Below are 144,179 nucleotides of genomic sequence, written 5' to 3' on the forward strand. Positions count from 1 at the left end.
CCCCTGCCCCCTCCGACGCAGGCCTTCACAGTCTTTCCCAGGGATGCACCTCCTCCTCTCGGGTTGCCAACCTCTAGTCTTCCTCACTCCAGCCATTCCCAGCAGGACCCCAGAGTGACCTTTCTCAAATGCAAACCTGACCTCATCAGTCTGCTCAGAATCACCCAAGGGCTCCCCAAGGCCTTCAGGAAGCATCCGGCCTCCAGGTGTCCTAATCCCTGGGATCTGGCCTCCAGCCTCGCTGCCTCTCCTATGCTTTAGCCACAATGGCACGTGCCTTTTCTCGCTCACTTCCAGGCCTCTGCACATGCTGCTCCTTTCCCCTGGAATGCCTTCCACCAGCACGCCTCCTCACCTGGCCAACTCCCTCTCGTTCTTCAAGACTCAGGTCAGTGTTCACCTCTTCCAGCAGGTTTTCTCTGACCTCTCACAACACCCCCCACCCCAGCAGGGTTAGATGCCCCCTTTTCTGGCCTCCTATAGTGCCCCTATCACAGCAGTTCCCATACTGATTGCTGTCTCCCTCAGAGGACTCCAGGCTCCCTGAGGGCAGGCATAGTAGGCAGAATAGACACCAAAGATGCCCATGTCCTCATCTCCCAAACCTGTGAATATGTTACTTTACATGGCAAAGGGGAACTAAGGCTGCAGATGGAATTTAGGTTGCTAATCAGCTGATTATCCTGGATTATACAAGTGGGCTCAGTGTCATCCCAAAGGTCCTCGGAAGTGGAAGAGGATGCAGAAGAGGAGAAAGTCAGAGGAAATGTGACCATGGAAGCACATCAGAGAGAAGTGACGTTGCTGGCTTTGAACATGAAGGAAGAGCCAAGGAATGTGGGCAGATCCTAGAGCCTCCAGAAAAGAATGCAGCCCTGCTGACACCTTGATTTTATAGCCCAGTGAGATCTGTGTCAGACTTCTGATCTATAGAACTGCAAGATAATAAATGTGTTGCATTAAGCTACTAAAATTGTGACAATTTGTCACAGCAACAATAGAATAATATGGCAGGCACTGGCTCCCATTCCTCTCTGGGTTCTTAGTACCTGGCACAGCACCTGGCACAAAGTAGGTGCTCAGTAAATTTCACGAAAGAATGAACAAAATGTCCCTCGCTGAACCACAATTTTTCTATCTGTAAAATAGGCAGGTTGGACAAGGCTAGAGGTTTCTAACCAGGTGTAGTAATTGGATTAGTGGGTTATGATGTTCAAGTCCTCAAAAGCCTAATGGAAGCCATCTGGTTGCCCCAGCATGGCTGCAAGCTCTTGGCAAAGGGGGATGAGAATAAATAAGGGCACAACATAAAAAGAGCTTTTTTAGGAGGGAAAAGTCATTTTTATAAATGAGGCCTCTGAAGGCAGGGAAATAAAACAGGGACTTTGAGGAGAAGAAGATGGCATTTCTCAATCCCAGCAAGATCCCAATGCCAGGAGGCTGTAAAACTGGGGACCAAGGCTCACTTCCACCTGTAGTCCACATGGTGCTCGGCACAGGTTAGGCCCTCCATTACTACTGCAGAATAAATGAATGAATGAAGAATATCTACAGCTCTATTCTGAAGAAAGAAGGGTCCTGGCACTGACATGGCAGGGAGCTCAGAGGGTACTCGATGTCGAAAGTGCATGTGCCGAGGAGGGGCTCTTCCCACACTACAGTGGGGGGAGGGGCCTTCAATTGGGCAGAACAGGGAAGGGCTTCTCTGGCCTGGTGTCCTCTTCCAATGTCCCATTGTTCCCCACCAAACAAGGTCAAACCCCAACATTTCCATCCGTGTTATGCTGGGGACAGTAATGGGAATGGGGACAGGGACATAGAGGACCACATCTGACATCCATGACCACACATTACACACTAAGTCAGTTAGGCTGGCACTCTCCCCCACCACGTGCCCTCCCCACCCATCCCGCCTCTCCCGGACGTTGGTGCACCCAGCTTCTACCTGACTGTGCAGCCTTCAGTAAATCCCTTCCCTCTCTGGACCTCTTTCCTCATGTGCAGACTGAACTGAGTTGTTTGTTTTTTGGAAATCTAATTATTCATTGTCATTTTCATGATTTTTAGCATTTCCTCACACCATTTGTACTATTAGCACTTACTCTTTTCCTTCACTTTTAAAATCCACTCACTTTAAAAAAACTTACATAATTGTATTGTAAATGGAGATTCTATGTCATCATACTGGTTATGAGAATGCAGCCAGACTGCCCAGATTCAAATTCTAGTTCTGTTGTTTACTGGTTATGTGACCTGGCAAGTTACTTAAATCTCTCTGCCTCAGTTTCCACATCTGTAAAATGGACATTGTAATCACACCTTCCTTAAAGAGTGGATTGAGATTGAATGAGTTAATACACATAAATTCTCTGCACAGGACTAGCAAGTCTTCTCTCTTGCTCCCAAAGCAAGCTCGTCATGTATTAGAAAGGCGTTAAAGACATCTTATCACCAAAGGAAGGCTTTCTTCTCCTCAGGTCTGCAGAAGACCAGAGAATTCAGAAGGGACAGACTCCACCTCACGGTTCCAAGTCATGTAGTTCCTGTCTGTGACATACTTTGTGTCCTAACTGTGGTCTGCATTCCAACCTCTAGGAAATGATAAGCTGAACTGTCTCTCCCTTGATGCACCTCAGTTTCCTCATCTGTAAATGGGGATTCTGGTTCCTATCCTGCCTCACTCAGATTGTTCTGGAGCTAGGAGGAGATACGGGGCGTAGAGGGTCTTGGGAAAAGTAAAAGGTGGTGTTGCTATTGCTATGGTTATTTGCTGTTATTTATTTTTATTCATCCTGTCAAATGAAGCTCAATCCCAGCCTCTGTGTGAAAACATCTTCCCTCTCCTGGCCCCTTCCTGAATCCACTACCGTCACCCCAGTAATAACTGCAGTTTCCAGGTACCCACTGCGTACCAGACCCTCTATTCACATTCTCTTGCTTAGCCCGCACTAGAGGCTAAGTAGGAATGGCCCATTTTGCAGGTGAAGCAACTGAGGCTGATCTTGCCCAAGACCAGAGAGGAGGAGATCCAACCTAGATCTGGGCTGGCCAAATCCACTCTCTTCCCCTGTCTCCTGCTGCCTAGTCTGCCTGGGGGCCACCAGCCTCAGGGGTGGCCTTCCCAGCAGCCTGTCCTACCCTGTTTCCAGGGAGGCCTAAAGAAACTGTTTATCTTTTGCAGAGCAAGGCTGGCAGGCTGGGACGCCCTTGGCTTTTGCAAACTGGCTCAGTTCACTGCACAGTTACCATTTAAGGGGCAGCCAGGAAAGTAGGAGAATGTTCCAAGTTAACAGGACTCTGTGCTCTTGGCCAGTGCACTACCTGCTACAGGCCTGAACCCCAGGGGTTCGTAAGCTGTCCAAGTATTTGGGGAAGCACACAGTGAAGGGGGGCCCAGGCGGCTGCAGGAAAGAACGCTGGCCACTCTCCATTCCAAATCAACTGGGCAGCCTCGCCTGGGACCACAGGAACCCAAATATCATTGGCCAGACATGGGCCCCTCAAAGTGATTTCTATGAAACTTAATAGATGTGTTTCCATTCCTTCTCAGTGAGTACAGCCCGGTTGGGCCTTTAACTGTTCCTCGGCAGGAGCCAAGGCAGCAGACAGCAGGTTTGAAGCTGGGAAGGAAGAAGGTGAGACAAGCCAGAGCACTTAGCCCCCTCCCCTGCAAACCAGGGCTGGAGAAGGAGTCTACCGAGGGTATGGGAGGACCAGGCCCTTGTTGCTGGCCCCTATGCTCGTGACCTTCTGGACTGATGCTGGGAACCTTGTATTGTGCTGAGGCACATGGAAAACTATCTGCTCACAGCAGTTATGTCTGGACAGGGAAGGAGCGGGGAGCAGGAGTGTTTGTGTATCTCTATTTCAACATCTTTGCAATAAGCCGTTGTTATTCCTGTAATCTTAAGTACTATTTTTATCAAGTAAAATAGACAAATATAAAGTGTACAGGTTGATGCATTTTTATCTAATACAGACCCCTATAACCACTGCTCAGATCAATAGACAAAAGATTTCCACCAGAAAGAGGCCCCTTCTCAGCCAAGTCCCCCACCCCACCACCCAGAATTACCCTTCTGACTATTGTAAAATTTTAAAAGAAAAATTTCCATGTAATATGATCTACAGTAGGTATAAAAACATATATAATCCTAGACACAGTCCAAGAGGACATTAAAGAAAGTGTTAACTGCAGTTACCCTAAGGGCTGTAAGGGGCAAGGAACCTCGTAAGGCAGCCTTTTATTTTTCTCCATAGTTTGCTGGATTTTCCAAATGTGCTGTAACCTGCTTGTATAGCTTTTGTAATTGGAAGGGAAAAAAAATAAAATTGTGGTTTGTATGTTTTTAAGGATGGTTTCCTTTGTAAATGGTCTCACCAGATGTTGTTAGTTGGGCTTTCTTAGATGTGGGCTGAACTTTTCTTAAAGTTCCAGATTTCTCCATTTACTCCAACAGGCAAAGATTTCAGTATCACTCAGCATCAACTGCCTCCTTGCTTGGGAAGAGAGAGGACTGAGAAAAGCCGCGGTGGGCAGGGTCCTAGGGCTGCCTTCAACCCCTGCTCTGCTCTGTGGCAGAAATGCCCAGGGAAGGTGACATTCTGCCCCTGACTTACTGGGTGACCTTTGACTCAGTTTCCCCATCTGTAAACTGGGGGCATTGTGTTTATCTATCTCCAAAGGCCTTTCTAGTAGGGGCATTCTAGAATTTAAAGTATAATCAAGTTCTGGAAGGTTTGGAGCTGGGATGTGGTTTCCAAGTGGGATCAGTTAATCCTCAGTTGGTGAGAACATTTTAAAAAGATCTGTCTCATCCATCTTCCTTAGACCCAGGGAGAGCTTAAACCAGCAGCCACAGATACAAATGCCTTCAGGGGCCTGATGGGTGACATGGAAGATGGAAGTTGGTTGCGTGTGAGAAAGCAACCCCTCCAGCCCCTTGATGAGGGGCCCTGACAGTCAGCCTCAGCATCAGGGAAACAGTAAGGGAGTAGTGGGGCCTGGGGCACGCACGCCATCTCATTAGCATCAGCCGAGTGTTGCCTTAGCCCAGCCTTGCCTGATCTATACTGATTGTTTTAGTAAAACCTCCCAATTTTTTAAAGGTTGGCCAAACCAAACACATCTGTGAGCCAGATACAGCCCAGCTGGTGTCAGGTTATGACCTCCAAGACTCAACGACCTGGGACACTCCTCCTGAGCTTCTCTAGGCTGGAGATTGTAAAACCACTGTCCTGTTGCTCTGGCTGCCAGGAAGTTCTTGCTCACATCCAGCTAAAACTTCTCGTGCTTTAAGTCCTTTTGATTTTTATGTGGGTGGAGGTATGAGTGAGAATTGGCTCCTTATTAAAAAAACCATTCAGAAACTGGAAAAACAGCCCAGAAGCAGTGAACCGAGAAACCAGTGGGCGTCAGAAGACCCACGTTCAAGTCCAGCTCGGTTGTATGTCATCTGTGTGACCTAGAGCAAGCCACTTCATCTCCCTGAGCCTCAGTTTTGTGTTTCTTTCTCTCCCTTTCCCCTTTACCTCTGCCCTGGGGCTCATCGTCTCCCATCCAAGCCACACGATGATGACGATTATAACTAGAGCTGCTTCTTACTGAGCAAGTCTCCTTAGCGTAGGTGTCCAGCCTACGCTAAGCACTTTCCATGTATTATTTTATTTTATCATCCCAATAATTCTATGAGCTGGGTATTTTTATTCCCATTTCACAGAATAACAAACTGAGGCCAAGGCTCCACTGCTAATAAATGGTAGAGCTGGGCTGTGAACCTGAGCACATAACCACAAGCTCTCCTGCCTCCTCCCCAGGCTTTCTGCCTCCGGGCCAGGCTTCCATTTGGCCACCATAGTGACCTTCTAACACAAAGATCCATTGTGACCCTCCACTGCTCAACAACCTCAGGTTGCTCCCTACTGTCTTAGCATCTGGTCAGCCTGGAACTAATACCCATCAGTCGCCTCCCAGCTTAGTATTCCTACTTCTCCTAACACACTTTATGCTCTCGTCCAGGGCTTCCCAATCATCCACATACCCCACTCATGAGGTCTTCTTGTCATGTTCACATATCCTAATTTGTTATTGGCTTAATCTTTATTATTAATTATTATTTACTTAACATTTGTCTTTTTATCAATTCATTTTCTACCTAAATTTATTTTTTACTTATTATGTACTTGTGCTGTTTAAATCGCTTCCTAATACTCATTGAAATGAAAAGTTGTAAAATAAAGAATGTTCATCTAAGTGCCACCTAAAGTCTCCCCTCCTAGAACCCATGGTGGCTGCCCTGCCTTGGGAAGTGCTGCCTGAGAACACGTCCCTGTGTCTCTGCTCACGCTGCACCCTTCCTGGACTGGGTGAGCTCCTGTCTATCCTCCAGAGCCCTGCTAGACCTTTCTCCATCCTCCAGAGCCCTGCTAGACCTGTCTCCATCCTCCAGAGCCCTGCTAGACTCTTTAGCTTTTCACAACATCTGTGCTTCCAGGCAGCAGGATGGACTCCCACCACCCATGGACTGCAAGCCCCCAAGGCAGGGACCAGGTCCTTACACAGGGCCTGGCACACAGTAGGGGGTTGGGGAGGGAGTCCGCCATGCAGCAGGTACTTGGCAGTGTTGAACGAATTGAACTGTACTCAACCAGTTTTTCTCAAAGCATGAGATGGGATCACAGGTGAACCACAACCACAAGACAATTTTGGGAGGACAAGAACTCAATGTGAAATCACAGCAAGAAAGTTACTTCAATTCTCTTCCAGTTGTCCTGATGGCAACAAAGAGAAAGCCTCCGTCTGGGGTCAGTGTATCTCGAACACTTCTCAGACACTTAGTCATGAATGCTTTTGACAAAAGAAAACAGTCCTCGGGCTCAGAATCACCCACAGTCAACCTCATCCAGCCAGAATTTACTAACACGGATTTACCTTCATCATATATATTTTTATAGTTACTTCCTATTTCTAACAACAAATATTGCTTTTTCATGTTCATAATATAAAATTTCCTACTTAAATATCCTGTTTTAAGTTTATAAAGTAGGTTGATTTAAATAAAAATATTGAGCAAATAATTAATATTGATGTTATTATCTCCTTATAATATTTTATCCAGTAAGTGAATATGCAAAAGTTGTTTCAATGATACTGAAATTTGGAAAATGTGGGACTGGATAAACTATCTAAGCTCCTTTGCCATAAGATTCTCTGACACTGGGATGACCCCAAATACTAGACAGCCATTAGTATAATTGTCCCACAAAAATTACAACCGTGATGGGTACCATGCAGGAGAAACATATGGCGTTCTGGAGTGAGAGTCAGGGGAGTTGGGAAAGGCTTTTCTGAGGGGGTGACACGTAGAATAAGATTTACAGGATGAATAGGAATTCATTACGTGAAAGTGTTCCACCCAGCAGGAATGGCATGTGCAAAGGCCCTGAGGCAGGAGGGAACATAAACTTTAAGAGACTCTGAATCAAGGCTGGAGTGGCTGGGGCACAGCCAGAGAGGCGGACGGATAATGACCTTAATATTTAAAGATAGAGAAGGACAGAAAATCTACCCATTATTCCCACTAGAGGAAGAGTTGCTCAACCATTGAGAGGAGCAGCCCAGTGTCCGACCCTTGATCTGAGGGTCTGGAGTTCAGTGAGGGGTTTCTGGATTCTAAAACTAATAACTGGGTTAGGTGTGAAGCCAGGAGGGGTTTGGCAAACACTACTTGGTGCAGGCTGTGGCTCTGGGGTGGCTGTGACAGCTGAGCGTAGGTTCAGAACTCAGTCTGCACTTCCTGGTGGGGTGGTCTTGGGCCACCACTTATGCTCTCAGAACCTCAGGTCCCCATTTGGTCAGTGAAGATACCAGCAAGTCTACTCTTAGAGTTGGTGGGAGTTACAAGAGCTCCTGCATGTAAATCGCCTAGGACAGGGTCTTGCCTGTAGGGAGGGGTGAATAACCATTAGCTTATGATGATTATTTCTGAATGGCTCCAAGAGCAATGTGTGTGTACACCTGTCTTGCTGGTGTATGGATTTAGGTGCCTGGATTTGCAACGCATCTGCGGTGTGTTTGCAGGTGTGCGTCCATATTTTAGCATACACGTGGGAGAGCAGGTGGATAAAGCTTGGGTATGAGAGGGCACGCGTTCAGCTGTGTGTCAGCGGGTGTGCGTTTCAGCGTGCTCTGCGTGTGTGTGCGTGTGCGTGAGCAGCACCTCTACCTAGAATTCTTTTGTGTGTGGGTGTGCACATGAGTGAAAGCTCACACAAATTTAACACGGTCGATCACAGTCAAGGGGTTAAAGCCCCGGCCTGTCTTCACAGCCCTTTTTGAAATCCCCACAGCTTCTGTGAATCCACCCGGGGCTCCTGGGCCAGTCTGGAGCTGGGCTGGGATTCCCTGGAAACAGAGTTTTCTTTCATTCCCTGTTCCCAGATACTGGCACAAACACGCACACACACACACGCGCACACACACAGACAACTCGCCGAGAGCATCCCAACCTTCTCAAAGTGCCAGTTCCCCAAAGCCCAAGCAGGGGGTCTTGCCTCACTCTTTCCCTTCCCCCGGCTGCCTCCCCACCCAATTCCCGTGGGAGCGCCTCATGCCGGACAATGTGCACATCTGACTTGGCAGCTCCGAGTCTAAAATAGCAAAACCATCGCAAGTTTTGGTAAGCAATTCCCTCCTCTCCACTCTGCGTCCTTAATCCACCTTGCCCTGCACTGCCCAGCTGAGCTGGGAAGGGACTTTAACCTCCAGGCCCAGATCTAAAATGCAAAACCACCCCCCGTTTTGTTCAAGGCCCGAGAGCTAGGATTCAAGTTCAGATCTGTGCTATGGGTTGGGGCGATATCAAAGTTTACAAGCCGCCCAATCTCATTCCATCCATCTCACGCATGGAGAGGCCCAGAGAGGACGTGGCCAGAGATGGGTCCCTGCACCGCCCCCACCCCCCTTATCCCTGCTAGGAGTGGAGCAGTTAAGTGGAGACCCCCGGTGAGGTACTGAGGGTCATCTCAGCGTAAAAGGTCGGGACACGCGGGGCTGTCGGGGGTCTGAGAGGACTGTGACCTTCCGAAAGGGGGAAAAGCCAGGTGGTCCAGGCCTTGGCAGGCGTTACCATGGTGACGGGCTACAAGCGGCGGCAGCTCCTCTCCGGGGCGCCCGGTCTGTGGGTCCGCGGGTCCGTCTGTCCCGTGCAGCCCCCAGCCCCGCCTAGCCCAGGAGCGAGCGGAGCGGGCCGGCCTGGGGCGCCGACCCCGGCCTCATGTCCGAGGGGCCGCCGGGAGACAGGGAGAGAGACAGAGAGAGGCGCTGAGAGACCGCGGAGACGCGGACGCGGACGGCGAGAGGCGAGGGAGAGACGCGGCGGCGCGGTGGGGACACCAGCCGGGGGCGGCCGCGGGGGCGGGGCGGGGCGGGGCCAGCGCGGCGGGACAGCGGCCCCTTTGTGCCCGCTCGCCGCCCGCGGACTTCCCAGTCACAGCTGGGTTCGAGTCTCCTCCTCGTCTACCGCCCAGCAGGTCACAGGCTCTCTCAAGCCTCGGTTTCCCTATTTGTAAAATGGGGATGATGATGGTGACGATTATAGTACCGGCCTGTTAGATGTGGAGTATCTGTCCCCTTCCCCTGGGAGCTCTTCCCCGTTACATCCCATCGTGATCGGCTCTATGGAGGGCTTCGAGACGATGGTGGCTGTCTGCGAGTTCTGTCCTCGTTTCTCAGATAATGACTGGCTGTGTGATCTTGGCCAAGTCACTGTTGCCTACTGGACCTCAGCTTTGGAGGGAGACTGAGAAACTAGATTTTTGACTGCTGTGGTCTGAATGTTTGTGTCCCCCCCAAATTCGTATGTTGGAACCTAATCCCCAATGTGGTGGTATTAGGAGGTGGGACCTTTGGAAGGTGATCAGGTCCTGAGGCCTCGTAAATGGGATTAGTGCCCTTATAAAAGAGGCCCCGGAGAGCTGCCTTGATCCTTTCATCATGTAAGGACACAGCCGGAAAGCACCCTCTGTGAACCCGAGAGTGGGCCCTCACCAGACACCCAACCCATCGGTGCCTTGATCTCGGACTTCCCTGCCTCTAGAACTGTGAAAAATGGATTTCTGTTGTTTAAAAGCTACTCAGCCTATGGCATGTTGTTTTAGCAGCCCAAATGGACTAAGACAATGAGTAAAGTTATTCCTGGTCGGATGACTCAGTGATTCATCCATTTATTTATCCAATATTGTGCCAAGCACTGAGCCAGAACCAGACAGAGTCTCTGCCCTCAGGCAACGTGTAATCTAGTGAGGAAGACTGGCAAGAAACAGATAAACAGGAAAAATAATAACTGAATGTGGTAACTGCTAAGAAGGAAACAGATGCATGTTGACACTGGGAACTCTAGGGGGATCAACCTACAGCTGGTGGTAACCTAGGTCTGAAAGAGGGGGAGGAATTAGGTGAAGGGTGTGTGTCGGGGTGGGGGGCAGTTAGTGCAGAGAAGCAGAGTTCCAAGCAGAGGGAACAGCATGTGCAAAGGCTCTGGGGTAGCATTAAGCTTAAAGCAAGTGGGAGTAAATGAAGAACAGAAAAAGGATGAGTGTAATGGTAAGGGTTTGAGTTCAAAGCCAGGCTGTATACTCATGTCCCACCCCACATAGGTCAGTCAGTTTTTAGCAAAGGAACCTGAGCTAAGAACTGTCCCATCTTGCTGGGTAACTTTTGTCAAGTTCCTTCATATCCCCAGACCTTCATTTGCTCATCATTAATTTGGGACTAATAAGCTCCCTGATAGTTCCACTATGCTGCACAGCTCTGAGGATCCCCTCGCTGGTGTTTTTTAGGCAACCCAATAAATCCACTCCAATTTAGGAGCGAACAGACTTGCTAGTGTAGGGTTCAAAATTCTGCTGGGAGTTGGGGGAGCATAACCTGGAGGTTTTAGAGTCCCAGGTTATAATGAGAAGAATCAACATGACATACAGTGTTCTGGGACTGCAGGCAACAGAAATAGATTCTGAGTTAGTCAAGCAGAGAAAGAATGGGTTGGTGGGGTATCAGGTGCTCGCAGAATCATGAGAAACTGGGGTGTCCATTCTCTGGAAAGCACAGGGACAAGCAGGATGCTCCAGGGCTCTCACTCGTAGGAGTGAATTGGAAACCCTTGAAGACTGATGGAATTACATCAAGACAAACAGCCACATGGAATAGAACTTTCCCCATAACAGGGACTTTCCTAAGTGCGTTAACAGTTATAAGGTAGATTCTATTAGGGTTCTCATTTTACAGATGGAAAGTTGAGGCACAAGGAGTAACCCGTGTCGGATAGCTGTCACCTGTGGATTCCAGAGTTGGACAAGGCTATCTCATTATAGAAATTGTGTTGTTAACTTCCTTGCTATATGTCCTGAATGAATCTCAAGCATTCTCCCTGCCTTGTGTCACTCCTTGCTAGATTCAAAACCTTAAAAGAGAGATTCTAATTGGGCCATGTGCCCAGGGCCTTGATAAGACTGCATGTAACAGGGATAGTTGGCCATCCAAAAGGAAACTAGATTGCATGAAAAGGGGGGGGGGGGAATGGATATGAAATAACCTAAAAACAAGTGCTATTACAGTCTACCCCTTGGGCTTCTCAACATCCTTCACACCCTTACCCCATGCATGTTCTTCCAAAAATACTCTCTACTGACATGGTACAACAATTTCACATGCAATCAACAGTGTATACACACACACACACACACACACACACCTGTGTGGTTTGGACCCATACGATGTGTGACCTCAAGGAGGTGCACCTTTCTGAGCCTCAGATTCATGCTTTGTAAAACAGAGAGAATAATACTCCCTCATAGGGTTGTGGTGGGGATTAAATGAGTTAATGAATGCAGGGTGCTTTGCCCAGGCCTGGTACACTGTGGAATTAATGTGCAACACTCACAATAGTGTGGTTTATGTTAGGGGCCAATGGGTTGTGAAATGAGCCGTCAAATCGATAGGCTTTACCGTTGGATAGGACCTGGTTCATCTCTCAGGGATTTTCCAAAGGATTTTCCAAGGACTGTTCAAGCATTCACTTCCTTTCTCTTTGGCAAATGAATAACCAAATCATGCTCCAATTGCTACACTAGATTTGGAGAAATAACAGAATTCATCACTAGTCTTACATAGGGCGGAGTAGAGGAAATGGGGAAGCGACATGGACATGGACATGGACATGGGCTCAGCTACTAATTTGCTGTGTAGCCTTGGATCAATCCCTCCTCTTTTGGGGCCAGTTTCCTCAGCATAAAATGGAGGTTATGATCTCCCCTTATGAGGCTACTGTGAGAATCCAATGAGATAATGCATTGAAAGTGCTTAACACAGTGCTTGGCACTTGTCTTCAGCAAATGGCAGCTCTACCTATGATTTTAAGATTCTGAGGGCCAGGTGTCCCGACACTTCCGAGGGGACAGGCTCACTTGGGGGAAAGGAGTTGCCTAATTTGAGCCAAATGTCATGGGGTTCAACATTCATTCATTCATTCAATAAATATTTATTTGCTCCTACTATAAGGATTCCAAATTCTTGGCACACGTGTATGCGCTCACTCCTCCCCTGTGCGTGATAGACATCACTAATCAATCACGGAACTTCTTGCTGAACCTAGAAGCAGCTACAGAATCCTCCTCCACACAGAGCACAGGCAGCTGCTACCAATCAATATGAGTCAACATGGAGATGATGCTTTTTTGCCATCCGTGGTTCATAACATATAAGGCAGATGGGCACTGAAGAAGACAGGCTCCCAATGCTGAAGGCTTGGGTTTGAATCTTGTCTTAAAACTCCCTGTAGACCTTTATGATAATGAGTAGGTACTAAGGTAGTGTATCATCCTGGAGCGCACCACTCAGATCTCCGTTCAAGAGAGCCTGTGAGCTGTGGATGACTTCAGGATCTGCTTCAGATTTTGAGCTGAGGCCACACGCTTCCTGGGCAGCCCCCAGCTGAGCACACTGTGAATGAGGGTTCATCATTTCCGCCTAATGTGGGACTCTTCTGTGAATAATTTTGGTGACGGAGCTTCCTGTTGGGTTGGCCAAGACCTCTTCAGAGCCGCACCATAGTCTGAAGCTCTTTCTACCCAATCCTTCCTCCTGCCCCCACTGCTTTCACAGAGGTCAGCCCTGCAGCACGGTCCGAGGCTCTCCCTTGCTCTTCCTGCTCCCTCTCTCCTTTGTCCTTCACACGCTTTATCCCTGTGAATCTCCTGCACTTCTGACTCTGTCGTTGGCATCTGTTTCTCAGAGGACACAAGTGACACAAGCACTGAGCTGCATAAGTCTGGGCTGAAAAGGAGTGGTGCTCCTCTTCTCTGATGGTGAGAGTGGGGGTGGCACAGAGATTACTGTGAGTGCTGGGGACAGAGAGCAACCCAGGACAGGGAGCCTGAAGGGCACAGTAGCATAACCCATGACCTCCTCTGGCTGAAGTTGGTCTTTCTCATCAAGGACTCTTGATTGCAAGTGACAGAAACTCAACTCAACCTCGCTTGAGTAAAAAGGGACTTTAAGAGCCTTGTGAGAAGTGATGCCAGAGCTCTGTCACCATTCTTCTAATGGCTTCTTCCCTATGGCCAGGGAAGATGGCCCCCAGGCCTACCTGGTCTCAGCTCAGCAGTCCTAGTGCAAAGACAACATCTTTCTCCTGATATCAAGATAGTATCCAAGCAAGACCCTGATTGGCCTTGCTTGGGTCCCATGTTCATTCCTGAACCAATCACTGAGACTAGGGTAATGAAGATATTCTGATTGGCTAGAGTAGATTCTTTGCCCACCCTTGGGTGGGAGCACATGATGGTGGCTCTGCCAGTATTGCATGGAGTGGGGAAAAGTCCTCAAAAAAACCAGAGGGGGGCAGGATGGGAACACAGGTTAACCAACACATGCTTTGGTGATAATTACCTGCTTCATAAACGCTGGGAAGAAAAAGACAGAAAAGATGGTTTCATCCCTCAATGACTTTGTCTTTGCACAGGGGAAAATATGATGTTTGAATGAGTTTGCTGATTAGGTCCTAGGACAGGAGTGGAGGAGGACCTGTGGGGACATAGTTACCTCAGACAGCAAGACACTGTCTCACCCTTTCCTAGGATGCCCATAGTCTGGTGGGAGGATCAGAGATGGAAATAACCCATGAAAACAAAACTTCTCAGAGCCCCTGAAAGACACTTAAAACTTACCTTGCTCAGAAGTCCTGACTTACAGCAGGGAGCTCCACCCAAAGAGGGGTGACTCACATAGTGTCACACTGCTCAGCCAGGACAACGATCTGTCATACTTGGTCTGCTCCTAAAACTGCCTTGTGGTGGAGAAGCCCATGATATATATGTAGAGGCCCCAACTTCAAGTCCCTGCCCACCCGTTAACTCTCTGAGAAATCTTGGAGGATTGCCTAAATTATCTGAACCTCAGTTTTCTCACCTGTGCAACAGAGCCAATAACCTCTGCTTGGCATCCCTCCCCTCCTGCTGTGAGGTGATAGCACAGCATTTGTCATGTCCTGAGAGGGACAGAGGCTATGAGATGCATTCATTGAGTGCCACTCTATGCCGGGGACAGTGTGTTGGGTGCTGGGGTATCAGGGTGAATGTGACAGACAGCCCCTGCCCTCATGTAAATCACAGCCTACTGGGGAGTCAAATCTCAATAATGAATGGTGGTAAGGTCCTAAAGGAAGACAAAGAACACAAATCAGAGAAACCCAATGGAGGTCCAGGAGGGCTGCCCTGAGGGCTTAAGCTGAGATTCAAAGACAGGGGAAGAGTTCACTAGTGAAAGGAGTCAGAGAAAAGCAGTACAGTCAGAGGGAACAGCACATGCAAAAGCCCTATAGCAGGAGAGCATATTGGAGGCATAAAAGAGGCAGGGAGTGGTGGGGACAGGGACATGAGAGGAGGTGGGAGGGATGGACAAGGCCCTACAGATCAGAGAGTTTGAATTTTCTTCTTAGAGCCATGAAAAGCCATGTGAGGAGATTAAGGAGGGAGTAATATGATCAGGTTAGTTTTTCTCCCCAAAAGATTCCTCTAGCTGCTGGGTAGAGGAGAGAGTAGGAGTGGGGTAGGGGCTGAGGGAGACCCACCAGCAAGGGGGCTGCCCTGGGAGTCTGAAGGGTCAGGCTCTGGGGCTAGTGGAAGCCAAGAGCCAGGGCCCTAAAGGGACTTGGGGCTAGTGGCCCCAAGTCAGGGGGCACTCAGGCTGTCTCATTCCCTCAGGCTGTCTCGTTCCCCAGCACATCCCTTAGCCACCACCCCTCTGGGTCTTGCACCCCTGGAGTTTCTCTTTTCCTCCCAGTCCAGCCCTTTCTTGTTATTATGGGACAGACTCCACTGATGATTCATCTAGGACTTGGGTTTCTTGTTCCAGCTGTCTCCCCTCCCCTGACTATTTTGTGCCCTGTGGGCCTGCAGGCCTCGCCCCTCACCATCTGGGGAGGCAGCCAAGAGCCCTGCCAGCTGGGAGGTTTAAGGAGGAAGGAGCTGGGATCCTGCCAGCCTCAGGCACCACCCACACTTCCTGCCTCTGGTTTTGCTCATCTTCCCCCAGGGGATCCCTTTCCTGCAAGTCCTATGCATTTTTCCAAGATCACATCCTCTGGGAACTAATACAGATGGATGGATGGATGGATGGATGGATGGACAGACGGATGGACGGATTGATGGATGGATGATAAGGGTGTTAGGTAGGGGAGGTTGTTCCACTGGGAAAGTGAAGGGGTGGGCATTCAGATACCAAATGGGTTTGTCACCCTAGAGAGCTAGAAGAAGTTTGTAACCTGGGAGTGCCATGGTCATCTCTAAGTTTTAGGCAGGTCACCAGGCGGCCAGGCAGGAGAGGATAGAGTTGATGAGCCTTGAAGCAAAGAGATCAACAGGAGCCTGGACCAGTTATCCTGGGGAAACTTAGTATCCTGTGTCTTCAGACCCATATTCCTCAGGCGCCAGTCCCACCCTAGTCCTCCCCACCCTAGTCCTCCCCACGCTGTGGCCTGGCTCCATCATTGCTCAGCCCTGGCTGGCCCTCTGAATTGTGGAGGAGGTCAAGACTTTGGCATTTCTCAGAAACCAAGTCATCCTCCTCATTCAGAGTCTTCTTTGTGTGGCAGAAGCAGCTTCTCCCTCCTCTGCTAGGGGGCTCAGGGCAGGGCCAGTAGCCTTCAGGAGCCAGAGAAGGGGAATGAGAGCTGTGAGCCTCTACAGAGACCCCACTTTTCCCAAAGGCATTGTGGGGAACCACAGCCACCAACCACCTGTGGGGTTAGGTCAACCGAAAGGTCAGTGCATTGGGGTTGTTTGAAATGACCCAGCACATGTCCTGGGGAAACACATACAGATGGGCTTGACACATATGAGAAGTTTTAATATAAGGCAAAACTGTACTGAAATGCCACTTCTCATCTATCATGTTGGCAAAAGTTTCATGGTTTGACAACACATGTTGGTGAGGCTTTGAGCAAATAGCCATTCTCATACATTGTTGCTGGGAATGCCAGGTGGTAACACGCCTTACAGAAGGGAGTTTGCTAATATCTAACAAAACAACATATGCATTTACCCTCTGACCCAGGAGTTTTACTTCTAGGATTTATCCTAATGATAATTCCATGAATACAAAAAAGCTTAAGTGCGAGGTTATTCATTGAGGCATTATTGTAATAACAAAACGTTGGAAATTCCCCAATATTCATCCAAAGAAAACTGGATGAATGAACTATGTACCACACAAGGAAATGTTATACAACCACAAAAGTGAAGAGGAAGATCTCTATGAAACTATATGGAGTGATTTCTAGCTTATATTGTTAAGCCAAAAAAACCCCACAAAAAAACAAAACAAACAAACAAACAAACAAAAACCCAGTAAAATGAAAGGAAAGTACAAAAGACTGTGTATAGTCTGCTACCTTTCATTTAAGAATATTGAGAACATTTATTTATTTACACACACACTTATTTATTGAATTCTGCAAAAGAAACCCAGGAAGGATAAATCAGAGTCTTACTGAAAATGCAATGGGGAAGAAAGAGATGGACATGAAATTTCTCTGAATATATTTTTATATGGTTTTGATTTTTAACCATATAAACATTTTACATTTTCAAAAATAAAATTAAACAAAAAGATAAAAACGTAAACCCTAAACTTAAAGACAAAGAGAAAAAAAGATGGGCTTAACTGTGTATCAGATTTATTATATAACCACACAAAGAAGATAATTAATTCAAGTGACTTTGGCCACAAGACTCTGGGTATTGATTTTACAATTCTGAAACTACTATCTTTGTGTTGTAGGATAGAAGAAATGAATGAATATATTGATGTTTTGGGAATCAGAGTTCTCACTATGGGAAAAGGAAGTTAAAAATATGCAATGGGGAAGGATCTGTGGCTATGAATTTTAATTGGAAACATTGGTATGAGTGAACCAGGGAACAGCAGCTCCCCCATAGTGATGAGCACACCTAATGTCCAGATTTAGTTCCTGAATGCCATTCCCTGCTGAACAGAAGTGGCTGATTCCAGAACTGGGCAGGGAAAGAGCAAGGTGAACCTAAAGCTTCTTGTGTCAGAAAGCAAGGAAACTCTCAAAGAATGACAAGGCCGAGTCAAAGGGAGCCAACCTAAAGGAGCTCCCACTAGCCAAAGTTCAGACAATTTGATCATCAGAAGAAGAATGCTGTAGACTTCTCACTGTTGGAATGAGAGATTGCAAACAAGCAGGGGCTGGAATAATGCATGTGGTAGCAGATTACAGCTGGAGACAGTAGCTTAATAAAGATAGAGATGTAGACACAGAGGTAGATTGATAGGTACGTACAGAAATATTTATAGGTATGTGTATATACAGAAGTTTGTATTGACACATATATTTCCTTGCTCCAGCTGAGAAAGCTTAAAAGCACAGACATCCCAGTAGCAATGAGTACACCTCAGATCCTGGTATGTAATCCCATTCCCCAGTAACAGTAACCACGACTCCTTGTAGAAATGGCTGATTCTAGGACTGGGGTAGGAAATATACAGGATGAGCCTGGAGCATCTTATAGTGCCAAAAGTAAGGAAGTGCTTAAAAAAAACCCAAACTAACCCACAATGACAGGGGTATGTCAAAGGGACACAGGAAACAACTGAAAGAGCTTCTAATGACCAAAGGTGGAACAATTTGAGCAAGAAAATAAGACATTATACCAATATAAATAAATGACTGGCCAATTAAATAAATGGAACAAAATAGACAAATTTCCCATGTAGAAGAATTGCAAATAATTTGTGTAGTTACTTGACCCTCAAGGAGATGAAGCATGACTTCCCACTCCCAAGCGTGGATTGCATACAGTGACTTCCTTCCAGAGAGTACAGGATGGAAAGCGGGAAAAAGAGTAACTCTATAATGGAGAAACCTGACAAATAGTACCTCAGCCAGGTGATCAAAGTCAAAATCAACAGTGAGAAATCATGTTGATCATAGGTACTCTTGATATGTGGCACAAGGATGAGGTACTTGAGTTACAGGCTGCCTTAGATACACTTCATTCTGCCCCCTACCTGTTTTGCAAAGATGCCGGAGAGGGAAACAGTCTTTTCCAAGGCCACACAGCATGTCCATAGCAGAGTGGTGGAGCTGAAAAAAAAAAAAAAAAAAAGTAGGGGGCCCCCCAAGCCACCCTCTACAATGGCCTCAGTTTAGCCTGGCTTCCCTCCATCCCTGGGATTATCAGCACTGAGATGTCTCCCTCTATGAAACTCTATCTTCCTCTCCCTCCTTTCCCATAAGGATGGCCCTTTCCCCTCTATGGCCCCACTTTGGGGTTCTGGGGCCACCCAGGGATACCTCAGGCCTCTTCCCTACTGGGGAAATGCAGGCCTTTTCCCTACTGGGGAAAAAAAATGGGCAAATGCTGTGGCAGTGGGGACAGGGAGGGAGCCGGGGTCATACTGCAGCCTCGCCCCACCAGCCAGCCAAGAACTTAGCTTGTGATGAAAGGGCTAGATGGTCCCATCAGCTGTGACTGTCTTTCTTCCCCCTTTCAGTCTGCAGCCCTGATGGAGAGGGGAGGGGCAGGCAGTCACTTTTCTTCCTGCCTCTGCTCAGCCATCCCAGGGAGTCCTCCAGGACTGTCCTCCAGGAACTCTCGAGTGCTGCTTTCACCTTCCGGCTTCTTGTAAAGCAGAATCTCAGGTCTGCAGAGTGGGAGGGACCTTAGAAGCCCCGGTTCCAGCTGTTGCCACATCAGAATGATCCGTGGGGGTGCATTACACCCAAACACCCTCCTCTTCCCCAATAAGATCAGAACCCCAATGGCTAGGACTGAAAATTGCAGTTTTACCAAACAGAGCTGGTTATTTAGACTACTGGTTATATAGATTGAGAAAAATTCAGGCCCAGAGAGGGACAGGGACCTGCTCAGGGTCACAGAGTAAGACCTATGGCTGACTTGGTCAGGGAGACAAAGCTAACTTATTCATTCATTCATAAAAACATTCACTTAGCGTTGACTACACCAGGTCCTTTGCCAAGGATTTATCAGAGAGGGGGTTTGCTGACAAGATGCTCACAATAAGCAAGCAAACAAACAAACAACAAACAGATCTTTTGAAAGCCCAGCGATAAGTACTGCAATTGAGATGCCCAAGACATTGCAAAAGCCCAAGGCCAGGGAAGGGCACTTAACCAGGCAAAGAGGCAGTGGTCAGGGAACGCTGCCCACTGCCCAGAGAAGGTGATAACCCGTGCAGAACTTGGAAGAACCATAGGAAATACCTATGCAAAAGAAGAAGGGCCCTCCAGGCAGGTGGATTGGCCTGAGCAAAGGATTGGAGGTGGGAAGCAGCACAGTGTGTGGGCAGCCAAAAGCAATCAGTGTTGCTGGAGCCCAAAATTTGAGGCAGTTCACTCATTCGTTACATCTGCTGAGTGCTTACTGTATGCCAGGCCCTATTCAGCCTCTAGGGTTGGGCACAGTGAACAATGCAGATGGTCTCTGTCCTCGTGGCCCTTACATTCTAGTGAGAAGGAGAGAAAAATACAAACCCATAAGCAAATAAGTGTATAATATTCATGAGGAAGTAAGTGATGAGGGGGGAAATAAAGCAGGGTAAAGGTCCAGGGGTTCCTATTTCATTAAAGGCAGCCAGGAAGCAAGGCAGTGAGTGGTGGAGGATCTGGGTGAAGCATTTTCCAGGAAGAGAGAGAAGCACATGCAAAGGTCCTGAGGCAGGAGTGAGATGAGGCTCAAGAAAGGTTAACAGGAGCCAACTCAAGGAGGACTTTATGTGACATGCTAAAAATGTTCAAAAGAACATTTTTCTTATTTTTGTAAAGTATAAGAAGCCAGAAAAAAGGTTTAGGCAGAGAGTGGAACATGGTCAGGTTTAGGTTTTGAAGCTCCTCTGACTGCCATATGGAGAATGGAAGACCAGTGAGGAGGCTGCTATGGTGGTCCCGGCAGGAAGTGATGGCAGCCTGGACTGTGGAGCGAGGGCATGGGAGGAAGAGGAGGAGAAAGGAGATGCTAAACTAACTCTCCAGGAGGCAAAATCCACAAGGCTAGGCTGATTGCTATTGCTGGGGGAGCAGGAGGTGTCAGGATGACAGCAGGTTACTGGCAGGAGGTGGGGCTATCTCTTAGATGGAGGCACAGAGGATGAGCAGGACTGGGGAGAACATACATTTAGTTTTGAACGCCTGAGCCTGAGGCTCCTGTGGGATGTCTGTGTCCAGGGAATGGCGATCTGAGGCTCTGGAGAGATTTGAGATAGAGAGGGGGTTGGGGGACTGGCAGCATGATGGGGGGGACTTGACCCACTAGTGGTTTGAGGTGGCTCATAATTGCTGAGTGGGAAAAGAAGGGGACCCAGGACAAAACCCCAGATCCCAGGAAGCCCCAGGGCTTAAGAGGATGAATTGAAGTCCACAAAGGAACCAGAGAAAGAGTTGTCCAGGTCCCCAGGAGAGTGAGGATGGAGTGTTTTGGGTGAAGCCAAGGAATGCTTAAGTGTTAAGACTGCTCAGAGACCTATTAGATCAAGGACTGAAATAGGTCCATGGAATTTTGCCAGACACGAAACAAAATGACACTGCTCTCCATGGGCTGATGTGCAACCTTTGAGGTTGTATTAGTTCCCTATCACTGTTACCAAAACACTCCACAGCCCAGTGGCTTACAGCAGCAATGGACATTTGTAGTTTCTGTAGACAGGAATTCAGGAATGACTGAGCTGGGCAGTTCTGGCTCAGAGTCTCTCATGAGGTTGCAGTCAAGGTGCTGGCCAGGGCTACTGTCATCTGAAGGCTTGACTGGGGTTGACAGATCCACTTCCAAGATGGCATACTCACATGGCTGATGAATTGGTGCGGCTATTGACAGGAGCCTCAGTTCTTCATCCTGTGGATCTCTCCCTAGTGCTGCCTGAGTGTCTTCCCACAACATGACGACTGGCTTCCTCCAGAGCAAGTGACCCCAGAGGGAGCGAAAGTGGAAGCCACATCTTATGACGTGACCTCGGAAGTCATGCATTGTTATTTCCATGATATCCTGTCATTATGGCAGCCCTATTCAATGTGGGAGACGACTCCCCATGGAGGCGGGGACCACTGGGGGTCATCTTGGAGAGTGGCTTCCAGAAGGTGAAGAGAGCATAAAGTACCCTGCAGTATGCTTGATACATAATGACTCATGGAAGTTTTTAAAAGGCCACCTACCCACAGAACATATGATATCTATTAGCTTGTACTGTCATAGAACACCTCTGGGAGGACATGCTTTTCACTGTTTACCTCTTTGTATCTTTAACATTTTTTCCCTTACTCTAATAAATAATTATCAGATGACCAAAAGAAGTTCTTTCATTTATTCAAACAACAAATATTTACTGAGTGCCTACTGTGTGCCAAGCATTGTTCTTGGCACTGAGAATGGTGACGTGAACCAAGCAAGGTTTAGCCACCCTCATTGGCTGGGCTAGTTTCCTAGGGCTGCAGTAACAAAATCCCACAGACTGAGTGGCTTAAACAACAGAAGTATATTTTCATGACACTCTCAGCTCTTGTCTCTGCCTGCACTCTCGCTCTGCCATGCCCTGCTCTGAAGAGACACCCATCCTCTCCCCCCAGCAAATGGGCCACAGGCTATGACCTGGACAGTGCTTATGATTATACAGAACCACCCATGGAGACAGCCTTTGTGAAACAGACATGCAGGTAGCTCTTCCTTCTGGGTGTTATGGTTTGGCTGCAAAACTCTTCATAGATGTAGGCGCTGGTGTCATAGATGAAGATTACAGAGGAAATGTTGGTGTTGTACTGTTTAATTTTGGAGAAGAAAAATTTGAAGTCGAAAAGGGTGATGGAATTGCACAACTCATTTGTAAACAAATTTTTTTAAAATCCAGAAATAGAAGAAGTTCAAGTTTTGGATGGCACTGAAAAAGATTCAGGAGACTTTGCTTCCACCGAAAGAATTAAAATTTATGCCAAGAATAGAAAAATGAAAAAACATACTTTGTTCTTAAAAATAAAGTTTTTGCTTAAAGTGTTTTGTCACACTGCTGTAAACTTAATTGCTTTAATTTCTAAAAATATTTCATATTCTTATGATCAAAGAATCAAGATCTGTTGGGATCACATAGAAACTTACTTTCTAGTGTTTTTCTGCAATTGATGGTTGTATGTGACTCTGCTTTGTGGCGACCTAGTGCAAACAGTGTCTTTTAAAAAAAATCAAATGTACATCAGTTATGAGTACAAAAAACTGTATTATTTAGTTCAATAAATGATTCATCTTCAGCAACTTAAAAGAAAAAAATTTCTCACAGTTCTGAAGTCCACAGTCAAGGCGTCAGGAGGACTGTTCCTTCCAAGGCTGGCAGGAAAGGGGCTGTTCCAGGCCTCTCTCCTTGGCTTGAAGATGTCAGTCTTCACATTCCCATGGCTTTCTCCCTGTATACGTGTGTGTCCAAATTTCCCCTTTTTACAAGGACAACGGTCATATTGGATAAGGGCCCACTCTAATGATCCCATTTATGCACATGTGTGTGTGCATGTGCGTGTGTGTGCACGCATGTGTGTGTGCGTGTGCGTGCGCGTGCGCGTGTGTGTGCGTGTGTGTGTGTGTATTTGATTGCCTTTGTAAAGAGCATTTCTTTAAATAAGGTCACTTCTGTGGTACTGGGGGTTAGAGCTTCAACATATGAATTTTTAGGGGGGGACACAATTCCACTCATAACATTGGCCTTACAATCTAGTGAGGGAGACAGATAATAAGCAAATAAGTCTATAATACCTCTGAGGTGAGGCGTGCAGAGGAGAGAGAGAAAGCAGGCTGAGGAGAAGGTGTTGCTACTAGACACGGGGTGGGAGCGGGAAGGGTGGCGCTGGGGCAGGAAGTGGGTGGGTGCAGAAGGAGCTAGAGTCGGCCAAGGAGGCAAATGAAGCTTTGAGGAGCTTTGACTGAGGAAGGAATGGAGGGCGGCAGCTGCAGGGAGACCTGGGATCAAGGGGCAGTTTTATCTGATTTTATGATGAAGAATCCTTTTTTTAAAAAAATTTATTCCTAATATTATTTTTGATTGACAAGTCATAATTGTATACATTTATGGGATACAATGTGATGTGTTGATATATGTATACAATGTGCATGATGAAATCAAGTTAATTAGCATATCTCATGTTGCTCACCTAAATTTTTTATGGTGAGACATTTGAAATTTAGTATTTTGATTTTTGAAGTATATAATATATTATTATTAACAATGGTCACCGTAATGTGCAATACATTTCAAAACTCATTCCTTCGGTGTATCTAAAACTTTCTACCTTCCGATCTACACCTCCCCTCCCCCTCCCTCCCCGCCCCCAGCCTGCGGTAACTGTGCTCTACTCTCTACTTCTACGAGTTGAGTTCAGCTTTATTAGACCCCGCCTGTAAGTGAGAGCAGTGCAGCTTCTTTTCTGTCCCTGGTTTATTTCATTCAGCATAATGTCCTGCAGGTCCTTCCATGCTGTCACAAATAACAGGGTACCCCCACTTCCTTTTAGAGCTGAGTAGGATTCCATCGTGTGTATTGTACCACACTTTCATTATCCACTCATCCGTTCATGGACGCTTAGATGTTTCCACATCTTGGCTCCTGTGAACAATGCTGCATGAACACGGGAGTGCAGACATCCTTTCGACATATTGATTTCAGTGGGATTTCACTCTAGTGGGATTACTAGATCATGCGGTAGTTCTATTTTTAGTTTTTCAAGGGAGCTTCCGTAATGGCTGTACTAATTTACATTCCCACCAGCAACGCATGGTTCCCTTTTCTCCACATCTTCTCCCACACTGATCTTTCTTAGGATGAAGAATCTTGTGAGCTGAGAAGACTCAAAAAAGTTCAGGAGTGGAGGGCAAGACCACAGTTGGAGGTCTGGGCCTCTTCTGGGAGCTGAAAGGGAGGGGAGAGAAGAGGCAGGTGTGTGCACACGTGCGTGTGCATGGGGGTGGGGGGTGGGGGGTGGGGAGGTGAAGGGGCCAACCTGCTGAGAGTGGAGGAGCACTTAGGATGCAGGAAGGGAGAGACTTAGGGCTTGGCTGAGGGACACAGGAAGCTTGAGGGGGGGCTCCCAGTTCTCTCTCAGTTCCCAGACCTCCTTCCCAGTCCCCAATCACCCCTTGCAGCTTTTGTCCTTCCCGTTTCCTCCCCGTCTCCCCCGGGGCCCCTTCTATGCCGCGTCTGCAGGACTCTCCCTCCCCACAGCTGTCTTTGCTGATCAATGGATGCTGTGTTCTCTCCAGCTCCCTGTCCATGTGTCCCTCCCCCCGACTCCAACAGGGGCCACACGGCCTCCCCCCCTACGACCCGCAGGCCCATGGGTCAAGGCAATCTCCATCTGGCCACAGGGAAGTTCTGCCTCCACATCTATGGCAATATTTGAAATTCTTTAGAAGCTGCATTTTATCTTATCACACCCATTGGACCCTGCCCCACTTTTTGAAAAGCCTCCAGTGATATCCCATTGCTCAGAGAACAAAATCCAAACACTTTAGAGTGGCCTCCAAGACCCTGCATGGTTCAACTTCTGTATTAACTTTCTAAAACTTTTCTATTTTGGAATAATTTTAGATAAGCCAAAGAGTTACAAAGACAGTATTTAGAATTCCAGTATACTTTTCGCTTGGTTCCCCTCTTGCTGACATCTTACATAACTGCAATATGTTTATCAAAACTAAGAAATTAACATTGGCACAATGATGTATTAACTTCTACAGTAAGTAAAAATGATTATGGATATTTTTTCATTTTTATTATGGAACATGCCACAGATACAAAGGCATATGTACAGTTTGAAAATTAATAATAAATACCTTTGAACTCACCAATCCACTTAAAAAGTAGAACACTACTAGTACACTTGAAGCTCTCTGTATGCCCCTTCCTGATCAAACCCCTCTGTCTCGATAATTGTACCAAGGGATGTTAATTTATGGAGGTGACTGAGTGACCACATGGAGAGGCTAATGTCATTGAAAGAAGAATTCATTACTTACAGTGCCCAGCAGAAGCGGGCACACCATGCCATGCAGGGCCACATGGGGAAGTACCAGGTTCGGTCAGGAGGAAGAAGCAGGAGTGAGAGCCAGGGCCTCGGCCACAGTTCACTGGGGTTTCTATGGGACAGGCACTGCAGGGCAGAGTTAACATTCTAGGACTGGCTAGTTTAAATAATTCTGGCAGGCTCCAGGCTATAGGGGTGGTCTCTGGTTGCCTGGTATGTGGCCCTGCGATGATTTAGGACAGGGGAAAGGTTGGCTTGGTGTGTGACAGTCAGATAAAGGGGGTGGCTGGGGGTATAGACTTCAGATGGGTTGGTTTCCATAAGAAAGGCATGGTCTAGGCTGAGCCCTTTGCTATCTCTGAGAATTAGCCAGCCTTGGTAGGGCGGTCTCTCCCTAGCTAGTGAGATTTTTAAGATGTCAAAACATCATAAGATACAGAAAGTAAAAAACATGGTTAATACACCCCCTTCCCCCAAAGCCTTGCCCTACCCAACGTAGCCCATTTCCTTGTTTTTCTCTGCAGTTTGACTCCTTATATATAAAATGCTAAACAAAATATCTGATTGGTTCGTCTGTTTTCAAACTTCATGTAAATGGAGTCAGACTGAATACACTCTTCGTGATTTGCTTTTTCCCTCAACATTCTGTATTTGAGATCCATCTGGGGTGGCACAAGCCCCAGTTCTTTCATTTTCACTGCTACATAGTATTTCATTGTCTGCAGGTGACAATGTACACGGTATGACTGTATATTACAATGTGTCTATTTTCTACTGTTCATGCCTATTTGAGTCATCTCCAGGTATACAATGTTTCTGTGAGTATTTCTCTGTGTGTTGCTGATACACAGATGCAAGGGCTTCTTTGGGTAAACTTGGGAGAGGAAGCACATACACATATATGCTGAAATCACAGCACAGTACCCACAGCTTTACTGAAGATAATGGAAAGCTGTTTTCCAAAATTTACGTGCCCACCAGCTCCCTTCAGACATTCATCATCCTTTGGTGCTGTCTGACTTTTAAATTTTTGCCAATCCAGTGGGTACAGAATGATATCTCATTGGGTCTTAATCTGTACATCCTTGATTGATAATGAGGTTGAACATCTTTCCTCATGTTTATGGATCATTTCTGCTTCTTCTTTTATGAAATTCCTGCTAATGTTTTTTGCTTTTGAGCTCATTTTGCTCATTTTTCTATTGTGTTATGTATTAGTCTCTTTCTTCTTATTCATAGCCATTTTTCTATACTATGCATGCTACTCTTTGGTTAGTGAAATGTGCTGCAACTATCTTTTTGCAGATTGTGACTCATCTTTTCATCCATTTACTGGGGATTTTTTGATGAGCAGATGTTAATTTTAATGTAGCCAAACTTATCAAATATTTCCTTTATGGTTTAAATTTTTGTATCTCATTTAAGAAAAGTTTCATTAAAGAATCTTTCCAGAAAGATGCTCTCCTATATTTTGTTCTAAAGTTTAATCTTAAAGTACAATCTTTTTTATGTAATCCAGAGGTATGTTCATAGATTCAGTGCAAAGAATAAAGTATATATATCAAGCTGTTAGCCGTTCATCTATATCGTTTGAATTTTTTAGAATGGTATCAGACAACCATAAATAAAATACAATTCACTTTCTGTGCTAAAAATAAAAATGATGTTGCATACGCTTAGGATCATACCACAGGGTCCAGCAATCCCATTCCTAGATACTTTCTCAAGAGAAACAAAAATTTATATTTACACAAAAGCCTGTGTGACAATGTTTATAGAAGCTCTATTCATAATTACTCAAAACTGGAAACAACGTAGATGCCCTTCAACTAGTGAGTGGATAGACAAACTGTGGAACATCCGCACAATGGAATGTTACTCAGTAACAAAAAGAAACACTACTGATAGATGTAGCACATGGTTAAACTTCAGTGCACTACATGCTGAGTGAAAGAAGCCAGACTCAGAAGGCTGCATGCTTTATGATTCCATCTATATGGCATTCTGGAAAAGGCAAATTTATACAAATACAAAGACATCAGTGGTTGCCAGGGGCTGAGGTGGTGGGAGAGGTTGACTATAAACGGGCACACAGGACTTTTTTGGGAAGAAGGAACTGTTCTATATCATGATGATGGCGATGATTACGCAACTAAGGGTTTGTCAAAACTCATAGATGTATATGCTAGAAAGGGTGAATTTTACTGTATGTAACTTACACCTCGATAAGGAATACAGACTATAAAGGGTGTTGCATAGAATGCCTTTATAAATTAAAATAAACCAACAATGTAAAAACTAAAGAAAAATATGTTGTATAAGACCATTTAATGATATGGAAAATCATTCACAATATTGCCAAATGAATATCCATGTCGCACAACTATATAATAGTCATATGTGTGTATACGTGAACGCACACACGCATGCACACACTGGTAGAAAGAAAAACTTCTAGATAAACACCAGGAATGGTGTCCTCAAGTCTGTCTGAGTGGAAGGGTTCCTGCTGATCTTTATTTTCTTTCTCTCTGCTTTTTAATTTTCCCACGATGACCACACTTTGTCCTGGCTCTTTGGAACCACTGGAGTCCAGGGCTGGCTCAGGGAGGCTGGGAGGAGGTGGCCAGTCCACAGCTGGGAAAACAGCAGCCCCCAGATGAACCCTGGGCCACATCCTGTCAACGTTTATTTTTCCTCCGTATGCAGACAAGGCGGGAGAATGGAAAAGGGGGATGAAATTCAGACTCAGAAACCCCCTTCAAATGTCACAGACAGCCTGACCCTCTCTGAATCAGTGGCTCCCACTTGTCTGCCCCTCCTCCACTTCCCCAGGCTCTTGTGGATGAGGGTAAGGTCAAGAGGGTGCCCTCTGGTGCCCACTAGATGAACTCCCATTTAATCACTTATCCACTGCGTGACCTTGGGCCAGTTACTCAGCCTCCTGTGCCTCTGTGTCCTCCTCTGTGACATGGGGATAAAGACAGTGCCTACCTCACTGGGATGTTGTGATGTTGTGTGTGCACACGTACATGCATGCACGCATGTGCACAGAGCTTAGGGCAGTATCTGGCATCATTTACATGCTCAGTAAATGTTTAGGAGGATTGTTATGAAAATCCAGCTGCTGATGAATGAGTTTACTTGGTCTCATCTCAGGGCATGTGATGGTCACAGGATCACAATACTGACACCCCCCAAATAATGCTTAAATGACTTACACACTTGTATTTTTGAGCATCCTGAAGGGAAGATGCACATTCTAAAGAAATAGTCCCTGTTTCCCTCAGTCGTTCACTTGCCTCAACACAATTGCTTTCATGTCTTTGATATCATTCCTTCTCCAAACTCCCTTCATTCAGCCCACAAGTGTTTATTGGGCACCTACCACGTGCCAGATGCTGTTCTAGGCTCTTAGAACAGATCAGAGAATAAAACAGGTTAAGAATCCCCATTGTCCACTTGTAGATCATGGAGCTGTCCTCCAGAGCTAGCCCCAGACCCTTGGTCTTCCTCTCCCCTCTCCTTTCTTTCTTGTTGTGCCACCCAGAAGCCAAGAAACCCTGCAGCCCCCTCCTCAGAGGGCAGGGGAGAGGAAGAAGCTGAGTCGACAAAGCCAGACTCTAACTCAGTCACCAGCCCTGGCCTGGCACACAGTAGAAGCCCAGCAATGGTGGCTTCATTTTACAGTGGTAGTCTTGTCCCCAGTTGGATTGGCAGCAACCTCAGGGCACAGAGCCACACTGCTGTAAATTCCTTGGGGGGTTTACAGCACAGGGCAAGGTGTGTAGTAGGCTCTTGGTGGATGGCAGGGCCCTCTGAGGTGCCCTGTGGACTGATTCCTTGCTGAGGCCATGGATGGCCCATGTCAGAATCCAATGATGTGCTGGCGAGGCAGGGATAGAATGAGGCTGAGGGTGGTGTTTGCCAGCCCACCCAGGGTTTTTTCTTAAAAGTCACAGCACCCCACACTGGCACTCCATCCCTTCTGATGTCCTCACCTGGCCTGTCTCCAACCCATTTATTCCTCAAGGTACTTCTGTGAATCCCATGGAACAGACAGTGGGTGCAGCAGGAGGAAACCAGTGTTGGGACTTGTCCTGAGTTCTACCCGTTAGTACCTAGGAGGCCTCGGCAACCATCCTGACCCTCAATGTCTTCATCTCTAAAATGCAACCGTTAGGCTCTTCCCTGGTGGAGCAGAACAAATGAAATGTACATGGGAGCATTTTGTAAATGTTTGCTTTCCTTTTCTCTCAGGAAGGAAGCCTCCACCTTCAGACTAACAGACCCCAGGACACTGCCTTTTGAGGTCCTCCTCATGCGTGGTCACCTCTGTTACTCAAGCCTTACATGAATGCTGCGTACAGCACACATACACACAAAAAACTAAGGGCAATTGTACCAACCAGGGCTCTTAATTGCAAGGCACAGAAAGCAACTGTGGCTGATCTGAGCAGAAAAGTAATTTATCGAAAGGATATCATTTGACTTATGGAATCACAGGAAATTCTCCAGATCTCTAACCAGAAGACAGAATCAACCTTATTAAAATTAGTCGAGATGCACTCTTAGCATTGTGCTTTGCTCTCAGTAAATGTCACATAATAATAAAAGCACATCTTATCTGCTCAAAATCCTTTAATATCTCCAATTGTCCATCAAGGAACTCCTGGCCTCTGGGCTGTGGTTTCCTCACAGTGGAGGCTGGGTGGAGGCTCTGAATTCTTTTGCAAGGTCTGCAGACCCACGTACCCATAGAGCATTGTCTGCAGGCCAGCTGGTGTCCTCCACCCTCTGCCTGCCTCTCTGCTCTCCCGGCTCCTCTCTCCCCTAGGAATTTGGAATTGCTGCTCCAATTGGCTGGATTCTAGGACAGGGACTGGGCCTTGTTTTCTGGTGGGCAGGAGTTCCTGTGGCTAAAAGGCCACAGGCCTAAGTGCCCTTACTCTCTGTTCATCCTCTGTGTGCCAGTGACCAGTAAACTAAGCCCAACCTCACTCTCCCTCTCTCTCTCTCTCTGTCCACACAAATTGGTCATTGCTGGGATTTCTCTCCCATGTGGGGCTGGGGAGTGTGCAGGGAAAGGTGAGCAGTGGGGGTCCTGGTCCACTCTGTCTTCTGTGCTCCAGCCCAGCTGCCAATGAATCAGTACTTTGTTTCTCTGTGGATTGAGTTCCCCAGGTATAGTGGGGGGCAGGTGGCCAGAAACCAGCAGGGCAAGTTTTGGGCATTCTGTTCCAACTTCCCTCTAGCCAAACACTATCAAATGTCATCAAACATGCCACTGGCTCTTCCTTTCAATGTCCATAAACTGGGGACTAAAAACACGCAAATTAATTTAAGAGAGTTGCTAGGTTTGCAGTTTCTTTTTCTCAGTCAGTGCTTTGCAGATCTAACTACTATCATGGGAGGATAGTAGGTTGGTTCACCGGCCTCCAAGAACAAGAACAAAACATGATCCCCTGGCCCAGCCCCACCACCTTCCCCCATTGCATCCCACACTCCAGCCGCCTGGGGACTTTCACCCTCGGTGCCACCGCTTAAGCTGTTCCCTCCACCTGGCCTGCCCTTCCTTCAAGCTTGTCCTGGGCCATGGCAGATGCCAGCTTGGGGGAGCAGTCCTGCTGGCTGCATGGTGTCCCACCCAGACTGTAGCACCAGTCTCCTCAGTCTCCAGCCTTTGGTGCTGCCCACCCCACCCATACATCCTGCACACAGCAGTCAGAAGGACTGTTCCAGAGATGCACATCTGGTCACACAGCCTGCTCCAGGTCCTGCCCTGCAGCCAGTTACCTGGAGCTTTCCATTAGGTATCTATGTAGCTTGGTCAGACCCTCCTCCAGGACACTGGCTATTTGATGGTGACAGACCTTCCAGGCACAGGTTTCTGGGACTCAGGATGATGAGGCAACTGTCTGAGGGGGCAGGGAGAGCACCGGGGAGCCTCGCTTCCTTCCCCTATGCGGGAGCGTCTGGCCCTGGCTGAGGAAGGAGGGCTCGAGTCCTGCAGCTTCCTGGCCTGGGAGAGCCCCCTTCAGTTTCCCAGGCTGGATGTATTCAGTCCTCTGAGCCACCGAAGGGCAGGCTTCCTGCCTCGCCCATGGCTCTGGTCAGTGGAGGAACTGGAGTTCCCAGAGGGAAAGAAGAAGGAACCAAGCCTTTATGGGTACCTACTAAGTGCCAGACCAGCTGCTGAGTGTTATGTACACATTATCACACTGACTCCTCCATTGCCATCCCACTTTACACATGAGGAAACTGAGAATGGCTGAGGTAGTGACCCTTCCTAAGGTGTGGGAGTGGGGTGCAGCGAGCTGCACAGTCAGCATTTATCCCCCAACAAAGAGTAATAGCTGCCCCTGTGGCCCCGGCCTGACATGCCACAGCTGTAAATTTTGCATGGTATAAACATAGGATGGCATGGAAGGGACGGAGGCGGGGATGGCTTCCTGGAGGACACAGGTGGTGGGAATGGCACACTCCAAAGCATGGAGGCCCGACAAAGCTTTCCATGTTCAAGGTTATTCCTCTAAGTTAGTGTTTCTTGAGGTACAGCATCAACAGGGAGATTCCCAAGCCCTGTGACCTATCTTCTACATTAGAATTGGGGCATGGGGTTTAGGTTGGAGATCTGCATATTAACAAGCCCTCAGGTGATTCTAGTGAAGCTGCAATTTGAGAACTGCTGGGGTGGGGGCATGGAGGGTCAGGGTTGAGGGGATGAGCCTTGTCCCTTGATAATATTAAACAACAAAGAACGGGGCTGGTGTGGGGCTTCATATAGATCTCTCTGGCAGATGGAAGTGGCAGTCCTGGAGACTGGGCATCTGTGATGAGGACTGGGCATCTGTGATGAGGCCAGAGCAGCCATCAGGAGGCCAGGTGGCAAGAATCGAGGTCTGGACCTCAGAGTAATTAAGGGAATGGAAAGGGCAGAGAGAGAGGAGGAGAAACCGAGGAGGACATCCAGGGGGTCTGGCTTTATGGAGAAGGTGACCTCTGGTGGGTTTGGAGAACTGGTGGAACTGGGGAGGGCACCCCAGGCAGGGTTGACTCAAAGCTGGAGCAGCCACTATGCACTGATATGGCCAGTGCTGCCCTTGGATCTGGGCAGCCTCAGGCCCCACGCTTCAGGAGCCCCCCATGCCTCAGGGACCCTGAAATTTGGAGTGCTTTCCTCAAAGCTTTCTAAGTCCCATCTGACACCTAGAACTGGCCAGGGTGACAGTATCATTTGTGTGGGTACCCCAAGCCCAGGCCCTGATCCACATGGGTCTCAGTCCCCATTTATCCCCTATGGGGCACTTTCCAGCCCACTACCCTGAGGGTGGGGTCTACCAGGTACCCTGAGAGCTGTGGGACTTATCCTTTGAGGTCCTCATGACCTGGGGTCCTGGGGCCAGGTCATGACTGCTGGCCAGTGCAGTGTTACTTTTGTGGGGTCACATGAAATCTGCCAGAATGGTTTGCCCAGGGCTCTGCCTACCCTAAGGACGGGCCTGGCTATGGCCATACTAGTTGCCAGTTGGTACATAGCCACTGCCCTGAGCCCCCTGGGTGCCTTCCTGCTGCCCTGGTAACCCCATTCTGGGTGAATCAGGCGAGTTCAGTGGGAATCCCACCCTAGCACCCATTGGCCAATGACTCCACCTGCTGGCCCCCTCCTCATGTATCCTACTTTCACTTAATTATACGGTCAAGGTTAAGATCTCCAGTAAGGGGACTTTGACATTGTGTGATCTGATGCCCTGAGAAGAACACAGCATCACTTCTGTGGTCTCCCTGCCAAAAGTACATGAGCTGAATCTAATTCTGAGGAAAATCAGAGAAACCCAAATTGATGAACATTCTACAAAGCAGCTGGCTTGTGCTCTGCAAAAATGTTAAGGTCATGAAAGATAAGAAACACCCAGGAACAGTTCCAGCTTAAGGAGGCTGAAGAGACATGACAGCTGACTGCAACAGGAGATCCTGAATTGAATCCTGCACCTATACAGGACATTAATGGTACCGTGGCTGAAATGTGAATGGGATCTGTAGATTAGCTGGTAGGGCTGTATTAATGTTTGTGCTGTGATTATGCAGGACGGTGTTCTTGCTTTTAGGAAATACACACTGAAATATTGTGTCTGCACTGACACGAAAATAATTTTTTAAAAATATTTAAGTATACAATACATTTACACTATATATATTCATATATATGTACATATATCATGATAAGACAAATGTAAAATATTAATAACATGGATAATATGAGCGAAGTGTATGTAGGGATTTTTGTACTATTTTTAGAACTGTTCTGTAAGTCTGGTGTTATCTCAAAATGTAAAAAATTGAAAAGCAATTTAAGAGTATTAACAGCCAAAAATTATAATAAAAATGCCTACCATAATTGAACATCTACTATAGGCTGTAATGCATTAGCTCATTTAATCTAACACTAACCACACAGGGTAGATATTGTTATTTGTGTTTGTGTTTTACAGAAGAGGAAACAGTCTCAGTGTGGTTAATGACCTTCCCAAGGTCACACAGCTTGTGAGCAATAGAAGTGGGATTTGAGCGCAGGTCAAGCTGACTTAAGGGCCTGTGCTCCCAACCCTCTGAAAAATGGAGAAATAAACAAATAAGCAGATGACAGTTACACAGGGTGGCAACTATAGAGACAGGCTCTGAAGGGAGCCCAGAGTACCTGAAAAGCTCCACCTGAGGTAACATTTGAGCTGGACCGTGAAGCATGTATAGGAGTTCTCCACTTATGGAAACAAACTCTCTGGATGGAAGAAATGGCATGGTCACTGTCACAGGAGCTTGAAAGGACAGGTCCCTGGAGTTTTTCTGGACCTCACCAACCTGTGGGTAGAAACATGGCCACATTAAGAGTGTCACTGGTTTTTTGTCATTTCCTGAAAAATGTCTCTCATGTTACTGCCAGGAATCTTGGCATTCCACAGTCACCATCGCATAACCCAACAAGAAGTGTCCCTCCGTTCATTTTAAAGTCCTCAATATCCCTTTGTCCCATCTCAGCTGTGTGGCCTTGAGCAAGTTACATAACTTCTCTGAGTCTCAGTTTTCTCATCTGTGAAATGGAGCCCGTGGTATCTACTTGCAGGGTTGGGTAAGGATTAAAACGGAATGTCAGCAAAGGGCGTGGCTTGGTTTCTGGCATGGATTAAGCCCTTCAAAGATGGTGGCTGTTCTTATGGATGAGGACCCTGGAGCCCAGAGAGGAGCAAAGACTAGTCCAAGTTCACACAGCCAAGTACAGGCAGAGCCAGGGCTTGACCTCACTGACTCACTCTGATCTCAGCCTGCCTGGATCCCCAGCCTGTGCACTTGCCACCACAGGGCAAAGCCAGGCAGGGAGCAGCTGTCTAGCTGCAAAGTTCTCTTTAGGACAAAACTTTGGCTTTTTGGGGCTCGGCTGAGCACACGCCTATTTCCTAATATGGCTGAGAGGAAACAGCTCTGGGTGTCAGAGGCCGTTAAACATTTGGCAACTGCTGTGTTGCTCTTCTTCCCAGGGTCCCTGCAATGAGCCAGCATTGTGACACAGGCGAAGCTCTTCAGTTTCCCGAGAAAAAGGAGAAGTGGAGAGAGACACTCCTTGTCTCCACTGCCCGCTGAGAGCGCTGCCTAGCTTTCTGTTTTCCTTTCCCTCCACCTTCAGCTCTTCCCAGAAACTTCCCTCTGTGCAGAGCTCATGCCACCCAGGACCTGGCTCAAGTCCCGCCTCCTCCTGGAAGCCCTGGGGGATTGCCAGGCCAGGCTGAGCTTGTCTTTCTTAGTGCTGAACACTTACCGTCTGGAATTTACACTCTGGGTTCTGACTATGTCTTGTGTTCCATCTGGGACTGCAGCAATAATGATAGTGATGAGAATGATTTGCCCCCAGGCTGCTCCTCTTGGAGGCTGGTAATCTCCAGGACTAGATTACTCAGTGGGGTCCTTTTATGAGACTCCAGGCTGAGAAGGAGACAGACACTCTTTTTCAGAATAACAAGGCAGGGGAGACACCCTCTCAAGAGTTTCTCCCATGGTACAAATGTCTGATTGTCTTTCACATACTGCACCTTGTGGCCAGATCTCTGTGAGGACCTTTTCCTCTCCTCCCCTTCACCCTCAGGATCCACTGCGAGCCTGTCCTACACCTGCATCGCCAACCCAGGACCGGACAACACACACTGGAAGCCAGACAGGCAGAGGAGGTGGGACCAGGCAGGTGAAGAAGAAAAAGGGCTGGAGAGTCCAGGGCTGAGGGGAGGGAGAGGCTTACAGGGCCACAGGGATGGCCTCGTGTTAAACCTGAGCATCTGGATCTAGCAAAGGACCCGTGCCTGAGGATGGAGTGTGGGGACCGATGAGGAAACTGGGGTTCAGCTAGGTTAAGGGACCAGCTCAAGGTCACACAGCAGGTGGGTTGGGATTTGGACCCAGGTTTGTAAGGTTCCAAAGCATGCCCTTAACTGGCTGCTGTGCTACCGGAGGCTCGCTGAGGAAAGGGAGCAGCTGTTCCTCCTCCTGGAACCTGGCTGAGTGGAAGGGTCACAGAGGCAAAGTGAGCCATGATTCTTCCATTTCAGCACTTATCCTGCCCAAATCTGGGGGCCAGAGGACCACGAGCTCAGTTTGTGGCATCCCTAGTGTGTTTTCCTGGAGGCTCCAAAACTCTCCAGCCAGCAGGTGATGAAGACTGAATTATGACTCTTTCCCGAGCACCTTTTCCATGCAAATTGATTCATACCTGTCTCATTCATCTCATTTCATCCTCAGAACAACCCCATCTTTAATGAGAAATCCAATTTCAGAAGTGTCAAGGAACTTGACCAGACTCACACAGAGTAGGTAGCATGGCTGGGCTGATGAACCCTGGTCTGCCTGGCTCCAAACCCAATGCTCTTTCCTCTGGAAAAAATGACAGCCTAAGGACGGAAGAGCAGAAAAATGCACAGAACCAGCTCCTGAATTAACCAACTCTTGATCTACTGCATCTATGATTTCCTACTGAGATAATATGTATATTTTCCTTATGATGTAAGCCAGGCTGAATTGGAATAGCAGGAGAGAGTTTGCGGGGATGATGGAACTCTCCTACATCCTGAATGTGGTCCTGGTTACACATGTCTACCTGTATCAAATTCATCGATCTAAAAGAAACTATATGAAGAAAAAATGGCATAATATTAAGATTTATAAACCTATGTAGTCTATTCTTGTCCATATGTTTGAAATATTTTACAATAATCTTAGGGGGGAAAAAACCCCACAAAAACAGCAGGAGGAGGGGGAAGATGAGGGGGATGTGTGGAAAGAAGCCTGTTTAGATGTGAGGCTGTAGCTGCTGCAGCTATTTTGCAGTGAACCCAGTGTGAGGACAAATCTGAGACACTGGGATGGGAGGGCAGAGAGATGGCGAGATGGTCCTGACTTTCAGCTGCTGAATCAACCAGAATCTCAAACCTGTCCTCCCTCTGGACTTCTTCTCAAGACAATAATGTGCTTACTGTTGAAGTCAATGTGAGCTGGGGGTTTCTGATACTTGGCTGATGATACTGTCACTGATACAGGGTACAGGGTCAGATCTGAAGCAATGGGACCATGGCCCGTGGCAGTGCCAAAAAGGAGAGAGAGTCACTTGATAGGCTCATCTGGATTTGGCTGGGCATGAGCCATCGGGGGAAGCCAGTGGGAGGTGGCTTGTTCAGATACTTGCCAGCTGGTGGTAAGATTCTAACTGCATAGCAATGGAAGACATCACCATGTGATTTCACTCTGATGCTCCTTTCCTAACTAACACCCTCACAGCTGCAGCATCTGCCTGGGCCTGGGGTACTCAGGAACTTTGGGCAGTAAGAGCTGGAGGTGTTCAAAAATGTGCAAGGTAATTTTCCAAAAATCTAACTGTATGACCAGTCATCAATCTGTGTGTTTTGGCTGCTACTTAGAGCTGTCTTCCTTGTACAGACACAGATATCTGATTCTGGGGGCCCAAGTTGTTTGAAGAAAGGAAGAGCTGGGGTGAGGGACCCAGAGTGGCAAGTCTTCCTGGAAACTGCCCCAGGTTGGGGGGAACGTTTTCTCTCCCTGAAAGGCAAAGGGACCATGACAGTGACTCAATTGCTCTGTGACTCAGTTTCCTCACCTCCAAAATGGGGAATAATCATCCCCCTCTCATGGGTTGTTTATAGGCTTGGCGATAATACATGTAAAGCATCTGGCACATAGTAGATGCTCTGCGCATGGCCACTGTTTTCATTCTTAAGCAAGCCAGAGGATTCCTGTTGTTGCAGATGGGAGGAGGAAGGGAGACCCTTTTAGAACCGGGCAAAGAGAAGAAGAAAGAAAAAAAGCCTCAGGAGGTCTCATGTCCTCTGGCCCAGTAAGCTTCATTAGAGTTTCAAAAAATCAGAGTGGGGAAGACAAGGCACTAGGGGGCTGATGGGGAACCAGCAGGAAAGAAGCCAACCCCCTCTCCACAGCCCCACTCCTTTCATCACCATGGAGACCTAACTAGCTGCCCAGTGGGGTTCCCGCTCACCCAGGGCCTGAGGCTGCTGCAAAGGGAGGAGCAGGGTCTGAGCAGACAGAGACCTGTCTGGAAGGCAGGTCTCTGTCTGTGGGGGTGTCTGACAGACTGTATTTGGACCCCAGCTAAGCTAGCAGCTTGATGCATGACCGTGGGAAGGACACCTCCCCTTGTGAAGCCTCAGGTCTGCATCCGTCAAAGGAAAGGGTAAAAATGTATGAAAACAAAAGCTTGGCTAAAAAAACTGCAGGATGAGGAGCGATGAACTATTTAATGTTGGGGGAGACTGTTCGCTAGATCTCATTAGTGGAAAAAAGGGAATGTTACGAAACTGGCCAGTGTGATCCCATTTTTGTTAAAAAACAAACAACTATCTACCTATGCCTATCCAAAAACAGGTGAGGGAGAGAAGAAATATTCTAAAATACACTTCTGCTTGTCTCTGGAAAAGGGGATTACATGTAATTTTTATTCTCCTGGTTTTCTCTCAAATTTTAGCCAATGAACGTGGATTACTTTTGAAGTCCAAGTAACATTAATAGCTACTATGTGGATGCTTATTATGTGGGCCATGGTGCAAACTGCTGCATGTGGTTTAAAGCTCATTCTGTGTTCAACGCAATCCAGGGAGGGAAGGTACTGTTACTCTCCCCGCTCTACAGAAGAGGAAACTGAGGCTCAGAGAGGTTAAGGAGCTTGCCTGAGGTCAGACCACCATACAGTGGCAAAGCTAAGATTTAAAATCACATCAAGATACTAAACTCCAAAATTCAAGCACTAAATCATCACCACTACTGCATCTCAAGACAAGAAAATGTTTTCCTAAATGTTTTAATATGAAAAATACCAAAACAATCAGAAGTAGAAAGAAAAATATAATGAACCCTGATGGACCCACCAGACAGCTTCAAGGAGTCCTTAGGTGGGGGGATTTGGGTGGGGGCTCAGGAAGGGGGCTGGGGCTTAGGGAGGGGAACCGCCCTACATGCATACACGTGCCTGTGGCTCTCAGGCTCCAGTTCTGGCTGCCTCTGGGGCTGTGGCCGCAATCGTGATGGGGAAACCGCAGCCTCCCTCCTCCTCTCCCACCCCTGACTGACTCAGTTCCTTCCTCCTTTCCACATACTGACTCGCATTTCCCCAGCCAGCTCTTTCATAGGGCCCTGATTCCCCTCCAAGGCCTGAGGCGTGGCAACTCTGGAGGACGAGGGAGGACATGGCCAGGGACCCTGACAACATGTGGACATGGGCAACCTTGGTGGTGCTGGCCACCATGGGCACAGCCGTGACAGCGGCCACCAACCCTGGCTTAGTGGTCAGGATCTCCCAGAAGGGCCTGGACTACGGTAATTGAATGCCTTCCTTCTCTCCTCTCCCTCCCCTGAGGGCAGTTACTGTGCACCTGCTGTGGGTAGCACATTAAATCCAGCACACGGCGTGCTCACAGCTCTGCAAGTTAGATCCCCTTACCCCACATTTTACCTATGAAGAAACTGAGGCGAAGTGAGTTGCCTGAGATCACAAGGCTGGGAAGCAGCTGAGCTGGGATGGAGTGCTGGTCTGGAGGACTCCAAGTTCAGTGCTCAGGCCCTTTAGGGTCCTCATGGTTTCCTTCCTCCCTTTCCTCAACCCCCACCTCAGGCTTCTAGGCCCTTCTCTTCTTTCCAAAGCCAGTTCTCACTAGCCTGGCCTCTAGATGCTGAGGAGGCTGAGCAGGGGGGAGGGGAGCGGAGGGAGGGCCCTCCTTAGTGGTCTCCCCCAGTACAGGGGCTGGCAGCCATATCACACACAGTACCTCCTGGGTGACCCAGAGAGGGTCCCCCTAGGCCATTCATCCAGGTCCAGACAGAGGAAAGAGTGGCGGAAACAGCCCCTGCTGATCTGCTCTGACCTGTGCCAGGCACTGTGCTAGGAGCTGTATGCACACGATCTCATTTATTTTCACTTCAACCCTGGGTGGGACACACCATTACTATGGACATTTACAGATGAGCAAACCTGAGACTTCGAGGGGGGATGCAAGAAATGGGCAGCCTGAATTTGAGCTTCGATCTTGTCTGGTGGCCCACTGCAGGGCTGCTCGATGCCACCTCCCAGTAGCAGAAATACGAACTGCAGAACAGTGGGTGATGTCTAGCCCCAGAGAAATCAGACCAAGGGGCAGGCAGATCCTCACCAGCTGGTGTGCCTCTGGGGAACAGGAAAAGACTCAGAGGGACCTGGTATCGCACCCCTGAATTCCTACCCCAGCCAGGAAGGACATCACTGAATCCCTGAGGTGCAGACAGGAGGCCCCACATGAGCTAGGAGGAAGCACTATGGCCCTGCTCTGAACCCAGAGCTGGAGTGGCCCTGAAGGCTTCCTGGGAGCAGAGGCTCAGCTGAGGGTTGTAGGCCCAGAAGTCCTCATGCTCTGTCATAGCAGCCTCAGTTTCCCCTTCTACTTGTGCCCCATGTGAGAGCCAGAGTTTTCTGAAATGCAGCAAATCTGTTTATGTTCTCCCCCTTGCTTACAATATTCAGTGGCTCCCTAGTGCCTTGAGAAGCTATCCTGACCTTTTGACATGGCATTTGAGACCCTTCCAGGCCTGGGCCCTGTCAACTTACAGATCCTGGCCATCCCACGTTTTCCTTTCCCTCCAGGCGGTGACTATGCATGTGTTGTTTACTTTTGAACCCCCAGAAACCTACCCCAGGGTATGGGCTCTGGGTCCAGAAGGGCTGGGTTCAAAATCCTGCCTCCACCACTCGTCAATTGTGTGACCCTAAGCAAGGCACCTTGTTTTTCTGAGCCTCAGCTTCCTCATCTGTGAAATGAGAGTAAAGACAGGACCTACTTCCTAAGAATGTTCAGATTCAATAACTTAATACCTGTACAGAGCCTAGAATAGTGCCCAGCACAGAGTAAGAGTTTGATAATGTTTGTTATCATTATTATTATTATTGTTGTTGTTATTATTTCTGAACTGGCTCTTGGAAAACACAAAGCCTGGGCTCCCTCATCTTCCTACAAACACCTTCTCAGTTTACATGTTTGCCTTTTATTGGTTCTTTCATGCTGTAAGCCACATGATAGCTGACGGTAGAATGCTTGCCATTGCAGCATTCTTTATCCATCCAACAGATACGAAGTAAATGTATGGGACACATTAGTAAATAAAGCTGACATTGCCATTGACATTGGGGGACTTTTACATCCAGTGGGGGGGACAGACATTAATCAGAGTCATGTGAATAAATGTATAATTACACAGGGTAATGGGGGTTCCAGAGGAGATGTCTACAGAATCATGAGAATGATAACAAGGGGGGTTTCTCTAGTCTGCTGGGTCAGGAAATGTTCTCAGAGGAAGCGATGATCGAGCTGCTAGAAGGTGACCAGTGAATGTGGGAAGGAAGCATTTCCTAAGCAGCAGGAATAGCACATGCAAAGGTCCTGTGGAGAGAGACCAAAAGCCAGACAGGTGGGGTGTCTGTGGGGCATAGCACAGGGCGAGGAATGGAGCAGGCATTCAATAAACATGTGTAGGATGTGTGACTGGGTGTTTGGGGACTGACACTTTATTTTATTTTTTAAAGTTTTTGGAAATTGGTGATTTACTTGACATATATTGGACCCTGAAAATTAAATAATTTCTTTTTTTGTTTGTTTATTAATTAATGTTATTCTTTGGCATTCTATGATGCTGTTGTGGAGCAATTGGCAGGGAGGGGGAGAGGGGATGACATTTTAGACCAGCGGTCAGCAAACTACAGCCTGCAGGCCAAATGGCCTGCCACATGGTTTTGTACGGCCTAGGAGATAAGAATGGTTTTTACATTTTTTAATGGCTGAAAAACATCAAAAGAAAACTACCTCACAACAGGTGAAAATGATGTGAAATTCAGATTTCAGTGTCCGTAAGAAAAGTCTTATTGGAATACAGCCACGTTCACTCATTTACATTTTGTCTGTGGCTGCTTTGTGCAATGACAGCTGAGTCAAATAGTTGTGACAAAGACAATGTGACCCACAGAGCTGAGAATATTTAGTATCTGGCCGTTCATAGAAAACCTTAACTGACCCCTGTTTTAGACCCTTCCAGTCCCACTGTCCCTGCTATGGATGGAGGCCAAGGGCCCAGAGCCTGCCCTGCCCTGCCGCCCTGACTCACAAGCTGTGCCTCTGACCATCACCTACTCTCTCCTCTCAGCCCACCAGCAGGGAGTAGCCAAGCTGCGGAAGGAGTTGGAGAAGATCAAGATTCCTGATTTCTCTGGAAGCTTTAAGGTCAAGCATTTTGGGAAAGGGCATTATAGCTTTTACAGGTGAGGCATGTCAGAGCTCAATCCTCAATATGCAGGACTTGCAGGGTTCTGGGGCCACCAAGACCTGGAATCATAGAGCCACAAGCTCCTTAATCCAAAGAATTTAGAATCCCAAAGCCAGTGTTTACAACAGCCCAAGGGGATATGACCCCCACAAGCTGAGCATGGAAGAAACCACAAAAACTGTCTTTCAGGCACTCACCATGACTCCCTGGGGATATTCATGAATCCCAAAACTGTGTGCCAGGCCCATGTATCAGTTGAGATTTGACGGGGTTTCCAGGACAGACAACCTAATCCAAAATGGCCTAAGCCAGAAATTATTGGCTCACATGACTGAAAGGTCCCTGGAGCAGTCTGGCTTCAGGTTTCTCTTGAGGCAGGCTCAAATGTCATTGGACCCTGTTTCTCTCTTGGCATTTCTCAGCATCCGTACACAGGCCTACTTCTCAGGCAGATGGCCCCCTCCAAAGGCAAGATGGCCACTAGCATCTCTGGCCTGATCCCAACACCCTCAGTCCTTGGAAGTAGAGCACCTCCTTAGAACCCAAGTAAAAATGCTGATTCACTCTGATTGGCTCATCTTAGGTTATGTACACACTCCTGAGCCAATCGCCATGGTCAGGGGAATAGAATACACTGATTGGCTGAGCCTAAGTTGCAAGCTCCACCCCCTGAAGGTGGAGGTGAAGTCCACTTTCTTTGGAGTGGCAGGGAAGAGATGTGGGGAAGGGCTCCCCCAAAATAAAATGGCAGTTCTGTTATCACAAGAAGGGTGTGTGGATGCTGGGCATAAAATCCATAAAAGTCTTCTACAGAATTTTATGCACCCATTTATATAACAGGTATTTTGAGCACCTGCTACATGACACAGCAGGTTCTGGGGCTATGATAGTGGAAAAAGACACACATCCCTCCCCTTTACAGTGAGTATAGTCAATGGCATAACATCGGTTATCTTTGTTGATTGTCACCTGCTCTGCAAGAGAGAGATTATGTGCCTATTTTACAAAGAAGGGAACTGAGGTTCAGGGTAATTAAATGATATGCCCAGGGTAACACAATAGTGTATTGAAGAGCGGATTCAAGTGCACATTTGTCTGACTGCAAAGCCCCTCCAGTGCCCATGTATTTGTCAAGGCTGTTCTCATAGCCTCTGGCTCCTCCTGGAATGGGGTGGGTGAAGGACCAGGGTGGGAGGAATGAGTCTGCATTAATTATTAACCTTGTCCTCGTGTGGGCACCCAGGAGGCTGACTGAACATTTCTCCTTTGCAGCATGGTTATCCACGAATTCCAGCTTCCTAGTTCCCAGATAGGACTGGTGCCCAATGTGGGCCTTAAGCTCTCCGTCAGCAACACCAATATCAAGATCAGTGGAAAATGGAAAGCACGGAAGAATTTCATGTGCGTTTCTGGGCTTGGTATTTGTTGGGTGAGCTCTTCATGATATTTGGAAGAGATTAGAGCCAGGGTCTTAGGAACACCCAATTTTTTTGCCTTGCCCACCACCACTTGTCGCCTTGGGTTCCAGGGGAATTTTTCACCTAAGAAGATGGAACATAAGCCTCAGTCAATAGCTGAGCATTTGTCCACATCTCAGTGCAGGACACAGGCAAGGCTGAGTTGGTGCATGTAACTTCGGGTGGAAAGCTAAGGGACTTTTAAATTTTCTCCCTTTATCAGTTAGCTATTGCTGTGTAACAAACACTCCCAAACTCAGTGGCTTAAAACAACAACATATACTGTCACTTATATATCTGTGTGTCAGCTGTGGTTCAGTTGATCTAGGTTGGGCTCAGTTGAGGAGGTCCAGCTCTACACGTCTGTTCCTCCTTGGACCAGCGGGCTACCCCGGGCACATCCTGGATGACAGCTGAAGTACAAAAAAGGAAAGTAGAAATGCATAGAACCTCTTAAGGTCTAGGCTCAGAGCTGGCTCACAGTCACTTCTATTCATATACCCTTGGGCAAATCATGCTGCATGGCCAAGCCCAAAGCCAAGAACAAGGAAATGCACCCTCCGCATCCCTATGATAGGCAATGGATAGGGTGTGGATGCAGAGAGGGGTGAGAAATTGGGCAAATCATTCAAACTATAACTCTAAATCTAAATATTGGATTCTTACCACAGTGACCCAGACCAATCACCTTAGGAACATCTTTATGGGGAATCTGGTGAGAAAATGGAGGAGAAGCCACCTTGGGTGAAGACGGGGTGTGAGTCTGTCCTCCCTTACAAGAACTACTGGGTCTGTCTGCTCCCCACAATAAGAATTATTTAATTCTTTACCTGGGCTCTTCTGTGCCTGTCATTTTACTTATTGATCACACACACGTACAACATAACAATACTTCACTACATTATAGAAGAGTTGACAAATTACATTCATGTCTACTGTCTTATCCAAAGTGCATTTCATCCCTGAGGGAGAAGTTATTAACCTCATTAATTAATTAATGGGGGTATTAGTTAATTAAAGTCATTGACCCCAAATAACTACCTTTTAAATAGCAAAGCTGAGACACACATTCTGGTGTCTGACTGTTGGTCCAGGGTCTGGGTGAGGAATTGGAACCTCAGAGAGGTTAAGAAACATACCCAAAGCCACACAGCAAGGGCGGTGGCTGAGGCGGGGGTTGAGAGCAAGGGTCTGCCAGGCAGACACGAATGGGCTCAGACTTCAGGTTGGAATTCTGACTCTACCACTCAGCTGCTGTGTGACCTTGGCAAGCTGCCTTTTCTCTCTCAACTCCACCTCCTCACCTGGACTGGGGATGATAGCCAGATCTACTTTCTAGCATTTGTGTGAAGTTTGAATGGCAACGGGAAGAATGTGTTTGCTCCAAGTTGTTTCTCTTTGTTTTCCTTCAGCAAAGCCAGTGGCAGGTTGGATCTGAGTGTAGATGGTGTCTCCATTTCAGCTGATCTGAAGCTGGGCAGTGACCCCACCTCAGGCCAGGCCACCATCAACTGCTCCAGCTGCAGCAACCACATCAACAGCGTCCATGTGCACATCTCTGGCAGCAGTCTGGGGTATGATCCCCTGGGGTTGTGGGGAGGAGGGACCTAAAGAATAATCGTCCCCATCATCCGTTTACTCAGAAAACACATCTGGAGTGCCACCTCCATGCCAGGCCTTGTTCAGAGACCTTGAATGTGGGAGAGGGGGTAGGAGTTCAGAGAAGCAGCAGACAGTGCACCTCTTTAAGACATAACTTGTTCATTCAATATTCATCCTGCAGACTTTACCAAGCGCTTACTATGCCTCAGGCTTGTGCTAAGCACTTTATACAGGCACTAAATTATACGATGCTCATCACAAATCTATTGGCATTCATCCATCCATCCATTCACCAAATATCTGCTGAGAATCAGCTACGCACCAGGCTTGTGCCACATGCTCAGAAAACAGCAGTGATAAATAAACACTTAGTAATGGCTAAAATTGATGGGAGACTTACTATGCACCAAGCACTGTTTTGAGCACACACATTATCTTATTCAATCCACACAACTCTGTGAGGTTGGTCTATTGTTTCCCCATTTTCAGGGGAGAAAACTAAGGCACAGAGAAGACAGGAAATAACCTGGGTTTCCATAGCTAGTGAGTGTTCAAGCCCAGGACTATCTGACCCCAGACTCTTAGCTGTACAGCTTTGTTCTCTTAAAGTTTGCAGCTCAGTGGGGAAGACAAATCATTGCATTAATGAGTGGCTCACACATAATTACAGAAGGAAATAAGAACTGAAAGAGGCACAGAGTGCTACGAATGCATAGGACAGGAGGACCTGACCAGTCTGGGGGCTGGCCAATTCTTCCTTGATGAAATGACATTTGAATTGAGATGAAAAGAATACGTAGGAGTTAATTGGGTAGGTGTTGAGGACAGGGGGTATTTGAAGCAGAGGGAACAGTACATGCAAAGGCACTGTAGTGGGATGAAGGGCAGAACACAGATCGGGGCAGGGGCCCAGCCACACAGCTGCTGAGGGAATAACTCCATAAATGGCAGAAATGCCTCATGGGGTGTGCACAGCTGGAGCTGTGGCCTATTTGGAGGAGAAAGGAAAGCTTCTCAGATGAGGCAGTTTCCTGAATCCAGCCCAGGGACATCTCATATATGTCCTCGCATATCAATCTCCAGGTGGCTGATCCAGATCTTCCACAAAAAAATCGAGTCTTCACTCCGAAACACCATTAACAGCAAGGTAGGAGGGGCTCAGGGTAGCCTTGATGGTCAGAGCGGGAGGGGCCCTCAGCAACCACATGCCTCCTGCGTCACAGGACACCTCCGTTCTCTCCTCGGGCCCCTTGGCAGTCCTTAGAGCCCTTGGAAGCCACAGATCCAGCTCTAAACACCAGTCAAATATGTTTCACTGAGGACTCCGCCAAGAGACAGGAAGGGTCACTTCCCACACCCACAGCAAGCCTTCATGCATGCCTGCTTGAACCACCTCTGTTCTTCCTCCCCACAGAAAAAGTGCCATCCTCTCCCTGCCAACCTCTCCACCCGTAGCCCTGCTGGCCTCCTCCCCCCCATCCCCACCCCACCCAGAACATACACTGTCGATGAAGCTGCAGGTCTGAACTTTGGCCCAACACTGGTTGTAGCCTGTTCCTTGGCACTGGAACTGGTACAAGAGACAGGCACTTGCCAGTGCTCCCCGACCCTGCCCTCACCCCGAGACCCCCAAGCCAGCTTTTTCACCTAAGAGGCTATTCACTGGGCTGGTTTTCCATTAATTAACCACCAGCTGCCAAGAACCACCTGGACCTGTTTCAAAGGGCAAATCAGTGTGGGCTTTCTTCAAATGGCAATGGGGAAACCATTGAAGGTTTTAGACAAATGCGTGACCTAGCCAGGTCTGTGCCTTAGAACAGGATCTCTGTCCACTGTGAGAATGACTGGAGGGGCCACAGTTGAGGGCAGGGAGGCCACCGAGGCTTGTGTAGTCTTCTAGGTGGAAGTTGCTGGTTTCCTAGTCAAAGGCACTAAACACGCAGGTAGGAAGACATCAATCAAGTGAGATAATTTATCTGAAAATACTGTGTCAAAAGTCTAAAAAGGAAAAATCAATGCATGGTTGTCAAGATGTGTAACACAGTGGATTATAGAATGGGTTTCAGGGTTAGAATCCTGGAGTTTTAGTCCTAGTTCCGGGACTTAAAGAGTGAAGTAATCTTGAGCAAATTACTTGACCTTTCTGAACCTCGGTTTCACCATCTGTGAGATGGGGACATTAATACCCTCTCCACCTAGGTGTTGTCAGGATTCATGATATAATGCACACAGTGTGCTCACCCCCTAGCTGGCTCCCCACAGCTCAACTGTCTGTTTAATTAAGTAACAGCCTGAGCGGAATGTTAAGATACATTAACATTTAGAACAATTAAAATGATTACTTCTTGGTACTACCTAAAAGTGGCCCTTCTACAGCAACCAAGCTAAAAAGTAATAAGTAATGCAGCTGCTGGTGAAGGTGCTGGTGACGGGGGAGGATGACGGCCCACATGCGCTGTGCTTGCCACGGGCTTGGCACTATGCAAGAACTCTTTACATGGATTCTAGCATTTAATCCCCTGTGAGAGAGATGTCTTAATTATCCCCATTTTACAGACGGGTAAACTGAGATACAGAAAGTGGAAGTGATAGTGCTGGGACTCAAATCCAGGCTACTCACCTCAGAGGTGAAGCTCTTTTTTTTAAAAAAAGGTTTTGGTGGCTGGCTAGCATGGGGATCTGAATCCTTGACCTTGGTGTTATCAACACTGCACTCTAACCAGCTGAGCTAACCGGCCAGCCCAGAGGGGAAGCTCTTCATCAGACAAGGGGCTGTTTAAGAGAGAGTGCTTGCCTGAGTGAGCAAAGGAGGTGTCATGATGCCAGGAGGGGCTGGGCGCAGGGAGGCGCCGGCTGGGGAGTCCGCCCCCAGGAGCTCAGTGTGCAGGGTGGGCATTGGAGGAAGGACAGCCTGAGCCTGTGTGAAGCGTGTGTGCAGGGAGGGGGTGGCAGGTGCCTGGCTCCCTCAGGGAGGCGATTTGCCATGCTTTGGAGCCATCTGTTGGCCTGCAGGTGAGCAGCATTGGGTGGCAAGGCCTGAGGGGCAGCCTAGGGGTCCAGCTGGGCCTCAGCAGCCAGCCGTGCTTACCTCTTGGCCTGGGCCATTTGGAGAAGAGCTGGGTGTTCCTCAGGGAGTGATGTTCTTTCTTGTTCCTCTTGGAACTTCCAGAACCTTATCTGGTAGAAATGCACTCGAGGGAAGCCAGTCGTTTTCCTCCTCCCTCCTTCCCTCTCCCCCCACCTTCCTGTCTCCCTTCATTCCCCAGGTAAAATAACTTGACTGACATGGGGAAGGAGGGGCAGCAGAATATGGAAGTGACCTCTGAGCAGACGGTGGGGCCAATCCTAAGGAGGAATAAGAACCTGAGGAGTTTGATTTGGGATGTGCCAGCCTTGGGGCCCTGTGGGACATCCGGGGACAGTTGTCCAGGCAGCAGCTGGGCCCCCAGACTGGAGCCCAGTGGGGAGATCTGGGCTGCAAAGCAAGGGCTGGTGTTGGCCACGTGCTGGGAGTAGTGGAGGTGACTGCTTGGGCTCCGCACCCCCAGGCAGATGCTGAGACAAGGATTTGGGTGCAAGTATTTGGGGGGAGGGGCTCCCAGGCAGCACAATGAGAGGGTGGGGAAGGGATCCAGGGAAACGTACTTTACTGAGTGGGTTGCTGCTGTGGGCAGCTGTGGCTCAGTCTTGCTGGTGATTCTTGGAGGAACCATGTGGAACACACCTCACAACTTGTTCTACTGTGAGTCACGGGGATGGGAGCAGGTATCGGAATGGTTTCTCTGGCCCACCCAGACTTGAGCAGAGAACCCGCCCCCTGCTCCCAAAAGCTCAGATAAGGGAAGGCTGACCACTGCCTATCTCTTGTTTGTTTGTTTTACCACCTCATTCCACAAAGGATCTGAGACAGCAAAAACAAACACATAAATAAAAACAAAACAATAACCAACAAAAACCCCACATTATAAAATAGAAAACAAAATGAGAGGGGTGCCACAGGCCTCAATCCCACCCCTCCTCCTTCCATCCCATTTCCTTCCCCTTTCCCCTCTCCCCCTCCCCCCCAACTGCTCCACAACAACATCCTAGAATGTAAAAAATAATATTAATAATAAAAAAAAAAAAGAAAAGATAAATACCCATCAGCAAAGTTCCACATCAGGATAGGAAATAGAGTCCAAATACGCAAGTCAGAACATCATCCTGATACCAAAACCAGGTAAAGATATAACCAAAAAAGAAAACTACAGGCCGATATCCTTGATGAATATAGATGCAAAAATCCTCACTAAAATACTAGCAAACAGAATACAGCAACACATACGAAAAATTATTCATCACGATCAAGTGGGATTCATCCCAGGGATGCAAGGTTGGTTCAACATACGCAAATCAATAAATGTGATACACCATATTAATAAACTCAAACACAAGGACCATATGATCATCTCTATAGATGCTGAAAAAGCATTTGATAAAGTTCAGCACTCATTCATGACAAAGACCCTCTATAAGTTAGGTATAGAGGGAAAGTATCTCAACATAATTAAAGCCATATATGCCAAACCCACTGCCAATATCATCCTGAATGGGGAAAAGCTGAAAGCTTTTCCTTTAAGAACAGGCACTAGACAAGGATGCCCACTCTCACCACTCCTATTCAACATAGTGTTGGAAGTACTAGCCAGAGCAATCAGAGAAGAGAAGGAAATAAAGGGCATCCGGATTGGAAAAGATGAAGTCAAACTGTCCCTGTTTGCAGATGACATGATCCTATATATCGAACAGCCTAAAACCTCTACAAAAAAACTGTTGGAATTGATAAATGATTTCAGCACAGTAGCAGGATACAAAATCAACACACAAAAATCAGTAGCATTTCTTTTCTCCAATAGTGAACACGCAGAACGAGAAATCAAGAAAGCCTGCCCATTTACAATAGCCACCAAAAAAATAAAATACTTAGGAATTGAGTTAACCAAGGAGGTGAAAAATCTCTATAATGAGAACTACAAACCACTGCTGAGAGAAATTAGAGAGGATACAAGAAGATGGAAAGATATTCCATGCTCTTGGATTGGAAGAATCAACATAGTGAAAATGTCCATACTACCCAAAGTTATATACAAATTCAATGCAATCCCCATCAAAATTCCAAAGACATTTTTCTCAGAAATGGAAAAAACTATTCAGACATTTATATGGAACAATAGAAGACCACGAATAGCCAAAGCAATGCTCAGCAAAAAAAATAAAGCTGGAGGCATAACACTACCTGACTTTAAGCTATACTACAAAGCAATAATAACCAAAACAGTATGGTACTGGCATAAAAACAGACACACTGACCAATGGAATAGAATAGAGAATCCAGAAATCAACCCACACACTTACTGTCATCTGATCTTTGACAAAGGCACCAAGCCTATTCACTGGGGAAGGGACTGCCTCTTCAGCAAGTGGTGCTGGGATAACTGGATATCGATATGCAGGAGAATGAAACTAGATCCATACCTCTCACCGTATACTAAAATCAACTCAAAATGGATTAAGGATTTAAATATACACCCTGAGACAATAAAACTTCTTAAAGAAAACATAGGGGAAACACTTCAGGAAATAGGACTGGGCACAGACTTCATGAATACGACCCCAAAAGCACGGGCAACCAAAGGAAAAATAAACAAATAGGATTATATCAAACTAAAAAGCTTCTGCACAGCAAAAGAAACAATTAAAAGAGTTAAAAGACAACCAACAGAGTGGGAGAAAATATTTGCAAAATATACATCTGACAAAGGATTAATATCCAGAATATATAAGGAACTCAAACAACTTTACAAGAAGAAAACAAGCAACCCAATTAAAAAATGGGCAAAAGAGCTAAGTAGGCATTTCTCTAAGGAAGATATCCAAATGGCCAATAGACATATGAAAAAATGCTCAACATCACTCAGCATCCGGGAAATGCAAATCAAAACCACATTGAGATACCATCTAACCCCAGTTAGGATGGCTAAAATCCAAAAGACTATGAACGATAAATGCTGGCGAGGCTGCGGAGAAAAAGGAACTCTCATACATTGTTGGTGGGACTGCAAAATGGTGCAGCCTCTATGGAAAATGGTATGGAGGTTCCTTAAACAATTGCAAATAGATCTACCATACGACCCAGCCATCCCACTGTTGGGAATATACCCAGAGGAATGGAAATCATCAAGTCAAAGGTATACCTGTTCACCAATGTTCATCGCAGCACTCTTTACAATAGCCAAGAGTTGGAACCAGCCCAAATGCCCATCATCAGATGAGTGGATTTGGAAAATGTGGTACATCTACACAATGGAATACTACTCAGCTATAAAAACGAATGAAATACTGCCATTTGCAACAACATGGATGGACCTTGAGAGAATTATATTAAGTGAAACAAGTCAGGCACAGAAAGAGAAATACCACATGTTCTCACTTATTGGAGGGAGCTAAAAATTAATATATAAATTCACACACACACATACACACACACACACACAAACTGGGGCGGGGGGGGAAGAAGATATAACAACCACAATTATTTGAAGTTGATACAACAAACAAACAGAAAGGACATTGTTGGGGGGGAGGGGGGGAGGGAGAAGGGAGGGAGGTTTTGGTGATGGGGAGCATTAATCAGCTACAATGTATATCGACAAAATAAAATTTAAAAATAAATAAATAAATAAATAAATAAATAAATAAATAAATAAAATAAATATAAAAAAAAAAAAAAAAAAAAAACAAATACGCAAGTCAGACAGTCACATACAATTACTATTTCCAAGCTGCATGTTGGGCTCTGAGCTTCCTGGTGGCCAAAGAGAAAAGAGAAACTGGATGAGCTACATATTTTCAAGAAAACATTCAAGGAAAGCAAAGCATAACTGGATCATTATTCCCCAAAGGACATTTTCCACAATGGGAAGCCCCCACTGATCACTTCTTTGGTTCTCCCCAGATCTGCAAGGTAGTGACTAATTCTGTGTCCTCCAAGCTGCAAACTTATTTCCAGACTATTCCAGGTGAGGGCTGGATGGGAATCAAGGATAGAAGTGGATAGAAAGGGGAGGGGGAGAGGGCAGCAGGGTGGGTGTGATGGAGCCCACAAGTTTCCCAGACAGTCCTGGGCCTGGGTGGGAATGGGCAGAGCAGGTTATTTTCAAGTGGCAGCTGGCATTGGGCCAGGCCTTGTGCTAAGTCCAGAAGTGAGGTGAAAAAGCAGCCCATACCCCACCCATTTCCTCAGTTCTGCACGGCCCAAACAGCCAAATACCACCAGCTCTCTGAGGCCAAAGACACGTAACTGGCCTGAGATCTGATACTTGTCATTTCTCTCTGGACCTCAGTTTCCATGTCCTTAAAATGGGGACAACAATCTCTACCCCCAAGCACTTGGTAAACTGCAAGGAGCTGCAGCAGGCAGGGGAGGACTCCCTCTGGCCAAGTGCTCAGCATGTTCCAGGCTCTCAGGAAATTGTCTCCTCTCAGCCTCCCAACACCCCACTGAGATAGGCATTATTCTCTCTATTTTATACATTAGGAAACTGAGGCTCAGAGAGAAGCTGAGACTTGTCCAAGGTCATAAAGCCATTAAGAGGCAGGATCCAAATGTGGAGTGAAGGTTTTCTTCATTCCAGAGCCTGTGCTCCAGCCACTCCCAGGGCTGCGTCCCCGTGAAGCGTGGCGTGGCTGGCACTTACACTTAGTACCTGCCCATTTAAGATGCCTCTTCTTCCTCCAGGGCAGGGGCTCATCCTGGGCGTGTTTAATGCACTTGTAGTGTCCAAGGTTTGTTCTCATGAGGCAAAAAAAAATATTTTGGTTTGAGTCCCAGTGTCACAACTCACTAGCCATGCCATCGTGGACAACTTGGATTTCTGAGCCTCAGTTTCCTCCCTTCTAACATGGGAAGAGAAGGTTAAAGGAGGGGGCAATATTTATTTAATTCTCATTGATTCCTGCTAGGAAACAGAGAAACTGTTGAGACCTGGACCAGCCCAGGCTCAGCCTGGAATGCTATCACTGCTAGTAATGATCCCATCTGGCTTTTTTTTTTAAGATGACCAGTAAGGGGATCTTAACCCTTGGCTTGGTGTTGTCAGCACCACGCTCTCCCAAGTGAGCTAATCGGCCATCCCTATATGGGATCTGAACCCGTAGCCTTGGTGTTATCAGCACCACACTCTCCCGAGTGAGCCATGGGCCAGCCCCCCATCTGGCTTTTGAGCCTCTACATGTACAGGGCATTGGGCATTCATCTTCTCACTTAGTCCTCCCAGCATCTGTGAGGTCAGTAGAATCACCCCCATACTACAAGTGACAAAAAACATGGCTTAGAGAAATGCAAGGACTTATCCAAGGTCATACAGAGTTTTATTCAAGCCCAGGTCTCTCTGTCCCCTTGACCCTATGTTTTAGCCGCTCATCTCAGGAATATGATGGTGTCTGGGCTTGTTTTCCTTTAAGGGGAGCTCAGGGAGGGCTCCCTGGAGGAGGTAGGAATGGATCCAGTTTTATGGGATGCTGCCACGGGAGTCTGCTCAAGGTCCATCTTCTTTCTCTTTAGTGACAGCCGTAATAGATGCCGTGGCAGGGATTGACTATCGTCTAGTGGCACCTCCAACAGTCACAGCTGAGAACCTGGATGGACAGCTGAAGGTGAGGCTTACACCGAGAATCATACCCTCATGCCTCTGCCTTAGACCCTCCCGGGGCGCCCCATTGTCCTTGGAAACAAATATTACAATGATCTCTCTTCCTATCTGCCTCACCACCACTCCACTCCGCTCTCCCCTGCCTCTCCCTGCTCCAGTCACATTGGCCTCCCTGCTCTTCCTGAAACACACTATGCCTGCCCTCTCCCCAGGGCCTTTGCACTGGCCATTCCCTCTGCCTGGAGTGCTGTCCCCCTGCTATCACACCTCTCTCCTTTGCTTCCCTCAAATCTTTGCTTAGTTAGAGAGGCCTTCCCAGACCATTCTTGCTGAAATAGCTCTTGCCTCTTCCCCCATATCCTGTTTTATTTTTCTCAGCAGCACTTCTTACTAATACACACACACACACACACACACACACACACATATACAGAGTCTCAAGTCTGTCTCCCTCACTGTGATAAGTGAGAAGGGACTGTGACTGCTTCATTCACTACTGTATGTGCAGCACTTAGAACTGTGCTTGGCATGTAGTAGGTGCTCAATAAATATATGTTGGATGCATAAATGGATGGATGGATGATGAATGGATGGGTGGATGGATGGTGGATGGATGGGTGGATGGATGGGTGGATGCATGGGTGGGTGGGTGGATGGGTGGATGGTGGATGGGTGGTGGATGGATGGGTGGATGGTGGATGGGTGGATGGATGGTGGATGGATGGGTGGATGGGTGGGTGGGTGGGTGGATGGGTGGATGGTGGATGGGTGGTGGATGGATGGGTGGATGGATGGTGGATGGATGGGTGGATGGTGGATGGGTGGTGGATGGATGGGTGGATAGTGGATGGGTGGGTGGTGGGTGGAGCTGCATTTCATGCTACTCTGTCACTCGCCTCCTCCAACCAGACACAGTGGCCTTTCACTTTCTCAAATACATCAAGCCTGTTCCCACTTCAGGGCTTTTGCCCCAGCTGTTCCCTCTGCCTGCAACTATCTTCCCTCCCAATGCCCACCTCTACCCTGCTGGCTTCTTATACTCCAGGTGGGTTTCTGCTCAGTTGTCCCTCCCAGAGCAGCTTCCCCCACTCCCACCCCAGCTAGAGTAGGTCTCACTCCCTAGAATTCATTCTGGACTGTTCCTCTTTCAGTTCTTCCACAGTTAGTGATTGGCTGGTTTGTTCACCGTTTACTTGTCTGTTCCAAAATATGTTCAGTGTGAAAAAAGAAAATTTAGAAGCTACAGAGGAGCAGAGAAATAAAGAAATAGAAAGGAAGGAAGGAAAAGAAAGAGAGAGAACCCAAGTCCTACAACTCAGACATAAATGCTATAAATACACAAGTGTAGATCTCTCCAGTCCTTATGTATGTGGAGACAGGGGAAAACATACACATATCGAGACCCAGAAACAAATACATACACATATAGGCATAGAAACAAAAACATGCAAAAACCACAGTACATAAATAGAAATAAATGCACACATATATACTCCTATACAGACATAGAAACACACATATACATATATTAGCATGTGTTGTATTACACATACTGCTTTACAACTTTTAAAATTAAAAGAGTGTAATGTGAATATCTTTCCATGCCATCCATGAAATGTCCTCCTGCCGCACTTTTGCTGGCTATTTGGTCTCTCAGTGGACAGCTTGGGATCAGGTATGTGGACAGTGCCCCCTCCTGGGACACTTGGGCTCTTTCCATTTTTTTCTGACGATTTTTTTTTTTCTTTTTTTGGCTCCTGGCTGGTATGGGGATCCGAACCCTTGACCTTGGTGTTATAAGGCCGTGCTCTAACCAACTGAGCTAACCAGCCAGCCCCAGCACCATGCACTAACCAAGTGAGCTAATAGGCCAGCCCCAAAGAATATTATTCTATTCCAACTTTTTTATTATGTTATTTTTTTCTGGTGGCTGGTGGGTATGGGAACTGAACCCTTGATCTTGGTATTATAAGGCTGTGCTCTAACCAACTGAGCTAACCGGCTAGCTTTTTTCCACAAGCATAACCAGAGCTGCAGTGATCATCCTTATAACTGCATCGCTGCCCACCCCTGAACAGTTCCTAAAAGTGGAATTGCTAGACCCAAAGGCATGCTTAAAAAACAAAAACCCACACATATCTAAGTGGTATGACAGAGTAAAAGATTAAAATAACACGTAATTGTCCACTGTGAATGAGTGGTCCTGTTGACACCTGGGCTCCTGCCCAAAGGTGATTGCTGACATCCAAGGGGTGTGTTAACTTCCCAGGTCCCTGGTTCTAAGCATTCATGTGCCTGGTTCTAAGGCACATGAAAATCCCTCCAGAGTTTGCTGGTAATCTGTTTGCACGAATGAACATGCACCGTTTTTCCACTGGCTTTTCTCACCTAACGATACATATCAGAGATGGCTCCTGGTCATTACATGGGCCCACATTATTTTAAAAGTTACATGGTATTCTATAACATGGGTGTCATGCTTGTTAATTTTATTTCTTTACTTATTTGGGGTTTTTATTTTTGTGTGTGTGTGTGTGTGTGTGTGTGTGAGTGTGTTTTTAATTGGTTATGAATAGTCATGAGATACAGGGCTGATTGTCACTACTCGTGCCCAAAATGCTTATTAATTTTAAATGATGAAATGATTCAACAGTACCTGAGAGTGGGAACGTTACATGTTCCCAGGTACCTACCACCCAGATTTTTTAAATGTTACCATTTTGTCATTTTGTATTTGCTTCTGATTTAAAAAAATAAATAAATAAAACATTTTAAAAATAACTAACTGAGGCCCCCTGGGGAACCCTTCTCCAAAACAGCCTTCCGCTTCACTCCCAGGTAACCCTGCTGAGGATGTTGGTACGTGTCCTTCTTGCCTGTGTTTTTCTACTTTTTATGGGCCTTTAAATTTTACATAAGTGCTATCCCACCATATGCATCCATCTATAAATTGCTTTTTTAAGCTCAACATTTTTTTTTTTTAGCTAAAAAAATGATCTGTTTTTGCAGCATGTTGCCAAATTGCTCTTCGAAACACAGCCAACCCCAGCAGCATATGAATGCTCTCAACAAAAACTGGATAGTATCAGTTTAACGCACACACAACACTTAACACTTTATCTCTTTTCAAATTTTGCTAACCTGATAGATGAAACAAACAAACAGGCAAACAGAATTTCATTGTTCTTTTAATAGGGTTTCTGTGCTTATTAGCAAGGTTGAGGCTGAGCCATTGGAGGGGTTAGGAGCGTGCTTGCTGGACCTTGGATACCCGGGTTCAATTCCTGACTCTGCCACTTACCAGCTGTGTGACTTTGGGCAAGTCACTTCACCTCCCTGTGCCTCAGTGTCTTCTCTTGTAAAGTGAGCATAATTACACCCTTCTCCTAGGGTTGACATGAAAAGCACGTAGAAACTAGCATGCAGGAGGCGTTTGGTTTCTGATGATTGCTTTTTCCTATGAGAGTGTGTGATTAGCGTCCTCTGCCCATTTTCTCATGGGATGGAGATGTTGAATTCTGATGCTTGAGGGATGCCTGGGCTCACTCTGTTACCTCCACCCCCAGGGGGAGTTCTTCAGGCTGGCCCACCCCAGCCCACCTCCCTTTACCCCGCCAGTGCTGGCATTTCCCACCAACCACGACCGCATGGTGTACCTGGGCCTCTCTGACTACTTCTTCAACACAGCTGGGCTTGTGTACCAAGAGGCTGGAGTCTTAAAACTGGTCCTCAAGGATGACATGGTAAGGCTGGGCTGTGGGTGGATGTAAGAAGAGCACTGGACTCAGAGCTCAGCAGACCTTCTGGATTTAAAGCTTTGTTCATACTGGAGAGACCAAGGTGTTGACTCTACACTTAGCCACATGACCTGAGTTTGAATATTGGCCCTACCCTTTCCAGCTGTGTGGCCTTAGGTCAGTTACTCAACCCCTCAGAACCTCAGTATCTTCTCCCAAGGGTATCAGGAAGATTAAATGAGATATTAATGTGCGGGAAGCAATGGGCCCAGTGCTTAGCATGTGGGAAGTAATGAGCAATAAACCTGACAGCTAACCTGAGTACTTGCCTTATGTCAGACACTGCCATCCCGTCCTAGCATCATATCACTGTTATTATCATCATTCTCATTAACTCTATCACATAGTCATGGCGAGTCTCACTCTGGGCCTCAGTTTACCCATCTGTAAAATGAGGAAATGACCATCCTCTCCAAAGTTTAGGTACAATCTGTTTCCAACCTGGTTACCAACTTTGTGGGGTTCCCCTTCTACTGCTCCTGGAGGAGATGTCAGAATCTCCACCTCTGTAGAGGTACCAAAGGACTGCTGAGCACCTCATGTTTCCTATGGAAATAAACAAAGACCACCCAAGTGAGAACCAACAGAGGCTGTTTATTCAGAACAAGGAAGTCAGCCACTTTCGCTTGCACTTGGCAGAGATTCAAAGGCAGGCAGGGGTGGGAAAGCTTCACAGTGAGAAAGGGAACGCTTCAGGTGTGCCCTGACTGGAGCTGATTGGCACAGAGAGGCTGGAGGCAGGATAACCAGAAGCAGGCATGCTGTGGGATTGGTTGGAGAGCATGTCTGGCTTCCTCAGGGGCAAAAAACAGGGAAGATGGCAGTCACCCACTGACCATCTCCTGACCATTCTGGGCCGACTGCTGCAGAAGTTGTGGGGCAGCATCCTACTGTCAGATGAACTTTTGACATATTCAGTCTCTTGCCCCCCTTATAGAATCTGTCCCCTCCTCCTGCTCTATAGCATAATTCCCCAAGATGCTTTTCTCTTGCTACAGATTCCGAAGCAATCCAAATTTCGACTGACAACTGACTTCCTTGGAAACTTCATACCCCAGGTGAGAAAGGGCTTGCTGTCCTTTAGTCAGCTCAGGAGGTGGCGTGGGGCTCTGGGGAGGACTGGGCTCTGCTGAGTGAATAAGGAGACCCCCTCCAGATCCAGAGGCCACCTGACACGAGACAGCAAAAATAGCTGCACGCAGCCCATCCCCAGTGTGGAGCAAGGCTGCAAGCATCAGCTGACCTGGGGGAGGCTGGATGCTGGGTGCTCATCCATCTGGCAAATATTTATTGAGTGGCTACCATGTGTCTGGGCCTGTGCTGGGAACCCAGCAAAACAGACCATGTCCCTGCCCTCCCAGAGCTCCCAGTGCAGTGGAGAGAGAAAAATATCATTTAGATACATGAAACAATAACAAAAATAATGCAGACCATCAGCTTGATGAGGTTACTTTAGACAAGGTGGTCGTGGAACACTTCTGTCTTAGTCTGCTCAGGCTGCCACAACAGAGTGCCACAGACTGGGTATCTTAAACAGCAGAAATTTATTTCTCATAGTTCTGGAGACTGGAAGTCCAAGGTCAAGTTGCCTGCAGGTTCAGTTGCCTGGCTTGGAGACAACCACCTTCTAGCTGAATCCTCATATGGACTTTCTTCAGTGATTGGGGCAGGGGGGAGTGGAGAGAGCTCTCTGGTGTCTCTTCTTCTAAGGACACTAAATCTATCAGATCAGGGCCCCCCCTTATGACTTCATTTAAGCTTAGTTACTTCCTTAGAGGCCCCATCTCCACATACAGCCACACTGGGAGTTAGGACTTCACCATACTGAATTTGAGGGAACACAGATATTCTGCCTTTAACAGCCTCTCTGGTGGTGGCACCTCCAGAAGTTTCTATACAGGGAAGTGGAGAGGCTCAGAGACTAAAAGAGATGGAGGGAGGGTCGCCAAGACCCTCCTTAGTTCCCCTTTATAGCCACTACTGCTCTCTGAGGAGGTGACATTTCCACTGAGACCTGAAGGAAGGGAAAGATCCAAGCTAGGGAAGAATGAGTGGACAAGAATTCAATGAGAGGGAACAGAGTGTGCAAAGGGTTTTAGGTGGCAAGAGAGCTTGTTGTATTTGAGGAACAAAAGAGTTCCATGTGGCCAGAGATGGAGGACAGAAGGTAGAGCTACATGGGGTGTGGCTGGCTGCGTGCTGGGTGCCAGACCATGCAGTCATTTGAATTTATTCTAAGAGCAATGGGAAGATGTCAGAGGTGTTTACACAGGGGAAGGGCAAGATAGGATTTAGAAACATTTTAATAAAAGCAACGCTTTTTTTTGGTTGTCCCCACTGCAGGTGGCCAAGATGTTCCCCAGTATGAAGGTGCAGTTGCTCGTATCAGTCTCCTCTCCGCCACACATGTCCGTGCAACCCACCGGCCTTGCTCTCGCCCTTGCCCTGGAGGCCCAGACCTTTGCTGTCCTCCCCAACTCCTCCCTCGCCCCCCTCTTCCTGCTTGGCATGGTAAGCTATTCCTGGGTGTGGGCAGATGGGGAGCCCTGGACAGTGCCAAGAGCACTGTACTTGGAGTCAGGAGACCAAATCAGATTCAAACATGGACAGGGTGACTCCAGAGCCTGTGACCGGAGCTGCTGTCCTCAGCTGCTGCCAGCTCTGACAGGCACTCATTCACCCAGCCGCTCATTTGTATATTTGTTTATTCATCCATCCAATTATTCATTTGCTCAATTTTTCTTTCATTTCATTACTCATTCTGTCATGGGCTTGAAATATGTGTACTGTTTCCAATCCATTCACTCATATCTTTGGTCATTCAATTATTCATTTTGTGCATTCATTCATTCATTTATCTGTTTAATTCTTCATTAGATTGTCGACTTGAAATATGTTATACCTTTTCTGTTCCTACATGCATTCATTTATTCAATTATTATTCATTTACTTATACCTTTGTTCAATGGATCATTCATTTGTCCATTTGTTCATTTTTTCATTCATCATTTCTTCATCCATGTGTGTGTCTTTGTTTATTCCTTCATTTTTGTGTTTGTCTAATCCTTTATTTATTCAAGTTTTCATTCCATTGGTGATTTGTGCACTTATTCGTTTGATCACCCCATCACTCCATGAACATTTGGTGGCAACTTCTGCAGCCACTGGGGATGTGGTCCAGGCTCTCTCCCCACCAGGAGGCACTGAGAGGCCTCGGGCAGGTCTGTTCAGTCTCAAGCTGAGACCTGTTATCCCCACTTTGCAGACAAAATGGGTTTCAAAGTGGTCACCCAAAGACACACATACCGCACAGGAAAGCTGAAGTGGGAACCTCAGCTTTCTTTTCAATAAATATCCTTTGAATGAATCAATGAATGAACAGTTGTGAGATGAGGGCTGGCCTGGACTATCTCACACGGCCCCTCCAGGAGTGGTCCTGGAACTCTGAGATGGCCCTAGAAGCAGAGAGAGAAAATAGAAACTGGCTTACAGTCCAGGATGCCCCTCGAGAACCTCAAAGCGAAAGGAAGTCTCCCTACTCCTTGGGTTCTGTGGCCTGACCCCATGGCATGGGCTGCTCTGCAAGCCTTGTGAAGCTGCCCCTCCCCCATCTTGGAGACCTTGCAGAGCCCCAAGACCCTGGGTCAGGGCAGGTCACTCTGGGCTGTTGCTTTGCAGAGCACGAATGCTTCTATGGAGGTTGGTGCCAAGTCCGACAGGCTTGTTGGAGAGCTCAAGTTGGGCAGGTAAGGAGGTCTGGGGGAACAGGAGGAGGGGCTGCCCACCCACTGTTGGTGTCCCTGGGATAGCATTGGCTTTACGATGTACCAAGCCCTGTGTCGTTGCTTTCCTGTTCACCCATCACACTTAAGCCTTAAACAGTGTGTGATGGGCAAAATATCCCCATTTCACAGACAGTGAAACTGATGCTCAGAGACAAAATGACTTGCCCGAGATCACACGTCATAGAGTGACCAACCATTTTGGTTTGCCCAGGAGTATCCCAGTTTTAGCACTGCAAGTCCCGTGTCCAGGCACCATCAGTCCCAAGCCAACTCATGGCTGGGAAGTGCCAGCTGACAGTCCATTCCACACCAACCCAAAACAGCATCCAGTGCCCCACATCCCTGGCCTCCTTCCTTGGCACTTGGAAATTCCACTGCATCTTCTCCTCACCCTGTTCCTGGGACCTCAGGAGCCATCCTCTGCTGGAATCCGTGTGACCCAGGTGTGAATCCCAGCAGTGGAGGTTGTGGTTTGGAGTGTGGGCTCTGACATGAGGCTGCCTGCGGCTGAAGGGCAGCTCACCTTGCCGAGCACCAAAATCCCCAAACTTCAGTTTCACTAGCTGTAAAGTAAGCCCAATATTCTTTGCCAAGAGTATCATTGTGACAATTAAATGAGGTATTAATATGTGGTTAAATATGAAGATTAAATGAGGTATTAATAAGCCCAATATTCTTTGCCAAGAGTATCTTTGTGAGGATTAAATGAGGTATTAATATGTGTTGAAGTGTTTAGAACACATCAAGGGATGTAATGAGTAAGCAAGAGGGAAAGAGAAGGGCAGAAAAATGCATAGAAAAAGAAATGCAGAAGTGGAGGGAGAGAGAGAGACACACAGAAAGATCGAGAGTGGGAGAGACAGAGAGGGGTGGAGAGACACATTAAAAGGGAGACGCTCAGTCCTGGCTGGTTGGCTCAGTTGGTTAGAGCACAGCCTCATAACACCAAGCTCAAGGATTTGCTTCCCTGTACCAGCCACCCACCAAAAGAAAAAAAAAGAAAAGAAAAAGAAATACACAAAAGGGAGACACTCAGAGAGACAGAGAGAAGGACACATGCAGGGAGAGCAGAAGTGACGACCCCAGCACTGGGACCTGGCGTCTGCCTCTTCATCACATACACGCTGTTTAAATGTGGTCTTGACCCACATTCCTGCCCATTTCTGCCCTCCTTCTGGCACAGAGCTGTCCTTTTTAACCTTGAGATCAGCTCCTGAGGTTTACATGCTGCTCGTTTCTCTTGGCATCATTTTGACAAGTGTTACTGCTTCAGAAACATGTGGCTTTAATTTTCGTTGAAACACCCGTGGGCATCTCAAGTAGAGGAGCTGGAAAGATACAGCTGGGCGTTGGCCGAGCACAGACTTTCTTTACTGTGGGCTGGGGTGGGGTGGGGCTGGGTATGAGAGTCTATAGAGCAGGAATCCTGGGGCTACTGACTCTGGGTGAACAAGAGCAAGTCTTCAAACTCTGTAGAGTGCTGGAGACAGCAAGGGCTTTGGCTTCAGGGAGACCTCTTTGAAACCCTGCTTTGCTAATTGTTAGCTGTGCAAACTTGGACAGTCGCTTCTGCCTTCTCTGAACATCAGTTTCCTCATGGGTAAATTGAGAGTGTAATGACCCTTGCTTCTCAGAGGGTTACAGGACTTCAATGGGATAAAGCACCCAACACAGGGAACAATAGGGGCTCAATAACCAGCCATGTATTTCCCCCTTCTTTTAGATCACTGTTAAGATGTGTAAGACCACAAAAAGGGGATCATTTATTGACTCAGGTAACTGAAAAGTCCAAGGCTTTTCAGGCAAGAGTAGACCCAGGTTCTCAGAAGATGTCCTTAGAAATCTGACTCTTTCAGTCTCTTGGCTCCTCTATCCTCTGTCTGGCCTTCATTCCCCAGCAGGCTGTCACCAGGTGGTGGCAAATGGTCATTAGTAGCTTCCTATTTTCCTGGAGAAAAGAGAACACCCCATTCCCAATCTTTCTAGCAGAAGTCCTGGGACTAACTCTCACTGGGCCAGCGTGGGTCATAGGTCCGTCCTTGAAGCAAGTACTATGGCAGGGGAGGTGGACTATGCCCTTTGGCCAGCACACCCCAGAGCTCAGTATGGGGTGGGCAGCACCAACAATGCAGGGAATGGGTGACTCCCCCAAAGGAAAAGCCAGGGGGCTGTGACCCGAGGAAGGGGCTAATGGATACTGAATGGGAAAACCAGGCAGTATCCACCAGTGGTCCCCTTCTCCCCAGCACCTGGGTTTCCATGTGGGTCAGGCACTTGGTGGTCTAAGTCTCCTCTCCCTCTATCACAGGCTGCTCCTGGAACTGAAGCACTCGGATGTTGGCCCCTTCTTGGTGAGTCTGAGGGCCTTGATGGCTCCTTCCTTCCCCTGATCTGGGTCGGGGGGACATGTCACATGCTCATTGCATTATTTAGGAGGCCCCTTGTTCATTTGCATATAATCTGCTTGTGAATTAATGGTGAGAGGGGCTTTGTTGGTGGAAAGACCTGAGCTGGAATCCCTGCTCTGCTTACTAACTGTGTGGCCTTGGGCAAGTCACTTCTCTGAACTGCAGACTTTTCCCACGGAGTTGGTGTGGTGAGGTTTAAATGGGATTAAATGTGTACAACCCAGTACAGAAAATCTGCTCAACAAATGTTTGTTGAACGAACAAGTTAATTACTTTATTGAGCACTTATTATGTGCCAGGTGCTGCTCCAGGTGTGGAGTATACTAAGGTTCAAGACGGGGAAGTGATGCCTTCCTCCCGTCATAGTGGGGAGATACAACAGTAAGAAATGAAGATCTCAGTCATGATCAAAGCCATCCAAAGCGAAATGGGGGTGGGGTAGAAAGTGATGAGAAGAATTAAGGGTTAAAGGGTGTGATCAGGGAAGGTCTTTCTGAGGAGGGGATATTTGGGCTGAGGGATGAGAAGGAGCCAGCAGAGGGAACAGCAGGGGCAAAGGCCTGGTGGCAAGAACAAGCGTGGCATGTTTGGGGATGAGGGAAACCAGTGTGGCCAGAGCGTCATGAGAAGGGGGCACAGAGGAGATGTGGCTGGAGAGGCAGGCAGGGGCTGGCACTTCCAAGGCCTTCTGGGCTAGGGGAAGGAGGTTGTGTTTGAAAGACAACGAGTAGCCAGTGACCTGTTTCTGCAGGGAGTGACATGATCTGATTTACCACCTCTATAAAAGATCCCTCTGGGGTGGGGAGAATGGATTACAGGGCATGAGAATCAGACCAGGGGCATCAGTGGGGAGGCTGGGCCATTTGTCCTTGTGAGATGATGGGGGCTGTGACTTAGCCAGTAAGGGGGAGGACTGGAGACATCGTTTGGAAGTAGATTTAGACAGAATTTGGTGAGAGACTGGACATGCATGGCTAGGGAAAGGGCAATCAGGATGACATCTAGATTTCTGGATTGAGCAGCTGGGCAAATAGCAGAGCCACTCACTGGGATGGAGAAGGGCAGGGGGGCAGGGGAGGAGCACGTGTCACCCCAGCCCCAGGAGATGATTCTAGTACCCAGGAATCACTGGCCATCATTAAGTAGACTTGCCCCTACTGCCCTCACCTGTGACACTGACAGCGAGCTTCCTAAGTAGCAGCTCAGATGCTTCTGAACACCAGCCACTCAGGACAGCTGCCCTTGTGTCTTACGTCAGAAGCCACGGTGTGTTGATTCTGTCCAGTGTGTTACTACACGTGGCACAAATCTCCCGGAGGGTCTCTGGTTGAACCACAGTTTCCACTGCTCTGGAGTGGAAAATTCCTTATTTCCTTAGAACCCTGAAACAGCCCCCAAGTGCGCCACCATGTGAGTGTCTTGCAAGCCACCCAGCCCCGAAGTCATACTGTCCCAGCGTCCCCTCCAAATCTGATAAACATCCAGCTAGTGGTTTCCATCTGATGACATTACAACACACGGAAGGACTGAAAGCAACTTTATTGTATTTTCATGGATTTACTGGCACCAAGCCTCTCCCAGTGGCTTGACTAAGTCAGTAACTAACTTCTGCTTCTGCAGAAAATGAAAACGTAAAGTTCCCAGGATTCATAGGGAGGCGAGCACTGTATCTGGTGAGCGCAGGGAATGGCAGCCCAGGGAAGGAAACTCCACTGTTCCAGAAACAAAAAGGTGTATATTTACACATTGTAAATGTCACCACTCCAGGCAATCATCTTGAGAATTTTACATTATTTTTGAATTTTTTTTATTATTGCCAAAACAAAACATACACACTAGAGAGCATTCAGAACCTACAGATTTTCAAAACGAAACAAAACAAAAACAACTTATATTTTCACCACTTAGTTAATAATTTGGAGTAAATCCTTTCTGACCTTTTGCTATGCCTATTTAATTAAAAAATTGAATTATGTGATTTCTATAGCAGGCTTTTCCTCACTCAGAAAAAATCATGAATACCCTATGTTGATAATTATATTTCTACATTATCATTTTTAACAGTTGCACAATATTTCCTGATATCAAAGTATCACCATTTCCCCAAAATGATTCCTCTATTGTTGGATATGTGGGTTGCTTTTAATTTATTATATTGATGAAATTTATGGCTTTGGTGAATACCCTTGCATCTAAATTTTTGCCTACACCCTACATCATTTCCTTAAAACAAATGCCTTGGAGGCATGTTTGCTGGCCCAAAAGGCATGCACATTTTTAAGGCTTTTGATGACAGCTGCCAAATAGCCCTCAAAAAGTTTGATTCAATTTGCCCTCGAGTCCACAGTGTCTGAGAGGATAAATTTTTTTAAAAAATTGTATTCATAATATTTTAACATTTCCTTGTACATATTTGTGGGATACGGTGTGTTGTTTCAGTGCTTGCAGATACCGCACAATGATTCACTTAGGGTAGAGAGCATAGTTTTGTACCCACTAGTCCACCAGGGACGCATTTTTTAAAACAAAGGTTCTCATGTTTCAGAACTCTCTGATAACCTTCATCATGGTTGTGGTAAGGTGTATGGCCTCGCACCTTACAGTTTAGATCATGTGTTACATCTGGAACCAGTAGAGCAAAAGAAATCACTTCTGTGACCTGCACTGGGCAGCTGAGTTTTCACATCTTCACTTGTGTCCATCTCACAGCGGTTTCCCCAGCTGTGAGGTTGCCGAGTGGCACCGGGTGGCAGGGAGGGTGACGGAGGACTGCGGATCCCGCAGTGCCCCGATGACGTGGGTCCCGCTCTCCTTCTGAGTTCCAGGTTAAAGTGCTGGAGGCCGTCATGAACTACATTGTGCCCACCGTTGTGCTTCCCAAGGTTAACGGTGAGGAGCTTTTTGGAAAAACCATTGAGTTAGTCCTGGGGGGAAGAGGGTGGGGGACTACCTAGAGCACCTACTACCCGGCCCCAGTTGTAGGGAGTTGGGGTATCACCTCAAATGAATCTCAAATGACATCTGACCCAGAAGGGTGATGGCACCGAAAGGGAACTCACGTGGGTTGAGCCTTACTACATGTCCTTCATTATTTCATCCACTCCTGACAACATAACATGAAGGACTATTAATATCTCCAGTTTTCATGGGAGGAAATGAAAGATCAGAATGGTTAAGTAACTGACTTCAGGTCCCAGAGCAGGTGAGAGCTGGGGCTTGGGGTTATCCCAGCCCTGAAGCCAAAGCCCACGGTCTTTTTCTTCTCTGGGAGAAGGGCCAGGGAGTCTCCTGCTAACCTCGGCTAAGAGCTCACGATCAGCACGCTGGTAAGAGCTTCAGGCAGGCCTGGCCCCAACCTTTGAGAGCCGGGAGCAAGAGTACAAATAGAGACCCACGTGACATGTCACCAGGGTGTTTAGAAATTATAAATTAAGCCAACAAATTGTTATATAGAATATATGATCTATCCTCCTACCTTGACAAAATGGCTTCATAATGACCCGGGAGGCCAGATTTATTTAGACTCTCCTGAGCTCCATATGGGAATGTGGTGGTTTGGGGGAGCTGCCCCTGGCCGCCACCCACCTCTGCCTTCATCCTAAACCCACATGTGCAGATACCCCTCCTTACATTCCATGCTTCGTCCATACCCCGGCAAGCAGCTGCCCCTGGGCTGACACTCGGGCGTAGTGTCCACCGGCAGTGCTGTGCACTCGAGGGTGGCCCTAGAGAAGAGGCCCACGCGGGTCCTAGAAGTGGTCTTGGAGCTGATGGAGAACAGGTGGGAGGCACACCCCCAGGGCAGCCCTCCTTTCGGGCACAGACACCCAAGCCAGGCCGTACCTAGGGCCAGGTACGCAGTGGCAGAGGCCGCCCACCGTGGCTCTCTCGCCCTCCCCGTCCCCTGCCCGTCACTTTCTGCTCTCGTGGTCCTCACCATTCACTGGTCTCCGGCACAGAGAAGTTGCAGAAAGGCTTCTCTCTCCCGATGCCCTCCCACATCCAGCTCTACGACTTGGTGCTTCAGTCTCACCAGGTGAGTCCCCAGGTGTCTTCTTCAAATCGCCCGTAACAATAGCGGCCCTCTGCTGCCAGGCTTCCTCTGTGCCATGCCCTGTATCAAGCACGTCCTACCCTACAACAACCCTGGGATGTGGGTGCTGTTAATAAGCAGAGAAGAAAGACTAAGGCTCAGAAAAGCCACACGGTATTAGATGAAGCCCAGAGCCAAAGCTAGGCTTCCTGCTTCTAATCATCACACATCGCTCCCACGCTACACTGGCTAAAAACAGAATCCACGTACTGGCCAAAGAGCCTCTTTTATAAAATTGGTGCATTTAAACATTTCACATATATACATTGCATGCCTACTTTTGCATCCAGCACCATGCTAGGCACTGTGGCTACAAAGTGTGGCCAGTGTCTGGCAGATTTAGACACACGACATGAGGCTTCCTCTTGGCCTCTGCCCAGCCTGCCCCCGTCAGCACTTGACACTTGTGTCTTTGCTCGGCAAGCTGTCGTCCCCTGGTTTCCAAGCCATCCTCTGCTCCTAGTTTTCCTTCTGCCTCTTTCTCCAGGCCGTTGCTTGCTCTATTCCTTTCCCTACAAGCCGGAGTTCTCCAGATCCATCCCCAGGCCTCTTCTCTTTCCCCACTCTTGGCTCACCCTGCTCACTCTCATCACCTCCCTCAGGCTTAACTGCCACCTTGTTGCCACACAGCGTCCCAGCCATGCTTCCAGCCTGCTTATTTTTTCTAAGCTCCTGATGTGTGTATTCTCTGGCTTCCTCAGTGTCTCCAACCTGAGGCCTCTTAATCCCAGCACGAGCCAACAAGGTTGTTTTCTCTGCCACCAAACCACCACCCATTGCATTCCTTACCTTGGTGAATGGCTTTCCTGATGACTTGTGGCCCTCATGGGAAACCACCCAGATTCCTTGCTCTCCCTTACCCCCAATGTCCAGTCAATCAGTCCCCAATTCTTTAGACCAGGGAGCTAATGGGGCTAAGAGATGGTAGAAAAATGCCAAAAGGGCAGAGGAAAGTCATCTTCCATGTTCCTCATTTTTTTACCAAGTTTATCCTTAAAAAAAAAAAAATGACCCCTGGCACAATTTAATTTCTTCATTTCTAAAAATTCTGAGTGAGGGGCATGAAGGAGCCAAGAGAAGTGGTTTTGCAGCCTTGATTGGAACAAGGGCCCCCTGAGCTGCCACAAAGCAAGGATGACAAATGAAGGCCTCTAAACAGCCCGTGGGGCTCTGCGTCTGAGAAGGAAGCAGCTGTCGCGGACGCTGGCAGCTGCTCATGTGCAGACCCCAGCAGCAAGTCCCTGAGGGCCTGCACTGGTTCTTGTCTTTCTATCTGCAGCAGGCCCATTCTGCTCTCTCCTTCCCAATAGGCAGGCTCCCAAAGTTTCCTTCTTAAAAACACAGCAGCCCCCACACTCACAAACAGGGATGTACTTCCACTCGGTGACGGCATTCCTGTCTCTCCCTAGAATTTCCTGCTGTTAGGTGCAGATGCTCGCCATTACTGAAGCCACTGGGGGTGTTGGGGACTGTCGGTTGCACCTGTTCCTGATGGGCTGTGGGGCACAGGCTGCCTTTCTCCAGGAAATCCTCTCAAGATTTTGACCAAGAGCCCCTTGCAGACTTCACTGAACTCAGATTCAGAAATGATCTAAACACAGGCAACTTTGTTCATTGGAAAAGTGTGTAGTGCATATTTTAGGGATTATGAGCTTCTTTAAGGGCTGAAGCTGCACAGACATTTCCTCCAGGAATTTCGTTTCGGTTGTAACCATATTTCCCTTTGTGTTTCCACCCGCCCCCCTCCCCCCAAAAAACCTCTATTTTTTCTGTGGATTCTGTGTGCTGGTATTGTTTCTTGTTTTATGTTCATTCATTCTTTCACTTGGTGGCTGTAACCAGTACGGCCTACAGAGACAGTTTACAGCCCAGGTACAATCACCTCTCTTTATTTCTATAATTAATCTCTTGAGTCTCCACATACCTACATTAGCAGAAAGTCTCATTGTTCCAAGTGTCCTTGGGTTTTTCCTAGTCCCAAGGGAATGAGTCTTGCTACCTAATGTCAGGCAGAGATGGTCTGGAGAGTAGATCGGGCCACTGGGCTGTTGGTCCTGCCACTGCCACATGGTGTCTCTGTTGAATGGGGATCCTGCACAGCACTTTGTCCTTTTATGTCATCACCTATCTATCCACTGGGACTGTTGTTCCTGCCACCACCACACAGTGTCGCTGTTGAACAGCTCCCCTGCACAGCCTGCCTTCCCTGCCCCAAGCTTGGGCTCCATCTTAAAGGCTCCCTTAGTCCATGCTCTCCTGCCCAGCCATTGTGCCTAAAGCAGAACATTGGACCAGGGGACAGAAGCCATTTGGGTGGTCAGCTTCAGACACATCCTTGCATGCAATTAGCACTTCCTCATAACTATTTTGGACCTGGTGTGGAGGCTGGACCACCAGCCCAGACTGTCCTTGAACTCATGGTGAGTTTTGTTGGAATTTTGGACCATTTCCTGCTGTGGGATATCAGGTGGGGCTGTCACAGTACATCCAATGGGTTCTTATAGCATTGTACTTCAGATCGATTGAGCAGTCCTGCAAGGCCTCTCTGAGCTGTTGACATTTGGTCTGAGACTAGAAGGATAAGCAGCAACACACCTGATGGTTTGACATAGGCAGTGGGGTAGGGGATGACATGACCAGATTTAATTTTTGAAATACTTCATTGTGACTTCTGAAAGCTTCAGAAGGGCAAGAGTGGAAGGGGGAGGGCACAAATTAAGGATCTGTTGTTTTTATTCAGACTACAGCCAGGTTGGTGATGGTAAAAAGGAAGAGAAGCATTGATAATGTGGAAAAGCAGATAAAAAGTATCTTATTTTTAAAGAAAAATGCACCACTTCTGCTGACATCACTGATTCTCTGGAGGTAGTGGTTCTGGGTGCACACAGGAGGGGAGGGCCACTAATCAAACACTCACAGAAGTCAAGCACAGCCCACGGATGATCTCATTTCATTCTCACAGCACTCTCCATTTTCTGATGTGGGAATTGTTCAATCCTTTTAGATTGAGTCACTCTCCCTGGATCACACAGCTGGCAAGTGGCAGAGCTAGAATTCCTACCCTTTCTGCCTCAGAGCCCGTGCTCTTTCCACTCCTCCCAGATATCAGAATCTTACCTGTTTGGGGGCCTGGTGTTTTTAAAGCAGGACTGCTGTGTACAATTGCATAGGTTGTGCACTGTAAAAAGGCACCAGATTGAAGAAATGAAAATTTTTCTCTAATTTGTCCACCAAGAGGGTGCACCTTTTTCTATTTGCCAAAGACTAGTAGGAGACCTTAAATAGGAGCAGAAGAGCAGCCAGTGAGGCTGGAAGGAAGAGAGCAAAGGAAAGCACAGTGTGGAGTGAAGCTGGGATGCCTTGAAGACTATTAGGAACTCTGGGTTTTGTTCCAAAAGATAAGAGAAGCCATTGGAGAGTTTTGAGCAGGAGTACGACACAATCCAATTCACATTTTTAAAAGACCCTTCTGGCTGCTGTGGGGAGACTGTGTGGGGTAAGTATGGAGACACAAACCTGCTTTCCCTACTCTCACTTTCCCTCTCATCATCCTGTGAAGATAGTGGGCCCCTGCTAAACCTACCCTTTACTTTCCATAATGTACAGGCAGCCCCTGCCCCACTCTCTATAGAAACAAATGCAATTATGTCTTGGACCTAAAGATTGGTGAGCAGAACATATTGTGCCCTGGGAATCTCTCTCTAATGGCTGAGAAGGGCATTTGTCAGGGGGTTAGGATTTAAGGAACATTCCCCAACACACTCCAAATGATCTGCCAGGCTGCCTACAAAACCACTATTTGAACAGCTTCTCCCTTTAGGCTAAGCATTTCCTTCTCCAAATAACTGCTAATGTGCACGAGCTTTCTTTTGGAGTGTTGAAAATGTTCTAAAATTAGATCGTGGTGATAGCTGCAGAACTCTGAGAATATACTAAAAACCACTGAACTGTACACTTCAAATGGGTGAATGTTATGGTAGAGAAAATATACATCAATAAAGTTGTTTAAAAAAAATTTTTTTTTAAAAAGAAAGAATTGTCCATTCAAGACTACCTAAAAGCTCACTGTTAGAGCAGCCTCCCTCCTGGATTAAGCATTGACCTTAGGGTTCCTTTTGGTGACGTTGACGTTAAATGTGAGGGAGGGGTCGCCTCTGTGGGGAGAGAAGGGCAGAGGGGTCACAGGGCAACCTGTCTTCATCATTTAACTACATCCCATTAGTGGCCACAAGTGGCCCTGTCCTGGGTCAATCTCTTCAAGCTGATTATCCCATTCAATCCTCATGACGATCTCCAAAGGTAGACAGGGTGGTCCTCATTTGTCCAGATGAGGAGTCTGTAGAGAGGTTATGTGGCCTGCCCGAGGCAGCTCAGCTCAGCGTTCAGAGCCAGGGCTATGGAGTCACCTGGCCCTGGGTTTGAACATCATTCCAGCCCCTCACAGGCTGCATGACTTTGCAAATGTTACTTACCCTCCCTGGTCCTCTCTTCCCTCCTCTGAAAAGGAGAGATAAAATCTTGCCCTCAACTTTGGTTTGAGGTTTGTTGGGAGGAATCAGTGGTACAGTGATAAGTTCATGGCACAGTGGTTAAGACGATGAGCTGTGGTCCCAGACATCTTAGGCTCAAATCCCACCTCTGCTATTTACCAGCTTTGTGACCTTGGGCAATTTACTGAATTCTCCAGTCTTCAATTTTCTCACTTGTAAAGTAAGCATCATAATAGAGCTGCCTCATAGAGTTTTTATGAGAACCAAATACACGTGAAATCTGTGGTACAGGCATTGACAGGAATAACCCAGGTTAGCTCAAAACATCATTCACTCGTGTCTTCCCACTATACTGGAAGGACTGTATCTGGCTTTGCCACAGTTGTATTCCCAATGCCTGCCACACAGTAGGTGCCCTATAAACATTTATTTTAAAAATGATCTAGGATTTGAATCCACATCTGCATGACCCAAAGCCACTATGCCAGTGATTCTCAAAGTGTAATCCAGGGCTGTCTACCAGGATGGATCTGACCCTAAGAATCAGAGCCCCTGGCTGGCCAGAAGTCTGGGCTTATCCTCTCCAGTTCAGTAATGGGCTCACAGTGTGACCTGGGCCAGTCCTTCTCCCTCTCTAGGTCTGTTTTCCCATCAGTAAAAGCAAAGAGCCACGGCCAGAGCTGGGATCCAAGAGCACAAAGGAGCAGGGAAAAGCATCCTGACCTCTGACCTCCTGTCTCTGCTGCCCTTTGGCTGAGCCCAACTAGAGGTGAGGAAACTGAGTCACAGAGTGCCCAAGGTCATCCAGTAGGGGGGTCATGACTCAAACCCAAGCCATCTGGCCCCAGAGTCCATAAAATTGAACATAAAGTTCATTCATTCCTTCAACAATTATCTACTGTATGCTGCTCAGTATTCCAGACACTATGGATTCCAAATTCTGGGTTTTACAAACTCTTTTCAACCAACACTTTTGTAGTCCAAGCACAAGAACGCTGCCCTTGTTAAAAGAGAGAGTGTTTTCACTGCAGGAGGATGGGGTGGTGGTGGGAGTGGCAGTTATCCACTTTGTAGCTGGACCACCTGATAGAAGAAAGGCCCAGGGGCTCAGACCAGCACTGTGGTCACACTGCTCCTGAGGCCTCTGCTGGGTCCTGGGTCATCAGCAGGGACCTTAGCCAGGGGTGGACACCTGCAGAGGTAGAAGCCTTGTCTGGGGCCACGTGGCACTGTGGCTGGGCAGCTCTAAGGTCCAAAGGTCGTTGCTGTGGGAAATTCCCACCCCTGCAAATAATGGCCCCTAGTTGGAGACCTCCTCAAACTGCCTCCAGATGAAGAGTGGCATTCATGTCCCCACAAGGTCCCCACTCTCCAGAGTGTCCTCCCCCACTCTCCAAGCTGGAAGGGCCCATGGGAGTCCCCTGCTCTGTCCCTATCATTTTACAGAGGGAGAACCTGAGGCCTCACGGGGAGAAAAGCCTTGCAGAGGATCCCCAGGCCAAGCAGCAGCTGGGCAGGATGGGAACCCTGATTTCCTGACTCCCAGCCCAGAGCCTCCCCCCATCTGGACAGGCTGAGGTCCAGGAAGCAGAGGCCCCTCAACACCCTGGGGACACACCAGTGAGCCCCGTCCTGCTCCCAGGCCTCCATCCTTGCTGTTTGCTCGGTCTGTAATGGCTCTTCCAAAGGCAGGCTTCTTCTCAACCTTAGGGTCTCAGCTCGGACCATCCCCTCCTCAGAGAGGACTTCTTTGACCATCATTTTGGAATGGAAACCACAGACCAGGGCTCAGATCCCTACTGGGGGACTGTGGCCTGCACCTCTTCACCTCACTGAGCCTCAGGCTCTTCATACCCACCTTGGAGGGCTGCTGTGGGGATGAGAGGAGGTATGAAGCTCAAGCAGCATGGTTCCTGGCACGTGGTAGGTGCCAATTTGCTTCCAGTTCCTGCCAGGTACTGCAGGGCTATGCAAGGATCTGAAAGGCTCTGTCCTGCCCTCAAGGAGAAACCAGTCTGGTGGAACGAGAAGGGGACAGAAGAGGACCTCAACAAACCTCAGCCCCAATGACAAAAACAACATAGCACAGAGCAGCAGAGAGGCCTGGGCTGTGGGGCTTCCTGTGCCTGACATGGGAAGTTCTGATCTTAACCCCAGAGCTGTCTAGTGCCTTTTGTGACCCACTAGGGTGTCACTCTGTTACTCACACTCAAGTTGTGGAGACAGTCATAAAGACCCACCCAGTTTCAAGGGAAGGGGACAGAGACTCCACCTTTTGATGGAGGACTATCAAAGCATTTGTGGATACCTTTTTAATGACCAAAATGCAGAGAGTGGTTGATGCTATGACAGAGAAAGTACAAGGGGTTCTGGGATCTCAGAGGAGAACCTTCCTCCTGCCTATGGGGGTGGTCATGGAGGGCTTCCTGGAGGTGACAGCAGAGCAAAGCTCACAATGTGGGGAACGCTGGGGCAAAACTCTAAAAATGAAGCACAATCCCTGCTATAAACTTCATTTTCCAAAAGGAAATCTTAGTATCTTTACTTACTGCAAATACAAGGGTACTTCAAAAAGTTCATAGAAAGATTCATATTATCTTTTAATTTTTTCCATGAACTTTTTGAAGTACTCTCATACAAGATATGGCCAGGACCACTTCTCAAGAAAATAAGAATTTTAAATACCAACGAGCAAGAAGATTTTTAAAAACACCCATCATCCTATCCACCCAACCAGAGACAGCCCCTCATAACTCCTTGCTAAATATTTTCCAGATTGTTAAACATGGGAACCTATTTTGAACAAAGCAATAGAATTTTGTTATGTGGTGACACTGGAAACTGACCCCTCGTGAGCATCTTTCCTTACCAAGAAATGCATTTATTCCTGCACCTCACTTTAATGGCTGTGTCTTGATTAATTTAGCTGATGCCCTTTCATCAGGAACTTTAGGTGGGTCCCGCTTCTCCCTTCCTACTTCTCACCACGCAGCAATGGGTGTCTTAGTGACATGACGTCTTTGCATCCTGACTTCATTATGCACTTAGAGACAAGTCCCAGAAGTAGAACTGCTGGGTCACAGGGCATGCAGCTGTTTAAAGATTTGCCTCGTTGCCTTCTGGAAAATTTTGCTACCGGAAAGGTTTGACAGAACCTATTTTCCCATGGGGAGGAAAACAGATTTCTTTTTGAATAAACAGAGTCGAGTATAAAGAAGAGAGTATTTGGTTGGCCTCAGACCTGGCTTTCCTCCCAGCTTTGCCATTTGTCAGTGTGTGGTTTTGAGGGAGCCATGTGGCCTCTCTGAGCCTCAGTTTCCTCATCTGTAAAACCAGGCCTTCCTAGCCGAGCTCTCAGAAGACTGGCTGAGATGAGGCGAAACCTCTGGGGGTGAACGTGGAGTCTTTCTGTGTGGAGGGTGCACAGGGATTACCAGTGTGGCCATGCCAACCTACCTTCTGACCTGGGTGGCGACAACGGGCTTCTAAGTGTGACCATGACCCCGACAGTGTCGCAAGCAGGTTCCAGTCCCTGTGCCTCCCCTTCCCGCTCCCAGGAGCCCGCCTTCCCTCAGGAGCCGCCCCCAGTCCTGGCCCTTGGCTATTTAAGGGCTCTAGCCCAGCCCGTGGTTGCGACAGTCCTGGCTCACCTACCAGGAACCCAGGATGGGAGGCTTGCCTGGAGTCTTGCCAGCCATACTGCTGGGGTGGCTGCTCACGTCCGTCCCAGCGGATCTGGGTGCCAACCCCGGCATGGTGGCCAGGATCACTGACAAGGGCCTGGAGTATGGTAAGTGGATGTGGCTTCCAGCTGCGCTTGGCACATGCAGGCACCAGGCTGGGCACAGCAGGGGGCAGACTGGGCACTCTCCCTTGGGGTGGTGCAGCCTCCAGGGCAGGCAGTTCTCGCTCAATTCTGGTCTTGTCACCTACCAGCTGTGTGACTTGGGCACGTTACTTGTAATTGCTGGTTTTCCACTGGCAGACAGAGACAAAATTTGGGTGCAAGTAGCTGATTTGGGAGGTGATTCCAGGAAACACTGTAGGGAGTGGGGACATGAAATGGGAAAGCGAAGGTGACCAGCTGCCCTCCAGATGACCAGAACAATTCTGCTGGGAAAATTCTTGGTAAGGTTTGAAAACAGATGCCTTAAAACTAGAAGTCAGAATCATGGTTACCTCTGAAGGCAGGTAGAGACCCGGAAGGGGCACGAGGCAGCTTGCAGGGGTGCTGGAATGTGCTATTTCTCGAGCTGGGTGGTGACCACGTGGGTGGATGAGAACTTACATGTTACTTAGCAATACCTTTAAAATTAGTGCCTTTAGGTACTCCATGGATGCTATTCCTCAGTTGCAAAACTGTCACCCCAATGAGGAAAATAGTCTTGCCGTTGCTATTTGACAGATGAACAAAGAGGAAGCTGGGGACTTTGCCAAGTTCACCCAGCTAGAAAGATGCCAAAGCCAGGATTCTAGCCCTAAAATCCCTCCAGTTTCTTCCATGCGGGCCAGAGGCCATACACCCAAGCACGCAGCACTCCTTTCTTCATGGAGTTGTTGGCAAAGGCACTCATTCTGTTTTCTCATCTGTAAAATGGGCATGAACATAGCACCACCATGTGAAATGCAGAGATGCCCCTGAGTGTTTCTCCTGCCACCTGTCCCACAGAGGGGGTCAACAACCTGTAACTGTAATTAATTCTCACAAGGAAGGCAGCCTCTCCCCCTGGGGCAGGTGGGAGCCACTGAAGGGTTTAGTGCAGGGGAGGGAGGGAGGCAGACCAAGGCGACTCACACCTTTTTCCTGTCCAGCGGCCAGGGAGGGGCTGTTGGCTCTGCAGAGCGAGCTGCACAGGATCATGCTGCCTGACTTCACCGGGGACGTCAAGATCCCCCACTTTGGCCATGGGCGCTATGAGTTCCACAGGTGGGGCTCTCTCTTCTGCTGGGGCCTGGAGGTGGCTGGAGGGGGAAGCTGGAGAGGGAGGGAGAGAGAGCCCAGGATTCGGTTGGGGACCTCTCTGGGGTAGACAGTGGGATAGTTGCTGAAGGAGTTCAGAAGGGAATCCTGGGAGGGAATTGAACCGTTCCATTCATTTGTGCAGCAAATGTTAATGAAGACCTACTGGCTGTGTGGACCTGGGCCTCAGTTTCCTTATTTGTAACATGGGGTTGATACTGCTTCCTCCTTCAGAGTGATAATCCACGATCCAAACTGGCCACTAGATATAGTCTGGAAGGGAAGATAAACCTTGAACTTGAAATGTATTATCTCAACTGTTAGAGCTACTCGTACAAGGGGGAGTCAGGGAAGGCTTCCCAGAGGAGGTGACATTTGAGCCAAGTCTCCAAAGATTACTAGACGTGAAATGAAATGCTTTAAAAAGTGGCATGAAATGCTTTTTGAGGTGGGTAATGCAGGGAGGGCAGTCAGGCCCGCAGCTCATTATCCCCCTCCCCACTCACTACTATTGCTTCCTTCCTTCCTTCTTTTATTCAGTCCATCAGCAAACATTTATTGAACACCTACTATGTGCCAGGAAAAGAAAATAGAACTTGACCATTCTTTTCCCACTGATGGCCCCTTTGCCAACCTTTTTTGTGTCTTCTCTCAAGGTTGCCTCAGTCTTTCCTGAATCTAATTCCCTTACCTGGATGTGTTGGGGGTGGGGGGCAGGTTAGAAGAAGGAGCCGCAGGGCCGGCCAGTGGCTCACTCGGGAAAGTGCGGTGCTGATAACACCAAGGCCACGGGTTCGGATCCTATATAGGGATGGCCGGTTCGCTCACTGGCTGAGCGTGGTGCTGACAACACCAAGCCAAGAGTTAAAATCCCCTTAGCGGTCATCTTCAAAAAAAAAAAAGAAGAAGGAGCTGCAAATCCGAAGGGGGATGCCATGGGCCCTGCTCAGGATGCCACTGGGATCATGAGCTTCACAGGGTCTAGTCCTGACCGTGCAACTGTGGGTAGTGGCGTCTCTTCCTCGAGGTTCTGTTTCCCCCTCTGTGAAAAGTGAACTGAACCGTGCTGACCCCTCTGCGAGGCCTAAGTGACAATACAGAGTGGAAAGTGCTTAGCATGGTCACGTGGTCGGGGCCTGGCACAGAGCAGGTGCTGGGTAGGTGGGGGAGCCAGTCCTGAAGCAGGTCCTGCTGGCCTAGTGTCCACCATGGTGGGGAGGTCGGGTGCAAAGGTGGGAGCAAGGTCCCTGGTGAGGCTGGGCCAGGCCCGGGGCTGATGCCTCCCTGCACATGTGTCTCCCTCCAGCCTGAACATTCACAGCTGTGAGCTGCTCAGCTCTGCACTGGGGCCCCTCCCCGGCCAGGGCCTGAGCTTCACCATCTCCGACTCCTCCATCCGGGTCCAGGGCAGGTGGAAGGTGCGCAAGTCTTTCGTGTAAGTTGGCTCTGCTCCCAGGCCCTTGGGCCTTTGGCCTTCATCCATCCTTTTTGGTTCCAAGGTGGGCAATTGGTAGGCAACTGTAGCTCAGTCCTGCTGGGGAACTCTGGGAGCCAGCATTGAACACCCGTGCATCCTTCTAGCTCGTCTGTGCTTGCCAGCTACTTCTTCCTTTTGCCATTGGTCTGGGCTGCTTCCAGGGGCACTAACTCTCTAGCACTCTGAACAGTTCTCTGACCTCAGAGATACTTGGATGGAAGGTGTATTTGTTTGCTAGGCTGCCACAGGAAGCAAAAACTGGGTAGCCTAAACAGAAATGGATCTTCTCACAGTTCTGGAGGCCAGAGGTCCAAGATCGAGGTGTTGGCAGGCCGGGTTTCTTCTGAGGCCTCTGTCCTTGGCTTGCAGATGGCTGTCTCTAAGGTCTGCAGTGTGTGTGGTAATGTCCCAGGCCTTCACACTCACTGCCTCTCCCTCACTGACTCACCCAGAGAGACTTCCAGTCCCGTAAACTCCATTCACGGTCATACAGGTATACATTTTTAATCTTTTGTACTGTATTTTTACTGTACCTGTTCGATGTTTAGATACACAAATACCATTGTGTTGCAACAGTATGCAATACAGTGACATGCTGTACAGGTTTGTAGCCTAGGGTCAATGGGCTATACCATATATAGCCTAGGTGTGTAGTAGGCCACACCATCCAGGTTTGTGTGAAGCACTCCGTGATGGTCACACAGTGATGAAATCACCTAACGATGCATTTCTCAGAACATATCCCCACCATTAAGTGACACATGACTTGTACTTGAAAAGTATTGCATACAAATTGAAATCTGCCGTAAGTGTGAAACAACAGATTTGAATATTTAGTACAAAAAAGGAACATAAATCTCATTAATAATGTTTATATTATTGAAGTGACAATGTATATTATGGAAATTAATTTTACCGCTTTCTTTTGGCCTTTTTAATGTGGATACTAGAAAATTTTAAACTACGTATGTGGCATCCTATGGCTATTGAACGGTGCTGCCTTAGAAAAACGCTCAGTGTAAATGTCACCTATACATACACCTTTGTTCTATTTCCATGAAAGGAATCAGGCCACACTTTTCTGCCCTGGCTTTTGTCACCAGGTATCTTAAAGATCTCTTTATATGAGCCCATGAGGCTCTACCTCATTCCTTTTTTTTTTTTTTAATGTAATTTTATTTTACTGAGATGAGATTCACATATAAAATCTACTATTTGAAAGTGTACAATTCAGTGGCACTTAGTACGTTGACAATGTTGTGCAATCACCACCTCTATCTAGTTCCAAAACATTTTTATCACCCCAAAAGAAGACTCCATACCCGTGAAACAGTCATTCCTCAGTTCCCTGCCCCCAGCGCTAGGCGACCACCAATCTGCCTTCTATCTCTATGGATTTACCTATTCTGGATATTTCATATTAAATGGGACAATACAATAGGTGACATTTTGTGTTTGGCTTCTTGCACTTAGCATAATATTTTGAAGCTCATCCATTATAGCATGCATTAGTGCTTCGTTCCCTTTGATGAATAAGTACCGTCCCACTGTATGGACAGACCACATTTTGCCTCATTGTTTTCAAAGGCTGCATAGCATGCGTGCCCACAACTTATTCAACCTGTCGCTGCTCATGGACATTTAGATTGTTTCTTCGTTTTTTATGATTACCCATGATGCTTCAGTGAGCTGTCCCACACATATATCTTGGCAGGAAGAGCCACTGGATAAAGGCTTAGAAGTCAAATTACTGGGACAAAGAATATGTATGCTAGAATTAGGATAGAGGTCACTGTTCTGTGTTTCAGAAAGCTTGGGCCAATGTGCTCTCCCTAACACAGCGTCTGGGACTTCTGTATCTTCACCAGCACTGGGTATTAACACTTTAAGTTTTATGGATCTAATAGGTGAACACTGGCATCCTTGTTATTTTCATTTTTAATAACTTTTCATATGCTTATTTGTCATTGAACTTCCTGTTCATATCTTTGATATGTTTTATTCTTTTGGGTTGTTTCATTCTTTTCTTATTGATTTGTATTGGCTTGTTCTTTGTATATTAAGGAAGTTAGCTCACATATTAGCTCATATATTAAGGAAATTAGCTCTTTGGCTGTCTCATAAAGCAATTTTTTTTTTTTTTTTTTTTACTTTGCGTATGGCATTTTGTTCACTAAGGTTTTAATTTTCTATGCTGGCAAGTTTATCAACAATTTCCTTTACAGCTTATGAGACTTGGAGCTTGCCTAAAAATGCCTTTGACTATCCCTGACTAAATGCTGGACCCAGGCTTTTTTCTAGATCTTTCATGGCCTTATTTATCAATCTTAGATATTTGCTCAGCTCCTTTTATTTGGGGGTAAGAATTGAGCTTTCTGTGTTCCCCCTAAAAGGTGGCAGATCCTGGTCTAGGAATCAACCATTGTTTCTCTTATCTCCTCCAGGAGACTACAAGGCTCCTTTGACTTGCATGTCAAGGACATCACCATTTCAGTCAACCTCCAGTTGGGCAGTGAGCCCTCCGGGAGACCCACAGTCACTGCCACAAGCTGCAGCACCCACATCCATGACGTGGAGGTGGACATATCAGGAGATCTGGGGTAGGTCAACATTGGGAAACTGCCAGCTTCTCCCCTGGTGGCAGCCATAGGCCTGGACTCTGGTCACTGTAAGGATCCAGGTGGAATGCATGGACACTTCACGGGCACTTAAAGATAATTCTTTGGGAGACCTGCTGAGATGAACAGATACAGAGTCAAGCCAGGAGTCTTGGTGTGTCATTTCTACAAAAAACACAGATTTCAGGGACCCTTGTCAGGTGAATGAAATTTGGCTACTAGAGGAAAACAAAGGTTTTGGCCGAAGGAGAGTTTGTGAAAAATACAAAATTCCTTGGGCAAGTCATTTTATCTCCTTGAGTCTCCGTTTCCTTGATTAGGAAACATATGGATTCTTGAGCCCCTCCCCGAAATCTACAGCCCTTGATGGGGGTACAGCCGGTGGCTGGGAAGCCAGATGCACTGAATCAGAGTGGGTGTGCCGGGACTTTGCATTTCATCCCTCCCCAGGGATTCTGGGGCACAGCAGGGCACCAAGATGGGGTGGGGAGGGCTCCCTTTGGGGACTGTCCTGGCCTGAGGCCATGCCCTGGCTTTGCTGGTGCCCCAGTGTCCTCACATTCATGGCAGACAGCCCACTGTGCACTGTGCTGCTCTCCCCAGGTGGCTGCTGAATCTCTTCCACAACCACATCGAGTCCAAGTTCCGAAGAACATTGGAGAGCAAGGTAAGAAGGTCCCAGCTGCCGGCCATCTGCCGAACCCAGGGATGGGTTGAAGTCCTCACAGGCCTCTGGCCCTGGACAGGGCTGTAGGGGGTGGTCTGGACATACTTGGGCCCAAGGTCCAGAGAGGACAAATCACTCACCCAGGCATGGAGCTGACATGTGACAAAGCTGGGGGCAAAAGTCCGCCCAATTAGGTGCTTGGCCAAGGGTAAAACATGAGGGGCCAAACAGACTGCAGTCCCTGCCTCCGCCTGGCCTTGCTCGCTGCCCCACTGGGTCCTGCGCTCCACAGAGGTCAGAAAGGAGATCTTTCCTCATTCAGGTGCCTGCAGAGAACAAGCAGGAACTTCAGCGAGCCACGGGCCAGGTAGAATCAGGCAGGTTCACAAGCACCTGCCCTGGATGGGGAGGCAGCAACCCTGTGTCAGATTTCCTTGTTTATGAAATTATGTGTCATCTCCAGGTTTTGTAATCTCTGGCTAAAACAGAGTTTTCATGTTAACTTTCAGTTTCTCCAAACACTCATTTCATCCCCAAATCCCACTTCTAAGGTGTTGTACACCTTGTACTCTGTCTATAGCAATGATTCTGGTAAATTGAGAAAGTGATGAAAGAGGAAAGGGAAAATACACAAGATGCACGTGCGCGCGCGCGCGCGCGCGCACACACACGTTCTCTAGTCCAGCCTCTGGTTTGGCTTTGAGAGCCCCCTCGTGGTTGAAGCAGGGACAGCAGGGAGACCCCACACTGAGGATGTGGCAAGCTATGTTCTATTATTTCTCTTTCTTTTCTGGTTCTCTGGGGTCCTGCGGTCTAAGTGAACTTGAGAAATATGCCAGCCTACTACTCAGGCACCCCATTGCCATATTTCTGTGCTGATTTGTAACCCCTGTTGATGATGGTGATAATAATGACTAGTAATAATGTTATATAACATTAGTAACATATTATCATTAATTATAATTACCATAGTAATATAGTATTGTGATAATCATTGCTTTGGTAAATTAATATAATTAATGCTATGCAGAACATGTTATTGCATAGCTATTCTTATTTATAACAATAATGGCTGCTATTTCTTGAACCTGTGGTTTGGCCAGGACTAATGCGCTAAGCACATTATACACACAGTCCCACCGAATCTTACCCTCAACTTTCGTAGGAGGTGCCATTTCCACGTTTGACAGAGGAGACCCTGGGAAGTAGAATGACTTGCCCAGTGTCACCTTGCTGGTGAGAGGCTAGGTCAGGGTCGCATCTTCCTGGAAGGTGGAGCGGCTGACACCAAAAGCTTTACAGGCGCTGGGTGTCGTGGGAAAGACAAAGATCTCACCTGATCCTTACAAATCTTCAGGAAAACTAAGAGCCCAGTGCAGGACCTCCTAGTTCCCCACTCAGGGTGCGCTGTGTATCTGAACCAGCAGGGCAAAGAGTAATCGTAAGCACTAACTGACTGCTTGCTCTCTGGGTGACATATACTCACTGTCTCATTACCCCACTCCCTGGAAGCACTTGGCCTTGTCATTGTTTGCCATGGGTGAGAACCCAAAAGCAGAGAGATTCTGCAGAGGTCACACAGCCAGTGGGGACTGAGCAAGATTCGAACCCAGGCTTGTTTGACTCTCCTGCTGCACCCTTAACTAAGATCCCAACCTGCTTCCCAGGGGGACCCTAATGTGCTTCTAGGATCACAAGCTTCTCCCCGCCAATCCTTCAGGTCCCTGAAGGAGTGGGGCATCCAAGCTCAGGGTTTTTGGGATGGTGTGATGGGCTGTTGTCTGAAGGAAAAGCAAGAAGGGAGCAGTCTTAGGTGAGTCTGACAGTTTCCTGGTTCCCCTGCAATCGACCACGAATGCTCTCCACCACCCCTTTTCATTGCTTTCTGGCAGCTCCTCTTCACTAAACTCCTCTCCCAGAAACTGGGGCAATTGCAGAGAGGTTAAGACAACCCTTGCCTGCCCAGCCCTTTCCCGCAAGCTGGTGCCTAGTTTATGCCTGCTCACCCTTTACCTTGCCCTTAAGATGCCACCTCTTCAGAGAAGCAATCTGTGACCCCTACACTAGGCCAGGGCCACCCATCTCACTCTCATTCATTGTATATGTGGATCCATTGCACAATAGGTGGTAGCTGGTTAATTTAAAGAGCTATTTAAAGTGAGGAAGCTCATACACACATAAACAAAGAAAATTGTTACATGTGAACCCAAATGTTTTAAGATAACAGTAAACAGAAATTCATTTGTCATTTGATGCAGGGCCCGAACTGTTCTTTGCAAGTGGTGTCTTGATCAACATTGCACTTGGTCTTTCCTGCATAAAGCATTGATCTGCTACAAATTCCAGCTCTGGTTTCTTTAACCGCTGGAAGAATTTAAAGACACTTGCAAAACCATCCTAGTGTAGAATCCTAGATTTTTATGATTTTTTTTACCCCTCCTGTGCTTTTTGGTTGTCTTCCCCCAAATTTCACAGCATTTATTTATTTATTTATTTTTGGTGGCTGGCCAGTATGGGGATCCGAACCCGTGACCTTGGTGTTATAAGGCTGTACCCCAACCAACTGAGCTAACTGGCCAGCCCCAATGGCATTTTTTTTTTTTAGCACCTCACCTTTCCAGAGCATTTATTTTAGGTTTTATAGAAACAACTCTTTTTCTCAGTCTTAGTTCATTGTTTTCCATAATAAATAATTCAAGAGATTATACAACCACATATAGAGCGGACAGGTTTGGAAACGTGCATTTCCTCTGCTGAGGAGCATGCAACTCAGCTGGAGGCAACAAATGGTGCACAGGTAGCCTGTAAACGTGAGATTCAGCCTTCCCCAGGCACCAGTGGGAACGAGGAGCACTGATCAACACAGCCAACCTGTTAAGTGATGACCAGTCAGAAGTATCTACGTTAACTATACATTTATCTGCATGACTATTTCTAGTTACTGTCTAGCTCTGCTATTAAACTCTAAATTCTGGGAGGCCAGGGCCTCCCAAAGGAAAAGATCTTTAACTGTGGTGTTTCGGGCAGTGTCTCCAGCCAGTGCCCCTTGTCAGACTGTTCTGGTGACTACCTAGCTCAGATGTCCAGCCCGGGGATAGACTTTGAAAAGTCCAATTGGACCCTATTGGGATCCACATGGGGGCTACATTTTTTTCTGTTTCTACATCATTTCTGTTTTCTCGGTACCTAGCACAGGATGAGCATGTATAAATATTTGTAGAGTCAGTGCTCACGGAACGAACGTGTAAAATAACATGACTGAAGTGATTTGCACAGTGCCAGCCAAAACTGGGGAACTCGGCCTTTCTCTTCCTATTTTTTTCAGATTTGTGAAATGATCCAGGAATCGGTGACCTCCGACCTACAACCTTATCTTCAAACTCTGCCAGGTAGGGTGCTCCTCCCACCCCTGGGACACTTTGTTTCCATTAATTTTTTAAAGAGCATATATGTATCTTACAAACATTAAATGCGACAGAAGTGTAGAAAGCAAAAATTAAAAGTCCCTTTTTCTCTTCAATTTTTCTTCCAAGAGGTAACCTCTGTTTTGGCTCTATCTTTTCAGATATTTTCTTTGCATGTGCAAATATAAATATATAAGCATATGAATATACATTCATATATGTATTCTTTTGTTCACGAATATATGTGTGTATGCATAATTATGAATATATATTAGTATACATAGTATCGACCCTGCTCTGTTCCCCACTGCTTTTTTAACTTGTATGTCTTCAAGATCCTTCTGTATCAGCACACATAAATTGGCCTCATTTTAAAAAACTTTTTATTGAAGTGTGTCATAGAGAAAAGTGCTCAAATCATAAGTGTAGAGCTTAAAGAATTTTCACACACTGAGCGCATGGCGTGTAACCAGCTCCCAGATCAAGAAACAGAACAGGTCGGCCTCTCAGAGCCCACTCCACCCCCTAATTTCCCCTCCCCCATGTCCCCTTCAGTCACTTTCCAGCACTTAAGGGCAACCACAATCCCAACTTCTACCAGTAAACATTAGTTTTGCACTTTGTACATGAATGGAATCATACAGTATTTTAAGTTATTTTTCAAGAGCCAGAATCTTTCAATTTCGATTTTAAAATATGAGATTGAGCCATATCGTTGTACATGGCGCAATTCATTCATTCTCCTTGCTGTGTAGTATTGCACCGTGTAGATGTCCCTCCATTTATTTATCCATTCTACTGTTGAAGGCCATTTGGGTAGTTTCAGTTCTAGGCCATTATTAGTAGTGCTGCTATGAATGTTCTAATATACATGGCTGCATGTCTTTGGGTGTAGACCTAGGAGTGAAATTGCAGGCTCATATGATGTGCATAGGTTCAGCATTACCAGATCCTGCCAAACAGTTTTCTGAAGTGGTTGTAACAGACCTCATTCTTTTAATAGCTTTGTAGTATTTCATCATAGGACATGTCTTCCTTTATTTAATAAGACCCCAGCTGATGGACATTTAGGTGCTTTCCAGTCCTTTGCTATTGCAAACAGGGTTGCAGGGCCTTCCATGAGCCTCTGTCCACATGTGTCAGTGTATCTGCAGAATAACCATCTACAGGTGGAGTCCCTGGATCCAGGTTGCACACATAAAATTTAGATGGACAGTCCCTGACAAATTGTCAGAGGTGTCCTCTGATGCTTTGGCCCCCAGAACCCATGTGGTTACTTCCTGACACCCCCTTCACCTGAGGCCTGGCCCAATGTGTGGGACATAGAATGTTCGTTCACCCAGGGCTTTGTTGGGGAATTCCTGGGCCCTCTGAATGTGCCTGACATTCCTGATTATTTGGCTCAGCATGAAGTTCCAGCTGTGGCTAGACCTCTGAAGCTCCAGGTCTGCCAGTCCTGGGCTCCTCCTCCTAGTGTGTGTGTGTGTGTGTGTGTGCGTGTGTGCGTGTGTGCGTGTGTGCGCGTGTGCGCGTGTGCGCGTGTGCGCCTGTGCGTGTGCGTGTGCGTGTGCGTGTGGGTGCGCGCGCGCGCGCGCGCGTGCGCACATGCGTGCGTATGTGTCTGTCCCTGGAATCTGCTGAGGCCCTAGGTTGAGCATAACACCCCCAACACTGTTAATTGACTGGTGGGACAAGAGAACCCATGGAATCTCTCTCTTGAGCAATTCTTCATCCCAGGACTGGGCTGGGTAGAGGGTCTTTAGGCGAGGGGCAGGGGGCTCTGAAGGAAGTCACAGGGAGTATGGGTCAGCCAGAGCCCTCACCCTTCTCTGTCAGCTGAAGTTCTTCATCTGTCCCTAATTCTGCCCCTGTCCTTGTTCACAGTCACAACAGAGATTGACAGTTTCGCTGGCATTGATTACAGATTAACGGAAGCCCCTCGGGCAACAGCTCAGAAGCTGGACGTGATGCTTAAAGTGAGTGTCCTGGACCAGGGGCCTGGGTGGGCCCAGCCCCAGTGAAGCATTCTCTCAGGGTCAGCCCATTCCTGGGGCCACCTGTCCCCCTAATTTTAGATCTGTCCTTATCTCCCCAGTGGTTCCCACTGTGTTGAGCACAGGGCGTTGAGCGGTAGATTCTCCAGCCGGTGTCTTCTAACCCTTAGGTCTTAAGACTTCCCCTCCTGCCTCTTTCCTTCATCTTTTCCTTGACCACCATGCAGGTGAGGTCAATCAGAGCTGGCCCTAGGTGATGTAGAGGGGCCCTAGGTGGCATTGAGGGGCTGGCCAGTACATCACGTGGGTTATTATATCAAAGTTCCTGGGGAGCTTTTCATTAAGAGACACAACACTTTGACCCAAAGGAAAATGTCTTTAATGGTGGAGTTTCAGGCAGTGTCTCCAGCCAGCACCCCTTATCAGTCTGTGTAAGTGACTACCTGTCTTGAATGCCCAGCTCTGGGATAGACTTTGAAAAGTCCAATTGGATACTATTTCTCTCTCCAGGGTGAAATCTTTAATCTTAATCACCGCTCCCCAGTCACCTTCTTTGCTCCAGTCATGAGCCTTCCTGAGGAACACAACCAAATGGTCTACTTTGCCATCTCAGACTATGTCTTCAACACAGCCAGCCTGGTTTATCACGAGGCAGGGTACCTGAACTTCTCCATCACAGATGACATGGTGAGGATGGTGGCAGAACAGTTCTCTCAAATGACAACATCCTTCCTTCCTTTTTCCCTTCCCACCCCATTTACATAAAATAGTAAGTTATAATTAAGAAAAAAATATAAGCTAGCACAATTTCCCCTTTTACTTTGGCTGCCAGGAAGCTCAAAAACAAAGTTTTTTTCTCTCTTACAACAAATGTGGAAGACTTTGAGGCTTGCTTGTCTGGTTTTACTTTTCTCCAAGTCTCTTATTCTAATTCATATTTTCTCTCATTCTGATGATTTGTAGAAGTTTATTTTAAAATATTTTAGTGAATGAGGCAGGATAATAGATACACTGATAAATGCATAAAGTTACATAGAAAAGGAAATAAAGATCAAGCAAAAAGAAAAGAACAATTATGAAGACACTGGGCCCATAAAATGATTTTTTTAAAATCACAAACCTGTTTGGGAGCTTCCTTGTGGCCAAAGTGAAAAGGGTATATGATTTAGTGATTCATGGTGAAAAGGAGAGACAAAGTCTTCTTAACATTTACCTCTAAAACAATAGTCTCTAAAATTTTTTAAAAAATTAAAAAGCCAAGGGTTTGGATCCCCGTACTGGTCAGCCACAAAAAAATTAAAAAATTTTAAAACAGTCTCAAATGTGGCTTGTATAAGGGAGACTGAATTTTGTGATGAATCCCATCTTCAATATTTCTCCAGTTTCTTTAATATTTCTGCATTGCAAAAGGTGTTTTTTTATAGCATTTTGTAAAAGTTGAACAATGTCAAGATGGTGGAGTAAACATGGGGCAGGACAACTTGGATGGTCTAGTTCACCTGGTATAAATCGGGGACCATCTGGTGGATGAATGGAGTGGTGTTTTGTCCTTGGGTTGATTTCCCACACATGCACAGGCCTTTTACTTCTCTTACCGTGTTTGATCCACCCATCCCACCTGTGACACAGGCCTCCCTTTCAGTGGACAGGGTAAGAGCTATGTTTTATGGAGCACTCATTGTGTGCTACACCTTGGGCTAGATGCCCATTTAGCCCATACAGTGATCTGAAGGTGGGGACCATTATTATCCCCATTATATAGATGAGGAAGTTGAGGCTCAGGGAGATGAAAGAACTGGCCTGAGATCACACGGTGACAAAGCCAAGAGTTAAACCTAGGTCTGCGAGACTGCAAACCTCACCCTTGTGGACCCCTTGAGTAGGCTCTATGTGTTACCTATACCCCAAGGAGAGTAGCTCAGACCCCAGGGACTTGTGTGCTCTGCTAAGGGTGGATGCAGGACAGGCATCTCATCACTGCCAAGATCACTGGCAGTCAGGAAGCTACAGTCCTGAACATCCGCCTGCCTCCCCAAATCTCTTTAGACCTTCAGCTCTGGTGGGAGCACCCTAAAACTTCTTCATGTCTCTTGGCTGCAGATTCCACCTGACTCTACCATCCGGCTGACCACCAAGTCCTTCCGAGGCTTCGCCCCCCGGGTAAGGTTTTCCTCAGCCCTCCATGGCTACAGACTGAGCACGTTAGACTCCAGAGGTTTCTCTTTAGAACCTCAGCACTCCTGTCGGTTTCACCAGGAGTCAGAAGGCCAGCAGTGAGGCCCCCAGAGAGGCCTGGGGTGCTGCAGGCTTCAGGGTTCCCTTCAATGCCCAAATATCAAAAGCCTGAGCCCCATGTCTCGTGGGACCACAGGCTGTTCAGTCTTCTGTTGGTGCTAAGAATCCCAAGGAATGTTGGCCTGTTCCATAAAATGTGCCCTAACTAATAACATCTAAAAATTACAGAGGACTTACTAGGGCCAAGCATGTTCTTGGTGCTTTAAAAGAATATTTTTTGAATGGATAATAAATTCTCATGGTTCAACATCCAAAAGACATAACAGGTTACAGAGTGGAAAGTCTCCAGCCACTCCTGTCCCCTAACCACCCAGTTCCCATCTTGAGTCTTCCAATGTTATCAGATTGTGTGCATCCTTCTGGTGATGTTCTATGTATATAGAGCAAATGTTATGTATCTTTCTCCCATTTTTCTACACAAGCGGAGGCATATTATACAACCTTTTGTACCTTTTCTTCTCCTTACTATATCTGAGAGATCATTCCACATAGATTGATAAAGAGCTTCCTCAGTCTTTTTTCTCATGGGTATCCAATCTGCCATTGTAGGGATTTACGATAGCTTGTTTAACCAGTCCCCTGTGGAAGGACACATAGGTTGTTTCCAGTCTCTTGCTGCATCAGTGTTGTGGTAGATAACCTGGTAGCTCTGTCACTGCTAGACTAAACTCTTCAAATGCATCATCTTATTTAATTGCACAGAAATCCACCATGTCTCTCCCCAACACTCAGTGTCCCCTGAGACGCAGCTCAGACAGGCAGTAGTGTTTCATATGCCTTGCAGAAGGCTTACTGATAGCTGAGGGGAGTTATAACGGTGGGGAAAACTGTAAACTCTGAGTCCTGCAGTGCTTGGGTGATATCCTTCCATAAGGCACTCCCTGCAGGCTCTTTCTCTCCCTTGAGCCTCACTCACAGCCCCACCTGCCATCATGTCATCTGAGCCAGCTTTGGAGAGCTGCACCCTGGCTCCAACATCCCTGTTGCCCCCAAAAGAGAAGGGAACTCTCCCTCCAGCCTCCTGCTTGCATCATAATCACCCCAGCAGAGAAGCAACTCTGCACACCTTCTTAGTAAAGTAGTTTACCTCCTCAACCTTCCAAACTTCTCCCTTCCAGAATAGGATGTAGATTCTACATTTACATAACCAAAAGGCTCGTGGGAATGTTGTTCTTGGACCAACTTCCCCCCAAAAGTAACACTCTTGCCCCAAATTAAATTCTGCACCTTCCTCTAGTGAAACAGAAAATTGCAAGCATTTTTGAAATGGTGGGATCTAGTTGTGCCATATTTCAAACAACCCTGCGTCTGGTCTCAGCATGCACAGTTACCCGAAGGTGACAAGAGCTTGGAGAAACAATAGCTTTCACCTGCTGCCTGGGGACGGATGGAAAGTGGAAAAATTGGCCTAACCTTTCCGGAGGACAGTTTGGCAATACTTGCCAAACCTTTAAAAACATCTCTGCCCTTTGACTCAGGAATTCCACCACTAGAAGTGTTTTCCTGAAAACATTAGCCAAGGGTGGTCATTATAATGACACAACCTTGGAGACAACAATGCCCATTAGGGCTGGGTCCATTGCAGTACCCATGCACAACGGAACACAACACAGCCATGAAGCTGGGGATGTAGACTCTGAATGTCTGGCATGGAAAGATGTCTAGTTATGCTGTAAAGAGAAAAAAGCACAGAGCATTTGTGGGAAGTAAAATCAACTAAAAAGCATTCTCAGCTTTATCTGACTCCCTCAAGACTCTCCCAGCAGGCCTGCATATTTTCTTCTCTTGACATAATCTTCTAATTTTGCTCCCAGTTAGCCAGGCTGTACCCCAACATGAACTTGGAGCTCCAGGGAGCAATGGTCTCTGCTCCACTCCTGAACTTCAGCCCTGGGAACCTGTCCTTGGCCCCCCAGATGGAAATTGAGGGCTTTGTGCTCCAGCCCAGCTCCGGCAGGGAGCTTGTGTTCCAGCTCAGTGTGGTAAGGTTCAGAGCCTTCACAAATGCTGCTCCCTTTCCCTGCATGCTTTTCTCCCCACTCCTTACTGGGTTATTCCTTCAGTTGTCAATTTAAAATTATGTCCCTTGATTGCCCTTACCCCAGTCTACTATAGGCCTCTCGCTGTTTGTCTTCACAGCATTTATTACAAAGGTACTTACATAGCTGTTTGCACATTTATTTGTTTACTGTATGTATCTCCCACTGAGTGAATCGGGGCTACTGTGGAGAGCAAGGTATATGGGTCTTTGTCCTATTTGCTCTGCTCTGTTTCTGTACCTGACCCCTGAAGACTATATTTCCCAGGCTTCCTTGCATCCTGACTTCCAGCTAGGTCAGCCAATGGGAGGCACTGTCAAGAGAATGAAGGGTGGAAGGAAGAATAAAGCCAGAGTGGTTTTTCCTCTTTGCCTTGGGCAGAGGCTGTGGCACCGACTACATCTCTTCCACGGTGGCTGCTGTAACCCCAACTCCACCTTCTTTCTCTAGGCCTGGGTGGAAGCAGCCTCCTGCCTCTGCTAATCTCTGAGTGGCCTCACCAACTCTTTTTGGGCTTCTCAGCAATTCCATCACTTAGTTGGATAACCAGTTCCCTGAATTAAACTCCCTGTGCATTAAATGCTGAGAGTGATTTTTTTTTTTCTCGTTGGACCCTGTCTAATAGAGAAGGGATTCTGCATCTTTTGGGGGCCCCACTCACTGGATGGAGAACTTTGCTCTCTTGTTTCAGATTTGAAACTCGACAAGTCAATCTCTAGAAGGGTAATTCTTTCCAGATGCTTTATCTGCAAATTTGATATTGTTATTGTTATCAAAAATTTTATTAATGTTTTAAATTAAAATATAATTTATTATTATTGTTGTTATTACTAGGGCTAATCTTGGCCCTGAGATAACTAAAAAATATCCTTTTTAGAGCTTTTTAGGGATAGGTACTCTATGCATTTTCTTGATAGTCTGTTCAAAGTTTAACTGCTATCACAGTCAGCAATTTCAAGTAAAAATGGTCAAGTCCAAGTTCAAATATTTATCGAGCACTTGCAATCAGCCTTCTGGGAGTCTGTGGTCTAGTGGGCACATTTCCTGCCTTGATTTATGGAGCTGTTTGTTGGAAAGAGACAGCTGATATTCGTAGTCATCCTTCCTGTACCTGACAACCTCTATCATGTAGACCTGTTTCCTTCTACCGGCGTTTCCAGGCAACTAATATGTCTGCCACACTGAGCTTCAATGCCAGCAAGATCACCGGGTTCCTGATGCCAGGAAAGTAAGTCAGCCTCTTGAGCACCTCCTGGGGTGCTCAGCTGGGCCCCATTTGGAGGCCGTAGCTGCTTCTCTGTAGCTGGGGATGGGGTGTGATGATATCCTGCCAGCAATGTTGGGGGCCCACGATTTGGGAAGGAAACTCAAATTTCACACCAATTGGCCCAATTCTTTTGCCCCACTGATCCTGCTCCCACAAATTTCAAATTTCTAAAGAATTTACTAATATTGCTTTGTCTTAATCTATGAATCTTAAACATCAGCTATATTAATTTCCTGAAATGATAAAGACTGAGCTCTTTCACACTACCCCACATCTCCTCCGTCAGTCTTCCCAGTATTAATATGTCATTGTTTTTAATTACTCAGTCATCTTGTACACCAGCCCTCTCCCACCCTGCCCTTAGTCCTGTGCCTTCTCAAGGCAGTGTCTCCTTTCTGGGGACCCCCACATTGCTTAGGCTTCCTATGGACAGAATGCCAACACCTCTGAATCTTCTCTAATTCATTACAGGGTGCAAGTGGAACTGAAAGAATCCAAAGTTGGAGTATTCAATGTAAGTTACTGTTATTTTTATTTATGACATATTAGGATATTAATTGATTTGGGGCGTTTCCTAAGCAATTATATGGCATCTACAATAGGACATAGAAAAGGAGAAGAGCTGATATCTGTCCTAGAGAAGTGCAGAAGCTCTCGAGAACATGAGGCCAAGAAACAGTTATGCTCCATTTTAAGATGATATAGAATTAAGTAATCTATTGGACACACTTCTATTAACTGCAAGGAACAGAAAGCCCTCTTAAATTGTCTTAAGCAAAGAGGAGAAATGTGTAGGGTCATATGACTAAAAAACAAAAAGCAACAACAAGAAAAACTAATAGGGTTTCAGGCATAGCTGGATCTGGGTGCTTGAATTAGAATCTCTCTCCGTCTCTCCATTCTTCTTCCTTCTTTGTTGGTTTCATTCTCAGGCACGCTCTTCCCACTGGTGGCAAACCCTGGAGTTGCCTATAGTTTCATTTCATAAAAAAACTACAAAAAAAAAAAAAAATCGCTGTGCTAGCTCTCATTGGACTAATCTTAGTCATGTGCTCATTCTTATGCCAGTCACTGTGGCCAGAAGTTGGAGAAGATCAATTGGCCCAAATGGTCTCATCTCCACCCCTGGAGCCAGGATTTGTGGTCAGCCACACCCAAACCATATGGACTAAGATTGGAGAGGAGGGTTCCCCGGGGGGAAATAGGGGCTCTGTTATCAGAACAAGAGGAATTGAAAGCTGGGCAGGCAACACTGACGGGTGATTTGCACCCGGAGGACAAAGCGGTGAAGTAGATGGTCCCACTCACAAGGAGGAAAGAGAACGGGAAGATCAGTGTGGGCTGAAGCGATGAAGAGCTTTCTGGAAAGAGGAAAAGTGAAGTGATGGCAGCTGCTCCTCCCAGGAGGAGACGGATAGACTGTAAGATGCAGTCGCCATCTTCCCTTTTGCTATGCTGTGGTGCTGGTCTCCTCTGCTGCCGTCACCCCTGCCGTCCTTTCCAGACTTTCCCTAAGTACTTAACGGAGTGGAAATAAACACGTAAACTGTGGGGAGAGACACTGCCTACAGGGACCCCAGGAGACAATGAAGAGTGAAGTGAATAATGACACACTAATATTCTATCTGTGCATGGCATGTAAAGATGTTCTGTAAAGTAGAACACTCCTACAGAAAGATTCACAAAAAGTTCTCCTATCAGGTTTTCAGAACATGAAATATGAAAAGCGAGAACTGTAGACTCAGATAAATTTAGATTCAAATCCTGACCCTGCCGCCCAGTTTCCAGGAAGTCACTTCCGTTCTGTGGGCCTCAGTTTCCTTATCTGTGAAATGGGGACATTAATATGAACTTCATGGGCTGGTTGTGAAGACTGGTTCAGATACATATGTAAAGTTCTGAGCTCTGTGCCTGGCATATGGTAGGTGTTAAAAGCTGTTTCATAATTTTTGTAGGGAAACCAATTTTGTTTTTACTTAATTTTTTAAAATTACAGAAGTGGTTTAGGAAAACATTCTTACTGTAAAAATATTAAACACTAAAGAAAAGGCTAAGGGCTAAGTAAAATCTTGATGTTCTTTCTAGGGGAAAGACAGTCGGGTGTGTAGCCTTCCAAAATTTTTCTCTTTCTTTGTATACATATAAATGTGCATCTCAAAATAGTTTTATTTTATAAGATAGTAGCATGATGTAGGTAGCTATCTGCAATTTTCTTTTTTCAAGCTTTTTTTCATACTAACACATTCAGAGCCACCCCATCCCCAAGGTGATCGTGTGGCCATTTATTGGTGGTTGGATGGCCCGTGTGCTCACCTGTACCTCTTTTATTCTCCACCAGGTGGAGCTGTTGGAGGTGTTGCTCAACTATTACATTCTCCACATCCTCTACCCCAAGGTCAATGGTAAGAATCACTGTGGATTTTTCCAAGTCAAGAGTGGACACTGCTCTTTGTGGGAAAGAGAGTTGGGCTTGGAGCTGGGAAGCAGAGCTTGCCTGGGGGCTGTGTGACCTTAGGAAAGTCATTTCTCTCTGAGCTCCCATGGCCTGTGAGATGGGATTGTTGAAACTGGTTTCATCTCCCTCCAAGGCTCTAGTGAGTGTTGGGGGTTGGAACAGCTCTTTGGATCTTAGGAAACCTCTTCGTAAGGGAGAAGGAAGGACTCATGGAACTGTCTGCCACCTCCTAAAGTGCCAGGTGAAAAGCTGAGAACGAGTTAATAAAGAGGGCACAGTCAGTCCACCTCTGAATTCACATTGCCCGTCCATTGCCCAACTCCTCAGTCAAAAAGTAAAGCATAAACACTTAAACCCTGTTCTATGAGGTGCTGCTTCATTTGGCTGCAGTAGAAAGTGGGACAGGGGTGGAGGGTGGAGAATAGGTGCCCCCTAGCTCCTTATCATGACTGTAGCTGCCCCATGCCTGCCATTTCCTCTGTACAGCCCTGGGGCTGAATGCTTAGGTTCCCCCAGGGCCAGCATTCCTGGCTTCAAATCCCAGTTCTGCCACTTTCCAGTTGCATGACTTAGGACTAGTTACTTGGCCACTCTGTGCCTCTGTTTCCTTATCTGTAAAATGGGAATAATAATCATACCTACCTCATAGTCTTTATACTGGGAATATACTTTGTATAGAGTTTGCAGAGAGCAAAATTCTTTAGTAAAAATTTGTAATTGCTCTTTATTAACAAATCTCTCATCATGTTGTGCCTCAACTTCCAGATAAGTTGGCCAAAGGCTTCCTCCTCCCTCTGCTGAAGCGTATTCAGCTCTACGACCTTGTTCTCCAGATCCGTAAGGTCAGTGGGTCCAGGGAGGCTCTGAGGATTTGGGGGAGCGGGGATGGTAGCTTGCCAGGCTTGGAGGCCATAAGTCAGTGGGTGGGTCAGTGGGTTCTTAAATGTTTTTCTAAATTCTTAAGTGGAAGAGCTTTATTATAAACATATTTGGTGTGCCCCCTATTTTAAACAAGTACTCTAACCGGGTACACATTTTTGAACCTTATTGATAAACCCATTGCCCCACCACAACCACAGTTTGAATTTTGATGTACTTCTTTCCAGTCCTTTTTTTCTCCCTAAGCTTTAAAAACTTTGTTTGTTTTGGATGATTGCATTGCTAGTGTGCATGCCTGTTTTCTTTCTTTCCTTTCTTTTTTAACTTAGCATCACTCCTTCAGTGTGTTCGCTTGTTGCAAACTAGTTTCTTCCTCCCAACGTTAAGTAGCTGCCAGCGTTAAGTACAGTCCCATCCAGTAGGTGAACCATAATTTATTTAACTATTTTAACACTAAGAAGTATGTCTGATTTTTCACTAATCTAACTACTGCTTTGACCAAGCATTTTGTGGTCCATCTCTGCCCCCAGGTTTCAGGTTATCTTTCGAACATAGCGTGTCTAAGGTGAGATGACTGGGTTGGCAGTCTTGTGAGCATTAAAGGAGATGCTGTGTTGTGCCCAGTACATAGTCAACATCCTGTAAATAATAGTCATTAAGGGGAATGAAGGGCGGAGGCTGGTTAGGAACACTGAAACACTGACCAGCTGTTACATTTGAAAAACAAATGTCCCAAGTCCTTTTGGGCCCAAGATACTCAATACTCAACTTCTGATCAGTGTTTACAAGTGAAGTCAGACAGATCGTTGTTTAAAGCAAAGACTGAAGAATTTGTAGGTGTTTAATTCATAATATTTTAAAAATTATTTTTTCCAAAATGTCTTTGAGAATGACAACTTAATTAAAAGATACCTATACATTTTAAATGGAAGATATAAACCATTAGGGCTTAGAGGTAGGTATCTCGATGACCATCAGTTTAGGGCATTCTGGTATATAAATACAAACTAAGTTCTAAAATAAAAATTTAGTATATTGGATAGATTTACCAAAGAAAAATTGACATTTAAAGAAATGTGAAAAAATAAATAAACCATGTTTAAAAAGTAATTTGGACAATTCTGGAAATTAGTTTTAATACATCGTTTTGGTTTTTTGTGGCAAAAATTTTTATTTTAAATGTTAAAAAATAGTCCAATCTGGTGAATATCTCAACCTAAACTGGTCTAAAAATGCCTGCCCCTCTTCTAAAAAAAAATAAAAAATAAAGCGAAGATTGGGGGACAATTCACACAGTTGACCTCAGTTTTCTTCTCCATAAAATGGGGTATAGCCCAAAATTCAGTGGGCTTTTATGAAGATTAGAAGCCAAGTATGAAAGCTTCCAGCTCAATGTTTGGCACATGGGAAATGATTAAATTTATTATATGATAGTACTTCGTAGAAAAATAGAATTAAAAGATAATACAAATCTTTCTATGAACTTTTTGAAGTACCCTCGTATATTGTCATATTCATCAGAATTTTGAGGTCAACTCTGTCCATTTGTCTGACCATCAAAGGAAGGGGATGCATCACTGTGGGAAAGACTTCAACATTGCCTTGGGTTCAGAATTCCTACCCCTCTGCATGACAGAAACTTAAGAGCAGGAGAATAAACCTCAGCAGCTCACAACTTTGCATTATTTGCCAAAGAGAAAAAATTTAGGTGGCACAAAGGACATTTATGAAGGCTGCCAGGAAACAGCCATTTAGGAAATGACAGATAGATCACTACCTTAAAGAAGGTAGCTGGCAAAAGCTTTGCTTTATGGAGAACTTGGGGACCAAAGTACACTCACGATTTATGTACCGATCTGCTTTTTGGCAGAGCTTCTGTTTCCCAAGATGTGGGCTCCCTTTAAGTCACAGATGCATCTTTTTGGAGTAGAGGATGCTCTTCACCATCCTGTCCTGTCTTGTTTTTCCTAGGACTTCCTGTTCTTGGGCGCCAACATCCAGTACATGAGAGTTTGAGGGCAAGAAGAAAGATGGGGCTCAGAGGCCACCGCTGGATCTGCCAGTTGCACTTCCAGATGTGCAGCAGGACAAAGACATTTCTATTTTCAGCTCTGGGGGTGAGCTCTGCTTGGCCTCTGCTCCCACATTCCTCCTCTTCACCAGGTACACCATGTCCTTTCTGACTCTGGACTTGACTTTCTCCTCCAGGATGGACCATCTTCCCCCACTGGCCTGTGATATCTTTAAGAGCAGGCACTGAATTTTTTATTCGCCATCTGATCCTTGTGCCTATCAGAGTGCTGGCACTTACTACGTCTTCAATAACTATTTATTGAATGATTCTGTCTTAGTCCATTTTCTGTCTCTTATAATAGAATACCTGAGCCTAAATAGTTTATAAAGAAAAGAAAGTTATTTCTTATCGTTTTGGAGGCTGGGAAGTCCAAGGTCAAGGAGGTGCGTCTGGTGAGGGTCTTCTGGTGAGAACTCTCTGTAGAGTCTCGAAGCAGCTCAAGGCATTACATGGTGAGAGGGAAAGAGCATGTTCACATGCTCACTTTCTCTCCTTATAAAGCCACCATGATAACCCATTAATTCACTAATCCACGAATGGATTAATCCTTTCATGACAGCATAGCCCTCATGATCCAATCACCTTTTAAAGGCCCCACCCTTCAAATACCACAGTTGGATTTCCAGCCCCTCTTAATACTGTTACAATGGGGATTAAATTTCAACATGGGATTTGGAGGGACTGTCAAACCATAGCAGATCTGATGAAGGAATCACCCAATATTCTGGATGAGCCTCCTGACATCCTACCCTCTTCTGGCCTCACGGGCCTTTGGGTAGTCAGCCCCATCCGTTGTCTTCAGGGCTAGACCTTGACCACAGTCCCCTTTCTCACTGGCCACTTCTGTAGGAGCCTTAATGAGAGAACAAGGGATTCCACAACCGCTCAGCCCTGGCCCTGGTGCTGATGCTCTGTCTCTAAGGCCGTTGTCCTGTCTGCTTCAGAGGCTCTCTTCAACATCCGCTCCCCGCTTCACTTCTTGCTGCTGCAGAAACGGGAGCCGATGGGTCTCCCAAACCAAAAACTCAGCTTCCCGCTGCTCTCCCCAATTAACTCTTTTTCAAGGAGATGCAAATTAGGAGGAAATGGATCCGTCTAGGATTTTGGTCTAACCCAAATAAAAAGCTCATTCAACTGTTGTTTATGAGTCTCAAGCCTGGAGAGAGAGGCCATGATTTCTAATTACTGAACAATGAGCCTTTGATCAGACTTAATAAGAGTCATTTCCAAGTTATGTAGCTGGGCCCCCAGGGACTGGGAGTCAAAAGGCTCACTTGATATTTTTTTTACTGTATTAATGAGCAGATGGATGGAGCTGCCAGCTAGCAGATAATTCACAGAGAATAGACCCATTTACCCTGTGTGTGACAGAGACACTTTCCAAGATGGGACTAGGTGTTGTCACCCAGCTGGTGGCAGAGTGGGCCTTAGCTTTGCCCCCTCCCTCCTCTTTTCTTTCATTCACCTGTCAGCCACCATCATCCTTCCCTATGGTAGACTGGCAAGGGGCTCAGGCTTCATCCAGTACTGACCATGTGGCCCCGGGCAGGTCACATCCTCCCTTGGGGTCCCCATCCATAAAATAAGGATGATACTAATAGCCATTTCTTGGGGCTGTTATAATGACTATATTAAGTAATACATGTAAGAGGACTTATTTAGCCACAGTTGGGGACTCATTATTTATTGGCTGGATGTGGCTTACCGAGCACCTCTAGTTTGTCAGGGACTGGGCTCCTCAGCATGGGCAGAAACAGAGGCAGCACAGACCCAGTTCCAGGTCCTGCTTTAAGAGCATTGCCTCCAGGATGGTAGAAAGAGCCAGTCTTGGGCCGGCCCCATGGCTCACTCCGGAGAGTGCAGCACTGGTAGCACCGAGGCTGCAGGTTCGGATCCTATAAAGGGATGGCCGGTGCGCTCACTGGCTGAGCGTGGTGCAGACTACACCGTGCCAAGGGTTGCAATCCCCTTACCGGTCAAAAAAAAAAAAAAGCCAGTCTTGATGCCAACTTCCCTGCTTTGCGCTGCTGGGCAAGGCCTCTCAGCCTCAGTGTCCTCACCTGTCAAATGGGGCTGGGATAGCTCCTGGCAGGGTGACTGGGGGCTCAATGGGTTCATAGCAAGCTTTTATAGGTTCCTGGGGCATGAGTAGGTCCTGGTAAATGGCTGATACAATTATCACCTGTTTTACTTTGGGCTGCCCAGAAGCAGACCCTGCAACAAAGAGGTTAGTACAAATAGTTTATTTGGAAAAAGATCTTAAGAAGTACCAATAAAGGAGTGGGAAATGAGACAGAGAAGGGAAGGTAGCCTGTAAATGGTGCCTGATCACACCAGTTACTACTACCAGTGACTGAAGCTTAACTCCACTGGGGGAACTCTGAGAGCCAATGAAGAAAACACCTTAGAGTATCCCACCCAAAGGCCAAGGGAGCTGAGATATTTATACACCATTTTCCACCCATCATTGGTTGAGGAGAGCTCCTAGGGGTCATTGGTTCTCTGGTTCTTCCAGTCTGAGCAGCGTGGGTTCTAGAAGCCATAGACATCTTTCAGGCAGAGAAATGCAAGTGCCAGCAATTAGAACTCAGGCTGGTGAGCACTGAGGTGATAAGGGCTGGGGATATGGGCAGGGCACTGACGTGGTCTATACATGATTCTACAGTAAGGTAGGAGCTCACCAGCTCTCAACCCTGAACATGCAATAAAACTGTTTGCCACATTGCCTGGAAAAGTTGTGGGTTGTCTCCTCTGCATATTTTTAAGAAACTCAGGCTAGTCTGCAAGTAAGCTTGCATTTCAGAACATTCTAGGACATTCCAGGTCTTTCCAGGGAATGGCTCCAAGAAAAAGCTCGGGGAAGTCCAGGCAAGTCCTTGATGGGTATGGGGCAACCAGTTTGCTATAAGACAGGGAAAAAAATACTTATTTGTAACGAGGACAAAATGTATGTCATTCATAAATCAGGGAAAGGCGATTCTCACCCAGTGAGACTAAAGATGTTCATTTTGTAACAGAACCTTAAGTTAAAAGTCTCATCATACCTTGCTTGGATAGGTCCCATCACAACACAGCTGGCCCTGGGTCCTATAGTAGGTTCTAACACCCTGAAATCTGACTGTAGGCATGTGAGAATCCTGGACAGCTCCAACCTGTACAGAAGGACTGGCCTTGACAGCCCCTCGGGGCCTGCTTGGGGACCTGGGGCATGGAGAAGGGGACCTGACTGCCCTCCCACAACCAGGCACACCACACCAGTGCCTCTGGGCGCACCTGGGGACCCGAGGCATGGAGAAGGGAACCAGACACACCCCACAACCAGGCACACTGCCAGCACCAAGGAGCATGCCAAAAACATCACCTCCGTGCAGGTGGCCCATCACAGCCACCACAATAACCATGGCTGCCGCGAAAGCAGCTAGACACCACAACCACCATGCAGCTGGTCCACCAGCCACTGGAGTGCATCAACACAAGGAGAGTCACCAGTAGAGAATGAGAAAAGAAGAGGATGTCTCTCTCCACAAAGCCCATTCCAGAGTGACAGAAGAAGCATCTGCTCTATGAAATATTGGGGGACCTGAACACACCTCCCAGCATTGGACAGATCACTAGGCAACAAATCAACAGAGTAACCATTATTCTTTCAGAAGGAGAGAAGAAATCTAGGGTAATTAGTGGGGAGAGGGGGAGGGAGTGGGGGAGGGGGAAAGATTGGACAAGGGGCATAAAGAATAATTACGATCTGTAGCAATATATATGCTAGTAATATTGATTTGATCAACATATCTCAATGTTGAACCCCCAAAATATGTATAATCAATTTTAATTCAATAAATAAAATAAATTTCAAAAAATCAATTTGAGAGAGGTTAGAGAATAACTGGGTAAGGGACACAAAGAATAATTACGATTTGTAATGATGAATATGATAAGAATATTGATTTGATCATCACATACTGTACACAAATACTAATGGTTAACTCTATCCTGTAAATATGTATAATCAAAAAAAAAAATTTGTAACTGCTGCCAAAAAAAAAAAAAGAAGGACTGACCTTGGGACAGGAGGTTCTGATCTCAGTGACCAGAACTGTGGGCTGTCAAAGAACCATCAAGAGAGCACAGTCCCCCTGCTTTGTAGACCTCATCCTCACATGAAATGGAGAGCCTCCTCTTTAGTACAACCTGTTTCTCCTCCTCTGATCCCCACTACGTCTCTGTGACTTGACCAAGACCTCTAGCTCCTCTGGCATCTTCCAGGCCAATATTCTGAATGTCTTTGTCTCCATACCTAAGTGCAATCTATCAGCCTCAACAGAATCCTTTCATCTCCTGACCATCCTACTTTCCCCATCCCCAGCCTGAGCCAAGGCTTAGGTAAGAAAGTTACTGTAGGAGAAAGCAGGGAGGCTTCTACAGCCAGTTGAATCTCCTTCCATCATCAAAATCATGGTTCTGTCTAAATGGCCTGAGCAGCAGGAACAGCCTAGAAAAATGGAATCCATGATATTTCTGATGAGACTCTATGGTAAGAGCTCAGAACCTACTCGGTCTCAAAATATGCCTTTCTTCTTTCTAAGGAGCCCAAGATGTAGCTAAGGAGAAAAGACAGCATGCCAGGACAGTCAGTATCGTGCTATAAGTGAAAGCCTCAGCAGAAGTCCCGGCAACGTGGGTAACATGGTCAGGGTCAGCCACAGGTCTGAGTAGGTGGAAAGAGGAAAGCTGCTAGGGAGAAGATCCAGGGGGTAGGCAAGCAGTGGAATCCAGAAGTCTGCAGGCATGGGAAGATCAGGAGAAGAAAACTAAAGCAAACAAAAACAGTACCAGGGGGACCATGGGCTGCAGAGATTAGGAAGTCAGACGGGCTAGAACAGCCAATGCACCTTGCTTTTTTCACTGAAAAGGTCCAAAAGATAGTTTCATATTAGCGCATGGAGATCTCGTGCACTGGTTGTTTAAATTTAAAACAGTTATATAGAAAACTAAGTTAGAGAGAGAGAGAGAGAGAAATAGCTACGTGGTATTCCACATCTGTGTATGTACAAAAGAACTTCAACTTTATTTAAAGATGCATAGGACCTCCTGGCAAGAATGCATCACAATTTATTTAACCAATCCCTACTGAGGGGTCCTTACTTTGTTTCCAGACTTCTGCTTTTATAAGCAATGTTTCAATGGATAGGTTTATCCCTACACCATTTCATACATGTGCAGGTACATCACAGAATAAATGACCAGAAATCGAATCCATCAACTTAAAGGGACTTTCTGGTTAGTTCAGCAACTGGGTATTGATTTGCTCACTGTCTCTCCTCTTTCCACACTCTCCCCTGCTCCAGAAGTCTCTAGAAAAAGAGGCTCTATTTATCTCCCCTTTGCCTGGGTATATAGGCAAGGGGCTCACACGGCATCATGGCAGTGGAGTGGAGGGTGTGTAGTAAAAAATTTAACCTTGCTCAAAGACAGATCTGGCCTTGTCCTTGGCCCCTGGAAAGTAATCTCTAAGCCCTTGGAATGCCCTGCCTGATAAGAGTGTCTTCGTTTACTTGGGGTCATTGGACCATGCCAGATAAAACAACAATGTGATCTATGGTGGTGGCTTTTGGTCACATGGCATCAGCTTAACCTCTGAAGGTACTGAAGGCAGAGGCCAGCCACATGGGCAGCCAACCAGGCTGACATAATCACACCCCAGTAATGACTTCACACCAAGGTTTGGCTGAGCTTCCCGGGTGGCAATACCCCATGCATATTGTCACAAATTAATGCTGGAAAAGTAATGCTGTCCACGTCTCCATGGGGAGTAGGCCGCTGGAAGATCTGCATCTGGAACTTTCCTGGACTCTGCCCTATGTGCCTCTTCTCTTGGCTGATTTTAATCTGTATCCTTTTGCTGTAATGAACTGTAACCATGAGTATAACAGCTTTCAGTGAGTCCTCCTAGTGAATGATTGAACTTAAGGGTGGTCTTAGAGACCCCTGAATTTGCCATTGGTGTCAGAAGTGGGGGTGGTCTTGTGGGCAGTGCTACCTCTCACTTCATGAGGGATCTTCTGTTTTCCAGCTTTTTCAGTCCCAGACAGGCTGCTGGCTTCAGATGTTCAGTGGGAGGCCAGTGACACTTGAGATCTGTTCACTGTGGCCTGCTCAGAGTCTGGGTCCCCACCTCCTGTCCCCAGCTGACTTATCCTCAGCTCTGCTCTTGTTGGTGCTACAAACCCTCCATTGCTCAGGCTTCCTAACTGCAAACTTCAGAATCCACTCTGGTTAGTATAAGCAGAAAGGGGGTTCATTAAAGGACATTAGACTGTGCTCAAGGAGATGGGAGGACAGAGAAACAGAACTGAGGCTGAGCTTCCCGACTGGTTGCAGCTAACCAGATACAGACTACACCAGGACCCCAAATCTCACTTTCTCATCAGCCCTACTGATGCTTTTTAAAAGTATTCTGTCACACACCAGGATCAACATGTACTTATAAGCTTCCTTTGTCTTATCCATTTAAGACTATAACCGTTATTTAATGTTCATTATTTGCTTATGAAATACCTCCTAGCCCAGTGCTTCTCAAATGTCATTGTGCCTATGAATGCCCTGAGTATCTTATTAAAATGCAGATTCTGATGCAGTAGGTATAGGTGTGTTTCTAACCATCTCCCAGGTGATGCCAGTGCTGCTGGTCCTGGGATCACTCCTTGAGTAGCAAGATAAAGTAGACTCCATGGGAGTAAGAATTTTTTCAGTGCTATGGAAGCCTCTGGAACAGCGCCTGGCACATCGAAGATGCATAATAAATATTTGTTTACACTGTAGATGAAACAGCTCATCCTTTCACTCCATATAGCACTGTGTGAGTTGTTGGTCCCCAGAATTCCCAGTAGTCTGGATCCAGCAGGGAAAACTGATTGAAAATTTCCCCCCAAAGCCAAGTAGAAACAGGAAGTTATTGAGCCACCTTGTCGAGATTAAGTGACCTGTTTTTGTAGTGTTGCTGGATCAAGACCTCAATGAAAAAAACCCCTTGTAGGAAGGAGACATGAATATCCTCAACTCCCTACCCTTTAAGTGTGGACCAAGCTTAGTGGCTTGCTTCCTAAGAACAGAGTATAAATGGAAGGGGAAGTAAATTTACCATAGAGAAACCTGCGTGATCAAGGTTAACATCTTCAGTGATAAGTCATGTTCATAGTGAATTCAGGCTGCTGTAACAAATTACTGTAGGCTGGGGGGCTTAAGCAACAAACATTTGTTTCTCGGTTTTGGAGGCCCGAAGTTGGAGCTCAGATTGCCAGCATGGTTGGGTTCTCGTGAGGGCCCTCTTCTGGGCTGCAGGCTGACGACTTCCTGTTGCACCCTCACAGGGTGGAGAGCAGGCAGAGGGAACCAGCTCTCTTCTGTCCCATTTTGTAAGGGCACTAATCCCATTCGTGAGGCTCCCTCCTCATGGCCTCATCACCTCTCACAGGCCCCACCTCCAAATACCATCACCTTGGGGATTTAGATTTCAACATGATTTTGGGGGGGACACAAACATTCAACCCAAAACACTATATATCCTTGAAATGATGAGAGTGGCGCTCTGCAGGCTTCTACCCCCAAACCCACAATGAAAAGCATCAGGCAAACCCAAATTAGGTGACATTCTACAAAAATGCCTGACCGGTTCTTCTCAAAACTGTCAAGGTCATCAAAAACAAGGACAGTCTGAGAAACTGTCATAACCCTGAGGAGTCTAAAGAGTTATGAGGACTAAATTTAATGTGGTGTCCTGGATGGGACCCTGGAAAGTAAAAAGAACATTCGGGAGAAAAATAATAAAATCTGATAAAAGTATGAAGTTTAGTTAATGTATCAATAGTGATCCATTTGTTGTAATAAATGTGATGCTAATATAAGATGCTAACAATAGAGAAAACCAGAAAGAGGACATACGGGAACTCTCTGTACTATATTTACAAGTCTAAAACTATTAAAAAATTTTGTAAGGAAATCTAAACCTATCTCATAGTTTTTAAGTCTAATATTATTAGATCTCTTTTTGTGAATTTAAGACTATTCCAACATAAAAAGTTTGTTAAAAAAAAAACTTAGGGCTGGCCCGTGGCTCACTTGGGAGAGCGTGGTGCTGACAACACCAAGCCAAGGGTTAAGATCCCCTTACCGGTCATCTTTTAAAAAACAAAAATAAAAAAACTTAGAACAATTTTTCCACCAAGTGGCAGTATGTGTAGGAACAGAAGTGACCAATTGTCAATGGAGGAAATTGAGGGCCAGAGAGAAGGGTCATCAGCTCAGTCCTCCACCAATAGATGGTGACGGCAGTTGATTGGTTGGGCTTGCTTTGAACTTGGGAACAAATAGAACCTGCACTGTAGGGTTTCAAATGCCTTTCAGAACCAATCTTGTATCACAGATGTGAGAAGAGCGTTTAGGTTTTCCACATTAGTGTTTCTTCCCTAGGAACAGAGTTCTCCTTACTTGTCTCACACACTGTGAGTGGCTGGTACTCTTCAGCAGTTAATGAGAAGCAACAGAATTAAAATTCCCCATCAGAGAAACACATCCCCAACACAGACTCCTCGCACAATGAAAGTAACACCAGAGGTCCTCTGGCTGTGCTCCTCACGGCTGTTTCCTGGCTCCCCAGCCTTCTCTCTGCTCCTCAATGCAGGGCTCTGTGAAGGTCCCTCCCCAACCTCTGATGCCCACGTCCCTCAGGCTCAGGCTTGGGCCCTCTGCTCTTTCTCTGCCCTCTTCCTAAGGGATGTCGGCCTCAAGGTTTTGAGGACTATCCCTGGTGACAATATGTTTCCAGTCTAGCCCTCTCTTCTGAGATGCTGGCCTGTCCTCTAACTACAGGCTTAATGTCCCCCTTGGGCTAGCTGGATTTGGAGGGGCTGCACCTGGCTGCCATGCTAGGGGAAAGGTAAAGCCATCCTGAGGATTTCTCTTGGATTCTGGTGCATAAATTCCCCCACAGCACATCCACCTGGGCTTGCCTCTCTCAGCCCGCAGAGGAACGCTGGTAGTAAAACACAGCAGAACAGACGGCTGCTTTATGGACTGGAAGAAAACGATTTCCCACCTGGGGCCACTAAAGAATCCAGGGCTCTATTCTCTACTTTCCCATAGAGAAGGCTTTCCTCCCACTTGAGTGATCTCGTGGGGACATTAGTATAGACACAGTGGCAGAAACCCCAGGGCCAGGTGAACTGTTTTTCAGCACTACACTCTGACCAAATGAGCTAACCGGCCAGCTGGGTGAACTATTTTCATAAAGATGCTCTCACCTCAACCATCCTATCTTGGGGTGGAGGAGTAGGCCCAGAGCTCACCTGCATCCCCCAGACCCAATCAAGCTCAGATTTCTTTCAGTCCCACCCCTCTAGCCCCCAGCTAGCTTTCTAGGACCTGCAATTCAATCAAGAATAATTCTCAAAACAAAACAAAACAAACAAAACTATGCTATTCACCCTAAGTGAATCATTGTGTAGTATATGCATGTACTGAAACAACACACTGTACCCCACAAATATGTACAAATAAATTTTAAAATTAAAAAAATAATAAAATGGAACTACCATAAAAATTTTTTAAAAGAATAATTCCCTAAGAAATTTCCCTGCACAGTATCATTTTAAGAGCCAACATAAAATGGCTTAAATGAAAAACACGGAAAAAAATCAAAGCGTTGACAAGAATGTGGAGTAAATGAAAACCTTGTCCTCCACTAGTGAGCATGTCCTGGTCAGTTCGAGCTGCTATAAAAAATTACCATAGACTGGGTGGCTTAAACAACAAACATTTATTTCTCACAGTTCTAGAGCTGGGAAATCCAAGATCAAGGTGTTGGCAGATTCAGTATCTGGTGAGGGCTCTCTTCCTGGTTTGTAGATGGCTGTCTTCTCACTGTATCCTCACATGGTGGAGAGCAGAGAGAAGGAAAGCAAGCCCTCTTGTGTCTCGTCTTAAAGGATACTAATTCCATCCTGAGGACTCCACTCTCATGACCTAATCATTTCCCTAAGGCCCCAACTCCAAATACCATCATGGGAGGTGGTGTTTCAACATAAGAATTTTGGGGGAACACAAACTTGCGGTCCACAGTAGAGTGTAAATCGGTACAACCATTGGAAGACTGGTAATATCCGCTAAAGTTGAACATGTGCATATGCCCCATGACCAGTAATTCCACTCCTCAGGATATACCCAACAGAAATGCCTACCTATGTTCAACAAAGACATACTGGTATGTTCGTAAAGCAATTTTCATAGTAGCTCCAAACTGGAAATAATCCAAAGATCCATCAAGAGTAGATGGATATATTGTGGAATATTCACACCATGGAATATTGAACAGCAATGAACATACATGAACTACAGCTGTATGGACAAGTCCTGCAAATGGAATGCTGAGTGAAAGAAGCCTGGCGTGAAAGGGTGCATTGCTGTGTCATTCCACTGATACAAAATTCAAAAACAGCCGAAACTAATTCATGGAAGCAGAAGTCAGGAGAGTGGTCAGGCTTCAAGGGGGAGGGATAGTAACTGGAAAAGGACTTGAGAGGGCTGCTAGGGTTTGGGTAATGTTCTGCCTCTTGATCCATGTGCTGGTTACATAGGTGAGCTTGCTTTGGGAACATCTGTCTATCCATATACTGTTCTGTATATATTTTACTTCAAAAAAAGTATATGTCAGTACACAGGTGTACTTCAAATAGTTCATGGAAAGATTTGCATTAACTTTCAATTCTGTTTTTCCATGAACTTTTTGAAGTACCTTGCATATCAGATATACCAGTATATAGTGTAAGAGTATATCTGTATTTATGAGATTCCTTATAGTGTCTTTGAGTATTTATGCTCACAATAAACAAAGTTCCATTTTTCAGATTAATTCATCCAAATATAGCAAGATATACACCTCGCATAGGCTGTTTATTATGGCATTGCTTCTGATAGCAAAACAATAATAAAACACAGCAAAACAAAAACTGAAAGTCACCTGTACAGTCCTTGATAGGGTACTAGTAGATAAATTACAGTATAGCCATGCAAAAGAATGCTGTGAAGCCATTAGAAAGAAGGAACCATACAGGCCAGCCGCCAACCCTCCCCCCAAAAACCCCCCAAACGAGGCACAACCATGCATGCAGACATGGAAGGATGCCACAGCATTACTAGGTGGAAATAGTAAGCTGCAGAACACTAGGAGTATTATCTCCTTTTATTTGACATGATATAGACACATACATTCATGCTTATACGTGTACAGGAAACTTCTAGGAGGTTACCCAAGATACTGGAAACAGGTTACTTCTAGAAAATGAAAATAAAGGGTAGATAAAGTTGGGAAATTTTTACTTTCCTTCTTGTACCATTGTGTACTATTTGGATATTTTTTACACAAGCAAATACAACTTTTTAAAAATAAATTTTTAGGGGCCAGCCCATGGATCACTTGGGAGAGTGTGGTGCTGATAACACTAAGGCCACGGGTTTGGATCCCATATAAGGATGGCCAGTCAGCTCACTGGGTGAGCGTGGTGCTGACAACACCAAGTCAAGGGTTAAGATCCCCTTACCAGTCATCTTTTAAAAAAATAAAAATAAAAATAAATTTTTAAGATGTATTTGCTTCCTATTGCTGCTATAACAAATTGCGACAAACTTAGTCATTTAAAACAATATGAACTTACTATCTTATAGTTCTGGAAGGCAAGAGGGCTGCCTTCCATCTGGAAACTCTAGGGGAGAATCTGTTCCCTTGCTTTTTCCGAATTCTAGACGCTGCTTACATTTGTCAGCTTGTGGCCCCTTCCCCCGTCTTCAAAGCCAGCATCTTCTCTCCTTTCCAACCTCTACTTTGGCCTTATATCTTCTCTCTTTGACTCTGATCCTCCTGCTTCCCTCTGATAAGGACCCTTATGATTACACTGGGCCCACCCAAATAATCCAGCATAATCTTCCCATTTCAAAATCCTTAACTTGATCACATCTGCAAAGTCCCTTTGCTATGTAAAGTAACATGTTCATAGGTCCTGGGCATTAGGACATGGATGTCCTTGGTAAGGCCATTATGCAGCTACCACAAATGTACACTAAAGTGATTTAGGCACATGCTTTAAAAAATCAAATTTTTTACAATTTGGAATTGTAGAAAAGGAATTACAAGAAGAAGCAATTCTCAGAGAGAACCACTTTTAATTCCTTAGATGTTTCTGGTGTTAGTTCTTTTGATGGATAGCTCAAAATCTCAAATAATGTTTCTACATCTTTTTATTTTTAACAATTTTTTAAAATTTTGAAGACTTCATGAGGATTTGCGGTTGTCCCCTTATCTTCCCTCTCTCAGTTATGTAACAAAATATTCACAATATTTTTTGTTTCTCTATTGGTAAGCTTATAATATAGATAATATATGTACACGTTTATTTTTTGCCCCATCAACTATACATACATGACTTCACTTTACTCACTGTGTGAGGTGGGTGGATCTCTCTGAGCCCAAGTTTCCTCATCTGGAAAAGAAGCACATATGGTACGTAGGAGTCTAACCAGCTAATTGTTGACAAAACCATTTCTTCCTTCCTGTGCTGAACTATATTTTCCACCCTCCCTTGCAGCCAAGTGTGGCCATGTATCTGGTTTCTGGCCAGTGGAATGTGGGTAGAAGTCATGTGTGCCACTTCCAGGTGTGGCCCATAAACACCACCTGTACGATTCTCTTCGTGTGTGTGTGTCTCTCTCTGTCTCTCCCTCCCCCTTTCTCTCTATCTCTGTCTCCCTCATCCCCTGTTTGCCAGCTGATTGCTGATAACCAAGGTGACTTGGGATAAATGTGTCGAAGGTGGCAAAGCCTTTAGCAGCCTGGGTCCTTGAATGATTGTACGTGGCTCTTCCCACCCCCAACCATCATTTGGACTTCACGAGAGCAGAAGTAAACCTCTGTCACAGTTAGCCTCTGAGGTTTGGGGATTTCTCTATTTACGGGAGCTAGTGTTGGTTTTCATTGGTATGGAAGGTAGCAGTAGCAACCTATGAGACTGTAGAAAGACTTAGATGTATATAAATAAATACAGTAAGGTATGTAAATTGCTGAGTCTGTAGTAAATGTTCAATAAAAGGGAACTGTTATTATTACTCACACACTCCTCGGACATCGGGCTTCTCCCCTGCTTGCCACCCAGAGCCCTCCTGCTTTCCCTGCTCAGTTAACTCTTTCTTTCCTCCAGCAAGATCTATGCACCTATCTACACCATAAATAACCAAATAAGCTCTCCTTATTCAGAATTCCCCTAAAGCTTGTCAGCTCTACAGTTCATTTGGCAACTGATCATGTGGTATTGTGAACTACTATTTAAATATTTTGTTATCTAACTTCTCCTGAATTTTATGTTTAACCTCTCTAAGTGGATTATAATTGCCTTGAGGACAGGAAACAGATATTACATGTCTTTGTATCACCTGGGGCTCATTGCAATAGTGAGTCAGACACTTAATATGTAGCTGATGATTTGATTTGAAGTCTCTTGTCACTTAACCTAATGCTCCAATCTTTTCCCCAGTTATGGGCTGCCCTAGGCCCTTATCACATGGCTCCTCCAATTTATATCCTGCTGTTAATTGTCTCCATATCCTTGCCTCTGCTTGGGCTGTGCATGCTCAGTTGCCCTGCCTGTCACTTTCATATCCCACCTGCTCAGATCATAGAGCCCCCCAAAGGATATCTCACCCAGTTCTCACTCTTTCTGATGGTTCTAAGGTGCCTGTTGGGACTTCAGAAGTTACTCGGAAAATAGATGGACCGTGAAATGTTAAGTCGGGAGGGTGGAAACCCAGGCCAGCAGAAAACAAGAGAGGACCCAAAGGACCTGCATTTTAGAGGGTGATCAAGGGCCAGGGGAATGGGAGGTTTGGCAGGCTGAGGTGACCTTCACCCTAGTTAATATTTTGGTGAATTTCCTGGAGAGCTTCCCAGTTCACGAGAGCCTGGGAGTGGTTGAGGTCATGCAGAGAGTATAGAGTGGAGTGGTTCCAACTGAAAAAGCCCCTGTTAACGCCAACATTCCATGATTTGTAGTTACTTACTGCTATGGTTCAATTGTGTCCCCCCAAAAAGATATGCTGAAGTCCTAACCTGTAGGACCTCAGAATGTGGCCTTATTTGGAAATAGAGTCTTGATTGAGGTAATCAAATTGAAATGAGCTCATTAGGGTGGGCCCCTAATCCAGTATGACTGGCGATGTTACAAAAAGGGGGAATTTGGATACAAGCACAGGTACACACAGAGGGGAGATGACGTGAAGGCTGTCATGTGAAGACAGAGGCAGAGATTGGACTGACAAAGCTGCAAGCCAAGCGATGCCAGAGGCTACCAGCAGCTGGGAAGGGGCAAGATTCTACCCAAAGTCTCAGGGTAGAACGACCCTGCTGACACCCTGATTTCAGACTTCCAGCCTCCAGAATAGCGATAGAATAAGTTTCTGTCATTTTAAGCCACTCAGTTTGTGTCACTTTGTTATTGCAGCCCTAGAAAACTAATACACTTACTTTCTCCATGTTTCATTTCCCTTATCCATAAATGGGTACCTAATGTGAACCTCACAAGAGTGGGAGGGTTTCAGCTGAGATAAATATGCCAATGGGTTTTAAGTTAGCCATGCGAAAGACAGCTTCTCACTGAGTTTCCAAAATAACTACAGCTGTTCCAAGTATCCTTTTAAGAGGAAAACCTTCAGAAATGTTTCCTGAGATGGGCTCCCAGGTTGCCAAGAGCTTTTCTTGGGGGAATGTTCCAGACTGCTCAGCTCCCTCGAGACTATCCCTGCCTGCCTGTGTGAGTCTCAGATGTGCTGAGGCAGAAAATCAGATGATGGTGGTTGCTGATGTTTGGTGTTCAATGATCTGGATAAATTCTTTTTGTTTCCATTAGAACATTCAGTTTCCCCAATCTACTTGCCAATGTGGGTGGAGGAGAGAAAATGCATTCATTCCACAAATATTTATTGAGTCTGTGCTATATGCTGGGTACTATTATGGTACTTGGGATATATCAGTAAATGAAATAGACTCCCAAAACCCCACCTTTGTAAGGTTTATGCAATTGTCCCCCCTTATCTGCAGTTTCATTTTCTGTGGTTTTAATTACCCATGGTCAACCATAATCAGGAAAAAAATAGAAAATTCCAGAAAGAAGCAATTTGTAAATTTTAAGTTGTGTGTCATTCTGAGTAGTGTGAACCGTTTCACTCTGTCGAGCCTGGGCAGTGAATCATTTCTTCGTCCAGTGGATCCACGTTGTCTGTGCTACCAGCCTGTTGGTCACTTAGTAGCCATCTCAGGTGTCAGATCAGCTGTTGAGGTATCACAGTGCCCGTGTTCAAGTAGCCCTTATTTTACTTAATAATGGCTCCAAAGCAAGAGAGTAGTGATGGTGGCAATTAGGATATGGCAAAGAGAAGCCATAAAATGCTTCCTTCAAGTGAAAAGGTGGAAGTTCTAGACTTACAGAAAGAAAAAAATCATATGCTGAGGTTCGTAAGATTTACTATAAGAATGAATCTTCTATCTGTGAAGTTGTGAAGAAGAAAAAGGAGATTTGTGCATAGTATATAAAGGATTTAGTACTAACCATGGTTTAGGAATCCATTGGGGGTCTTGGAAAGAACACCTGAGGATGAAGGGGGGAGAGACAGGCAATAAACAAAAACCTAAGTTAATTAGATAGTAAGTTAAGAAATAATGATGGTTGTGAGAGAAAATAGAAAAAGGTTATAATCCAACCTTCATTTTGTTGCTCAAATAGTCCCAGCTTTAGCCATTAGGAATAACTTTAGAATGGTTCTTGTGTCCTTTGGCTATAGCCCCATCATTTTCTGAACACTTTTTTACTCTCTAGCACCATAATATGGGCCAGACTCATCTTTTACTTTCCCTGCCCAGACCCTGGAATCAACCATTTCTCCAGGGAACTCTAGTTCCTCTTATTGGAAAATGGTATTTGCCTCCAGGGCTTCTGAGAGGACGGAAGTAGGAAAGTCGCATGGGTAGATTAACAAGCATGCACAAACATCCATATTTATTTCTGTATTTATCCATCTGTGTCTATATATTAAAAACCATGGGTCATACTCCATTTCTGATTCCAATTCAATACCACACAGGGTTCCTTCTATCTCTTTCATCATTTCTTTTTTTTTTTTTTTTTAAAGATGACCGGTAAGGGGATCTTAACCCTTGACTTGGTGTTGTCAGCACCACGTTCACCCAGTGAGCCAACCGGCCATCCCTATATGGGATCTGAACCCATGGCCTTGGTGTTATCAGCACTGCACTCTTGAGTGAGCCACCGGCCGGCCCCTAAATTTTTTTTTTTTTTGACAGTGAGAAATCTGGCTGTTATTATCCACAATATATTTACTATTTTGTTCAAAGCCTGGAAGAGTTCAATGAGCTTTGGTATTATCTCATAGATTTGAAAGAAACATGAAGCCCTCTTGGATAACTTGCTCAGCTAATTCCGTAGTTATTAATCTGTTTAGGTTTTTTATTTCTTCTTGAGTCAATTTTGATAATACGTATTTTTTTGAAGCTTGCTTTGGTTTTAAATCAGCTTGCTTTTTGAGTGGGTTAACATTGAATTGTATTAAATATGCTTTTATACTTCTTTTTCTTTCCTTTACATGTCTACTGCATAATATCACACAAGAGTTATAGAGAATGAAGTAGATCTACTCATACCTATGCTGTCATGGAAGGATCTACAAGACAATGAAAAAAAAAAAAACAAGTTTCAGAAAAATAGAGAATCTACTTTTTTAAGTAAAACATTATTTTGGAATTAGAATCTCATTTTTATATATGAAATGGATGTAAAAGTGCCTGAAAGATACCCACTAATAATGACTACTTGATAGCAGTATCACCCTTGGACCTGAGCCACAAGGACCCCTGCCTTGGGCTTTGCACCCTTGGATGGGCTTGCTCCAACTCTCCTCCAGATGTGCCCACTGCACAGGGATGTGCCAAAGGGATATGCTCATCTACAGCCTGAGTCTTCCTTCTAGACCAGGCTTCATATGCCCACAAACCTGGAATTCCTTCCAGGACTTGTGAAGTTCTCACCCCAGGTATGTTCTCTGGGGGACGGAGGACACCACTGTCTTGATCACTGCTGGGGCCAACCAGTAACTGAGGGGCAGCTGTTTGAGGAGGGTGTGGAGAAACTCAGATGCACAGATTAGAGTCTCCATACATGTGTACATGAGACCCTCATGTTGTAGACAGAGCTGGGAGGGGGGTGGAAAGGGAGGCCTAACCGCCATGTTCTCGCAAGGAGCTTTGGAGAGTCTGGGAACTCTAAATCCAAACCCAGTTTTCCAGGACATTATGAAAGTATTTGTCCAGATAGAAGGATAGAAGATTTTTATTCAATTGTTCATTAACTGGATTTACAAAAATAGTGTAGACACACATAGGAGTTATGTTAAACCTAATCAGCGTTGGTTTGACTCTTGTCCTGGGCCTTACCAATATCATAGGCAGGCCTGATTAATCATGTTGCTTCTAGGGAGAGGACTGGGACTTGAGGGGAACCAGGTGAAAAAGGTGTAATGGGCTGGTGTGCCTCCCTCTGCTATGGGTTGAATGTATCCCCCAAATTTCACATGTTGGAAACTTAATCCCTAGATTCATACGTTGATGATATTTGGAGGTGGGGCCTTTGGGAGGTAATTAGGATTAGGTAAGGTCATTGGGGTGGAGTCCCCATGATGGGACTGGTGGCTTTATAAGAAAAGGAAGAGAGACCTGAGCTGACACAACGTCTCACCATGTGATGCCTTCACCATGTTATGACGCAGCAAGAAGGCCCTTGCCAGATGCCAGCGCCACGCACTTGAACTTCCCAGCCTCTAGAATTGCAAGAAATAAATTTATTTTCTTTATAAATTACCCAGTCTGAAGTACTCAGTTATAGCAACAGAAAATAGTCTAAGTCAACACCCTCCCACACAAATTTGTAAGTTGAAGGTCTGAATCCTGGTAGCTCAGAATGTGACTCTGTTTGGAAAGACAGCCTTTAAAGAGGTGATTAAGTTAAAATGAGGCCATTAGGATGGGCCCTAATCTAATCTGACTGAGGTCCTTATAAAAGGAAATTTGGACACACAGAGAGACACCAGGGGGCTCATGCAAAGAGGCATGACCATGTGAAGAGGCAGCAAGAGGTGGCCACTTTGATCTCAGACTTCTAGTATCCAGAACTCTGAGAAAATTAATTTCTATTATTAGTTTCTATTAATTAAGTTCTATTATTTCTAGCGATGATATTTTGTTATGGCAGCCCTAGCAGACCGATGCACAGGACTTTAACTTTTTGCTCTATTTTTTCTTCTTATTTGACTTTTGTCTCTAATGCACATGCATCCATGCATTATTTATGTAATTTAAAAATACGTATTAAAATGTCCTCTCATCATGCTTTTTTTCTATTCTCATTTCTAATTATGCCTTCTGTGCATAGCTTTCCCTCCCCTTGATTAGGCTAATTTATGGCTTATCTATTCCACTACATAATTTTTTTCTGCAATGAATCAGCTCTTCCATGTATCAAATCTACCTTTTTTGTTTTCTGATTCCTTAATTTCTGCTTGTCTTCATTCTGTTCTTCTTTTCTTAGATTTATTTTGTTGCTCATTTTATATCTTCCTGGGTTGAAGGCTTGATTCATTTGTCTTTCTTTTTCTTTTCCTTTTTCAGAAATATAAGCATTTAAGACTAAATTTCCCTTTCAATATGGTTTTAGCTGTTATCTCATCACTTTTTACACATAGTGTTTTCTTTTTTTTTTTCCTCAATCTGGTTTGAACTTGCAACTTTGGCTTCCTTTTGTTCAGATGGAGTTGAAGAACAGGTTTTAAATGTTCTGTGCAGTTGGGTTTTTGTCTCATTTCTACTTTTGTTTTAATTTCTGGTTTTATTACTCGGTGATCAAAGAGGTGTCGACTATTTCTATTACAGGAAAGCTACTGATATTTTCTTTATAACCATGGTCAATTTTTGTAAATGCTTTCATGGGTGTCTCAATAGAAGGTATGTTCTCTGTTTGTAGAATACACAGTGCAATGTTATCTCTTACATCAACCTGATTAGTTATTTGATTCAGACCCTCCTTATCATTTTGTGACCTGCTCATGCTAAAGCCCTGGGTCACCCTTTATCCAGTGTGGTTCAGTCTACTTATCTCTGCTTAGCTGGCCTTGTGCGAAAGCAATGTTGGAATGTCATTCCCATCTGTCCTCTCCCCACATTGCCCTTGGGTTGTTAGTTGGAGTTAGGAGCCTACCTCAAAGAAAATATGGGTGACAAGGTCTCTGGATCCTCCTTACAGTCCACATTCCCACTATCCTTGTGTTTGAAGACAGGCTGAGGGAGTGACCTTCCCTAATTCTTTGGAGTCCACCTTTGCCCTGAGTCCTCATATTTCCAAGTAAAGATGTTGTCCAGACCCTCCAGGATACTGTCACTTACTTTTATTTTCCCTATTAATTTTTTTGGCAACTGGCCCATATGGGGATCAGAATCCTTGGCCTTGGTGTTACAATGAACTAACTGACCAGTCCATGTCACTTACTTTTAGGAAACCTGCATCCACTTGAGATCTGGGGGATAAGAAGGGGCTGTTGAGAATATCCTTAGATTTCTTGCAGATATCTCTGTGTGTCTGGAAAGATACTCTTGCCAATTTGCTCAAATCTGCCAATGGCATTCTAGACGGCACATTCTTCTGTAATTTACTCCAGCACCTCACTGCTACTGCAGTTGTTCACCTGCAAGGTGTTGGGAAGGATCATGGAGGGCTCTCCCTCTGCCATCGCTTCCTCCCTGTACCCTCTATGCCAATTGCTCTGTCTGTCGCACATTCTATGAAAGCTGACAGCTGCATCCTTACCTAATTGAGAGACTGTATGTTGAATTGTCTGACTCAAAATAAAAACTATTAGCTTTGTGGATCCCTGGGGCACCTCCAAGGTCATTCTGAAACAGGGTCAGCGGGAGGTGTGCGTGCCTGCTGATCAGGACAGATATGGCATGCATGTTAAGATGCAGTTCAGAGAGAGCACGGTGGCTTTAAATCACGAGTCACAGGATAGAGAGATGCTGCCAACTGTGTCTTACACAGGCAACTGTATGCAGCCTCTAGGTGAGCAGCTTTATGGGTTTAATAATGTTCCTTTTACTTTCCTGAGCGATGTCAGGGAGTCTGTTGAGCTGTATATAAACACAGCATTCTTAAATTTTCTTTGCTTTGCCTTTAATGTTTTACCTTTCTCTTTCTCCTTTCCATCTTGTTCTTTTTATTCCTTCTCTTGATCTTGTAACATATTTGCAAGCACCAGTATTTCTAATGTCCACAGGTACTTTTATGACTCCCCTTTCCTTTGAATAAGAACTTATTAGCTCTTTCTTTATCATTCTTACCTCGTCATAGTCTGTCTTTTACAAAATATCTATTTTTAAAAATTATTTCTTCTCATAAAAAAGACTAGAAGGCTTAAATTTATCTGATATTTGACTATTTGGAAAATGTATTTTCGATATGGATGCTGACCAGAGTGCATGCACCCAATGCCACTTTTTCTAGTTTATTCCAAAGTTCATTTACAAGGGAGAAACTAGAGGCTATGTCCTATCTTCTCTCCACCTCCTTATCAATGGATGTTGGTATTGGACCAGAGAAATCTTCTATTTACTTTAACTAGCAATTATTATGTAAAAACATTCCATAAGTATATTAATCAGGTTTCACCAGTTTATGCTGCAGAACAAACAACCCCTGGATCTTGGTGGCTTACTGCCACAATGTCCTATTTCCCACTCACATTACATGTCGGCTATAGTTCTGCTCCAAGTCCTCTTAATTCTGGGATCCAGGCTGCAGGAGCAACTGTTATGTGGAACAATGATACCATCCTGGCAGAGGGAAAAAAGAAGTGGCAGAACTACTCTATTGCTCTTAAAGCTTCTGTTCAGAGACGGCACAGCCAATTCCACTGACATTTCATTGGCCAAAGTAAGTCTTATGGTTAAACCTGATGTCGACTTCATGGGAAACAGAATCTTCCTGCAAGGATGGCTTGGTAGGGAAGGCCTAGTAAGAAAGGGTGGCATGGGATGACTGCAAATGTTTTGAACAAATACTGCTATCTACCACAACAAGGCATCTCTGCTTTAACCTTGCTCTTCTTTAATATCTTAAACGTCTCTTACTTGTGCATTTTTTACTGTGAAACATTATAGACATACAGAAAAATACATAAAATATCACTATTCTGTATAACGAATGTGACTCAAGGGCTATCCATATTGAGTTGGACTCATTTTTTATGTCTTGTCTACCTAGAGAGGAACATCAGTTTAGCAAACTGCCTCTGTCCCCTAGACCAGGGGTCAGCAAACATTTTCTGCAAAGGGACAGATAGAAAAGATTTTAGACTTTACAGGATGTATGGTCTCCATTGTACTTACTCAACTCTGCTATTGTCATGCAGAAGCAGGCATAGACAATATGAAAATAAATGGGCATGGCTGTGTTCCAATAAAACTTTATTTACAAAAACAGGTAGGTGGCCAGATTGGCATGAGGGCCATAGTTTGCTGACCCCTGACCTGACTCATCAGTTTTGTTGTTTCATTCAGCAGATTTTCTGGGCATATACTACATGCCTTATACAATGTGGTGCATTTTGTGTGACTGTAAATTGTGCACACTTGAAATAGCATTATATAAAAAAATTAAGTCAAATTATCCACACAAAATATAAAATAGTGTGAATTCCCCCAAAATCAAAAAAATAAAAGATCATCAAGGATCACAAACTGGTAAAGCTAGTGAGGAGGGATGAATTGTGTTCATGCAGTTACTATATGGTGGTACCATTTCAGCTGGTAAATAGAAATTCTGACCACTATCCTTTATCAGAATTAGCCTGAAATTATTTAAGTTTTTAATCTGTGTGACATAATACTTACGTAAAGTTAGAGTGCCCATACCAGACACTTCAGAATGCATGTATACAGTGAGGTGGGTGATGGAGTTTGGATGTATTGTCCCTTCCAAAACTCATGTGGAAATTTGATCCCCAATGTGGCAGTGTTGGAAACTGATTGTCATGGGGGCAGATCCCCTTATGAATGGATTAATGCTCTCCCTGGGGGAGGGGGGATTAATGAGTGAGTTCTCGCTTGATTAGCTCCCATGAGAGCTTATTGTTCAAAGCACCCTGGCACTTTCTCTCTCTCTCTCTTGCTTCCACTCCCCATGTGATCTGCTTGTACCCACCGGCTGCCTGCCGCTTTCCACCATGAGTAGAAGCAGCCTGAGGCCCGTGCCAGATGCAGCTGTCCCAGAATCGTAAGCCAAATAAACCTCTTTCCTTTATAAATTACCCAGTCTCAGGTGTTTCTGTTATAGCAACACAATGGACTAAAACAATGGGTATGAACCACAAAAGCTGATCCCAGCCATCTTTAGCCAAAATAGGGGAACCTGTGGAAGGAAGAGCTGCATAACCAAGCCTGGGGAAGAGAAGGACCATGTGGCCTAAGTACTTAACAGCAGGAGTTTATCAATAATCATGGACAATCAATTTCCTCAGTACCCACCACTGGAGACATCTTGGCTCCATTTTCTTTCTTTCTTTCTTTTTTTTTCCTGACCGGTAAGGGGATCACAACCCTCGGCACGGTGTGGTCCACACCATGCTCAGCCAGTGAGCGCACCAGCCATCCCTATATAGGATCCGAACCCGCGGCCTCGGCACTACCAGTGCCACACTCTCCCAAGTGAGCCACGGGGCCAGCCCTTGGCTCCATTTTCTATCTTCTTAATTTTTTAGTCAAGACTCTAATTCACAGGCAAGACACTCACTGGCCTCGCTTAGGTCACACGACCATTCCTTGTGGAGTAAAGCCGAGGAAGGAGACCTTTGGCTGGCAGTCCCATTGGGAGCACATGGAATGGAGGAAGAGCAGGTCCCCAGAGTAAAAACTAGTTGCCATTTCCAGGAAAGGCTGGGGGGCAGGCACAGATACCTATCATAGTACCCAAAGCAATTTACAAGCCCCTCCCTCCAGCTGCTTTCAGTCAAGAAAACTCCTGTAAAAAGTTGGACATTGTGATAAAATTCATAGAATTTTAGCCAAGGAGTGTGTGTCCTGGGTGACCTCTCCATTTTGCAAATGAGACCTAGAAATGATGAGCTGCAACGGCCAAACAGTCAGATAGTCAGGACCAGACACAGGGCTCCTTGAAATCTAGGTCTTTTCTATTTCTACTGCTCTCTTGCTCTCTTTACCCCAGGTACCAGACGGGACTAGTTCCCCAAGTGCAAGTCACAGAAAACCAGCTAAATTAGCTATAGTAGACAAGAGAATTTACAGCTCATGTAAACGAAAAGTTCAAGAGTAGCTCAGACTTCATTTGGATTCAGAGGCTCAGATGAAGTCTTGGGACTCAGTTTCTCTTTTTCCTTTGTTCCGGCTTCCTTTAGGATGGCTTCAATCTCAGACAGGCTCTTCCATTGTGGTGACGAGATGGTGGCAGCAGGTCTAGCCTCACATGCTTCTATTTAGGATGTAGATTCTAGAGGACTCGGTGCTAGGTCTGAATGAGAGTTGCCAAATACATATATCACAGCAAAAGGGATTTAGGAAAGACCTCATTGAAACTTTCTCAGCTGTACAGTATAAGTTGTAGACTATTGATGCAAGGAGACCTTTGAAAAAAAGAGATGCTCCCCGATTATTATAATTTAAAGGCTTAAATATGTATGGGTGTTGGGAAAAATAGGAAAATGTCAGAGCCCCTCGGATGTTCAGAGTCTTGCCAAGCATTTGCTGTAAATATCCTCAGGTGTTCCTTGTTACTACTTAATGTAAGTTGTGCATGGGCACCCAGGTGTCCAGGGTTGGGGACTTAAGTATAAAAGACTAACAGCTCTGTTCCACAGTGCTGCTTAGAACTGTCAGAGAAGCCACTAGGACAGTTACTCCTAGATCGGAATAAACCCATTCACTTTTCCATACCTACGGCTCCCAGAACCTTTTTTTTTTTCTACCTGGCTCACAGACCTGCGTGTGGAGGGTTTTTAACCCAATCTGTGCAACAGACTTGAGGGGTCTGTAAGCCCTAGCTTTACAGTGGGAGAGGAGCAAGTGTACAGGGGAAGGACTGTTACAATGATTCACGAGATTTCTGAGTCCAAATAATAGCTGTTGTCTAGAGAATACCAGCTGTCCTACTGGCCCCCAGGAACTGGGCTCTGTGTGTTGGAGTTGCAGCCAGGCTTCCTGATGAATGTGATGGGTTAGCAGCTACTCAACCTGGCCATGGACACTTGTACCCAGTGTGTCTTCCTTCATCTTAACATCTAGGCTCCCTCCCATCATGCGCTGGTGACAAGCAATGCCAGTGCATCTCACATGCATGCTTCCCTCCTCCTGCTCCTCAGGACCTGAGCTTGGCCTAAGTCTTCCCAGGACAACAGCGCAGGTGAATTCACAAACGTGATGTTGAGAGAAAGAAGCCAGACCCAAAAGACCACATGCCATATGATATCACTTATGTAATGTTCAAAAACAAGCAAAATCAATCTATGTTATTAGAAGTTAGGATAGCGGTTTCCCTTGTGGGAGTGTTGATTGAATGGGAAAATTAGGGGGGCATCCAGGATGTAAATAATGTTGTTTCTCGACCTGGATGGTTACATTTTCACATGTTTGTTTGACTTCAATAAAATGTTTTTTTTTAATTATGTATCAAGATGGCGGAATAGACGGTCCCCAGCGTCACTCTCTCCCACAAATCAACCAATTTACAACTATAAAAATGTAACACCAGCCAAGCTGGGGCTGCTGGAGCTCAGGGGAAGAGGAGAAGAGACCTACGGAGTTCATGAAGGTGGGAGAAACCATGATGAGAGAAAGAAAAAACTGCTCTGACCATTTTGGGCCATGGCTGCTTTAAGGCTCAAGCTGCTGAGCGCACAGAGCAGGAGCCAGCAGGAGCCACAGCTGTGCCCTTCAGATGGAGTTACTAGGAGGCGGCAGGGGAGAAGAGGGCCTTGGTGGCCCCCAGGACAGCAAGACCATTAATAGGGTTCACGTGGACCCACGCAGAAGCGAGGGGCCAGAACAACTGAAAAAAGGAGCCACTCAGAGGCCGGTGAGTCATTGCAAGGGACCGGCATGGGGTCCGTCCCAGGAGAAGTGTTTGGAGCAAGGGCGGTGGGGGAGATGGGCCCAACAGAAGAACACTGGGACACAGCAAGGACAGCCGATCTGCCCCGCAATCAGCGCAGGATCACTCAGAGGAGACTGGTCAGGAATGCAGAACTGCATGGGGTGCAGTTTGATGAAAAAACTCAGGCCCAGATCAGAGATTCTACAGAACACAGATCCACCAGGTCTCTGGAGAGCCGGAAGTACCTGTAAGGTCAACCATTAAACCCTGAGCTGCACAAAAAGCCTTCCCTAGGGAAACAGCAGCAAAGCAGCAATTGAACTGAACCACACAGCTCAAGTACTGGTTCCCACAGGAAGTTCCCCCATGTTAGAAGCAAAGGACAGAAAGTTAGTTCCGGGCCAGGCACACCACCAGCACCTTGGGGCCTGCCTGGGAACTGGAGGCTTGGATCTGGGGACCGGACCGCATTCCCACTTCCAGACAAACTGCACCAGTGCCTCGGGGTCAGCCTGGGGACCTGAAGCATGGAGAAGCGGACTGGACCCCCCCTCCCACAACCAGGCACACCACGCCAGCAACTTGGGGCCTGCCCAGGGACCCAAGGCAAGGAGAAGGGGACCGAACCTCTCTCCCACAACCAGGCACACTGAGCCAGTGCCTTGGGGCTCACCCAGGGATCCAGGGTATGGAGTTGAGGACCAGACCACCCTCCCACAACCAGGCACAACATACCGGCACTTCGGAGCCCACCCAGGGATCCAGGGCATGGAGAAGGGGACCGGTCCTCTCTCCCACAACCAGGCACAACATGCCAGCACCTCGGAGCCCACCCAGGGACCTGGGGCAAGGAGAAGGGGAATGGACCTCTTTCCCACAACAAGGCACACCGCTTCAGAGCTTCATGGCCCGCCCAGGGACCCAAGGCATGGAGAAGGGGACTGGAACCCCCTCCCACAACCAGGCACACCATGCCAGCACTTTGGGGCCTGCCTGGGGACCCGAGGCAAGGAGAAGGGGACTGGACCTCTTTCCCACAACCAGGCACATTGAGCCAGTGCTTCAGGGCCCACCCAGGGACCCAAGGCAAGGAGAAGGGGACTGGACCCCCCACCCACAACTAGACACACCATGCCAGCACCTTGGGGCCTGCCCAGGGACCTGAGGCAAGGAGAAGGGGACTGGATCCTCCTCCCACAACCAGGCACACTGCGCCAGTACCTCAGGGCCCACCCAGGGACCCAGGACAATGGAGAAAGGGACTGGACCCCTCTCCCACAACCAGGTACATGGTGCCAGCGCCTTGGGGCCTGCCTAGGGACCAGAGGCATGGAGAAGGAGACCAAACACACCGCACAACCAGGCATACCACCAGTGCCAAGGAGCATGCCAAAAACAGCACCTCCACGTGGGTGGTCCACCACAGCTACCACAATAACCATGGCTGCTGCAAAAGCGGCTAGACGCCACAGCCACCACACAGATGTCTGCCAACCACTGGAGTGCATTCACACAAGAAGAGTCACCAGCAGAGACAAAGAAAAGAAGAGGATGTCTCTTTCCACAAAGCCCATTTCAGAGTGACAGAAGAAGTATCTGCTCTATGATAATATTGGGGGACCTGATCGTACCTCTCAGCATTGGACAGATCATCTAGGCAACAAATCAACAGAGTAACCATTACGCTTTCAGAAGGAGAGAAAAAATCTAGGGTATTTAGAGGAGGGAGGGGGAGGGAATGGGGGAAGGGGAGAGATTGGACAAGGGGCATAAAGAATAATTACGATTTGTAACAATCTATATGTTAGTAATATTGATTTAATTAACATATCTCAATGTTCAACCCCCAAAATATGTATAATCGATTTTGATTCAATAAATAAAATAAATTTTAAAAAAACATTTAAAAATTATGTAAATAAATGCTCAGAAACACTTACTGTCCTTATAATCATTACTTACCTAAGAAAGTCTATGTGTGTAAATTATAAAAAGTGATTTCACATGATTTCTGTTCACTGGATGAATTGATCTCATGACAATCATGCCCTGTTGAGCCTTTGCTTACACATAGTTATGTCAGGAATTAAATTCAACTGCAGGGAACCAAAAAACCCAAATAAAAGTGTCTCAGTTAAGACAGGGATTTGTTTTTCTCTCTCATGATGAGGAGTGTGAAGAAAGGCAGTCCAGGGCTAATAGGGCAGCACCAGTAGGACATCAGGTACCCAGTGTCCTAGCTTTTCTCTCCATTACCCTGAGAACGTGGCCTTCTTCCTTGTGCTCACAAGAGGGATGCTGTGCTGCAGCCATAACAACCATGTTCCAGGCAGAAAGCAAGAAAAGATCAAAATGCAAAAGGGACAAGTTAGCCAAATCTAATTCCTTTTAAAGGGTTTTTCCAGGAGCCGACTCCTCCTGATCCAGGTGTTTTGCACGGCAGCCCCTACAGTGCAGGCAGCTATTCCAGGACCGGTTCCTGCAGTGCACGGCAGCCAGCTTCACCCAGAGGCCAGAAGCTTCCCCCAGTAGCCCCATGCTTGTTGGTTTTGTAACAGAGCGCTTCCAGTGAGACACCTCCCTGTGCATAGTTTTTCCTAGCCTCACACAGGGCAGTTTTCTGGCAAGTTTCAGAGGACAAATTTCTAGTAGGTTCCAGAAGCACAGACCACAATTTCTCTACCATCCAGTGAACCACAGCTATGCCGTCTCCAGCAAAGTCAGGATCTCAGCCCTAAGAGAATTGGGTGAGAGAGGTACTTTATCTTGGCTCTAAGAGAATGGGATGGGGGGAACTTTATTTCAGCCCTAAGGGAATAGGGTCTTTATCTCTGCCCTAAGAGAATGGGGTGGGGGGTCTTAGTTCCAAGAGTAGTGACTGCTCCTTATATCTGCTGCTCCTGTATTCTTCAGAGTTCTCATTACTTCTTACCAACCAATCCCTCATTACTCCAATCCCCTGTTATAGTTAATAAATCTTTACATTAAATTATCCCTATTCAAATTACCATGTGGTTTCTCTCTCCCGATGGGACTCTAACTAATATACGTGTCCAGCATTGCTGGCTCACATCTCACTGGCCAGGACTAGCTGCAAGTGCTGGGAAATGTGGCTTTTTAGCTGGGCATGTGGCCCTTCAACCACACCAGGGTTCTGTTAATAAGAAAGAAGGGGAGGTGAGGTCTTGCATAGGCAACTGGCGGTGTCTGCCTCAACAGCCACAGGTATTGACAAGGACGCCTTCCAGAGCTCCAGCAAGCTTTGCTGTTTTCTAGGAACTTCTTTTGGCCACTCCCATCAGTGAACATCTCACCTGCCCACTTCTCCAGGCTCCTCTCACACCGTACTCCCAGACACTAGGGATCCTGTCCCTTGAAACCCTCCACAATTAAAACTATTAGAAAAGGATTTATAAGTGGAAACAAATTCAACAAGCATGATTTGCTCTATAGTAGACATTATGAAAATTCAGTGTCCCACAGTGTCCCCCTGTTCCCAGTCTTTCAAGTCCACCAATCCTTGTGGCCTCTTAGTGCCTACTAGACAGCAGTCTGGTCTGCCCACCAGTTGCCATGACCATGTTGTTTCTGCCTCCCTGACCATTTGAGCCTGTCCATTACAGGGGGACTGGCCCAGTGTCTGTCCCTTGCAGCTCCCTGCCCAGTCACCTGGCCCCAGAAGCAGGTAGGAGCATCCCCTCCCTTCTCGGGTGCCCCAGAGCTCTCAGAGCTGCCTACGGTGCAGACATTATTGCTTCTCATCCCCTCCTCTAACTCATGCAAGTTCCAGCCAAGATGGGAACAGAAAGTGGTGACAGCGACTTGCTGTGTGACCCTGGGCAGTTTACTTCCTCGATAACAAGCCCCTTCTCAGGAGCTGCTGTGAGCATTAAATGAGAAAGTGCCTGAGAAGTGCTTGTTGCAGTGTCTGGCACACAGTAAGCTCCCAGTTAACGCTAGTCGAGGGTGTTATCACTATTATCACTTTAACAGTTCTTCACTTGCTCTTCAGAAAACTGGGGAGGAGTCTCGCACTTTGAGAAGTGGATCATCCCTGGCTTAGGAACCCCAAAGTAACATCTAACTCTGACGAGGTCCTGGGAGCATACAGAAAAGTCACTCTGAAGGGACAGGAGGGGAGTAGTAGTGAAAAATCCCTTTCCAAGGAGAGAAGAGGAGGAGGGAGGCAGCAGCTAGCTGAAACAGCCAAGCGCTCGCTCCTGGTAGATGTCAGCTGGAATTCCCAGGAAACCCAGCTGAGCTCTCTCCATAAAGAACGGAAGCTGTATTGAAAGTACAGACTGCAGCGCCATCTACTGGCCACACTTTGGAATGTTACAGCTGGAAGGAATGTTGTAGACAACTGGTCACCTAGGAGGCTGGTTAACCCTGCAGATTCCCGGAAACATTTTCAGAAGTTCTGACTCAAAGGGTCTGGGGGGATCCGCACGTCTACTAAATCCCTCAGGGTATTTTCCTGAAAGTGGTGCAGTGCTTCCCCACCTCTTCCCATCTGGGGATCCTATTTTATTTAATATTGTCAACAAAACTGTTCACAAGAATGTGATGCTGCACTGAGTAGGTCACTGCCCCAAACTCCTAATCTGAATCTAACCATAAGGAAACATCCGTCAAACCCAAAGAGAGGAACATTCTACAATGCGACTGGCCTTTACTCTTTGCAAATGTCAAGGTTATGAGAGACAAAGAAAGACTGGAGAACTGTTACCTACTTGAGCAGACTAAAGAGACAAGACAAATACCTGCAATATGTGATAGGAGATTTCCTTTTGTTATATAGGACATTATGGGACAATTGACAAAATCTGAATATGGTCTTCAGATTAGATAATAGTATTGTATCAATGTTAATTTCACAATTTTGATAATTGTGCTGTAACTATACAGGAGAATGTCCTTTCTTTGGGGGAATACACACCGAAGTATTTAGGAGTAAAGGGCCAACAGGTCTATATTTGACTTGTAAACAGTTCAGGAGGACATCTGTGTATATATGTATATATATCTGTGTGTGTGTGTGTGTGTGTGTGTGTGTGTGTGTGTGTGTGTATAATTATAGGGAAGAGTATCCGGGAATTCTTTGTACTATTTTTGCAACTTTTCTAAAAGTCTTAAATTATGCAAAAATGAGAAGCTAAAAATTTTTTTCACAAGCCTCATAAAAAATAGTGTTATAATGCCACCATAAATTCAGTTACATTTTAAAACAGTAATACCTCATCTTTATATGGAGCCCTTAGTAGGTGCAGGTATGTGCTGGTTACTTTTCAAGGTTTATCTCATTGAATCCTCATAGAAATCCTGTGACAGAGATGCTATCATTACCCCCGATTTTCAGATGGGGAAATCTTTGAGGTGACTTGACCAAGGTCACACAGCTAGTATGTGATAGAACTGGAATGGGCTGTCAGAATCGAGAGTAATAAAAAATTTAACTAGCAGCACATAGGGCCTACAACCCTAGACGACAGGGTTGCCACTATTGGAAGGACTGGGACCACTCCTACAGCTGCCAGATTGAATTTTAGAGTCTCCAAACTTACCTCTGCCTCTCCCATGCTGTTGCTGTCCCTGGCATGCCCTGTTCACTGTCCCCACATGTCCCTCCCTACCTCCTCTTCTGGGATAGGCCATCCCTTCCTCATGGCCCCTTCCCAAGCCCTTTCCCTCCTCTGCAGTCCCACAGCCCTATACCTGTCCGTCTCTCAGGAACTATCCCACTCTCCATCTCCCACTATAACTCCTTCGGCAAAGGCAGAAGAGTGTAGTTGCAGCTGGCTCCAGCTCTGGACTCAGGCAGCCCTGAATTCAAAACCTGGCTCTACTACTTATCTGCTGTGTGATCTTGGGTAAGTCACTTCACCTCTCTGAGCATCTTATAAGTAAATTAGGGCTATTATAACTCAATTCATTATCAAGAGTTGGTGAGCATTTAATATAATATCTGGCAAGCAGAAAGTACTTAATAAGTGTTTGCTACTATTCTTATGTCCTATCTACATAATGACAGTTTAAATTATTTTTACATAAATTAGTTATAAGCATGTGTCAAAGTTTTATTTCAAGCTTTCCACAAAGCCAAATCAACAGTTCCCTTTTGCAAAGGACATTTCACAGGAAAAGAGAATGGTTGGGTAATCATTATTAAACTGAATACATGACAAAGAATGTCTGATAATCAGCTAAGTGTTTGGGTAGCTGATTTCCCTGAAGAGGCTTTAATCTTGTTAAAGTTTATCAGAAAATTGCTTAAGCATTTATCAAGAATGCTAATGTCCTCCCGGAAGGAGGTTGTGAATTACATCATGAAAGAGAGTTCTATCTCTGACCATGATTGGGACACTCTTTTCTTAATCATACCCAAAATAATCACGGCTAACATTTCTCAAGCCCTCACTATGTGCCCAGTCTGGAGCTGTGTCACAGGCCAAGCCTTGAAGCAGGTCCTAGACGCATTTCATCATTGGCTCCCCCCACACCTCCACTCCTACTTAGCAGACCTGGTTCAGGATAAGACTATGAAGTGGCTACTAAATGCTGATGCAATGGGTGAATGGGAGCAATGGCCACCATGTCCCAGGCCTTTGCACAATGTGGGATGCACACTCTCTCCTGTCTTTCACACCACCGTGATGGAGTTAAATGGATTTCTAAAAGTAGAAAGACCACCTACTCCTCCCCCAATTTAGTGGGGGGTAAGTGTGTGCTATTTGGGAGAAGGTGGCTTGGCTAGGCTTTCTGTCCAATAGTATAAAGTAAGCTCCTTGCCAGTTAGATTACAAAGTGCTTTATTCTGGCCACAGAGCCTGGTAGAGCAACCAGAGGCTCATTATCAAGCGTGGAGGCCTTTTCTCTGACAGACAATAAAGAATTGGATCCAAGTTGCTCATTAGCTTCCTTAGGGACTTGTTGGACATCTTGCAACTGCATGAACAAACAGATGGACTTAGCTGCTGCCTGCAAGGATAGTTTGGAAGGAGCAGACCTGCCTACCTATTGTGAAGAGCAACATACTATACCAGGATGGGGTGCACCATATCCAAGCTGGCTTGGGGGAAGGTCAGTGGCTCTCAAGGTGTGATCCCCTGACCAGCAGCGTCAGCATTACCTGGGAAGTTGTTAGAAATGAGAATTCTTCGTCCCTGCCCCAAACTGGCTGAATCCGAAACTTGGGGTGAGACCCAGCAATCTATGCTTTAACAAGCCTTCTGGGTGAGTTGGTGAACACTCTGCATATTCAGGTTTGAGTTAAGGTGGGTTAATTTGTATTCTCTTTTCCTCTTTCCTTCTTCTCTTGCTTCCCAGTATCTTCTCTTCCTCCCTATCCTCTCCCATCCTTTCTCCCTCACAAAACAGCAACATCTTGGAAGCCCCTAGGATTCAATCTAAGTGCCCCAGCAGGGTTAGGAGACCTTCTGATGAATCACCAAGGAAGATGGAAGATTGGCAAGCTCCAGAAAACTGTTACACCCTTCCAGCTGAACATTTGAGAGCACACTGCCTGGATGAGCTGCAAGCCAGCTTGATGGCCATCTCGGGTCATGACTCCACATGCTTCTGAGGCAGAAACAAGTTCAGGCCAGAGTTTAGAGCCTGTGCTGTCCTGTAGCTAGCCTTAGCTTATCATAGTGATGTTTGGGACAAAATGGAGTAGAGAAAAACCAGCAGCTGGGAGAAGAGGTTGGGAAGTAGTCATAGGTGACCCCAAAGAGGCCCGGAGCAACTGAGCTATTCAGAAAAAACAACAAAGTCAGCAGGATGTGTTTATTAGAACACATCAGCATTTACTGAGTACTCAAATAGATTTCCTACAGATGAGACTGACATTCAGTGTATGCTCAAGGAAAGAATGACTTCCAAAGGCTGGAGAACTGGGGACACTCATATTATACACACAAAAAGAAGGCACAGTCCAAATGATTCTTTCAATAAATATCTGCCAAGTGCGAGAAATTCACCACGGCATGTTTGATTTTAAGCAGGGGGCAGATCTGGTACTTCACTCTGGTATTGTGGCCCCTTCTAGAAAGCTCTCCGGCCAGAAGTTAAGCCACCTGTGGGCCAGATTAGACCACTCAGGATCCGAGGGCATCACAGAGATGCTAGATTCCAAGGTCTTCTCCTAGGACTGAATTGGGTTCCCCTCAAAATTTGTATGTTGAAGCCTAACCCCCAATGCAACTATATTTGGAGATAGAGCCTTTAAAGAGGTAATTAAGGTTAAATGAGGTCATAAGGGTTATATTAATCCATGTCTGTTGCTTGTAACAAAATACATGGAACTGGGTAATTTATAAAGAAAACGAAATTTATTGCTTACAGTTTCTGAGGCTGGGAATTCCAAAGTCCATCTAGTGGTGGCGACAGTGACCCAGGGGTATCACATTGCAAGATGGTGGAAGCAGAAAGAGCAAGAGAGAGCAAGAGACACAGACGCTCCTCTTCTTTTAAAGCCCTCAGAACCACACCCCTACCCACCATTTTTAATCCATTCACTACAGCACGGTCCTACAGTCCAATCACTTCTTCAAGGTCCCGCCTTTCAATTACCATAATAGGATTTCCCACCCTCTTAACAGTCACAGGGGGGGCTGAGTTTCTAATACATAAAATTTGGGGGATACAGTTCAAGCTCCACTGAGTTTTGGGGGACATAATTCATTCCACTACAAGAATGTAGCTATAATCTGATAGGACTGGTGTCCTTATAAAAGAGACACAAGGGAGACCATTCTCTCTCTCTCTACCACTTAAGAACAGAATAAGAAGGTGGCCATCTGCAAGCCAGGAAGAGAGCACTCACCAGAAATCGGATTGGCTAGCACCTTGATCTTGGACTTCCCAGCCTCCAGAACTGTAAAAAAATAAATTTCTGTTGTCCAAGCCACCCAGTCTATGGTATTTTGTTATGGCAGCCTGAGCTGACTAATACACATCCTTCTACAAGACCATACCAAGATGTCCAGTTGTCATGGCTATACTATAGGTTGGGGCAGAGAAGAGTCCAAAAAGTGGCCTCTTGCAGAGTGTTAAATGGGTAGCAGAGTCAATGATTTCTTTTCTTGTCTGCAGTGTTCTCTCTAATGCACCCTTATCCCCTCTGAACCAAAGTCTGGAGAAGGGAAATTGGGACACCCATCTTATCTTTTTACCTCCTACTTCTCTGATCCCTAACTGGGATTCACATCTTAGCCTTTTGTCACCTGCCTCTCTGTTCTCCTTCTCCTTCCTCGACCCCTCAAGGTCAAAAAAAGCAGCAGGCTTTTCTTTTGCGACCCCTAGGTATATCTTTATTCTCCCTGACTCCAGCTAAGCCTTAATGGTGGGGAGATGTGCTTACTCCACACCCTGAAAAATTCTATGGGAACAGATTCACCAACTTCATTTACTGGTATAGAGAGCAATAAAAGAATTTGAAGAAGACTGCCTTGCAAGGATATTGTCCTACTTTGTAATCCTATTTTTGAATGCCAAGGAAGATCAAAGTGTCAGCTTTTGCCATTCAAAAATAGGTTTTGAACTTCCTTGGCATTCAAATTTCCCCCTGGCCAAAGAATGTCTGGGGTGTATTAGAGAAAGTATTATGCTCTGGGAAAGGCAAAAGAGAAAAGCACATTAAAAATTTTAAAAATCACACCATTTTGTATATGTATATCTATATGCATTTTTAACAAAAAATGGTATCATGGTTTTACATACTTATCTGCTCCTGGTTTCATTCACCTAAAATTATATCTTCTTCTTTCCAGACTGGCACATAGAAATCTATCTTGTTCTCTCCCTCTACTTCCCTAGTGCGTGTCGCCAATATCTCTCACCTAGACAACTGCCATAGTCTCCTAACTGGTCACTCTGCTTCCACTTTTGCCCTGCCATGTCTGTTCTCCAAACAGAAAAGAAGAAAAATCTTAAAAAAAAAAAATAAAAGATCTGCTCATGTCAATATTTCTGCTTCTGAATAGAATGGAGTAGTTTGTCACAAGCCAATGCTCCTGCTAAGAACAACTGCAAAGGGTGAATAAAATATTAAAAAGCATATTTTTAAAGGCATCAGAGATCTTTGGAGGCAAAGAAGACTAGAGGGACTGAAACTCTGGGGAGGGGAGAACTGCAGCTCATTCTGGAGAGGTAAGCTGAGCATCTGCGATGTTGTTTTCCCTTATTTTCCCCCAAGACCATTGTCAGTTCTAGTTCTGGGCTAGAGGCTGTGAAAATAGGCTTGACTCTTGGCACAAAGCCACTGGAAGGGGACAAAGAAGTAAGCAGAGATGAGTAGTCACACAGGACTGGAGTGAGAAAATTCAAGACCGGAGGAGCTTCAAACATATGTTGATTTCTCTCTCAAGAAATTTGCCAAATTCTAAAGCTCCACAGAGCAAGTGGCTAAAAATATAAGCAAAAACTTAAAAAGCAGAAGTCTTACAGTGCTGAGGAGACAAAAATTCACCAGCCTCTTAATTGAAAGCCCTGGATAGCCATCCCCTAGGAACAGGTTTGAACCAGAGGTGGAGTTTTACAAAAACCACCACACAGCCTTAATTTAGCTCAGTCCCTGCCTGGAGCAGATTAAGGTGCACTCTATTTGTCAAGCAGACAAAAGGATGAACTCTCTCTCATGGAAGACCACATCATCTGGGGTCTCCACAGCTTTTTTATGCACAATGTCCAGCATTCGATAAAAAAATGAATAGGCATGCCATGAGAGAAAACCATATAACCAAAAGAAAAAAGAAAAAAAAAAAAAAAAAAAAAACGAAGATAAAAAACCAGACCATAGAGCAGACCCATAGGTAATCCAGTAGAGTAATTCAATGAGGATTTTAGGATAACTATGTTCTAGAAACAAATAAAAAACAATCAGGGTCAAGAAATCAATTTTTAAAAGGAAAATTTCAGCAGAGAATTGGATCTACAAAAAGAATTAAATGGACATTTTAGAACTGGAGAATACAATATCTGAAATTAAAAACTCAGTGGATGGGTTTTAAATCAAATGATGTTACTTTTTTGCTTAAAGCCTTACAATGACTTAAGAAAAAGATGCAAAATCTTTACCAAGGCCTGTAATACTCTACGTGATCTAATTCCTGCTTGGATCTTTGATCTCATCCTTCTGTCTCATGAATATCCCATCCATTCCAGCCTTCTTCTGCCCCAGTCCCTTCCCACCATGAGGTCTTGACACTAACCAGTTCCTCTGTCTGGAGCTTCTTCCCTCCAGAGCTTCATGTGGCTCATACCTTCGTGACATTTAGGTCTGTCTTCCAGTATCACTTCCTCAGGAAGACTTCTTGACAAGCTCAGCAGAAAGAGCACTTGTTTCTGGTGACTGACTCCCCTTTCATCCTGCTGTATGCCTTTCCACAGCACTAAGTACTGCCTGAAATATCATTAATTTGTTTCCCTGTTTATTGTCTCTTTCTCCCTTCCTTAATTCATTCCAGTTTTGTACAGGTATCTACCTTCCTCCACACAATCATTAGATCCAGAGAAACTGCCCCATCCCCAGCCCCAGGAAGCCAATTCTCATTAATCTAAGCCAATTAAGGTAACCCTAGCTAAAGACTGATTTACACATGGCTATGTGAACCAATCTTGGCTCTAAGAGAGACTGCTACTTTTCTATCTAATATCCATTCTTCCTTTCTTCTTTAGTAACAGAACACCAATTTTGTCAGTGATAGTCATGTGACACAGTACTGGCCGATTAGATGTAAGTAAAAGTTGGCCATGGGACTTTGGAGAAAACTTCTTTAAAGCAGAGCGGCCACAGGGGACATTTTGCCCTTCCACCCTTCTCCTTCTCTCTGACTTGAATGTGGACATATTGGTTGGAACCCCAGCAGCAGTCTTGTTATTACGAGGACGACACGTACCAAGTACAGTAGAGCAAAAAGATAGAAGGGGCCTGGGACATTAACAAAATCACTGAGCTGCTACATCAGTCTTAAAAAATGTATATCCTGGCTTCATGTTAGACGCTATCCACCCTAAGTGAATCAATGTACAGTATATGCATGTATTGAAACAACGCACTGTACCCCACAAATACGTACAAGTAAATGTTAAAATAAAAATAAATAAATAAAGTATTATCTTCTTTAAGCCATGGTAATGTGCTATCTAATCTAACCTTAAATAATACAACGGCAATGAGACATAAGGGGACGTCTGCTGGGGGCTTCTGGAGAAGGTTTCCTCATTCCTAAAAAGGAAACACAAGAGTCTTTGTTTTCTTTTTTTCCTTGTGGGTGTTATCATATCTGGATGCACAAAAATGAACTTGATACCAACATGAAGATGAAGCTGATAATACAGAGATGAGCGGGGTCAAGAGAATCTCAGGGAAGCAGAGCAGACCCACGACCACACTCAGCCTGCAGCGTAACCTACCGCTGGACTCTAATTATTACTGATGATAAACTTCCTGATTTTCTAAGCCAGTGAGCACTTTGGATTTTGATTACTCGCTGCCAAAATCTTGAAATCCATCCCCCCTAGAATCGAAGGTCCTTGAGGGCAACAACTTTGCCTGTTTTGTTCATGGCTGTATACCAGCGTATGAAATAGTGCCTGGCACACAATAGATGCCCAATAAATCTTTGCTAAGAAATTAATAGATGTGTTGACCTAAAAAGAAACCAAGGCCAAATACATACTGCAAGGATCTATTGAGCCAATATGATGATTGCAACTGGGGAGATGCATAGGTCAGATCACCCTGAGAAATCTGTTCCAAAGACGGCCAGCAGAGCTTAGCATTTTATAATCACAGGAAGGGGGAAGGATCAAAGGAGAGAGAGAGAGAAAGCCCTGCCTGACTACTTCATCAGGTTTTCTATTGGTTGTACATCACGTATAGATTTGGGATTGTTACTAGGTTACATCCTACATGCAGGGATTTGGGGTTAATGTCACAAGAAGCACTCTAGCTCATTTTGTGGCTTTCTGGTGCCATCCTGTCTGCTTCTAAGTAAACATGGTCTCATGATAAGGTTTTCCAGGACAGGTGGACATGACTACTGACTTACCCCACACCTCCCAAGGCACTATAATTTAGCTGACGTGGTCAAAGCAGATTTTTTGGTTATCGAATGAATTTGTTAAGTGGAAATAGTGATACCTATTTGAGGTAATAAATGTGAAAGTCCTTTAAGAAATTGTTTCTCTTGCTCTCTCTCTCTCTCTCTCTTTTTTTTTTTTTTTTTTTGGTGGCTGGCCAGTATGGGGATGCAAACTCTTGACCTTGGTGTCACTATGCCACACTCTAACCAACTGAGCTAACTGGCTATCCCATCCTTTAAGAAATTAAAAGCACCAGGCATAGCAGCCCATTATGAACTATCTCTGGTGTCTAAAAAAAGCAGCAGCCACCATTCCAAGCAGAGGAGCTCACCTGAAGCACGCTGGTCACACCCCTGTGCTCAGCATCCACTTGCTACTGTACAGTGTCTCCATGATCCAGTGGGCCTCGAATATCAGCCCCTCCCTCACCACCTTCATAATTTTACCAGAGCTAAAGTCCATCTGTATCATTATATAATATTTCTTTAAATCCACTTTAAGTTGGCACACTTTTTTTTGAGAGGGGAGTGGCTGGCTGGTCGAGTAAGTTGGCACACTTTTAAAACTTAGCTTCTTCCTAAGCCATAACATTAATGAAACCACAGTTTTGACATACTGGTTTTTTTTTTTTTCTAAAACATATTAAAATAATTTTATAACTATCAAAACTTAAAATGTGCATTCATGAAATATCTAAAGTAGGGAGTGACAAGTTTTTCTGTAAAGATCCAGATAATGGATATTTTTGGCATTGTGGGCCATATCTGTTGCCCACATTTCAACTCTGCTGCTGTAGTGCAAAAGAAGCCACAGGGAATACGTAGACAAAGAGTAGGCTCATAGAGCTTACCAATAAAGCTTTATTCTCAACCAAAGTGTTAAGAGCCCTCAGGAGGAGATCATCTCTCACCTATATGTGGAAACCGGTAGAGGAGCTGCACTTTTTATTTAATTTTTTTAATGTGGTAAGACATACATAACATAAAATTTACCATCTTAACCATTTTTAAGTGTGCGGTTCAACGGTATTAAGTACATTCACGTTGCTGTGCAATGGTCACCACTGTTCATCTCTAGAACATTTTCATGATCTCAATTGAAACTCTGTACCCATTAAATACTCATTCCCCATTCCCTCCTCCTCTCAGCCCCCTAAAAAAACCACTGTTGTATGTTCTGTCTCTATGATTTTGAAGATTCAAATATATCCAAACTGGAGACCTTGATTTCATTTGTGGTGGTTCTCTGATCTTATCCACCCCAGTGAACGGAACCACCAAGCATGCTTTGCCTATACCAACAAGAGCAGAGATTGTCCCTGATTCGCCTCCCTCCTCACCTTCACATCCAACACATCAGAAGGCCCATCCACACCGCCACACCAATTCAAGACACCCTTCTCCCCTCTTCAGATCTAATACTCTCCTAGCAGGGCTTCCCGCTTCCACTCTCAGCCTACTTCTGTCAATTCTCCACCCAACAGCCTGAGCAATTACTTAATAAAATATTAACCAGATTACCAGTCTCCCCTGTTTTAAATTCTTCATTCTTAGAACAGTGTCCAAACTCTTTTATCATAATCCCGAGAGCCCTGTGTAAGCTGGCCTCAGCTGGCCTCAGCTGGCTCCATCTTCTGCCTCCCTTACCCTTGCTCATCATACTCGGCCACAATGACTCCTCTCTCTTGCTCAAACACCACAAGCCCTTGAGCACTTTGAGACATTTGTACTTGCTGTTCTCTGTGCCTTCAATACTCTCTCCATTTAGGCCTTCCTTATCCTCTGAGTCTCCTCCAAGACAGCTTCTCTGACCACCTTAACTGAAGTAGCTTCTTCCCCTGCTCAGGTCCTAGCACATCAGCCTTTTAGTTCTTTTGTAAAATTGGCTTGATCTACAGCAGATATTGTCAATGTCCTCCCATGTCCTTCAGACCTTTCGCCATGTTTCCAAGTGCTGGGGAAGCAACCCTCACCCCCACTCCACACACACCCTGGGAACATTCTCACCACTGGGGTGGGAGAATTCTTGGGCATGTGTATTGAACTGTTTCTCAGAATTTCCCTGCAGGATTAAGCTCCAGTTACCCACTGTGGTCACTGGTTTATGATCTCACCCTTTATCAGCCGCCTTCCCCTCCAGTATCCATTCCCCATTCCACTACTGTGTCCTCTGCACATCTAGAATAAACCACTTGTACTCAAACCCTTGTCTCAGGGTCTGCTTCTGGGGAAAGCTAGGCTAAGATAGGATCTAAAATGATCTTGTTTGTTTAGTTGTTCATTATCTCTCTAACAATAACATAAATTCTTTGAGGATACGGAGGACGTTGGCTCTGGTTTTCCAGGAAGCAGACGGCAAGATGGGATATGAAAGCCAGAGGTTTATTGGAGAGGAAGCCTGTGAAGGGTAGGAGGGAAAGGAAGCAGGAGTGGACAGACAGAGTCCTCAGACTGCAAAGCAGAACTACACACGTGAAGGAAGGCGGGGAAGAAGGAGCATGGGTAGGAGATGTCTTGGATTGCAGCACAGCTCTAAAGTCTTGGCCGGGTGATACAGGGAGTTGGAGGCAGTAGAATAAAAATTGCCCATGAGAGGAGTCCCATGTATCAGGCAGAAATTGTCTGGCTCTAGTAGCCCTGCCAAGGCCAGCCATTTGATGGGAGCAGCCCAAGGAGAGCATGGCCTCAGTGAGAACATGGAAGAGAATTGCAAAGTCACATGGCAGCCAGAGGCTCTTGGTTGACTTCCCTCCTAGCAGCAGGGTCTCCCTTGGAGGGAGAGCTGAGAAGCACACTTCCATGGCCAGCACCCAGACCTTGACCAACTTGTTCAATACTGAAGCAGATATTTTACATCACATCTGGGTAAAAATTAAATCACATTACTTTGGTCTGTCTTTCTAAATCAAATTGTATCTGCCTTGAGTCCACACCCATCAGGGCTAAAGAAAAATTCCAGGCTTTGAGAGAGAGGTCCTCCCATAAGACCTTCAAGAGCTTAAGTGGGTCTCAAAAATGGGAGAGAAACCTGGTTCCTAGACCAATGCCATTTCTCTCCCTACAAAGAGATGCCAGTATTGAACACGGGCTGCCTGACCCCTGTTGGATATTGCTGCACAGGGAAAGCTCAGAGATGCTCCTCATAGCTCTTCTTGCTTCTTTGTCAAGTTTAGCTACAGAGCCCATTACAGCTAGCCTTGAGCCACGGCATGCTTTCCACGGTGGGCAGGGTCCACAGGCAGACCATGGCTGACTCCCCTTTTGAAGGGCCATGTGCAAATAGTTACGGGTCTTCCCCACAAAAGAGACCTTATTTTGCATGAACTCTCTACAGCATTTAGTACCACTGACCATTTTCTCCTTCTTGAAACACTATTTGCTTGGCTCCGGTGATACCACACTCTCTTTCTTTCTATCTCTCTGGCCACTCCTTTCAGTCCCCTTTATCAACTCTACTTCTGCCCATCTTATAAAGTTTGGGACTCCTCAGTGCTCTCTCCTCGTCTTCTTTTCTCCTCTCCCTACACACCAACCCCGGGTGATCTCGTCCATCCTCGTGATTATGATCACCATGCCCTTTTTAAGTGAACATAAAAGCCTCATTGTCTTCCCCAACCAGAGATGCTAAGAAGCAGACATGGCTGTTGAGGCTCCCTCTCTCTCCTCCAAGAAGTGGACACCAAGTTGGGATTAAACATGTAAAGATTTTAAAGGGAACGTGTGAGGGGAAATGTGGAGGAAGTTGGGGGAGTTTGAGAGAGCCTTCACACCACATGCGGGTCTGACCCTGAGTGAGTGAAGAAGAGAGGGAAGGAAAGTCAGGTGGAAGCATCCTAGACCGCCATGCAATCCAAGGAAAGTTTAGCAAAGTCTTTGGGGAATCTTGGAGCCAAAGATACTCATCCGAGGAGTCCTTCCTCTCCCAGGCATGGGCCTGCCTTAGTTTCCCTACTGTGCTCACTCGTTGGTAGGAGCAGCACATGGGAAGCATGGCCTTGGGCCAGTGCTGCATTGGATTGCAGAGCACAGCAGCAATGACATTCGCTGCACTCAGAGCTCTGCAAGGTGCTCTCACATGGATGCCACATCAAACATGTTCTTCCAAACTCCATATGTACATATGCCCCCCTCACTGCTAGCTCTGTGGAATGCTGCTCCAAATGCTGATGGTGCCACATATTTTCATCTCTGTCCTAAATCTTTCTTCCTAATTCTAGATTTATATCAAAATTATCTATTAGACTTTTCTACCCAGATATCTGCAGACACATCCAAAATGGAATCCACTGAGTATAGACCCCAGCTTCACCCCTGCTAATTTGCTTCCTGTTTCTCCATCACAGTGAATGAAACCATTCAACCAGAAGCCCAAACCTCATCCTTGATTATTCTGCCTGAAAGTCAAGTGTTATTTTGTGTCCTTTTGCAATAAATTTCTCAATCTAGGCTTTATATTGTGATATCACTCTTACTTCCCCTTACTTACTCGGCTCTTGCCTTGTTTGCTATTATCCTAAATATATGTTGAATAAGTAAATATAGTGTAATCATCTAAATTCTTTTCTGAAATCAGTTGAGGATAGATAAATAGATGGATAAAGAAAGAGGAAAAAAGAATAGATGATTGCATGGATGGATGTATTAAGGTATTAATGTATTATTAATGTATTTCTTAGGACTTGACAACTAATAGATGTGACCGTCAGAGAAAAGAGTCATGAGGAAAGCCAAATCTCCCAGCAATTCAGCGTAGATCTGGAGGAAGACGGTATCACTGAAAGAGGCCATTTGTTGGGAGAAGATGAACAAGTTTAGTATTTTGCCTACTGAGTCAGGGTGATGGTAAGATAATCAGCTAGGGAAACTTCTGTTCCAAAAATATTCTACCTAATGGCAACCTACCTCTCATAAAGCAGTGCCTGCCCTTAAAACTCCCAAATGCCCAAGTGTTCCTTCCAACCCAGGCTTCAACTTTCTTTCACAGTTAAGACACAAAAACATAGGGCATAGAGAATGACTTTCACAGCATCTTTTGTGACACTGTTTGCCATTCAGACTCAGACCCTCCGTTAGAAGGGAGGCCTTGGGAGAGTCAGGACTGCTACTAGGCAATTGAAACAAATTCAGTTTTGGGGACTTGAGCTTTAAGTTCAGTGGAATTTAGGTACCAAAAATGTTAGTCCTGTAACATTTATATTAACAAAATTACACTTGTAATTCACCAGTAAAACTCCCCACTTTATTTCCCACGGGCTTTGGATGCAGAGACAGCCTGTCCAGAGGTGAAGAATTTGAAATGATGCTGGAGCAGTGAGTCATGCTCTTCTGTCCACATCTCCCACGGGGGCAATTATCCAGACTTGTGTTTCCCCTAATCTCTTGAAAACTTTGCAGCATTCTGGAAACCTCAACATAACCCCAAATAATCTGCTTTTGAATGAATAGCATTGGGTAGAGATTGATGGACCTAGGAGCTGCAGAATTGTTGCTACTACCAGCTCATGGAGGAGTTTTCTAACTGCAAAATTCATCCAGGTCAATGCAGCCTTCACATAGGCTATGAGCTCTTGTAAGGTCATAGTTACTGAATCAGATGTATGTATAAAAGAAGTTAACCATGAAGACAGTACACTTGTAAGGTCTGGAAATCCATCAGTGTCCCCACGGATTCCAGGACTTGTCAAGTTTCTCTGCCATTAGCGAGTTGGGGAAATTTAGAAGGAAAGAGAGTGAAAAGAGGTGGAAATGTTAGAGAATACTCTGGCCACCCCTAAAAGAGTAATTAAACAGAAGAATAATTGCAAGCAAAAGTTTTTAAAATTGTATAAGCATTAATTTGCCAGATAGAATTTCACTCGTCAATAACAATTTGCAAAAGGGTGTTTAATTTTCCTTTCTTAAATGCTATACCTTTGAGTTAAGGATTCTAATTGGACACTGTCATTTGTACCAAACTATCAGGAGATAATTAAGTTCCAAATGACTTGATCAGAGGGTTCAAAGTTATAGAAACGGTGTCTTAATGGGAAAAGAATCTATTAAGCAGTCAACTAAAAATAGATTTCCATTTTCAAAATAATAAAGCACTTCTTTTTAAAGGCATGCGCAGGTGTGAGTGTGTGTGTGGGTGTGTGTGTGTGTGTGTCTTGGCCAGACACTACGTTACATGTTTGAACATATGTTCAGTGGTTAAAAAGGCAAGATGAACCCAAAATGTCTTGTGGCTGAAAGGAAAGAAAGATGTTTTCAGATATGTCTGAAATAGTCAACCCTGCCCCAGAGAGGGCTATCTTTGGCCAAGCAGTGACAATTTAAAGTCATTTAGAAAAATGTCAGTCTAGCAATAAAGACATGAGTACATGATGATATGGTATAAAAAAAAAGCGACAGGCAGTACAAGGTATAATTAAAAGCAGTTGCAATAAGACCATTTCCACTATATTTTAGAAAATACTGGAAGTAACAGAATGCTGAATGAGGCCTTTCATGTTGGCTCTGGATTTCAGCCAAAGCCACAAAGCTGAAGACAAAGATGCCCCACATTTAAGACAAAGCCCAGCTGACTAAACCCGTTGTGGTTCTATTCCCCCGTTGCCCGCTGCAGTCTGCATAAAGACTGAAAATTCAGGTAGAGTTAGCTGAAGAGAGGGACGTATAGGAGCGGTGAGGTGACCAGCAGGGGAGTGCTGTGGCTTTTCCTCTCCTATCCCCACTCCCACCTCTCACCCGGCCCAAGTCAAGTAAGGGCATAGAAGAACAGCTCACAGAGACTGCCAAGTAAAAAGAACATGGCATCTCCCTCCCTGGCAGTTTGGGGGCATACGTGAGACTCCTGCTGGCTTCTTGTTCAGAGAAATCAGAAGGCAGGAGGCCGCCTGAGCACCCATAACGGCGAGAGTGCTGTGTTAAGGATGGGTGAGTTTCTCAGGGGTCAGGTAACCAGGGCATCCTGAATA

General features: G+C 46.0%; 2 protein-coding genes across 2 annotated transcripts; both read left to right on the forward strand.

Moving 5' to 3' along the window:
* Nucleotides 1-39,334: 39,334 nt before the first annotated feature.
* Nucleotides 39,335-69,714, forward strand: BPI (bactericidal permeability increasing protein). Its single transcript, XM_063091834.1, has 15 exons — nucleotides 39,335-39,467; nucleotides 42,315-42,429; nucleotides 43,707-43,835; nucleotides 45,304-45,465; nucleotides 46,577-46,640; nucleotides 52,488-52,551; nucleotides 54,096-54,187; nucleotides 57,750-57,926; nucleotides 58,979-59,038; nucleotides 60,324-60,491; nucleotides 61,659-61,726; nucleotides 64,074-64,116; nucleotides 66,999-67,062; nucleotides 68,133-68,209; nucleotides 69,676-69,714. Exons 1-15 carry the CDS (start codon nucleotides 39,338-39,340, stop codon nucleotides 69,712-69,714), a joined length of 1,452 nt encoding a protein of 483 aa, XP_062947904.1. The 5' UTR covers nucleotides 39,335-39,337.
* A 6,708-nt stretch (nucleotides 69,715-76,422) lies between these two features.
* On the forward strand, nucleotides 76,423-98,827 carry LBP (lipopolysaccharide binding protein). The gene is made up of 15 exons (XM_063091939.1): nucleotides 76,423-76,546; nucleotides 77,569-77,683; nucleotides 79,023-79,151; nucleotides 81,638-81,793; nucleotides 82,415-82,478; nucleotides 85,804-85,867; nucleotides 87,767-87,858; nucleotides 88,387-88,563; nucleotides 89,977-90,036; nucleotides 91,986-92,153; nucleotides 93,371-93,438; nucleotides 93,949-93,991; nucleotides 95,816-95,879; nucleotides 96,698-96,774; nucleotides 98,783-98,827. The coding sequence occupies exons 1-15, from the start codon at nucleotides 76,423-76,425 to the stop codon at nucleotides 98,825-98,827; spliced, it is 1,446 nt and encodes a 481-aa protein (XP_062948009.1).
* The last annotated feature ends 45,352 nt before the right edge of the window (nucleotides 98,828-144,179 follow it).

This window comes from Cynocephalus volans, chromosome 1 (genome assembly GCF_027409185.1).
Source record: "Cynocephalus volans isolate mCynVol1 chromosome 1, mCynVol1.pri, whole genome shotgun sequence".
NCBI lineage: Eukaryota > Metazoa > Chordata > Mammalia > Dermoptera > Cynocephalidae > Cynocephalus > Cynocephalus volans.

What these genes read in the sequence shown, in the direction of transcription:
- LBP (XM_063091939.1), top strand. Translation starts at nt 76,423, where the DNA reads ATGGGAGGCTTGCCTGGAGTCTTGCCAGCCATACTGCTGGGGTGGCTG. An exon ending in GACATATCAGGAGATCTGGG is followed by an intron (nt 81,794 to 82,414) that starts GTAGGTCAACAT and finishes TGCTCTCCCCAG; the next exon opens with GTGGCTGCTGAATCTCTTCC. An exon ending in TTGTTCTCCAGATCCGTAAG is followed by an intron (nt 96,775 to 98,782) that starts GTCAGTGGGTCC and finishes TGTTTTTCCTAG; the next exon opens with GACTTCCTGTTCTTGGGCGC.
- BPI (XM_063091834.1), top strand. Translation starts at nt 39,338, where the DNA reads ATGGCCAGGGACCCTGACAACATGTGGACATGGGCAACCTTGGTGGTG. An exon ending in CCAGAAGGGCCTGGACTACG is followed by an intron (nt 39,468 to 42,314) that starts GTAATTGAATGC and finishes CTCTCCTCTCAG; the next exon opens with CCCACCAGCAGGGAGTAGCC. An exon ending in TGGTGCTTCAGTCTCACCAG is followed by an intron (nt 68,210 to 69,675) that starts GTGAGTCCCCAG and finishes GTCTCTCCCTAG; the next exon opens with AATTTCCTGCTGTTAGGTGC.